General features: G+C 41.6%; 7 protein-coding genes and 3 long non-coding RNA genes across 18 annotated transcripts in view; 4 read left to right on the top strand and 6 right to left on the bottom strand.

Moving 5' to 3' along the window:
- Dydc2 (DPY30 domain containing 2) overlaps positions 1–5851 on the bottom strand; it is a 10489-nt gene extending 4638 nt beyond the window's left edge. Inside the window, exons 1-2 of one of the 2 annotated variants that reach the window (XM_048801665.1) lie at positions 5830–5851; positions 247–402 (exon numbers count right to left, since the gene is read on the bottom strand). In XM_048801665.1, coding sequence (XP_048657622.1) covers positions 247–393 — 147 coding nt within the window. In that variant the 5' untranslated portion in view covers positions 394–402; positions 5830–5851. Of the gene's footprint in view, positions 1–246; positions 403–5131; positions 5253–5829 lie in introns of those variants that run through there. The other variant, XM_015500053.2, reaches the window with a different exon arrangement.
- Positions 5251–24192, top strand: Dydc1 (DPY30 domain containing 1). Its single transcript, XM_048801664.1, has 7 exons — positions 5251–5336; positions 8293–8462; positions 9195–9296; positions 15836–15928; positions 19172–19228; positions 19667–19771; positions 22543–24192. The coding sequence occupies exons 2-7, from the start codon at positions 8316–8318 to the stop codon at positions 22579–22581; spliced, it is 543 nt and encodes a 180-aa protein (XP_048657621.1). The 5' UTR covers positions 5251–5336; positions 8293–8315; the 3' UTR covers positions 22582–24192.
- A 3502-nt stretch (positions 24193–27694) lies between these two features.
- LOC125616418 lies at positions 27695–32741 on the bottom strand. Its single transcript, XR_007347046.1, has 2 exons — positions 32563–32741; positions 27695–31342 (listed from the first exon to the last, which is right to left on the bottom strand). It is a non-coding gene; the product is annotated as an uncharacterized LOC125616418 (long non-coding RNA).
- Positions 32742–47355: 14614 nt separating this feature from the next.
- On the top strand, positions 47356–64282 carry Mat1a (methionine adenosyltransferase 1A). 2 transcript variants are annotated; one of them, XM_015500051.2, is made up of 10 exons: positions 47365–47541; positions 47625–47956; positions 51443–51520; positions 51781–51903; positions 54966–55078; positions 55695–55838; positions 60052–60270; positions 61404–61586; positions 61931–62064; positions 62636–64282. In XM_015500051.2, exons 2-10 carry the CDS (start codon positions 47863–47865, stop codon positions 62736–62738), a joined length of 1191 nt encoding a protein of 396 aa, XP_015355537.1. In that variant the 5' UTR covers positions 47365–47541; positions 47625–47862; the 3' UTR covers positions 62739–64282. The 2 variants fall into 2 exon arrangements, with proteins under 2 accessions (XP_015355536.1, XP_015355537.1); XM_015500050.2 differs by lacking the exon at positions 61931–62064 and having other exon boundaries at positions 47356–47541.
- Positions 64283–74936: 10654 nt separating this feature from the next.
- On the bottom strand, positions 74937–90473 carry LOC125616417. Its single transcript, XR_007347045.1, has 3 exons — positions 90337–90473; positions 86629–86632; positions 74937–74948 (listed from the first exon to the last, which is right to left on the bottom strand). It is a non-coding gene; the product is annotated as an uncharacterized LOC125616417 (long non-coding RNA).
- Positions 89105–92977, top strand: LOC107154415 (pulmonary surfactant-associated protein A-like). Of its 4 annotated transcripts, none has more exons than XM_048801662.1 (5): positions 89105–89255; positions 89923–90119; positions 90358–90477; positions 91248–91307; positions 91765–92977. In XM_048801662.1, the coding sequence occupies exons 2-5, from the start codon at positions 89948–89950 to the stop codon at positions 92139–92141; spliced, it is 729 nt and encodes a 242-aa protein (XP_048657619.1). In that variant the 5' UTR covers positions 89105–89255; positions 89923–89947; the 3' UTR covers positions 92142–92977. The 4 variants fall into 4 exon arrangements, with proteins under 4 accessions (XP_048657619.1, XP_048657618.1, XP_048657620.1 ...); XM_048801661.1 differs by having other exon boundaries at positions 91230–91307; XM_015500033.2 differs by having other exon boundaries at positions 89107–89255; positions 89926–90119; positions 91230–91307.
- Positions 92978–93249: 272 nt separating this feature from the next.
- On the bottom strand, positions 93250–94809 carry LOC125616416. The gene is made up of 2 exons (XR_007347044.1): positions 94608–94809; positions 93250–93618 (listed from the first exon to the last, which is right to left on the bottom strand). It is a non-coding gene; the product is annotated as an uncharacterized LOC125616416 (long non-coding RNA).
- A 4601-nt stretch (positions 94810–99410) lies between these two features.
- On the top strand, positions 99411–104495 carry LOC107154433 (mannose-binding protein A-like). 3 transcript variants are annotated; one of them, XM_015500047.2, is made up of 5 exons: positions 99411–99562; positions 100066–100255; positions 100622–100738; positions 101445–101519; positions 102165–104495. In XM_015500047.2, exons 2-5 carry the CDS (start codon positions 100075–100077, stop codon positions 102536–102538), a joined length of 747 nt encoding a protein of 248 aa, XP_015355533.1. In that variant the 5' UTR covers positions 99411–99562; positions 100066–100074; the 3' UTR covers positions 102539–104495. The 3 variants fall into 3 exon arrangements, with proteins under 3 accessions (XP_015355533.1, XP_015355534.1, XP_015355535.1); XM_015500048.2 differs by having other exon boundaries at positions 99439–99562; positions 100071–100255; XM_015500049.2 differs by having other exon boundaries at positions 99494–99629.
- Positions 104496–118934: 14439 nt separating this feature from the next.
- Sftpd (surfactant protein D) lies at positions 118935–131190 on the bottom strand. Of its 2 annotated transcripts, none has more exons than XM_048801660.1 (8): positions 130923–131190; positions 128379–128580; positions 123646–123762; positions 123290–123406; positions 122886–122966; positions 122305–122421; positions 121704–121787; positions 118935–119428 (listed from the first exon to the last, which is right to left on the bottom strand). In XM_048801660.1, exons 2-8 carry the CDS (start codon positions 128575–128577, stop codon positions 119052–119054), a joined length of 1092 nt encoding a protein of 363 aa, XP_048657617.1. In that variant the 5' UTR covers positions 128578–128580; positions 130923–131190; the 3' UTR covers positions 118935–119051. The 2 variants fall into 2 exon arrangements, with proteins under 2 accessions (XP_048657617.1, XP_015355530.1); XM_015500044.2 differs by having other exon boundaries at positions 122850–122966; positions 130923–131183.
- Positions 131191–133405: 2215 nt separating this feature from the next.
- Positions 133406–133633, bottom strand: LOC107154431 (phosphatidylinositol N-acetylglucosaminyltransferase subunit Y-like). The gene has a single exon (XM_015500043.2). It carries the CDS (start codon positions 133631–133633, stop codon positions 133406–133408), a length of 228 nt encoding a protein of 75 aa, XP_015355529.1.
- Positions 133634–142217: the final 8584 nt, after the last annotated feature.

Below are 142217 nucleotides of genomic sequence, written 5' to 3'. Positions count from 1 at the left end.
GGGGATAGTCCTGGACCCAGGCCCTTTAAGCATATGGAGTTTCTTCCTGTAACTAACTTTAGCCTGCTGGCAGCTCCAAACCCACCAACTCCACACCCCTGAGTTGGATTCCAGCTGCAGACTAAGTCATCCTGGGAAGGTGAATGAACCAAAACCCTCCTGGCCAACTCCAGGACTCTGCCTTGGATCCCAGTCCCTCCAGGGAAGCTGAGCCCTCCCTAGACACACTTGCACACACACACACACCTTTTCATTTGCTAGAGCTATTTTCCTGTAATGGTAAAGCCAGTGAGCCAGGTACTCTATTGGGTCACTGGGCCGAAACTTTGCCACTTCTGCCAGTGCCTGGGACAAGGAATTTCCAAAGCACTTCTTCAGATATTCCGTTTCCATCCTGGGGACCTGGGAAGCATCCAAACAGACACATTCTTGTACACAGGTAATCATATCTTAAAAACAGATTCATTCTAACCAATTCAGATTTATTTTAGGATAAATATGAGATGTTACTTGGTCTCACCCATGTTCATCAGCTACCCATGGCTGTGACAAAATACCTGAGGTAATCAACACATAAAGATGAATTTATATTTGCCAGTAGTTTCAGTCTATGGGTGCTCAGCAGAACACCATGGCAGGGAGCATCAGGTGGAGCAGAGAAGCTCTTCTTATAGTGGCCAAAAACAAACAGAAAAAGAGGAAGCAGTCAGGGTCTCACAGTCCCCTTTCAAGGGTTTCCACTGGGCCTCACCCCTGTAGAGTTGCACCATCTCCCTATAGCACCTCAGGCTAGAGACTGAAATGGCAGCATCTGGCTTTTTGGGACATTTAAAATCCAAACCACAGAACCACTCTTCTCAAAAGAACCAACAAATGTATACTTGCCAGTAGGCCTTATGTTCAAGCAGACTTTTGTTCTAAAGCTCTCCAGCACCTGGCTCCCTGACAAACTCCATGTTCCTGAAAGTTACATATTTAAACTCCAGAAGAATCCAGGGAATAACAGAGGGTCAGATCTAGCCTTCGCATTTTCTGGAGGCGTTTTTTAGTTTATTCCTCCCTGGAACTCTTTCTCTCCATTTTTCAGTTTAAGGAAGGAAGGAGAGAGAAAGAGAGAGAGAGATGTGAAGCTAAAAAGGAAAAACCAGTGTTTCCCAGCTCTGGGGGCTGCAGGGCCTAGAAGCCAAGTGCTTGAGCAGCAAGGAGAGCCCTGAGCACTGGGAAAGTGTTTTCAAACATCCCTCATCATGAAAAGGGCATTGGAGCTCCTCAAGAAACAGCTGGCTCCAAGCCAGGTACAGGAAAAGCCTAAAGTGCCTGATCACTCACTGTGCCAGAAAGTAAAGGAGTTCTAAAGAACTGAAAGGTTGAGGACCCTGGAGCCATGTTCAAGTGGCTCCTACAGCCAAATATGGGACAAGTTGATCACTAAAATAAATAAATGAGTGTAATAGATTTGTTAACCTAAATAACAAACAGATTCTCCAAAAATTAAGTTTATACAGGAGTAGCACTGCAACAGGAAAACATACACTACCTGAAAACTGTGCATTCACAGAGGCTGAGGCCAGGGAAGGGGTGGTTGCTGGTGGTGGGACTAGGGATTGAACCCAGGGGTGCTCTACCACCGAGCTGCATCCCATTTTACTTTCACTTTGAGACAGGGTCTCTGACCCACCTGGCCTAGAACTTGCTATTCTTCTGTATCGGTCTCCCAAACTGCTGGGCACAACAGTGCCCAGGTCCAGGGGAGGTTTACAAACGCAAAAAGAGGAGGATTTTATCAATATTTTGAACAATAATCCTTGATCATGAAGAATCCATAGCAAGGGTGACATCAGTGCAAGATTAGACTGTTGCTGGGCAAATGTCCTTGCAGAGATATTCTGTTTCAGGTTGCACTGGTGTTTGTGCAAGGCTGTGGCTCTGGCAGTCTTTTGCCATAGTTCCTATTATCAGGCACATGTGTGTGAGATCCTGTCCTTCACGGCCTGAGAGCCTGACTTATTATTTGTTTCTTTGGACTTAGCACAAGTGGCTGTATTTTTATTCTGATAAGTTTCACAAATAACTCAGAATAAAAAAGTATCCATAAGTCCATCCCAAAACAAATGTAGATGAACAGGGAAAAAACTAAGTTCCTTCCCAGAGTAGAATGCTGATTAATAAAGGTGGAAAGAATAATGGAAGTTTCAAAATTGCTATTTTATAACCATTGTAGTATAACTGAATCAAGCTGGAGTGCTAAAACACATCATTAATGGGTGAATGACTATTGGTTTATTTTATTTAAAATTGTTTTTTTGTATTGGGGGATTGAACCCAGAGCTACATTCCCATCCCTTTTTATTTTGAGACAGGATCTCCCTATATTGCTAAGGGGCTCGCTAAGTTGCTGAGGATTGCCTCAAACTTGTAACCTTCCTGCCTCAGCCTCCTGAGTCACTGAGAAAATGGCCATGCCCCATCCTGCCTGAGCAGGTAAATAATATTTGATAAGGAACAGGATATTTACATGGCCTCAAAGTTTCTCTCCAAAAATATGCATTAATTTTTCAAAAGGGAAACATAGAAATTTTATAGTGGTGCAATCTGGCCAACACAACCTTAACCAAGTGATCAAACTGAGTATCACCAGTGAAGCAACAAAGACATCCCATACCTCCTGCTGGGATGCCCTTCCTATGGCACATTATACATTTCTGTGAAGTCCTGTCCAAATGTAAAATTAAATCCAACTGAGAAAAACATCAAGCAAAGTAAATTGAGAAACAGTCTACAACTGGACTATACTCTTCAAAATATTATGGGCCAGGCTGTATGGGCAATAACTAGACTCATGTAAGAAATGCTTCTCCCATGGGAAAGCCCCACCTCTGTACCCATTACTAATTGCCTAGCATAGTATACTTAGCAACACAAAATAGCAATTCTTATACAATGTAAAATTGTTCTCATTGGTCTCCGTTTTTCTTGGGCAATGTGCCTTATCGGGGAATAATTGATTAGATGTTAGTTGATATTCTTTAACTTGTACTCAACTAGGGTCACTTTGACCCATTTCTCTTTTGATTATGATTATGGAAAATCCCATGAGAAATACTGAATGAGAATGAAAATATGATTAAGGACATTGCATTCTTTCACTAATGGCTTTATTCAGTTTCTGTATATCCTGCTTGCTTGCTTGCTGGTTGCTATGTCAACCTGGATGTGGTTTTTGTCTTTAAATATCCTAAAATGTTGAGGCTGTAGGCTGTTTCCTGCAGAGACAACTTGGTCCTGCAGGGAGCAGTCCTGGTTGGTCAGAATAAAGACTCTTCAATTTGGGTAAAACTGGGACTTGATGTGTTTTCTAAGCGACCTGCCCCACAATGTCAAGGTCATAAAAAGAGATAGGGAAGAAATAAAGAGAAAAGCGGACTAAACACATGATACTAGTTTTTTTTTTTTTTTACAGAAAAAAGAATTCTGTAAAAGATATTGTTGGGAAAATTGTATAAATAAAATGCAAACTGTAGATTATACAGTAGAATTTATTAACTTTATTGTGAATAATTGAAATTTGAGTGAAATTTAATGTATCCCAAAGGTCTCTGTGTCCTAATACTTGAAATCTATAAATATGTTAGCTTATATGGCAAAAGGGACTTTGTAAATGTGATTAAATTAAGCATCTTGAGATGGGAAGTAGATTATCCAAGTGAGTATAATGTAATCACAAGGTTCATTCTAAGACAGATGAGCAAGGTCAGACAGGGAGGGCAACATGGTGAGAGAGCAGAGGGAGAAGAGGTGATGTTGTCAGGAATGGATTCTCCTCCAGATCCCCCAAAAGGCTGCTGACACTTTGCTTTTAGCCCTGAAGACTCATTTTGGACTTCTGACCTCAATAACTAAAAGAATAAATTTGTGTTTAAAGTCACTGAGTTTGGTGTAGGTGTGGAGGGTGGGAAGGAGGGTGGATGGTGTCTCTTTCTGCCAATCTGTGGCCCAACTAAACTAATGAATGAGGATTAACAATCTTCTGCACCCTTTTCACTCAGTGTGGTCTGATGACAAAAGAGCACTGGAATTCTATCACCTGAGGGCTTATGGAAATGCAGACTCTCAGGTCCCACCCAGAGCTAAGATTCAGAATCTTTACTTTAACATAATCTCCAAGTGATTTGTACCTAGAAATCCACCTTGTCATTGCAGAACTGTCCATACCAGGAGGAAGAGCCATCAACTCTGCATTCCCAGGGTGACTCTCCATTCCCTGTTCATTGGGTAGCTGTCACACTGCTTAGGTGTGACAAACCCTACTGGGAGAACTTATCCCTTTTGCTTGGCACACAGTGGGTGCTCGGTAAATACATCTTATGATGTGTGTGGGCCCAGATTAGAGCTTCTGTTTCCTTGATTCATCAGTGCCCACTCTGGCAATTACTACTCAACCAGCTTTTATTGATGCCTCTCCTACCAGGTAATGCTACACCCATAAATTAAAACAGAACCCGGGAAGTTGGCCTGGTCATGCATGTCTGTAAACTCAGACACTACGGAGGAGGCTGAGGCAGGAGGATCACAAGGTGCAGGTAAGTTTGGGCAAATTAGTCAGGTTCCGTCTCAAAATAAAAAATAAAAAGGGTTGGAGATGTAGCTCAGTGGTAAAGCGCTCCTGGGTTCAATCCCTAATACCGCAAAAACTGACATAACAAAGAAACAAACAAACAAACAAAAAACAACATAGGAAATGTTAGCAGAGTATTTTGCACACACGCCTGGGCCCGGTTACAGTGCAATCGTGAGAGTCCGGAGGTCACCAGGAAGTACCAAAGTGCGGAGGCGTGACACTGCCAGACCACGCAGCATGCAGCGAGTCTCCCAGGGGCTGTGGTCTCCTGCTTTCTAGGTCTGGCAGTCCCTCAAGGCTCCTTCCAGAAAGTCCGCTGCCCCTTCACCTCTCCCACACAGAGCCGGTCCACCCGCCAGGTCTGAGGGTTCTTTTCAGCAAGCGCCTGCTCCCAGCTTCTGGGTGGCAAGCCTCCTCATATCTCCCCTCCGCGCGCCCCCCGTCCTTCGCGCGAGTCCCCTCCCGTAGGGCGCGCGTTTCCGCTCCATCCCCCACGACGCACCCTCAGCTCACCGTTCCGCGCGCGCCCCTGCCGAGAGGACGCCTGCTCTGGCCCTGGATGGGAGCGCTCGTTGCCTAGCACCGGGACGCGATTAGCAGATTGGGATGGGCGCATGCGCCGGGTGCGCGCACCAAGAAGGGAGGAGCCCTTTTCTCAGAACGGTTCCTCTCGCCTAGCAGAGGCGGTTCTCACGGTTGGACCTTGAGGACGGCACAGGTCTCCACCCCAAAGGCCGAGGGAGAGTTGGTTCACTCCTGGGAGCTCCGTGGGTCGCCACTCTGTGGATCCGCTCCTCCTCCTCCCAATCCCTGCCTTCATTTCCGTCTTCTTCCCCACCCTTTTCTGTCTCCTCCCTCTAGGCCCCCTTTCCTGCACCTTCTCCTTTTGCCTCTGGTTCTTTTTCTCCTCCTCCTCCTCTTCCCTCTCTCCCTATCCTCCTCCCGGCTTCCTAGCAGGATCCCTGGATCCCGGGAAGAGACTCTTCTGCAGACCCAAATAGGAAAAGTGACCTACAAGCCCCAGGTTGATGGTTGCCAGATAAAATACTGATAAAATACTGCAAGGCTATGTAAATTTGAATTTCAGATAGACGGATTGCTTTCTAGTAGGAAAATGGTATAGAAGTTATTTATTGTTTCTCTGAAGTTCAAATTTAATTGAATCAGCTCTTTTTAAATTTAACTTTGGTACCTCTGCCTGAGTACCTTACCTTCTTATTCAGCTGCCAGTTCTCCCCCAGGCTGGTTCTCCCACCTTTTAATGGCTGCAGAAGCTTCTTCAGGCCAGAATTAACCCTTTCTGTAGAAAGGGCTTTAGTGGCCTAGGTCCCTAGTGGTGCAAATAAAAACAACATTACTTAATGCAGGAGAGATGGGCACTATTGTAGGTTCATGGACAGGGACCAGATGTTAAATGAGAGGCCCAACAAGCAACCCTTAGGTCCCAATGATAAGGCTGTGACGGATACACACTGAACTTGGCTTACCCTAAGGCCAGAGGTTCTCCCCTTCCCACGTGTTATCCTTCTGGAGCAGCAGCAGAACTCCCTTCCCTTTTTCATGTTACTCACTTCAAATGACCTGAGATGTCTGTGTAGCACTGTTTTTTGAGTGGATCCCACTGAAGAAGCACAGTGAAGACTGTTCCAAGTCAGTAGCAATAATGCTTTTCTCTGTGTGATTAGGACACTAATACCAACTTAATAGGAAATTAGGTCCATTTTTGAGTCACTTTTCTGTTTTCAATTTTGAGTTTTTTGGACTATGTTTATGCATACAACACATACTTGTTCCTTTCCCCACTGCTGTTGCGAATGCAAAAGATAACATGTCATTTCTGGACCTTGCTTTTTTTCACTTCATTTTGGGTCCTAGAGAACATTTCTTGTTTTAGAGAGCATTGTCCTTCTCTTTTATGCCTGCACAAGAATCCAGGGTGCTGTATCTCATTGATCCCTAGTATATGAACATCTGAATGGTATTCCAGTTTGACTATGGTAAATGAAAGTGCAAGTAACTATGTACATATGCCATTTATACTTTTGCTAGTATATCATTGAGATAGTATTCAAGAAGTGAGATTGGTGGATCAAACACATGATTTTCTAGATTTTTGTCAGTTCCCCTCTGTAGGATTGTATTTTGCTCTTGGACCAACATCTCATGACAGAAGAAAAGCCTTGAGGCTTATGGATGGACCTCAAAATATCAGTGTTTCTGAAATTTTATGCAAAATGCTAGGTGCAGTTGTCCAGGGATGGATCTAGACACATTGGCATTTTGTCTACTGTCATTACCAAGGCTCTTCCTTCTCTTTGTTGCCTTGTGAATTTTATTGTCCCTTTAGGAAAGGTTCTCCTAGGGTGACATCTCAGCTAACTTCAAATTTAGCTGAGATGTTACCCCTAAGAGAACTTCTTCTGTGACTATGTGAGCTGCTTGGAGAAGGAGCAACTTCCTTGAGTTGCATGGGAAAGCTCAGGGAATGAGAAATGATCTCTGTCCTGCAGGTGAGGAGATATTTTTTTCCTGTTGAGAGGAAGGGATCATCTTCATGTACAAAAATCACAATGATGGAAAGGCATAAAGTGTTATCAGCAGAGTGGCAGGATGTTCAGTGGAGCAAGAGCCCAGGGTGTGTTGTGGGCAGGGGAGTTGCCTGGAAGCAAACCTGAAAAGAAATTTGGGGCCAGGTTGTGAGAAGCCTTTTTTTTGGTCAGCTTTGTGTTGCTGTGACTGAAGGACCTGACAAGAACAAAGTAGAGGACGGAAAGTTTTTATTTGGGCTTAGGGTTTCAAGGTTTAATCTGTGGTCAGCCTACTCTTTAGCTCTGAGGTGAGGCAGAACATCATGGCAGAAAGGTGTGGTAAAAAGGAAAAGGAAAGCAGTTCAAGACATGGCAACCAGGAAGCAGAGAGAGAGCTCCACTCACCAAGGACAAAATATATACCACAAAAGCACACCCCCAGTGCCCTACCTGCCTACAGTTACCACCCAGTTAATCAGCATCCATGGATTACTCCACTGATTAGGTTAAATCTCTCATAATCTAGTAATTTTGCCACTGATTATTCTTGCATTTTCTCACAAACACCAACTTTTGGGGACATCTCATATCTAAACCATAATAGAGCCTTGTATTCTATTCTTTTATACTCTTAACCTTGGAAATACACGGAATTTTAATGTTGAGACTTTTTGTAAAGATGGCATACGTGGTGTAGGAGGAACATCTTAGTAGAGTGTAGGGTGAAGCCCTAGAATCGAGAAGTGAGTACCAACTCTTCAATCTGAACTGTCCACTTATGCTCTTTTTGCCTGGACTTCCTCAATCTGCTCAGTGGGGAATTGTGATACCCAAAGTTTTAGGTATGTTGTGAGGATTAAATGAATCAGGTATTGCTTGGCATAAAGTCAACTTGAAGTCAATAATCCCTTTCTGTCTCATGCACTGGACTTAAAAGCCCTTCAGGATTTTTAACTATTTTAGCTGTAATGATTTTAGAACAGCCCTTTTGGAAGCTGTTAGAAGTTTCCTCGGGGCAGTTTGCTTATGCCACCCATACTGGGAAGTACCCATGATAGAGTAGAGTGCTTTGTTGGTCTCATTGACTTTACTCCTATTGTATTGTAACTGAAAGCCTGCACTAATGCAAAATGTTTATTTTTTTAGAGGTTTTTATTTACGAGTTAGAAATGGAGTCGTCATATCTTCAAAAGCACCTTGGAATGTGTCTAACTCTAGGTCTTGCAGAAGTAGCAAGAGTTCGCCCAGCGGATCCAATAGAATATTTAGCATTGTGGATTTACAAGTATAAGGAAAATTTAACCATGGAACAACTAGTAAGTATGAATTTCCTTTTATGAAATAAGAAATGTAAAATAATTGGTTCTTTTTTTTTAAAGATTCCATGTGTTAGCAATAAGAAATCAAATATATGCTCAAAATGGGTGGGAAAGGCAAACCTTTATTTCTGCCAAAAGGGCTTGCTATAGGAACCTGGCTAGCAAGAGCACCTGGGCTGGCTCTGCAGGTTTATACACCTAATGCAGCACTGCCCTTCACCCTGATTGGAGGACTCCAGGGTACAACCTAGGCTATTGGCTAATTTTAAAATTCAGGTGGGCAAAAGGGAAGGACTATAATTTGATCCAATTAAGACTGAATACTTTATTCTGAAAATGGACCACCAGACTATTTCTCATACATGTTATTTCTATTGTAAAAAATAGTATGTATTATGAAAAATAACATGTGAAAACACAGGAGAAAAAATACCCAAATAAGATTTCTGTTTACATTTTTTAGTTATTTTCTTCTACAGGTAGTCTTTTTTTTACATGTTTGCCTGTAGATTTTCTTTTTACATACCTGTGGTCATTCTCAATGTATAATTTTAATTTTGTGCTCTTTGTTCAGATAAAACACACATCTCCCCCAATTACTATATCGCTTCTAAATGGATGGACTATAATTTGCTTGCCCGTTTTCCTATTGTTGGTGAAGTTTTCAAGATCATTTTTGAATTGTTTGGTCTCTAATGAGTCACGTACTATTGCTTTTAACCATGCTAGAGGCAACAAGAAATGGTGGACTTGGAGCATGAAAGAGAATTGGCTCGGAGGGAGCAGGAAATTATGGAGCGGCTCAAGGCAGAGGAGCTCTTGTTGCAGCAGGTAAGCAAGAAAGGGAGCTCGGTGGTTACAGGAATTAGTGATGTCAACTTCAGTTCCTCTGCCACAACCCAAACACTGGCAAACTCCTCAGCTCTGGCCACATGGATGTGGCTTCCTGATAGATCCAACTTGCTGCCCTTGTGCATCCTCTTTGTTGCAGAAACAGCAGCAGTGCAGCTGGGAAAACCCAGAGAGCTTGCTGTCATGGAAGACCAGGAGAGAGAGCAGGACCTAAATGGTCTACCATGTCTCTGCTGAACTGAAGAGTGTTCATTCAGGGTGGAGTAAAGTAGGAGATGGCGAGTGAACATAATATTTTCAAGGAGATTTTCAGGAGAGATGAGTTTTTTGTTTTGATTTAGGAACACAGTACGGGGAGTGGGTGACATTAGGAAACTGGATGATTCAGAGTCAGCTTCCCTTGGAGACGAGGAGATGAGGTCTGGAAGATGGTGAGGCAAGTGGAAGGCACTTCTTTGATTATAATGGAAGGACAGAAGAGAGGAGAGGCACATGTGGTTTTCCATGGCACAGGCTGGAAACAGTTTCTGTGTGACTGTTTCCATCTCTGTGAAGTAGGGACCATGACCATCTGCCAAGAATGAATTGGCAAGTGGGAATGTGAAGGGTTGCAGGGGCTTTGGGGAATGAAGAGAGAGTTGACCAAAGAAACTTAGCATTACAGATGGAGTATTCCTAAATTCCTAACCAAAAAAAAAAAAAAATCCTAAATCTGAAATTCTCCAAACCTGAAAGATTTTTCAGTGGCAACATGATACCACATCATGAAATTTTGTTTCTTGTCCAAAATTATATGGAATTACTTGGGTGTATATGAAACATACATGAATTTTGTGTTAAGATTTAGGATCTATCCCCCAAATATATTATTATACATCTGCAAATATGTCAAAATTGAAAAAAAAAACCTCTGAAATTTGATATAATCCTGGTCCCAAGCATTTCTGATAAGGGATACTCAGCTGGTACTTGGTAGCAGTTGATGGATGATCACACATTCATAGTGGTGCCCTTTGGTTTGGTTGTGTCATTATGTGATTTTCCTACTTAGTGCAAGTGTAGAGGAGGCAGACTCCTTGACTAAAGTTGGCCTAGCAGGACTGGGGTAGCAGGACTGGGGGCTGAACATGCTGGTAAGGGAATGAGTGGAGGGAGAGGTCAAGGAGTCTCAGATGGACAGCTCTAGGGTGGCCTCTGAACTAACAATTTTTAGAGAACTCCTGAACTAACTGTAAGCCACCTCTGTAGTTCCACCACAGAAGACTTCACTTTAGAGTCTCAGATCTACACATCTAAAAAAGGGAAAGAAGCCCACTACTTGGATGTGTGGATAAAAAGAAAAATACAAACTAACAAACAGCTTCTCTGCTGAATCTCCCTTGATGCTGAGATAGAAGTGTCTGGGTGCCAAGGTGTCTAGATGAATAGGGCTGTTGAGAACATTGCTGCTCTGAGTCTTCACCCTCAGTTACTTGGCTTATTCTTGAGGGGAAGTGGCAGCATGTTGAGCTGGATGTCAAACCATTCATACAAACAGGCCAGCCATCTCTCCAGCAGCCGCAACTTTGGGGGATTTGTCCTCCTCTGACTGTTCCTATGCCTAGCATCTGCCCCCCTGTCAGAATGACAGGGATTCTGTCTCTGTCTTTTGTTCTTTACTAATGATTTCAGGCTTATCCCTCTGAGCAGGCAAAAGTTCCCTGGTGAAGTGTTGGCCACCCTGGGATATTATATGAATTTCTTTATCCAGCCATCTATAGGTAGACATTTGCTTCCACATTTTGCCTATTCTAAATAATGCTGCAATGATCATGGGAGTTCAGGTCATCTCTTTGAGATGCTGATTTCATTTCCTTTGGATATTTACCCAGAAGAGGGATTGTTAGATTCATATTTTAATTTTTTTGAAGAATGTCCATACTCTTTTTTTCCATATTGACTCTACTAATTTATACTCTCACAAGCAGTGTACAAAATGGTTCCTTTTTCCATTTCCCTGATGCTAGTGATGTTGAACAGCTTTCATATTCCTCTTCAACATTTTTATGGCTTCCTTGGAGAAACGTCTGTTTTTACACTATGGCCTACTGTTTCAGGACCTTGGCACATTTTTAAATTCAGCTACTTTTTTTTTTTTTTTTTTTTTGCTATTGAGTTAAGCTTCCTATATATTTTGGTTATGAACTATTTATCAACTATATAATTCACAAATATTTTCTCCCAATCCTCAGGCTGCCTTTTCTCTTGTTGACTGTTTCCCTCACTATGAAGAAAGAAAAATTTTAATTTGATCTAGTTCCACTTGTTTATTTTTGCTTTTGTTACCTGTGCTTTCAGTGCTGTATCCAAAATGTCATAACCAGACGCATTTTAAAGAGATTTTCTCGTACTATGTTTTCTGAGTTTTATGGTTTCGGTCTTAAGTTCAGATCTTTAATCCATTTTTAGTTGAGTTTCGTGTATTGTGCAAGAAAAGGAAGGGTCCAGCTTCATTCTTCTGCATGTTGGACTCTAGTGACTATCCCTCCCCTGTGTGTATCTTGCAGGACTTGTTGACCATATATACTTGGGCTTATCTGGGGGCCATCTATTCCATTCCATTGGTCATGTACGTGTCTGTTTTTACACTGTTAATTACCATAACTTTGTAACATAATTTGGAATCAAGGAGTATAATGTCTTCAACTTTGTTTTCTTTCTCAGGATTACTTAGACTATTTGGGATCTTTTATGATTCCATAGGAATTTTAGTACATTTTGTTTCTAGTTCTGTAAATAGTTTTTTTTGGAATTTTGATAGGTTCCAAATATGTATTAAGTTTAAACTATAGATTACTTTAGGCAGTATGGACATTTTAATATTATTAATTGTTCCAATCCATGAACACAAGGTTATCTTTCCATTTATTTGTGCCATCCTCATTTTTTTATAGGAGTTGTACAATTTTCAGTGTATGATCTTTTACTTCCTTTGTTAAATTTATTCCTAAGTACTTTGTTCTTTTTGATGCTATCATAAATGACATTTCTTTTATAGATAAGTTATTGGCATACAAGTTGTAAATTTTTGGAATAAGAAGAATCACACTCAACCATTACTCCAAATGTTAAATGATTTTGAATTTCTTGATTATGTTTCTTAATTCAACCTAAGAATTATAAAACAAACAACACTCATATATGAATCTTACACTGCAGTAATATCATTTCAACAACTCGTGTTGCATGAATCACAAGAAATGTCAACCAGCATTATGTACTTCCCAGTGCCTCCAGAAACTGGAATGAGAAATCACATCCTCATCCCCAGATGATTGGCTTAGATGTATTTTCCAGCCTCAAATTATAGTTCCAGAGTGTTCATTAGACCACATTGTAGGTACAAAGAAAATTCTCATATTTCAAAATTCACTTAACTGTGCCATTAAGAAGCTTCTACCAGACTTCAGCTGGCAAATATCAGGAGAAAAATCTAATAGGATTCTGTAAATGCCTTCTAAGAGATAAATATGCTCAATTTAAACTACAGGCACACAGGATTATATCACTATTTGACAGTAATTATCTGTGTGAAAAGACAGTTTGAAAGATGAAAGATTAGCATTAACATTTTCAACTTTGATAATAAGGAACACTAAGTTTTAAATCCAACTAAGTGGAATGTTATCTTTAATTTTTTTTAATTCTTAATAGTAAGCTGGTATTATAAAAAAATCTATTCAAGAATTATTATTACTTAAATTTCATCAATAAAATATTGTGGAATTTTTTTTATCTCTTTCTATAACTGTGTAAGATACTATAATATCCTCAATTTTGCCTCTAGGCCTGTGAAGCATAAACTACCATCTGACCCTTTACAAAATAAGTTTACCCATTCCTAAGCCAGAAAGTAACTTCTCACCACCAACCCAGCACTGTCTAGTAAAAAGTTAAGCTCCTCACATTCAGAACATTTTACAGATACATTTTAATAACATATTTAGCAAAACAACATGTTTACAAAGGTAACAAATAGTAATATTTTATTTACAAAAGACTTTTAAAGGCAATTCCTTGATATTCCGATATTATACCCACTAAAAGAACAGCCCTGGGGTAGGTGGCTTATTTATGGAATCTTTTTTTTTTTTTAAATGAAAAAGTGGTTACCAGAGGTGGGATACATGAGGTGGGAGGGGAAAATGGGGGGATGTAGGTCAAAGAGTCCAAAACTGAAGTCAGGTAAGATGAACTAATTTAGAGATCTAAGGTCCTGGATGAGGACTGTAGTTAATGATATTATATTGTATATAGAAAATTTTCTAAGATGGTAGATTTCAAGTACTCTTATCTCCCCCCCCCACACCCAAACAGCAACCAGATGGATATATTAAGTTCTCTACCATTAGTAATCACTTCTGTATACATATGTATATGAAAACATAATATTGTATACCTTAAATTTATATAGTAAAACATTTAAATCTTGGCTCCAAGCTAAAAATTCACAATAAGATGTTAACACTGTTAAGCTGCAGAACTGCTGTGTCGTGGGACAAATCAAGGTATATTTAGCTTTATTTCTGACAAAAATTATAGAACCCATGATGGTTAAGTATATAAGATTGGGCCCATCACTGTGGCATATGCCTATAATCCAGAGTACTCAGGAGCTGAAGCAGGAGGATCACAAGTTTGAGGCCAGCTTCAGCAACTTAGCAAGACCCTGTTAAAAAATCAAAAGTCAGAAAAAAACAAAAAAAGGCTAGGGATGTAACTAAGTGATAAACAGTCCTTGGGTCAATCTCTAGTAGTAAAGAAAAAAAAGTTTATAGGATTGGATGAAAGTCACCATTATCAATGCTGGCTCAATTACACATGAGAGATACAAGTATTTTCTGTAGTAGCTTTACACACCTATGTGTCTAACCAGCATTTTCAACTAAGCCTTTTTCTATACAACACATATTTTAATTATTATCAGTTGTAACACATCAGACTTCACTTCACTTCACTTCATAAACACTTGTATATGTGTTTATGTTTCTCAACTTTTTTGGAAATATTCTTACCTATAATTGTTCCATGAATACTGTTCATGGAGACTAATTTGTTCCAAACCCAGAATTGACTCTTAGAATAATAACTGGGCAGCCTTAGGAACATGTGACTATCATCAAGCGCCATGGAAAAACAAAGTCATTTGCCTGTTTTTTAATTGACTGTGGATGTTTTTCCCAACATCAACTCTTTGCACAACTGTCCTCACCAAAAGACTAATAATCCAACAAGTTTTTTTTTTTTCCTGGACACATCTTTTGGCCACTGAAATGAAATGAGTTTTAATAACTCACTGCTGGCTAATGTCATTCCTTGCTTTTATAAGATATGAACTAGTTGGGAACTTACATTTGTTGTAGTCTTGCTTTCATTTATAATTTTGGTGAAAAAATTCTGCTGTGATAATTCTGTTTTAAATTTTCTATTTTATCTGAACTTTGCTTTCATGTGAGTCAAGAATATCATGGTGAAGGCTTAGAGTGGTAATGTTGATGCTTAAGTGTATTTTTTTTAGCATAATGTCATTGTATAATACAAACCATATTTTGCCATTCAATTTGATAACAAAATAATCCACAGTCCATTGTACCTTAAAAGCACAACATCTGAAGTTCATTTCTTCTCTTGTTTTGACATTATAGATGAAATAATTTTTTTTAAATGTTATGTTACGGTGATACCGTGACACTCCAAACCCTGTTAAGTTATAATGTTGTCACTGTAATTCATAGCACTCTGAGCAGCAGTGTAAAGTTGTGAGAGGCCCATTCATGGTCTCTGTTGCAGCTACTCTGCTTTGCTGTTGCAGGGCAAAATCAGTCACAGACAGTACATAAGTGAATGAGCACAGCTGTGTTTCAATAAAACTTTATTTATGGATGCTGAGATTTGAATTGAATATAACTTTCAGGTGTGATGAAATTTCATTCTTTTGATTTCTTTACCAATTATTTAAAGATGTAAAAAGCATTCTTACCTCCCAAGCTATAAAAAAAATGAGTGGCATCAGATTAGCCCACCATCCTTATAGCCGACCCAGATTCTAGTATATACGTGTTGGGTTGGGAACAAATATATTGATGATTATTCATGGTTTCAGATAATCTTAAGATTTTTCTCACCCATTATTTTGCATCCAAGTTTTGATTACTTGAAGATCCATTTATGCTTAAAGAGGTTTTATCTGAAAAAATTATCACAATTGCATTTGTAGCTCCAAGATAAACAGAAAATGACTTGATTTTTGTACAAACTGTTCTTCCTACAACTAGCAATTAGAAATCTTCCCCCTTTTTTGTGCTTCAGGAAATATTTGTAGAAACTAAATATTATGTGGCTGTGATCATTTATTTCTATAAGTTTCTAAAATTCAGGTAGGTATAAATTAAATTAGTCTGGGGCATTTAAGAGTGATAGAGTATTTTCCTGGTGATTAATCAGACTGTAATATGACTTACATATTTCTGAATATTCAGCAACAACTGGCATTACAAATGGAGTTGGAAATGCAAAAAAAAGAGAAAGAGAGACTAGAAGAACTTCAGAGAACTCAAGAACAATTAGAGAAGGTAATTTTAAGTTTTATAAATATGTTTATTTAAAATCTTCTAGAATCCTTAAACTGATATCATAGTAAAAAGATCAAGGGATTGTCTAAAGACCTGTCAGACTTTAGCTGGGTGACTTAAGTATATCATCACCTTTTCCATCTCAGTTTACCTGTTTCAAAATATATGGATAGAAACATAATATTATGGGTAATATCTCACTGGATTATTGTGAGGATCAAGTACAGTCATGTATGTGAAACCGCTTTGTGAGCACCAAGTTTCTCTGTCAACATTTTTGTCAAGAGATAGCTATTCCCAATGGAGTCTTACTGAGGCATAAAGAAGAAAGAAATATAGCATTTGCTGGTAAGTGAATGGAAATGGAGAAAATCATGCTATGTGAAATATGTCAGACTCAAAAAATTAAGGGTCAGATGTTTTCTGTCATGCGGAGGCTAAAGCAAAATAAGGGAAAGTAGGTGTTGTGGGAGGGTATCGAATATCATGAAGATAAAGGGAAGATCAATGGAGTAGAAGCAGAGAATAAGAGGAAGGAAGGAGGGAGGGAAAGGGGAAGAAATATGGAAGGAATCTAACAGAATCATATTATATACATATAAAAACACACCAAAGGGAATTTCACCTTTATATGTATGTAGAAAGTACCAATCAAAAACAAATAAATAAAGGAGTGAAAGGAAGATCAGTAGAGAAGGGAAAAGAGGAGGAGGGAGGAAGGGAGGAAAAGAGGGGGTGGGGATTGAAATCAAATTCCTTGTATATAATTTGTCAAAAGGAACCCAAATACTGTGTATAATTACAATGCTCTAAAAAAAGAAAAAAAAGAAGAGAGATGAGAGGAATGATGGAATGAAATTGTCAAAACTTTCCTCTGTATACATATGAATATGTGACAGTGATTTTCACCCTTATGTATATTAAGCACTAATTTTAAACAAACTATCAATAAATTGTAGGAAGACAGAGTAGTGGAAAAGAAACAGGTAGGGAAGAGCAGAGGGCAAAGGGAAATACTGGGGACTGAATTGAAGCAAATTGTATCCTATGAAAAAAATTATATTCCATGCTTCCATAATTATGTCAAAATTAAACCCAATATTATCAACTGTAATGCAGTAATAAACATGTGGATTATGATCCTAAAAAAAAAGAACCCCAATACTGTGTATAATTACAATGCTCTAAAAACAAACAAACAAACCTAAATGTAGGAAAAGGGGAAAAAAAAAAGCTTACCATTTCTGATGGTGGTAGCTACTGTTGGAAGTTAAGTTTGTTGAAGAAAACAGCATGTCTGTTTTCTTCAGGTTAAATGGATTAACAGTAATTTGCATTTTGAAATACATTTATATAGATTTTCATGTCTTTTACTAACGTAAATTGTACACAATTGATTTTTTAAAAGCCTGTCTTCATTGATTGTGTCTATAGAATGTCAAATGTCCAGTTTACTAAGATTTCCTGGTATTAGAAAAGTATGTATCATATGGACCAAACTTATGAATGACTGAATTTGTGGCTACTATCTCACACTCACATGTTACTCCCATGTTGATTCCATAATTAAAAATAAGGTCAGAAGGAGGTTTTATAGAATATGTCCAATATGTTTATTAATGGCTCAGATGAGAGCATCTCTATTTAAAGGGTGTTTTTAAAAGTGTCAAGAATGAATTGAATCAAAAAGATGAGATTTTGATGTATAAATTTAAACCCCTCTACATAGTTTTATAAAATATAGATGCGGGTGTTAAGTTAGTCTATGTAGGAGGAGCGCCTGGATATGCACATATGTACACATACATGCAAGCACACCCTTTCTCTTTAGTTGAGTTAGTGACCCAGAATGACAGGAGAAAAACAGGATCATATCAAGAAGATAACAATCAAAATCAGGGATTTAAAGTATCTTTTATTGAGGTGAAATGATGGTTCTGTTTGAGTGCCTAAAAATAGGAGGTATCATTTTATGGCTCCAAAGCCTCACACCCATGTTATTTCAGTCTGTTCCGGTATCAACAGTCTGTGTGACCAGAGTGATGGTAATTTTAATAATTCGTCTCTCCTCTGGATTATCATCCTTTATCTCTCCCCTGCAAAGTACCTCTGCCTCTCCCATTGCTCAGAGATCAGTCCGTTCATGTTCTTTATTCTGGCCTTATTGTGGCTGCAGACAGATGATTTAAACTATCATTCTCAAAATAAGTTTATAGGAAGGATTGCCAGTTGGAGAAAGTATTGAACACTTCAACTGTGAAGAACTCTGGTACATTTGGGCCTTCCAGACTGTTGAGAGCAAGAGAATCAAATGCTGCCAGGGCTCTCACCTCTGCTGTTCTCTGGTTGCTATTTCCAGTCTCTCTCATGATCGTCTGGTTTGTAGCACTTGAGTGAGAAATGTGGTCTTTAATGGTTCCTGGGTTTATGTGTGTGTAGCTGACACCATTGGTGAGGAATGGATTTCTCTTTTGGTTCAGTTAAGAAAAGAATTTGGGGGAAAGATTCTGACTGGTTTTGTTTGTTTCAAATATCTATTTCTGTGGTTGGGGGCTATAAGAACACAGGAAAATGGAGTTGTCTTTGGAAAATAGTATCACATATGTTCCTATAATTAGGATGACCATATGTATGAGTACAAGGTTATTGCCTTCCAATAGCAAATGATCTGTCAGGTCACCCTGCTGCTTTAGAATGAAAAGGTGGATAGTAAGCAAGGTTTGGCTTGGTTGGGAGAACACTTTGTCATTCATGAAAAGGCCTCCCCTGTTAGGCAATACATTTCTACTGTAGAATTATGGAGAGTGTTGCCTACACACTATGAAGAAGACTCATTCATCGAATAGGAATTTGGGGAAAACACAAACACTTATTTCTTTCATACTATGTATAAAACTCTACTTATACCTGCAAATTCTCTTTAAAATTTCTTAAGATTTTATTAGAACTTTTATTTTGTCACTCTTTACATTTGCTAATAACTTGGCTTCAGATTTAATGTTTTTAGCTCATTTAGTTTTAAAAAAGTTTTACTTAATTATAAATAAAGCATAGCTGTCTTCTGCTAGTATTTCAATTAAACTGTGATCTGCAGTTGTGTGTGAAGTGTGTATAGACCACACCTTAAAGAGTGATGGGTTTTTACTCTTAGTTTGATTATGTAAAAATAAAAATGCTTGAAAATTAAACATGAAATCAAATGGGCTGTATTTAAAGTATTTTATTAACTTTTATATATTCTAGGAGATGAGAACGAGTGTGGAAAGTATGCCGAAGAGTGAGGATACTTTTTATTCAGAGGTTAGAAGAAAAAGTTATCTATGTTATGTGAAATGAATGACTATGCTAGGACGTAAATCTTAATTTTGATGCATCAGTAAGTAGCTAAAGGGGTATTATCAAAACTAATAGTACAAATATATGTTCTTGTGATAGATCACAAGCGTGATGCGCTTTGAAGCTAAATCTCAAAGCAAACAAAAATTGTGCATTCAGAGTGTGTTTATATACTTAAAAACTAGAATATCTTGAAATATTGGCCATAGAATTATTTACAAATTATGTATTTTAAGTTTCTGAATGTAGTTTTTCTAATTTTTTCTTGTCCTTAGCAGATATTAGTTATTCCACTAATTAACAATGTTGACTTTTTATGATGTTATTGAGAAATTTCATATTAAATCTGAAAGATATTAGTTTCAAGTCACTTAAAAGTGAAAGTGAGTTTTGTGATTGTAGGAAGGATTTCTAGACACAAGCAAAACACTTGCTGAAATTAGTGATAGATATGGAGCACCTAACTTGAGCAGAGTAGAAGAACTTGATGAATCAATGTTTTCTGATGTAAGTATCAAAAATTTTTAATTATATTTATACACATATATTTTAGTTGTTGATGGACCTTTATTCTATTATTTATTTATTTATTTATATGTGGTGCTGAGAATCAAATACAGTGCCTCACACATGGTAGGCAAGTGCTGTACCACTGAGCCACAACCCCAACCCCCAAATATTTTTTTTAAAAAGCAAATTATTTCATCTTTTTCTTTACTTTGATAAAGCCTAATACATATAAGGCCAGAACTGGTTGGCAAATAGGCTATTTTTCTTCATAGAAAGTCAGTTCCCTGGTTGCTGACCATTTGCATAACTGGCACTATGTTTTTTTAGAGGGGGAGAGAGAGAGAGAGAGAGAGAGAGAGAGAGAGAGAGAGAGAATGAGAATTTTAATATTTTATTTTTTTTTAATTATCAGCGGACACAACATCTTGGTTTGTATGTGGTGCTGAGGACCGAACCTGGGCCGCACGCATGCCAGGCGAGCGTGCTACCGCTTGAGCCACATCCCCAGCCCCGGCACTATGTTATTTAATGAAGTGTGTCATTGGAAAATCCATACTTATATCTGTATCTGTCTATGCCTATTATCTGCCTATGTCTATCTATGTATGTCACCTTATCTGTCTATTTTGGGGTTAGACTTTGAAAATAACAAAATCTCTTCAAAAGTTGTGTGTGTGTATGTGTGTGTGTGTGTGTGTGTGTGTGTATGTGTGTGTGCATGCATATGGGTATTATATAATCTTTAGATTTGGGAAGGCACACCATTTTGCTTCTCTTTAATAAGCCCTGGAACCACATACACATCCTAATGAGAGTGCATACTTTTTCAGTATATAAATACATTTGTTTGTTTAGCAAACATATCATGTCTTCTGTGTGCCAGGCTCTGTGCCAGATGCACTTGTGAATAAGAGTTTTGACCTTGTCCACAAGGTTACTCTCTAGAGGGAAAATAGGCCAGAATTTAGTAGAATGACCAGGTAATTTATTGTCCAAACTAGTATGCTTTTGAGAATGAAAGGAGGAGCTTTCAATAACTGAGCTAGATTAGCAGGTGTGGACCTGGATGGTACTGGTAGAAGGGCACATTGGAGCACTTTAGTTTGATGAGATGGAACTGCCAGCACAGATTGGGAACCTTGGTCAGGGAAGGAAGTCACCTACTTGTTACTCAGTGGTAAGGTGGAGGACGAGGAGTTCCAGGTAACACAAAAAGTGTGAAGATCCAGGCAGGAGAGAGTATGGAGTGGAGTGATTTAGCGGGGGCAGGTAAGGGATGAGGCAAGGGACAAAGCAGGGGCCAGGCCCTGAAAGGACTATAATAGCTGCCCAGAGAATCATATTTCCTTACAGGCAGTGGAGTTTGATGTAGTGGAGGCTGACATATCCAGAGCTGCATTTCAGAAAGGCCAGGCTGGCTATCTTGTGGGAAGAGAATGTGCGATACCTGTTAGGAGCTTTGCGAGTAGTCTAGAGACAGGCAGCCATGGCTGGACATGAATGTTGTTTTCAAGAGCTGTTCAAAAAGTTAGACTAGAAGGACTCAGTGCTTGTCAGTTTATGGCTATATTTTTATTGGATATCTGCTATTATTTGACACTGTGGTGGGAGCTAGAAAACACCATTGAACAATGTACCTGCCCTTTGTGGGCCTTGGGCCAGTGAGTAAGGTGCTCTGAGGGACTAGGCAGAGATTTTTAAATTTTTTTATTTTTATTTTTTGGTACTAGGGATTGAACCCAGGACGTTTTGCCACTGAGAGACATCCCCAGCCAGAGAGAGAGAGAGAGAGAGAGAGAGAGAGAGAGAGAGCGCCCACGCACAAGATGTTGAGAATGGACTGAAACAGTCCAGCACTGTGGCTGAGTTGCATGAAGCTAGGAGGATGGGAAGATTGAAAGCTGGAGAGGTGGTAAAGGTCAGATGATACTGGGTTCCGAGTGTTCATGTAAGGGATTTTGATCTTAAATGCAGTGGGAGTTATTCAAAGGATTTAGGGATTAGATCTGTCTTTTTATAAGCTGCAGAGAGGTTTCAATGGGCAGCAGTGGATAAGGGTGACCATTTAGGAGGCTATTATGGTTATCCAGATGCAAAGTAACCAGGATTAGGTAGAGATGAGTCCTAAGAGAATTCGAGATTGGCTGAGTGGACAAGGGAAGAGGGATCCCAGAAGAAAGCCAAACTCTTATCCTCAGGCAACTGAGCTGAGTGTTACCATCTGATGAGTTGATGAATATAAGAAAAGGAAGGTTTTTGAACAAGAGGGCTTCAGTGTGGAGAGGTTGACTTTCTGGCAGCTCTGAGATATGCAGGTAAAAATGGCCACTTGATGCGATGTAGCGTATGGGTCTGAAGAACAGGGAAGAGTCCAGGCAGGAGATTCAAATTCAGCAGCCATGGGCAGAGGTGCCAAGTGAGCAAGGAGAGTGAGCAAGGCACCTGGGAGAGCATGCTGTGAGTGTTTATAAGCCTGCGGGCTCAGGGGAAAAGCTCGGGAAATTCCAGAATTTTAGGGGTGGGCCACAGAAAGAGGACCTCACAAAGAGAGTGAGAAAGGAAGCAAGAAAAGTTGAAGAAAGGAAGGGAGATGACCACCTGGAGAATACATTCATTATCATGTTCTATTTGGATACTCTTCTAAATCATCTGAAATTCTCAAAAAATAACTTCATTTACATAGCAATTATGTAAGCTCTATTTCCTTTCTTGTACCTTTTCACAGTTCTCATTGTATTAAAGTCTGTTTGCTTTTATTTTGCTTCTAGGTCGCATTAAACATTGATCAAGATTTGCAGGATCAATAAATCTAAGAACAATAAAAATTGTCTGCTTATTTTAAGTTTCAAATTATGAGCTCTTGATTTGTAAGAATTTTTTTTTTTTTACCTCCAATCTTGAACTCTACAATTTTTTCCCTCTAAGGACGACTTTATAAATGGGCTTCAAAGGAGTACCTTAAAATATTGTTTGGATATTCCAATGCATCTGGTTATTTGTGTGATTACTTTGGGAGAACAGGACGGATGGAGTTTGCTGAAGCAAGCAAAAACAGGCAAAAACATGAGCTGTCTGCAGGAAATGAAGGAGGAAGCCACCGAGGAGAGCTCAGCACAGTTCAGCATGCCTTAGATATGGCTTTCTTCCTGGGAGGGGACTGCAGGGCTTTCTCCAGTTTGCTGGGAGCTGGAAATTCTGAATCCCCACTTCCATGTTGTGACTGGTCTGGGGAAGGAACATTCTCCACTATCCTGCTGGGGAATTTTCTCAAGCTTAGCTTGCTCAGCCCCCTCAAGTACAGGCATAGGAACTTCTCCTTCTTCACTTCTCTGCCCAGTGGGATGTCCAGGATCCTGCCTTCCTCTTTGGGGTTTATGAAGTCTAGGGACCTTGTATAGAATGTCCGTATGGAAAGAATTGAGTGGGGTCCAGGCAAAGTCTTAGGGTGCTAAAAGGTATCATTTCTTCTGGACCCATCAGTAGGCTCAGGTATGGGGGCAACTGCTGAAGGGCGGGTCTCACTGGGTTCAGGCTATGCACTGCGCTCTTGGCTCCTTCAACTTCAGGCCTAGTTTGAGACTCCGGAGAGAACTTTACTTCCTTTACAAAATTCTTCCAAATCCAAGTCTATGGGATGAGTGTTTTCTCAAGGACACTGGTTTGAAAACACCCATTTCAGAGATTTTTTTTTTCAATTGTGTTTTTTCCTTATAATTTGCTTTCCCTGAGTCAATTACAACTGAACAGCCTACTGCTTAAATGGAAAGACTAAAAGAGAAAAATAGGAGAAATGTTCATTTTTGTTAAAAATACATGTTATCCTGTATCAGTTCCATGTACATTTTTCAGAATAAAGTCCCATGGACCTTGGAGAAATGACTTCATGACAGTCTGGCTGCAAGGCACCGTGACCCATGGATGACCTACATTCATATCTGCCCAGGCATGAGAGTCTGAGAGCATCTTTTCCTTCCAGACCTCAGCCTCAGCCTACAAGGGGCCCATTATGAAAGGCTGGGAGGGGGACGCAGTCTTGGGAAGGTCATCCTTGGGGTATGGGTTAGGGTCTGGGATGTGGCAGCAAGAGAATCTGAGCTTAGTTTGGATATTATAGTCTTATTTAAAGCCCTCCTGGCCATAGCCAGACACAAGAGGCAGAATGTGGAAGAGACTCCTGTCTCTGAAGAAGATGAGTTACAGTTAGATTGGCTACCCTGAGCTGTCTTTCAGTATCCTAGGATTTATTGCTGATATCAGGAAGATTCATTATGGACCCACCCAAGGGTACAGAGGGATATGGCTTTTATTCTGATAGACTTTCTGTTAGATGGTATCTCTTTGTGGTTTGATTCACATTTCCCTAATGACTAATGGCTAAACATATTTTCATGTGCTTTTTGGCCATTTCTGTATCTTCTTTGGAGAGTCAGTTTATTTATTTTTTAATTTGTTTCTCTTTTTGTTTTTGAATTATAAGAGTTATTTAGTTATACATTCTGATAATAGACCATCATCAGTTACATGATTTACAAATATTTTCTACTGTTCTATGATCTGTCATTTCACACTCTGGATAGTGATCTTTCGTGGCTCAATGGTTTTGATTTTGATCAGTTTCAACTTATCAACTTTTTGTTGCTTAGGTTTTTGACATTATCTCTAAGAAAGCATTGCCAAATCCAAAGTCATAAAGATTTACATTATGGTTTCTTTTAAGTGTTTTATACATCTTAGCTTTTATTTAGCTCTTTGATTACTTTTAGTTAATTTCTATCTATAGCAGAAAGTAATTGTACATATTATGTGAGGTAATCAAATGACTATCTAGTTTTCCCAGCATCATTTGTTAGAAGAGATTATCCTTCCTCCATTGAATAATCTTGTCATTCTTACTGAAAATCATTTGACCATAGACAAATGAATTTATTTTAGGATTTTCAGTTCCATTCATTGACCTATATGTTTATTCCTATGCAAGCACCACATAATTTAAGTACTGTAGCTTGTAGTTAATTTTGAAATTGAGAACTGTGAGTCCCCCAATTTTGTTCTTCCAACAATAGAAAGTTGTTTTAGCTATTGGGACTCATTGCCATTACACATGAATCTTAGAATTGCTTTTTTTTTCATTTCTGTAAAAAAAATGATTGGAATTTTGATGGGGCTTACATTGAATCTCTAGACTGCTTTGAGTAGTTGGTAGTTGCACAATATTAAGTTTTTCCAATCCATGAACATAGGATGTTTTTCCATTTATTTAGGTTTTTTTTTCCCATTTCTGTCAGCAATATTTGTAGTTTTAGTGTACAAATTTGGGCTCCTCCTTGATTATTTTTTTCCTAAATTATTGGTATTTTTTGATGCTTTTATAAATGAAACTTTTTAAAATTTCCTTTTCAGATAATTCATTGTTAGTGTGTAGAAATAAAACTAGTTTTGTATTCTGCAACTTTGTTGAATTCATTTATTAGATATAATTGTGTGTATCTCTCTCTCTCTCTCTCTATGTATGTATATATATATATTCTTTAGGATTCTCTATATTCAAGATCATGTACTCTATAAATATTAAATATATGTAATATATGTGATTCTTTATTTTTATATTTTATTCTTTATTTTTATACATTCCTGATTCTTTTCACTTTGTAAGCCCTGCCTCCCTCCTCCCCATACAGTTTTTCTTAATTGATCTGGATGGAACTTCCAGCATGATGCTAATAAAAGTGTTGAAAGTGCACATCCTTGTTTTGTTTCTGATTTGAGGGACTTAATAGAAAAAGCTTTAAGTCTTTGACCATTTAGTGTGATTTTACTATTTTTTTATAGATGCTTTTAAGCAAATTGAGGTAGTTGGTTTGTATACATAATTCATTTTTGTTTGTGTGTGTGCACGTTCACTGGGGATGGAACCCAGGGCCCCACACTTGCTAGGCATGTGCTCTACCAGTGAGCTGCATTCCCAGTCCAGATGTTGGATTTTGACAAAATCCATTTTCTGTATCTACTGAGATGATCATTTTTCTTAGTGTGTGTGATGCTACGGATCACACCCAAGGCCTCACACCTGCCAGGAAAGCACTAAGTCACATCCCCAGCCCTAAGAGGATTATTTATTTTTGTCCTTTATTCTGTCAATACGATGTATTACATTGATTGATTTCTATTTTTTGAACAAATCTTGATGTCTTGGGGGTAAGTTCTGCTTGTTCTTTTTTAAACTTTGTTTCAAACTTTATTCCCAGGCTTCTTCAGCTTAATTAGCTTCAAAGAGTCAATTGTATATAAGCACAAACTGAAAAGAGCTGCAGTGTCCAGGGAGCTTGGGCTTAAAAATATTAGAGATCTCAATTTTATGAGTTCCAGAAACAAAACAATTTTAAATATCAGTCATAATATAAAATAGCAGCTCCCAGTAACTTCTTCAAGTTTATCTTCTTCAGAAGTTGATCAGTTCAGTTTACTGCATCTAAGAAGGCTCATCCAAATTCTCCACAAAATCTGGAACTTGATCATCATCATCCTCTTCAATAGCAATTAATGCTTTTCCATCTACAGATTGTTTGAGCAGAGCTTCAGCCAGTCTCCTTAAACTAGTCAGATGGTCTGCACCAAGCTGGTTTAAGATGCTGGGTAGAATTTCTGTCAGTTGCTTTGTCTCAGCATGGCCTGTAATGGTGAAAGTGTTTGCTGTCAGAGACGCCTGAACTTTAGGGTTGTTAAGGTGAATCACTGTACATACATCACATGTAAACATATTCACCTCTTCAATACTTTGGTGGGGGGTGGACTAGGGTTGGCACTCAAGGGGTCTCAGGCAGACCAGCTGAGATTAGGCATACACATGTGAGGATGCAAGATGGCAGCTAGAGAGTTCTGCTTGTTCTTGATGTCTGATCCTTTTATATATTGCTTGAGTCATTTTAATTGTGATTTGTTGAGGATTTTTGCACCTATATTCAAAACATGTTGGAAATTTTTTCTTGTCTGGCTTTGGTATCACAGTAATACTAGTTTTATATAACAAGTGGGAGGTATTCCTTCTTTTACTTTTGAAGCAGGTAGTGAAGGATCAATGCTAGTTGTTCTTTAAAAATTTGATAGAGTTCACCTCTGATGCCATATGGGCTTGAGTTTTCTTCTTTGGAAGCTTTTTGATTACTAATTAATTTTCTTTACTTTCAGGGTTTCTTTTATTATTGAGTCAGTTTTGGTAGTTTGTATCTTCCTAGCAGTTAGTCTATTTCATCTAGGATACCTCACTTATTAGCATGCAATGATCATAATATTCCTTTGTAATCTTTTGTATTTCTGTAAGTTCAGTAGTAATGTCCATTTCTTTCATTAATAATTTGAGTCTTCTCTCTTCTTTACTTACTCAAATTCAGTCTTTGTTTTTTTCTTCGGGAAGATCGAATATGATTTGTCTCCTTGTGCAGCTGTACCTTGTTTTTCATCAAATTGAGGATGTTTTGGGTATTCTCAAATGTTCTTTTTACTCTTTTCTCTCTCCTGTAACTATTATGCATATGTTTGTTACACTTTATAGTGTCCCACTGGGCTCTGAGATGATGTTGTTTTTTTGAAAAATCTTTACTCTTTCATTTGTTCTCAGAAGGATAATCTCATTTGACCTGTCTCTGAAGTCACTGATTGATTCTTCTGCCAGCTCAGACCAGCTGTTGAGTCCCACTTGTAAATTTTTCAGTTCTAGGATTTCTTTTAGTTGCATTGGCTAGACCCCCGGAACATCCCTTTTGTGATTTTCAGGCTTATAAGGAGTGCCCTTGCAATTTTCCCATTATACCCTGCTACACACCAGCTGGGACAGGTGTCCCTCCCAACCCAGACCTGCAACTCTGCCTCACCTCCTGACAGATAACAGCTGATGTCCTTTGGGGACTTTTCACTATTTTCGGAGGGGGGGGGAGTGAAATTCACATCATGTGGTTTAAAGTCATGAATTCTGAAAGAAGGGAATGAATGGTAAAGCCTAAGTTATGTGGAGAAGTTTGGTGATGAAGAGTGAGTGGCTTGAGGCTGTAGCAAGGTTGGAAGATATTCTCCTTGTGTGGACAAAGTTGTTTTTTAGTGTTCTGGTAATAAGAAAGTAGTCAAGTCAAGAGGTAGGGACTGGAGATGTGGCTCAGGGGAGGCAGAGCAAAAAGATGTATTAAGAAGCTCAAATGGTGTATTTAGAAATTAGGAAGCTGTTGTTTGTCAAGGTCCAGGACGGATGTAGTGAAGGTCTGAACCTAGGTCGTGGTGGTAGAAATTAATGTTAAGAGTTATATGACTACTAAGGGTGGGAACTGGTCTTGTTACCTAGTATGTTTGACATATAACTACTAAATGTATTTGAATATACCAAGAGCATTAAAAAGTAGAGATTCAGGGTTGAGGTAGTGAAGGCCTGAACCCAGGTCATGGTGGTGAAAATGCACTGTATTAGGTTCTTGTGGGGAGCATGTGTGCAAGACATGTTCCCTGCTCTCAAGTAATTCAAAATTTGTAGAAGATATAAAGAAAACCAGTGGTGGGTAAGATACATTTCAAAGATGGGCTTGGAAGCTGACTGGATGGAAGTGAAGGACAAAGAAAAGCCTGGTTTCTGGAACAGTGGTGGGCTTTGAGAACTCAGGAGGTGAGGCAGAGTTGCAGGTCTGGGTTGGGAGGGACACCTGTCCCAGCTGGTGTGTAGCAGGGTATGATGGGAAAAACTTCTTCCTGTTGCTATCTATGACCTAGAGAGTGGGACAGCAGGGGTTCATCTGTATATAACTCATACATTTTCTAAGAAGCCAGTGGCTAACCACATTAGTTATACAAGAAAATTAGCTTATTTTTAAAGTCTCACATTCATAAAAACCTTCAGGTGTGTACCACCCGAAATAGCAAATAAAAAACAAAAGCACAAGCTTTTAAAATTCATATTAAATTTTCATGAAAACCCAATTAAACCAAAAATTCAGATATTAATATTATATTAAGCCAAGTTTATTTCTAATTGTTTTAAATTGTAATAATTTATACTACCACTAGATGTCACAAAAGTTCAATTTTTAAAAAGCTCTTGCGGTCCTTTTGGAAAATTTCTTTTGCAGAAATAAGGTTTTCTAGTGTTCGTAAGTATGACAAACTACAAGTGTTCCTTGATTTCTGATGGGGTTGCAACCTGATATGCCAATCTATGTTGAAAAAATTGTAAGTTAAACATGCATTTAAATACAAGTAGCCTGTCACTCATCATCGCTTAGCCTCAGACATGCTCAGAATACTTACATTAGCCAAAATTGTTGAACACAAGCCTTATATTATAATAAAGTGTTAAATAACTCATATAATTTATTAACATACATTAACTGAAAGCACAACTGGGCCTGAAGGAATTTAAGTCATTAAATTAAAATCCATTGCTGGTTGATGGGGCTGCTTCAGTGACAGGGTATCCATTTCTCTCTTGATGAGACTCAAGAATAGGAAGTAGAGCTGGGCACTGTGGTGCATGCCTGTAATCCCAGTGGCTCAGGAGGCTGAGGCAGGAGGATTGCAAGTTCAAAGCCAGTCTGAGCAAAAGTGAGGTGCTAAGCAATTCAGTGATACCCTGTCTCTCAATAAAATACAAAATAGGACTGGGGATGTGGCTCAGTGGTAGAGTTCCCCTGAGTTCAATCCCCAGTAGTACCTTCCTGCCAAAAAAAAAAAAGAATAGGAGTTAGAAGGCACTGGGACATCAACACTTGCTGATTTAGCAGGCATAGTGTTCTTCATAAAGATCAATTTTTAACTGTAGAGTGTGTTGCTTCTTTTCATCACATATTTCTTTCTAGCAAGCAAGAACATCTTGTATTTACCTGTCAGTTCATGTAACTCTCTCATGGTTGATGTCCATTTCTTCCAATATCCGTATACCATTGCTGATAGCAGCAAACACCTCCACCAGTTTCTTTGCTGTGAACACTCTTGGTTCCTTGGGTACTTTTCTTCTGCTTCAACTTTTTTACTTCTTCTTCTTCTTCTTCCAGTTTGATCAATTCCTCATTGGAAAGCTCTTTGGCCTCCATTGTAATAAGCTCATGAGTCTCCTCTTCATCAACATGCAATCTTAATTATCTCCCAAGCCCTAATACCTTGTTACTATTTCATTAACAGCAGAATCTCTGTCAAAACTTTTGAATGCATTCATGTTTAAAATTTTTTTTCCCAAATGCCCTTCTTGCATCACTGTGTGACTTCTCCCTAGGCTTCGGCAATATTTTGGTTAGCCTTTAGAATGTTAAAAACTTTCCAAAACTCTGTGAGCTTTCAGCCAGAATCAGTCACTTTGACAACTAACTCAAGCAAACATTAGGCATAAATAGTATGCTTTGAACTCTGCTATCACAACTTGACCCATTGGCTGAATGAGTGCCATTGTGTCCACGGACAAATACAGAGCCTTTGCATTAGGATGCACATTGCCCTGTGCTTCAGATGCCCTGCTGATTGAATAGCTGTTTGTTTTGCCTATGGTTTCACCTGTAGAATGAAATAGTCCAAAAACCAATTCAAGAACGATGCTGATGTCATTCAGGCTTTATTGTGTGGTCATAAAAAATACAAAATGACACATATTCTTGAATGCTTTAGAGTTCTCAGTGGTTGATGAGGAATGACTTTAATGTGAACTCTGCAACATTTCTCCCCCAAAGCAGCATCACACAGTCTTTGAATGTTTAGACACCTGGCATCGCCTGGGACTCTTGATGAATATATGTATGCTTCATCATATGTCTCAGAGCAGGCTAATTTCATCCACATTAAATATTTTGTCTTGCAAATATTTCTCATACACAATTGTCTCATGCAGCTCTCCCTTAACACCTTCAGGACTAGCACCTTGCTGCTTGCTGCTGACCTTCATGTTAAGAAAATTAAACTGATGCCTTCTGAAGTGTTGGTCTCATTTGTCACTTTCTATCTACAAATATTGGCAAACTTGTAGGGTCTCCAGCATGCTCATGGGAAAGGTATCTTACCCAAGACTGTGTCATCAGGAGACTATATCGCATGCACTTCTGCATCTGGTCTTCCATCCACATTGCAAGTAATGTTTACCCATCAGCAGTTGGCCTGGCTGTTTCCTTTACAAGATGGTGAATTAACTAATGCTGATAATTTCACTGAATTACCAACTAACTCACTTCTTATCCTCTAAGCTGTTCAAGATATCTACTGTGAAAGTCTGAACTCACATGCAATGGCCATTTTGGGCATGTGGCCTTCATGCTGGGCAGGTGTCTTAAGTTGCCTCTCAAAAGGAATTGCCTTCCTCCTCATCAGAGACCGGAGACACAGATGGGAGTCCCGTGGACATGATGGCATGTGGAAAACATAGAACACAATATCCCAACATTGCTGCCAACACAGTACTCTGTCCAGTGTTAGTTGCTTTCTTCATGATGGCGTGGCTGGCTGGGAGCTGTGACTCACTGCCCAGCCAACTGCAGGAGTGTCATGATACTATACATCGCTAGCCAAGGAAAAGATCAAAATTCAAAATTTGAAGTATGGATTTTACTGAAAGCTCTGCAAAATCAAAGAAATCATAAGTTAAACTTTCATATCAGACCATCTCTACTCCTTTTTACTTTAAAAGTCATTATGAAATAGTTTAAGCATGTGGGAGAGTACAAAGAATACCTTAGCAGTATCTTTTCTCCTGACCCAAATTTATCAAATATTTTCTCTTTACCATAAGCTTGAAGCTTTTTAAAAAACTAACCAGTTGATAATTCTCCTCCATCCCAGTTCTCTCCTTTCTGGCTCACAGGTAACCATTATCTTGAGATCAGCAGATACACTTTACAGTTACACATCCTCAATGTTTTCAAATACATGTGTATTTGTTTATCCAAATAAAAGACAGTTTCTTTTGAGTGTGATTTTTAAACTAATGTACAATGGTATCATTCTATAGTTGTTATGCTGCAACTTGCTTTTTTCCATTATTTTCAAGATCTTCGCCATCAATACACATATAACTACTTCATTTATTGCCTTCCTCCTCGCCAGAAACAGATGGAGACACAGATGGAAATTCAGTGGACTTCATAGCACATTGTACCCATTCTTCTATTGATGGGTGTTTAGATGGTTTTTAATACTCTATTTTTGTATATACTTAAATGCACACACACACACATATATATATATTTCTTTATGCAAATATAGGCATTTGAGGAAATCAAATTGCACACTGTCCCTTTGACTCTTAAGTGACACTATATTTATTAGTAAGCCAAGTTCTTTCCGACTCATCCTGTCTACAGAATGTGTCAAGGACCATGTCTCTAGTATCCTTCTGATGCAATCTTCTGTTGAAACAAGCAAGAAATTTCTCTATTAATTCTGAAACCTCAGCATGTATCATAATCTGCAGGAGGGCTCCTTAAAACCCACTCCTGGGCAGAATGTTTTCGATGATATGTGGAAGCTGAACTACAATAAAGGTGGGGAGGTGAAGAAGAGAAGTTCAGTAGATTAGACAAAGGGAATGAAAGGAAGGGAGGGGGGATAGGAATAGGAAAGACAACAGAATGAATCTAACATAATTTTCCTATGTATACATTTGAAAATACTTAAGTTAACCTTACCATTGTGCCCACCCACAAGAATGGGGTCCTGATTAGAATAAGATATATTCCATGTTTGTATAATTTTATCAAAATGGATTCTACTGTCACGTATTACTAAGAAGAACCAATTTTTTAAATAAAAAGAACCCACTCCTGGTTAAGTTAGTATACCTCGGCTGACGCTGGAGAATATGCATTTCTAAATAATTCCAGATTCTGCTTCTGTGGTTGGTCGGCAATCACCCGTGGGAAAAACCTTACTAGGGTATACAAGGCACACTTGCGAGAGTCCTGGGCACAGGTCATGTCCATTCTCAAGCTACTAGATAATGCTCAATTGCTTTCCAGAGTGGTCATGTGAGTGTACACCCCGACAGGCAGGATATGGGAGGCCCTGTCACATTATGTCATTTCAACAGTTTTTGCCCACCTTAGTGTAACATGGTAGCTTCTTTGTTGTTGTTCAATTTGCATTTCTTTGATTAATAGTGAGGTTACACCTCTTCTCATGGTTCATGGACAACAGATTTGTTCTTCTGGGAAGTACATGTTCAGATTATTTGCTTACATTCACTATCGATTTGTTTTTCTCTTTCTTATTGACTTTCTTTGTTGGTTGTATGTGTTGGGAAATCTCCCAGGTGGCAGGTTGTCCTTTAACGTGGTTTACCATATTTCTTTTGTGGCAAGAATGTCAAGTTTGATTTTATGTAAATGTGTTATTTTTCATGTATGTCTTGTCCCTTTTTTGTCTTGTTTCATGAGTTGAACCAGTATTAATTCTGAAAACTTCTGGGATATGTAGTTTGATATAAGGATTATCTTTTCAAGTGAATTCCCTTCAAGTATAGCCAATGATAAAACTGACAATTTAAATATGAGTGAAAGCAAACTGTTTTTTTCCCAAACAAAAGTTATTTTAATACAGATACTACACATTTCATACTTTTAAACTATATCCATTTAAAAATAGAAATTTTCTGTGATAAATGTATCTGGAGGGTACCTTCCCAAAGGTAAATTTCTTAATATTCTTAAGTAATTCTCAACTTTGTTTGCAATTCAACAGATTGAAAATATGTTTGCAATGATCCAAGTAGGTTCTTATTTTTATTTTTACCTTTTTAGGATAGTGCATTTGTGAAAGCACACTTTCACAGTTATACTGAAGAATAAAAATTCTAGTTCATTATTTGTACATTGGTGATATTGCTGAAAAAAAGTTATTTTATAATTTTATTTGTTTATTATTATTTTTTATGTGGTGCTGAGGATTGAACCCAGTGCCTCACAAGTGCCAGGCAAGTGCTCTACCACTAAGCCACAACTCCAGCCCTGAAAAGGTATTTTTAAAGCAGCAAATGAGCTCATCTATTGCAGTTTAGACATTTCAACCTGCTTACAGCCTTGCTGTTGCATTGGCTCTTTAATTTGCTGATGAAACAGAAAACTTTAAGAAGAAAGGGAAATAGTTTTTAAATCAGAACACTCCAAAATACATTAGCACAAGGAGACCTCATGGGTGACTTCTAGTGTAGCTAGGCTGATGGTGGGATTTTATGAATTACAAGAAATGTTTACATTCTCCAGAGTGTCTCTCGTGATCACCCTGGCTGAAGGGACATCAGCTAGATGTTTACTTGCATCAATAGTATCTTGACATCCAGTTATCTCTGACATTACTGTACATTCATTTAAAAGGAAGAAAGCACCTACTGTGAGCCAAGCATGGTACACAACACACTTTGCATGATCTTGGTTCCTTTTGTAGCACAGATACATTTCACAGAGGCAGAGGGCAAGTTCAGAGTGTGGACTAGAAAGGAAAGGAAAGAGTTTGATAGAAGCTTTTCCAGAAGTTTGGGGGCACAGCAGCATTCCTGGTTTGGGAATGAAAGCTTGGGTGGGGGGGACCCAGGTTGGCTCAAATTACCTAAATATTAGTTTTTTTTATTTCACTTAAAATATCTAGACTCCAATGATATAGTATTTATATCAAAAATGTTCCAGAGAAAATAAAAGAAAAATAGAATGTTGAGAGAAAACTAATACCACAACTATAATTATCTTTTTCTACCAACTTTACCTTCAAATGTTGTAACTCAGCTTCATTTATGGGGATGGGGATTTGTTTAGTGAAGAAACTAGGGAGAAGATGACAGAATCTGTCTCTGTTATAGTCTTTGGTGGTGCTGTGTAACCTTAGGCCAATGACACAATCCCAGCAAGTGAAGTATGGACTGAGGCCACATTGTCCCCTGTCAATCTCTGTACATCCCAGTGTGTTGTTGAGTTTATGGTGAGTTGACTTAGAGGGAAAGACATAATATTTTAAATTTTTTATAGATTTAATAATGTCAGTTGAGATCATCTTCAGTTTTAAAAATACAACTAATTTACACTATCTATGATCATCATGATTCTATTTCAAAATGGAGATTTTTGTGTGCACATAGAAGTCTTCAGGCATGCCTGGTAGAAATCTAGATACCTCTTAGCAGTGTTCTAAGTGAAGAGGTTTAGAGTTGAGACATCATGGCTAATTTCCTAAAACCATATGTAGCACTTGTCAGTTCATAGAGTTGGCTTAGTGTTTTTCTATGAAAATGTTAAAAGCCATCTTACAGCAGAAGCTACTAGTAGCTGGAAAGAGAAGCCCAGAGAGGCACATGTAATTCATGATACTCTGTCCAACAGTTGAATTTCCACAGTCCTCCTCCTTCTTCCCTTCTACTGATGTTACCCTTGGTTGGGAAATTAACTGGCCAATCACATCCCGCTTTTCTATCCCACCCAGCCCTGTACTTTCCCCTCTGAAATTACTGACTAATTCTGAACACACTCATGCTATTTTCATTTTTGTCTCAGTTGTATATTTATCTTGGTGGATGCATTTGCTTGTGTAAGATGAATAGGATTTACTTAGTGATCCTAACAACCTGTGAAATATTGCTTATTTAATATACACTCATATATTATTAAAATTCCTTGTACAAGTTGCTCTTCATGGTTTGTGATTACTTTTATATTTTATATCTATAAAAAGAATGTTTATTTCAGTTTTTTTGGGGGGTACTGGGGTTTGAATTCAGGGGCACTCAGCCACTGAGCTACATCCCCAGCCCTATTTTGTATTTTATTTAGAGACAGGATCTCACTGAGTTGCTTAGTGCCTCACTGTTGCTGAGGCTGGCTTTGAACTCACAATCCTCCTGTCTCAGCCTCCCGAGGTGTTGGGATTACAGGTGTGTGCCACCGCACCTGGATATTTAAGATTTTTGAATGCTCATTAAACGCATTTTTATCTGTCAAGTGAGATGTTGGCTTGCGTGTAAGAAGGAACACCAGTATTTGAATGGTAGGAATCTAGACTGGGTCCCTCACTTTCCCCTAGGGACCAGCATTTACCCCCTTGCTTTGCCTGATACATCCTGGCAACACACAGTATTTGTGTTTATTGTCATTATTACTCTAATCTGGAATCCTGCGTATTTACCCAGGCCAGAAACTTGGAAGTCATCCCTGAATCCTCCTGCTCCTTTCCTTACTACATCCAGGGAGGTATCAAATTCTACCCCTGCTTTCTGACTTTGCCATGTGATTTCCTGCCTTCAGGGCAGCCCTGTCTAGCCCGGGTACCACAAACAGCAGCTAGCGACACAGTTTTCCTAAACATCCATACCTGATTGTCTGCCCCAGGCGTAAACAGATTTTGCTCAAACCCCTTTATTTGTTTTTCTTTGTCTTCAGGATAAAGTCTCAACTCTGTGCAGGAGCCACAGAGCTGTTCATATCTGGCCTCTGCCACCATCTACACTATCCTCTGTCGCCATTTGCCAGCCCACCCTCCATTTCTCAACCCACAACCCATGGAACCCCTTGAAATGTCCTGAGGGTTTTACTCATGGCTCACTTCCTGGGTCTCACCTGTTCTTCCAGTTGCCTGGAACACTGATTCCCACTGTCACCTGGTATACATGTTGATGCCCGTTAGGTCTAATGGTAGTGTTCAGGCGGTGTTTAATTCATGGTCAGAGAATGGAGGAGTGGGATGGAGAACAGAGGACAGGTGGCTGCCTGCGCAGCTGGAGTGGAGCCTGGTCTATCTATTGGCTGCCTACCCATCTTTCCTGCCAGCACAGCTACTGCTAAGACAGCACCCAAGGGCATGATGTCTCCTAACCATATCGCATTGTCAAGCACTCATCTGGCTTTTAGAGAACCAACAGCTAGCCTGGTCCTGTGGCATAGCCCTAGACTCAGAATAATTTTTCCTGCTAGGGTCAGGAAGCTGAGTTTCCTCCTAGGGATTTGCATTGTTTGGTTCAGGAGCTGACTTCTGTTCCTCTTTGAAAATCACGCTTCTCAGTTGTCAGATTGCCTAGACCTTTCTCAAAAGTTTTCTTGTCTATAATGAAGACTCAAGAAGATGAGTGTTGAGTTGGAAGGTAGTTGCTTATTTCTTATGGGGTTTAATGGTAACTTAGTGTTCTTTCATTTTCCACTGGAAGATAAGCTCTTTGAAAGCAAGACATGTTGGATTTTATTTGTGGTTTGTATCTCCAGAGTCTAGAGCAGTGTCTAGGATATAGTTGGTGCTCAGAAAATGATTAAATTAAATGATTAAATGAATACAGGAATGAATAAGCCAAGATCATTATTTAAGTTTTAAAAATTCGGGAAAAAATAAGAACTACTTTAGCTTTACAGAATTATTATGAAGATACCACAGAAAGTTTCCATGTAGCCTATACCTAGTTTCTCCTGTCATTAGCATTTTATATTAATATGGTTTATTTGTGACAATTAAGTAATAAGTTCATCTAGTATTGTCTAGTATCCATACATTATTCACATTTCTTTAGTTTTTCCCTAATGTCTTTTCTTTTTCTAGCTCTAGGATCCCATTAGGTTTCCTATATTTATGAGGTAGGTCTTCTTAGGCTACTCTTGAGAGTGACATATCTCAGATTTTCCTCACTTAGTTGACTTTCACAGTTTTAAGAAGTCTAGTCGGGTATCTTGTAGAGTATCCTTCAGTGTGCATTTGTTTGATCCTTTTATCATTATTAGACTGAAGTTGTGTGTTCTTAGGAGGAAGAGTAAGACAGCAACATCATTGTTATCACATATCAAGAGCACAAACTGTCATCAGTATGCTGGATCACTGTTGATATCTGTCACCTTGGTCACTGCTGAGCTAGTATTTGTCACGTGAGTGCACTGTAAAGTCACTTTCCCTCCCCTCCCTTTCCATGGTGTACTTTTTGGAAAAAAAGTTACATGTGCAGCTTAGACTTTAGGAGCATGAGTTACACTCTACCTCTACAGCATCAAAACAAATTATTTAGAATTCTCATAAATGGGAGATTCATCTGGTATTCCATATTTGTTTATTCAATAATTTATTTATGTTGGTATGGACACATGAATTTTTATTTTATACTTTGGGTTATAAATTCGACCTCATTTATTTTCTTACTCAAATTATTTTAGCTTTGACCATTAAGAGGTCTTTCAGTTGTCTCCTAGATCCCTTTGACATAACCTCATCATTATTTTTTAGCATTTCCTCATTTTCTGGCACTATAAAGATGTTCCAGGTTCATCTTATGTATTTTTTCTACCCCAGTCCTAGAATCAAGGAGCTCTCTTTCCTTTAATTAGAGAATGATATTAGAAGCCAGGATCTAGGTAGTTGGTTGTTACAGAAATGCTATTGCTCAGCCAATACAATAAAGAGATATATTTATGTATACTAATCCAAACACAGTTATACATATGTATATACAAATATTTCTATGTGGAAATATTTGTATATATTTAAGCTAAACATGAGTTCACACTAATGTTTCTAATTCTGAAGATTTAATTTAAAAAGTTAGATTGAAAATGGCAATATTAACGTAACCATTTCAATAATTGCATTAAATTTTAATGGTCAAACACTTCCATGGAATTTGTCAGATTGGATGAAAAATCAAGATCCAGACATATGTTGTCTACAAGAGATATGGAAAGGTAATGTATATAGTAAACTTCAAGGTTAAAAACATGTCATAGAGTAACATAATAATAAAAGGGTCAAAATCATCAAGAAAATATAACAATTTTAAATATACATGTACCTAATAACAGTGCCCCAAAATGCATAAAGCAAAAATGAATGGAGGAACAGACAAATCAACAAAAATAGTTGGCGACTTCAATACCTGACTTGTGGTTATTTATGGAACAACCAGCCAGAAAGCCCACAACAATATAGAAAACTTGAATAGCAACTTATCAATTAAATTGCTCTAACTGCTATTTATCCAACATTCCCCAAATCATAGCAGCATAGATGGAACATTTTTCAGAAAAGACCACATATGCAAGACTATAAATCAAGTCTTAAGAAGTTTAAAAGATTTGAAATAAAACAAATTGTGTTTTCCAATCATAGTGGACTTAAATTAATTAGCTCAAATAAATTGGGACCAGGGCAATCATATGTCATTTAGTTCATTTATCAATGTATTTTGCATACTGCTAAGGATCAGTTCCATGCATGTTCAACTTTACAATGATACTTTCCTGAGCAGCTTTCACTTTGTGTTCTTAGTTTGCCCTCATTCTCTAGGATTCCCATGATTGGCTTTTTATGCAGAAACCCAGTTTTAGTTAACCCAGTCTGTTGCATACTTTCCATGACAATGCTTGCACCTGAAGTCAAATCATGGAGGACACAGACAAAGAAAGCAACAGGTATTGACTCCACCTATTTTGGACCACGCCTTCTCTATGTTTTGATAACTATTTCAATCTTTTTACTTCTTATATTTCTATTTAGATTTTCTATTACTTTTAAAGCCAGTTTTGGTAGTTTTTATACTTCTAAGAATTTGATAATTTCATTTTGGTTATCTTATTGGCATATAGTTGTTCATGGTATTCTTTTATAATTATTTTTATTTCTGTAAAGTCTATAGTCATATTCCCCATTTCATTTCTCATTTAAGTTATTTGAGGCTTCTTTCTTCTTCTCTTTTGGTCTGTTGATCTAAATGTTTTCAATTTTGTTGCTCTCAATCATTTTGGCTTCATTACTTTTCTATTTCATTTACCTTCATTATACTATGTACTGTTTAATTCTTTTTTTTTGTCATTTTAAAATTTTTTATTTGTTCTTTTTATATGTACATGACAGTAGAATGTGTTTTGACATCTTATACATAAATGAAGTATAACTTCCCATTCTTGTGGTTGTACGTGATGTGGAGTTATACTGGTTGTGTATTAATATGTGAACATAGGAAAGTTATGTCTGATTAATTCTACTGTCTTTCCTATTCCCATCCCCGCCCCTTCCTTTCATCCCCCTTTGTGTAATCCAATGAACTTCTATTCTTCCCTCCCCACTCCCTTGTTTAGTGTTAGCATTCATATATCAGAGAGAACATTCAGCCTTTGTTTTTTGGGGGATTGGCTTACTTCACTTAGCATGATAGTCTCCAGTTGCATCCATTTACAGATAAATGCCATAACTCCATTCTTCTTTAAGATTGAATAATATTCCATTGTGTATATACCACATTTTCATCATTCAGTTGAAGAACACCTAGGTTTATTCCAGAACTTAGCCATTATGAATTGAACAGCTATAGACATTGCTGTGGCTGCATCATTATAGTATGCTGATTTTAAGTCTCTTGGGTATATGTGGAGGCGTGCGATACCTGGATCAAATGGTGGTTCCATTCCAAGATTTCTGAAGAATCTCCACACTGATTTTCAGAGCGGTTGCACCAATTTGCAGTCCCACCAGCAATTTATGAATGTATCTTTTCCCCCACATCCTCACCAACATTCATTGTTGTTTGTACTCTTGATAATTGCCATTTGTACTGTTTAATTCTTTATGCCAAGCTTGGGTTTATCTTGCTCTTGTTAATTTCTTGAGATGTACAGTTAGGTTATTGGTTTGAGACCCCTCTTCTTTTTTAGTCTAAGGATTTATGGATATAAATATGAATTTGAATACCCTTTTCTCTATATCTCATAAGTTTTGGTATGTCTCTTTTCATTTTAATTTATCTCTAAATATTTTTAAATTTTACTTGTGATTTTTTTCTTTGACCCATTTGTTGTCTTGGTAGGGATATATTAAAATTTATCCTGCTTGGAGTTTGTTGATATTCTTAAATATGGAGATTCATGTATTTTACCAAATTTGGGGGAGTTTTTGGTCATTATCCCTTCAAGTATTTTTTATCTTCTTTCTTTGGTTTCTCCTATCCCTGTGAAACTCTCATTATACATGTGTTGTTATAGTTGATATTGTCCCACAGGTTTATTAGGCTTGATTCATTTTTATTTATTTTTCATTTCTCCTCCTCAGCTGGAATGTACCAATTGGCCTATGGTATAGGTTTGAATATGGTTTGAGTGTAGCCCCACATGTTTTTATGTTGGGAGCTTGACCCCAGTATAGTGATGTAGGGAGTGAAACTTTTAAGAGGTGGAGTCTAATGGGAGGTTCTTGGGTCATTGGGGAAGATGCCCTTGGAAGGGATTAAAGTAGTTTTCATGGGTAGTTTTTCATGAGCACTCATAGAGTAAGTTGTTTTAAAAGTAAATCTGAGGACTAGGGTTGTGGCTCAGCGGTAGAGCGTTCACCTAGCACGTGCAAGGCCCTGGGTTTGATCCTCAACACCACATAAAAATAAATAAATAAAATAAAGGTATTGTGCCCAACTACAACTAAAAAATAAACATTAAAAAAAAGTAAATCTGAGCCCTGAATTACACTCTGCCATCCTTTCCCACACAAACAAGCCCCTGCTGTCATGACACAATTCATCATTAGACCCTCACCAGAGGCCAAATCAATGGGGTTACCCAATCTTGGATTTTGAACCTCCAGAGATGTGAATTAAATAAACCCCTTTGCTGTACTCAGTTAACCTGTGTCAGGTATTTTGGTATAGTATCAGAAAAGCAGACTAATACAGCTTCTCTTCATATTTGTTGATTCTTTCTTCTGCCTGCCCAAATCAACTGATGAACTCCTCTAGTGAAATCTGTATTTCTGTTATACTTTTTGGCTCCAGAATCCAAATTTGTTTTTTTTATAATTTTTATCACTATGTTGATATTCTTATTTGTTTCCATTAGGATTTGTCCATTTACTGTGATATATTCATATATATACTAGAAAAGGTAGGTTAGATTCATTCCTCTGTTCTTTCCTTATCCTGTTCCTTCTTCCTTCCCATCAGTCCCCTTCAACTAGTCTACCAGTTTTTCTTCTATTTTAATGGAATTTGGTTAGTGTCTTGTGGATATACATAACCCCTCCCCCCAATTTCTTTAATAAAATAGCAGAAAGATCAGTAGAGGAGAGGGAAGGAGACAGGGAAAGGGAGAAGGAGAGGCAAGGGAAAATAATAAAATTGAATTTGAGCAAAAAAAAAAAAAAAAAAAAAAAAAAATACCTCAATACTTTTTCATTCTTTTCAGATTGCTTCTGAGTCAGGGTATTCTTCAATGCTTAGCCAGGACATTGACACCTCTGCCTAAGCCTTCACTTATTTTTTGCAGAAATCTTGAACTTTAGCCTGAAGTCATAGCTTAGAACCTTCTCAGGCCTTTTCTGAACACAACGTGCAGCTCTGGGCATGAGCCTTATCTCGATTCTCCAGAATATGTGGTATTTTTAAAAGTCTTTATTGCCCAACCCCATGTATCTCCTTTCCAACATTTTTTCTTCCAGTTTTTTTGGTCTGCCCAAGTCTCCTGCAGATACCATTTTTCCTTCAAATGTATTCTGCAAGCACTCACAGCCTGGGAAACTGGTCCAGTCCTGGGACTGCTCAAAGTGAGGAGCAAAGGCCAGCCCTTGTACCCATCCCTCGGGGAGTTATCAGATATACAATCATGGTTCTTTGAAAATGAGGTTCCATGTGCACCCTCTGGCATTTGCAGCCTAGACAAAGAGCTTGGGCTGGCTCCTTCACAGTTGCCCTGACCTGGAGAGTGGTGGTAGGCAAACTGTTTTACTGTTGTAGCCCTGTCTTTCAGCTGTGGGACAGCTTCTTTCCTCACAGAGCTTTTCTCAAGTTCTTGACTAGCTTCTACCATTCTACAAAAGTGTGTTCAACAGTTTTTGCTCATTAGATGACGTTGTGGAGCCCTGGAATTCTTGAGCTCACCAGTTTTAGTGAGCTTGCTCCCTTCTTTACCTTTATATATCCTTTATTTCATCTTGATATATTTAAATATTTAAAAATAAATATTTAAAAATAAAAATGTGTTTATTTTTGTGAAAGGAGAATTATATTATATATTTTATTTGGCTTTTTTGGGGGGGGGGGTACTGAATTCTATACTGCTGTGATTCTTCCCTGTCTTTGTGTATGACACTCTGATTCATGTTTTGACTGCTGACAGAGATTGCAGAGTGGGACTGTTTCTGGGAGAGTGATTTGGCTTTCACTATGTAAACATTGTTTGTATGCCTTAACTAGGGATAGTTGGCATAAGAGATTGCTCCTTTTTCTATGTAAGAGTCAAAGAGTAGCTTTAAAATTCCTACCATAGGCAACATGGTATCCACCTCTGGAAGGTGTGTTGGTGTAACATGGCAGGCCCAGCTGGGGCCTGAATCAAATCTAAAATAACATGGAGGGGTGCACAGATACCTATACCTGGACCTGGAAATGGAAGGGAGTATTCCAATGCATTGTTGAAGAAGAATTGACAGGTTTTGTGAAAAATTGAATATTGATGATAGCTAATCAGGAATTGAATCAACTTCTCAGAATTTCAAGTGTTTAAAGTGGAAATATGCATATTTGGGGGAAGGAATGATTCTACCAAGAAAAGCCACATGGTTTTGAAAAATGACAAGGCATAGCTGGTTTTGCCTTCAATTACATGGACATTGCAGAGTCTGTTTTTTTCTTATTAGATTGCTCCTAAATCAAAAGCAAGAATCTTAACTCTTCTTTCTGAATTTGGATTCTTCCTCCTACAACCTTGCTTGCACTTTCCTGTCAAGCTGTAACTCCCATCTTCACCACCACCCCTGTTTTTTATTGATACATTATAGGTGAATATACTGATGGGATTTGTGGTTACATACCTATACATGCACACAACACACAATACAACAACATAATTTGTTGTAACTTCCATCTCATTGCCTCTTCAGGGCTACTCACTGCTTGAAGCATCCAGCTTCCCAGACCTCTGTGTCCCTGCCCAGCTCTCTTACCCTGCCATCCTCAGGTGGCATTGGACAATGATCTTTTGCTGTGGCTCTTGACTGAAATTGCCCCTTTCCAGGGTCTCTTGGCCTCTCAGCTGCCTTCCTAAAGTCCATCATTCCAGTTCATGTCCTGCTTTTTGCATGAACTCTTTCAATATTTATTTTTTTCTTTTCAAAATAGTTTATTGTTCATGAAGTGTATCTCATTTTGAACTTTTTACCCAATGAAGGCCATATATCATGAAAATTATCTAAAAATTTTAGAAATGTACATTCTAAATTGATTTCATTTTTCTTTCACAAATAAGTTATCCAGGTTCTAGGATGACATACATGGGGGAAAGTCTGCATTTAAATCAATTAATAAGACAAAAGAAATAGATCTTTCTTTCTGAAAATATTCTATGCAATTACTATGCCATTTAAGCCAGAGGAGCTTCTAACTGAAGTTTAGAAATGTTTGTATTTAAATAGCTCCTTTATGCCAACTCACAATAAGCCAGGGTAGTGGGGTGGAGGAGATAGAATTTCAATGGATTAGAAAAAGAAGAATGAAGGGAAGGGAGGTGGATGGGAATAGGAAAGACAGAATAAATCAGACATAAGTTTCCTATGTTCATATATGACTACATAAGCAGTGTAACTCCACATCATGTACAATCACAAAAATGGGAAGTTGTACTCCATATATGTATGATATGTCAAAATACACTCTATTGTCATATATAAATAAAAAGAACAAATAAAAAATTAAAAAATAAATAAGCAAATAGTTCCTGCACATGGTGTCTCTGCATCTAGAGTTCCAGGTTGTCAGATTTGCCCTTTCTTCTTTTTGTCACATGTCCATCAGCCATGGTAGTATGGCTGCCAATGAAGGGCACCATCTGGTCAGCACCCTTCCACTAGCCTCATGGTGGTGCTGAGGATCAGATGCCCTCAAAGCTCCTTCCATAAACTTGTCAGAGTGTCCTGAATACACTGCCCATTGAAAATGGTTCTCCCTTTCACACTCAGAGACTCATTAGGAGCGAATCTGGCTTGCAGTGAGATCTATTTTCAAAGCCAAGTGTTTTCTGAGACTCATCAGTGAAGTGTCAGAGTTGAAGGTTGCTGCCTGGAAAGTGAGTTCAACTGTGGGCCTTTGACATTGAACTTGAGTAATCAGTGGGGCTGGGGGCATTAGGACAATTCATGCAGAAGGGAGAACAGGACAGTCTGTGCAAAAGGTAAGATTCAATTTGCATTTATGATGGCAAATTAGGGCTAGGAAGTCCTTGTGGTTTCAGCTATCAAAGCAATTATGTTTTTGCCAAGATCTGCTGATTCTTTCTGAAATAGATTGAAGCTATGATTTTAACTCTTGAGTGGATTGCTATTGATTTTTATCTAACTGGAAAAATGTATTCCAGAAGTGAAAATTTTTGGCTCATTCAGCTTTGCCAGGGCCTTTCATTTTATCTTTTACAAAAATATGCCTATGATAGGTATCTTCACTACAGCATTATTGAGATACTAAATAGCTGAAGTTGAAAATATTCAACAATTGGGGAGTGACTGGTTAAATAATTTATGGTACATCTTTAGTGTGAAATACTAATCAGGTGCTCAAAATGAGGTCTATCTAGATGAGATGTGAAAAGAAGACCTTGTGGGAAAAAGCAAGATGCAAAAACAAACAAACAAATAAATAAATATGTGTATGTATGTACATATATACACGCATGTATACACATATATACACACTTATGCATTCACCCAAACATATACACACAATGATATTTTTTTGTTCAGAAGAAAATCATGTGTATGTATATAGATTTAATCATAATATTTTGCAGTATTTATTAAATTTTTATTGTTTGATAGCAGTATGTTCAGCATTCATCATATCTAAATGGTCTAATTTAGTTCTCACAACAATGCTATTAAAAGGAAATTATTTTACCTGTTTTATAACTCAAGAAAGAACAGACTAGAAAGGCTAGAAGGCTGACTCTAGGCAGCCTAGTAGGTTAGAGGCAACACTGGGTCACCAGACTCAAAGCCTGCACTTCTAATCACCATGTCCTGTATGTTGTTTCTTAACACTTATTTTCTGAAAGAATATTAAGCTTCCCAGTATTTACTAGGGATGTTATAAGAAACTCATACATGATATGGGTACTGAACTAAGATCCTTCCCAGATCCTTTGCTCACTCTGAATTGGTGGCCAGGCTGCATGAGTATCTGGCATACATTTTTGAAACTATCACTTCTGTGCACAAGACATCTCCTAGCCTTAGTACTTCCCTACCCAGTGATGTTATTCATTTTGGAATTCAAAGGGCAGTCATTGCCTTGTTTTTTGTCTTCTTGCTAGATCTAAGAACTCTGATGAGTGCTTGACACTTGAACTTCATCTTACTCTTCAGGCTAATTTAGAACAGAATGGTGTTACACAGTTCTAACTACTAGGGTAACCTAGGTCTATAGTTCAAATTAAAAATTAGCTCATATTATCTCTAGCTTTGAAACTAATGTACCCCAAATAAATTTACAGAGGGATGATGATGTTGAAATAATTTAAGTACACATGGGAGAGGTCCTGTGTGCTGTCAAGGTTTGTTGTTTAAAGTCCCAATTGGATTCCTCATTTGTCTGTCCCTTCCCAGTGCCCTTTTCCTCTCTGAACTTCCAGCAGTCTTGTGCCTAAGCAATTTAGTTCACTCTTTTTTAAAGGCCTTTGGTCAATATGTGTATGTAGAATCCCTCAGATTATTCCATAAAAGGTCACTTCAACATTGTTTGATTCCCTGGAGGGATCATGCTGGCCAGTTGGCAAAAACCCAAGATTTGGAACACTAGAATTTATGCCAGGAAAACATTCTGGAACATTTATGCCAGGTTTGGGTCAGCAGAATTACTAGTTGGAGCTATTGCCTCCTGCCTTTTGCTTCCCACAGTTCCACCTTTGATGCACAAGGTTGTGGCTGATTGCTTTTTTATTGCATTCTATTGGAAACTGGTTACTCCATCCATACTCAGTCTCTGTGATCTCAATTCTCTATTATTCCATAAGTTGAGGATCTGAAATAGGAGATCTGAAAGTAGGAGACAACGAGACAAGAGATGCTGTCATTTGGCACACAAACTAGTTATAATCCTGTTACCTATTTTTCTGTGTCAAGGCAAAAATAATGTAGGAGTTATATGAACAAGATGTTTGTCAAGTGTGTAGAAGTAAATGCACAGATGTTTACTTTATCCCTGGGAAGTTTTGGGAAACTGGACTCCGATAATTTTCCTGTAATGAATGTGCCTCTCAAAAAACCCTTTCCAAAAGAATCTATTGTTCTCCATTACCTGTTCAGATAATTAAAAAACAAAACAAAAACAAAACAAAACAAAACAAACCTTGCCTGATATATGCCTGCCAGCTGCTTTGAGAAGTTAATAGTCTAGAGGATTTCTGTTAGCAGAAAAATGTGGACTCAAAAGCTTTTCCTTTAAAATAAGTCTGTTATATAATATCACTTCTGGTTCAGAGTACAGGTGTACACTCCTGCTGTGCCCTGAGGAGGTGGTGGGGAGCCTGATCCAGATAAGATGTGGGGGAGGAGGGGGTAGCACCCAACAGCAAAGCCACACCGTGTTGCAATCTAAGCCTAAACCATACCTCTGGGAAAGAGTTTCTTGCTGCTTGTTTGTGTCTGAGTAACCACTGACCCCTTCCCCCTGACCGTCGACCCTCCAAAGTGGGCTATTAACCCTGAAACAACACGGAGATTAGCTGGAGAGCTGAAGGAAAGTCCCAAAGAAGCTTCACTTCTGCAGAATCTAGACAGCTTTCTTCACCTTACATAGACCAGATGCCTAGGGTTTGGGCAACCAGAGCAGAGGACTGAAATTCCTCAAGGTAAGAAGACTCCCCTCCTAGGAAATGGACTCCTCCAATGTTCTCACATGATTATTCATGCACTTTCACTTTTCCATATATAGGAGTCACTCAGGAGCAAGCTCAGACCAGCCGAGGGGAGTGACATATCCTATTCCATCCACTCCCTCCCTCTCGCCCATTCTCACCTTACTTTCACGTGCTCGCTCACTGGGCAGTTAGGCAGAAGTGATCCCTGTGACTCTGCCAAAGACAAGCCTGTGGGTCTGTAGGAAAAACCCCAGGTGAAGTCACAGCACTGAAATTGTTACTTTGAAGGAGTAGAGTAGAAAAGTGTGAAAAATGAATGGACCTGTGGATGGCTTGTGTGACTATTCTCTAAGTGAAGAAGGAGCCTTCATGTTCACATCAGAATCTGTAGGAGAGGGACATCCAGGTAAGTAGGTTGTCCTGGACTGATTGGTAAGTCCTTCATTCCCAGCCTGTACGAAGGTAGCCACTTTTACTAGATGTCTTAAAATAATGTATGGGATTTACTTATTATAAGGTATCTCTGGAGAAACAATATATAATAGTTTTGTAAAACAGTTACTCATTATGAAGTCAAAGGTCCATGCAGTTGCCCGCCACCAGCATCTCAGCATAGTGGGGTCAAGACAGAACAAGCAGTTGGTTATCTATATGTATATGATACATACAAAAATGCACCTTCAGATCTTAACTTTTTATAGTCTTTTTCCCCCTAAAGCTTTAACCTGTTATCAATGTGCATTTTAAGGCAACAGAAGACCATCGATCACTAAGTTTTGCATGTAAAGCATGTGAGGTTAGAAATGAACAGCCCTGCACTCCGCGCAGTGCTGACATAGATTTTCAGTTGCTGAGGGGTCTATTTCATCTTCCAAGAGGAAGACTGATGACTTCCAAGAGGAAGTAAATACAAGCATTGTTTTGGTCCCTGAAAGGTGGGTGGACTTAGACATGGGAAAGTGGGAGAGGCTTCCTTGGTGACAATGAGGACAATGCTCAGATATGCAAAGATTCAAATTATAGGACAAAAGTTGCCTAGCCTTGGGGCATATCAGCATTATTCAAGGGCTTGTTGAAACTCAGGATCTTGGACCCCATCTTCAGAGTTTTAGACTCAGTATGTCTTGGTAGAGGCTCTAGAATTTGCATTTTCAACAAATTCCCAGGAGATGCTGATGGCTGATGTGGGAACCACACTTTGAGAAAGGCGATTCTAGGAGAACTTTGGGGGCTAGACAGATTGATGCATGTAATAAACACTCCTTCATATCCATTTGAGAAGTTGAAGTGTATGGTAACTGATCACCGGTTCTGCCTTTCCCATCTTCCCTATTCTTGTTCTTTCTCAAAGAAACTTAACTTTCATACCTTGTAACTTGGCTTTGGACATCTTCTTGCAGTAATCCTTCTGTGTGTGTTACCCAGTGGCTTGCAATCAGAAAAAATATTGCTCCCTTTCCCTCAAGATCATTTTTTAATGTCTGGAGACAATTTGGGTTGTCAGAACTATGGGGGTGGCAGGAAGATACTACCAGTTTCTATTAGATAGAGGCCAGACATGCTTCTGAACATCCTGCAATGAATAAGACAATCCCACCGCAACTATTTGGCCCAAAATGTCAATAGTGCAGCTGTTGAAAACCTTGAATTAGATTAATTTGTAGGAGACTTAATTCAATGTAAATAGTTTCTTTCATTGTGCACAACTTTATAGTTTCTAGGTTTACTATACTTATCTTAGGTAAGCTGCTGATATCCAATGTACTCTGCTCAGCTCCATGCCCTATAAAGATCATCTGCAGGTTAGGAGAAACATTTGTTCCACCTAAAGGAAGTGGGTTCTTTGGCATGCAGTGGCCAGTGGTCCCAAGCATGGTCCATTTTACATAACAGTCATGTGCTTCAGTGGACAGAAAATGAAAATCCCCACCAAGCCATCGGTTCTCTTGTCTGCTTAATGACAGACCACCAATCTGTCTGATTCCCCTCTTACTTGCCAAGGTAAATGAACTGTCCAACTAAGTCAGTTTCTTCTAATGTTTGGTGACTTTCTGCTTGTTATTTCAGGGATGAATTCTTCTCCACTAGAAAGATAAAATTCATGTTTCTTGTTCAACTTCCAAGAAAAGCAACTAGTAGCTATTGTAAGCCTTTTGAGTGATACTTGGAGAAATTTTGTAAGCCTAAAAAGACTGTTTTCTGTCAGGCATTATGCTTTCTGTACTGTTATCTCAACAAGCTTGCTGAACTCTGGTTTCGTACCTATAGCAATTGTTTTTCCCCACCCAGAGTGGGACATCTAAGCTGAGTCCTTTAAATAAGCAGAGACATTAATAACCAACCTGTGATAACTTTTTGCAATTTGATGGCCTGAAATCTTAGGATATTTTAGCCAAAAGAGGGCTTTGTTGGTAGGGATGTACAGAGGCTACAGATTTGGACATGCCTGGATTTATAACCAGTATTTGCCACTGGCAAGAAAGAGAAGAAAGCCCAAATATGTTTAGGAGTAGTTTCTAAAAGAGACATTAGAAAATTCACTTTTAATGGCAGATTAACTAATATCTTTAATTTCAGAACTTAACATTTGCTTTTGAGAGCTGAACAACTTGATTCTGGATCTGGATTCTTAACTTAAAAACATATTAACCTATTTAGAGGAGCAGACTCCATGGGTATTTTGAACACTAAATGAGATGTAACATGTGTAAAAAGAGGTCACTTTTATTTCTTTGTGGGTGTTCACAGTTTGCATAACCCCAAAGCAAGAGTAGAGTTTTCCACAGTGCCATTTAGTGATCCACCTATTAGACCAGGTAATGTCTTTAAGGCCAATTGTGGAAGAATATGATCAAAACTCAGCCCATGTTGAACCCCTGGTAGTCCTACCTTGACTCAGGTATGAGGACATCTGACTTTCAGGAGGCCAAGAAACCAGAGGAGGAACTGAGAGAAGTTGATGGAAAAGTTCTGTGGAAAAGCAATGCTGTATCATGTGTGCTTGTAGAATTTTTGCAGGTGGAACCATGTACTTGGGGGTGGTGTCTTTTTTTTCCATATTTTTATTGGTGCACTATTGTGCACTCATAATGTATAGCACAGTGTACAAAAGCCCACAATGGTGGGATTTGTTGTTACATATTCATACATGCACACAATATAACAATACAGTTTGGCCAAAACCATTCCCTGGTATTTCCACTTTCCCTTCCCTCCTCCTTCCTCCTTCCTCCCTCCTCCCTCCCATGGTCCTTTTCCTCTACTGATCTCCATTCAACTTTCCATGTGATCCACCCCACTTTCTTTTCCTTTTTCCTCTCTAGCTTCTACATATGAGGAAAACCACATCTCTTGACCTTCTGAGTTTGGCTCACTTCATTTAACAAAATGTTCTCAAGTTTCGTCCCTTTTTGGTGGTATCTTATACATGGTGCATGGCATCTTCTGGAACCCATACAGCCATGCAGCTGTTCTGTCCCATCTGATTTTTTCATCATAGCACCTAATCTTACTGACCGGCATCAATAATAATTTTAACTTCTATTTCTAGGGCTTTTCCATATATTAGAATTAAAGGGAATGTGCCCAAGAATGAGAGATATTTTAGTTAAATGAATGTATGTGTGTGAATTGCCTTAGAGTCTCAAAGAGCTGAAGTTTGAAATGTACTTCATTTTTTAGTAAATGCTATGATATAGTATGTGCCCTCCAAAAAGTAGGCAGAAATGAGAAGAAATAAAAATTTCAAAATATATCTGATTTCTTGTATTTGAAAGTGTTCTCTTTGGCAGGTGAGTTTGATATGTAAATCGACAACCTCAAATTATTTTAGCATGTCAGTTTGTTAGACCTATTATTTGTGTCATTCTCACTCATGTTTATTCTTATTCAGATAAGATCTGCGACCAGATCAGTGATGCAGTGCTGGATGCCCACCTCAAGCAAGATCCCAATGCCAAGGTGGCCTGTGGTAAGAGACCACATCCCTTTCTGCCAGAGACCTGAGTGGGCTGCATTGAGGGTCTTAGTGGGCATAAAATCATAGAGTCATTCTCTTGAGTTCCAAAGAGGTGTCCTCTGGTCTGCAACAGATTTCTTTATCCCATGATATTCTGTGTATTGAATTTTTCTGGAATACATTCATTATTCCCCTCTCCATACTGTGAGAGGTCTAGGTACTTGAGCTTCCTCCAGGGCCCATGGCTGATAACCTCTCCCCTTCCCATTCAGAGACAGTATGCAAGACAGGCATGGTGCTACTGTGTGGGGAGATCACCTCAATGGCCATGGTGGACTACCAGCGGGTGGTGAGGGACACCATCAAGCACATTGGCTATGACGACTCTGCCAAAGGTGAGGGCAGGCCCCTGGGTCTGGGATCCATGTTGGTCTCTGCAGAAAACACCCCCCTGAAGCTGTCAAATCTGAGCTTTCAGTTTTATGTAAGTACAAACCCTGCTAGAAGAAAAAAAATCCTTTCCTAGACCTATCTGCTGGGTTTCAGGTGTCAAAGGCTCTGGTAAAATTATGAAAGTCTGACTGTGTATGACATACCTGGTGGAACCAGCATGTGGCTGTCCATTGTTGACTGGTGTCATTTGAAGTCTTAATTCTTGCTGCTGGCAGATGCTTTGGAAGAAAAAGAAGCACAGAACGGAGGGAGATGCTCTCTGCTGAGAATGTTCTCTGCTAGGCAGTGGTGCTACTCTTTGCATCATTTGTCTTCATCCTTTCTGAAATTCTTATGCAGATGGAGACTTAGGGACTTACCTAAGGTAACAAAGAGAAAGGCCACCAGGTTTGAAATCCCTGTTATTTCCACCAAACCATGCTTTCCCTCATTATAGGCATGGAGAAAGATGTCTTGGTCCAGAACTAGGCAGGTGAAGAAGACAGGAGGGCCCGTGTTAGCCCTGGTGCCAGATGGTGCAGAAGCCAAAACCCAGGATAGAGGCACAGGTCCTAGGATGGAATTGAGGAGAAGCACCAATATAACCAGGTGAGGGGGAAAGCTTGGAAGAAATGAGAGCCTGGAAGCAGACCCCAGTGTCTGAGCTTGGGCAGCCAGAGATCAACACGGCCTGAAGGTACTTCAAAGGCCCCAAGTATGAATGCTGGGTACTGAGGACTTGTGTACAGCACCATTCCATGGGCATTGCAAAGGCTGTTTATTTAAGCTGGCCTCCTGTGAAGAGCACTGGGCTCCAATTCTTAGAGATTCTGTGATAGTCCCTGGTAGTACATATTTAGACAAGTTCAGTTTTTTTAAAAGAAAAATTCCTTTTGAGTCTTTATTGGCTTGGTTCTCATTCTCTGGAGTCACCATGAAAAATGTAGTGATCTTAGGCAATGGCAAGAAGGTCCATTTTCAGAACAACCTGCTGATACTCAGACCTATAATCAAGACTCACAAACAGGACCATGACTGTTGAAAGATGCTTATTTCTGCATCTGTCACATATTGATTGTTTGTGCCTCTGTCACATCTTTGTGGGTCATGGAGGAGAGAGATGCCCATGTCCAGAGTTTATAAGTGAGAGAGCCAATCACAGTATGAGACACTCAGTTCAACCATAGTCTGACTTGGCCCAAAGCATTCATGAGCAATGAAGTCACTAGAATGCATAAGTGTTTTCCAGGAATGTGTCAAGAATCACTGGAAAGAAAAACAAGGCTTCAAATGAGTTTCCCCCATCAGGACATGAGGGTATTCATAGAGGGGAGGCATTGTTCTAGAGCAGCAGCTTCCTGAGACGTTACCATGCAGAACCTTCCTCTTTGTACCAGAAAAAGCCAATTTGTGTATATATATTTAGACCTTGTTCAAGAGCAAACCTTGTTCTCTGTAGCAGAGAAATTTTCCAGGAGGTAATGTCCCCAAGTAAGAGATAAGTGAAAGAGCACCCAGCTCTGGCTAAGTTGGGCTCAGCTGGTTGAGTTTCCCTTACCCAAGCAGGCCCATGGACTTGTGCCAGATGGCCCATTGTGGATGGTGACAGCCACCTTGGCAGGGCCAGCTGCTCCTTACACAAAGGGGAAGAGCCCTTTTCAAACTCTTCCCCTCTCCCTTTGGTTTTAAAATTCTGCTTCCCCAAATCTTTTGAAGCCCTTGCTTGGTTTTTGGCACTGGGGAGAGTTATTATTTAGACAGAAAGTAATTAGGTAAAATACGAAATGTCTAATTTGAAATGAGGGAGTCCTTTCACAGCTCTCTAAAAACTGGCCATTGATTTGTATGCTCAATGACAGTCACTGGGGAAAGAGGGGTGCAAAGGGCAAAGATGACCTGATTTCCCGTGGTGAAGGGACTGCCTGACCTCAGATGACATCACTGAGAATGCAGAGTCTGTGGCATAGTAAACAAGGAGTGAGCCAAACTTGAAGGGTAAACACCCAGGGACATTTGCTGAGAGCCAGTAGGGTTTGGGCATGTGTGTGGAGGGGAGCATTGCAGGCAGAGAGACCCAATAGAGGTGGAAAAGCATGTCGTGCTGAAGACTAACCCTAAAGGATTTCCCACAGCAAGAGTTCTGTTGAACAGAGGCGTTTTCCATTTTATTCTCTGGTGGGAGATCCCCACCTGAGGCTTGAACATAAACAACATAAGTTGGCATTGTGAGTAGGAGAACAGACTGGAAAGGGGATGGCTGTTGGGGTTCTGGGAAAGAGAACTCATGGTGAGCATCTGTGTTTAGCTCCTCATTCTGTGAGGGCCAACTGGGAGAGGAACATGCTTTTCACACCTAGCAGCTTCCTCCAGGGCTATCTGCAGTGGGCGACAATTTGCAAGACTTCCTTGCACCAGCACCCAGCACACTGGTCTCACCCAGCCTCCAACTTTGTGCCTCAGCTTTGCAGACAGGGGCCTTGACCCCAAGGGTATGGTTTTTCCATTTGCTGCTGGCCCCGTGAACATTTCAGAATGAGAGAACCAGGGCTCTGGGAGTCTCTCTACACTGGTTCATCCACACTGTATTTTTTCAGTAATTTCATACTTGGGTTAGGCTCCTGAGCTTCTGAATGACAGTTAAGGCCCTTGATTTTTCATTCAATGCAGTGATTTTCATACTGGGTACTGATGACGCCTCTGGAAAAACCTAAGGCCTAGTGTCACTAACCTGTTTATCAGCCACTGTCACCTGGTTTTTATGCTGCAGTTCCATGTAAGGTATACTTTTTAAACCAAGGTATAATTGAATACAGTAAAATGTACCGCGGAGAATTTTCTCTGACAAAAGATTGCGTGGAGAAGACACATGGCCTCTCCACACTATCCTGGGTGGCAGCTGTGAACCTAGGTAGACCCCTGCTGGTTAGAGATCATAGACCCCTTCACAAAGGGCCATGTCAAGGATGAGTAGTCTACCAGGAAGCTGGCAACCCCTGTCTCTCTGACATGTGTCCCTTCTGCCTAGGCTTTGACTTCAAAACCTGCAATGTGCTGGTGGCTCTGGAGCAACAGTCCCCAGATATTGCCCAATGTGTCCATCTAGACAGAAATGAAGAGGATGTTGGTGCAGGAGATCAGGTAGGTCAACATTGTGGGAGCTGTGTGGGACATCACTCCAGTGATCTCACTCTTGGATCAGACTATGACATGTGTGGCTTCAAGAGAAAATTCACAGGCAATGGATTAGTTGTACTATCAGGCAGACCCAGCATGCTGCATGAGAGTTATAGGGGAACATGCCCGGAGTGACTTGGACATCCCTGCTTCATGGCAGTGACTTCAGGGTATGGCCAAGTTGTGTTGTGAAAGGCTATGATTGTTCATATCCCTTAGGTTTTTCCAGAGCCCCCCCAGTACCCAGTTTGAAAAATCACTGCATTGAATAAAAATCAAGGGCCTTAAATATCATTTAGAAGCTAAGGTATCTAACCCAAGTATGCAATTACTGAAAAAATACAGTGGATGAACCAGTGTAGAGAGACTCCCAGAGCCTGGGTTCTCTCATCCCACCCCCTCCTACAGTGCTGAGGACCAGGGATGATGTCTTTCCCTTCAAAAATGCCCAGTGCAAAGTGTTCCATGAGTGAGGCATCTAATAATGTTGAAGCACTAGTGAAATTTTAGATTTGGAGAAAACCATGGTCCTGTTGGTCTAAGTGGGTGTTGCTTATCATTCCCTGATGTTCGGCTGCAGGGTTTGATGTTTGGCTATGCCACTGATGAGACAGAAGAATGCATGCCCCTTACCATTATCCTCGCTCACAAGCTCAATGCCCGGATGGCAGATCTGAGGCGCTCTGGTGTCCTTCCCTGGCTGAGACCAGACTCCAAGACTCAGGTGAGCTGCCTCTTCAGCCCTCCACAATCTGGGCACTCAAAGAATTGTCCATTTTGAAAAGAATTACTTATTTGAAAACTCTTCCACTGTAGATGTACCTCCCTGTCTGTCTCTCCCCCTATACAAAAACATTGTTCAAATTGTTCTAGATTTTCTTTCTTTTTTTTTTTTTTGCCTTGCTGTTATATGTGGATTCCCCACTTCCTGTCACAAACTTATTTCTTAACCATTCTCAGACATATGGGTCCCTGCCTTTGCACATGCACAGGTCGCCACATCTTGGGAAGGCTGTCAGTTCCGCTTGGGTCTCACTGTGGTCCTTTTACTTATCTTTGTTCAATAAAAGGCCTTTACCTGCACTGCCTCCAGAGCCAACCCTGTGGGCCCTGGCCTCTCTCTCCCTGCTGTGTTGAAATCTGTCCTGCAGTCCCTATTTGAAGGTCAGCGGTGATGCAAGCATTAGCACATGTGGTGAAGGCCTCCTGTTGCCCTTGAGTCCCCATGGCTCCTCCCTGTTTAACCCTGATGACCCCAATGACTGTTTTCCCAGTGGCCTCCTGCACTGGCTCCCTTCCACATTCCAACATGTCATCCCCCAAAGTCTTGGCACCTCTTCCTCCATGTGCTCCCTCCCTCTGTTCATGCTTGTGGGTCCCACTTGCCCCTTCACATGCTCAATGCTCACATCTGCCCACCTGCATGTCCCTCCAGATCAAGAGCCCCATTTCTCACCCTGAAAGCCCACTGTGTGTGGCCCATTGTCACCTGTTTCCAGTTCTGTTCAGTGCCTTCTCTGTCTCTACCCTACCTGTGTCCCGAGACTTTCCCTGCGGAACATCCCCTGGTCCAGCCCACCTGATGACAGAGGCTGCCCCCTGCCTGCATCAGCGCCCTCCCTCCCAGAGGCTCTCCCTGCTTAGAAACTCCTACAGGCTTCACTTCAATTTCCTGACATCCCTTCAGTGTTTTCAATAAGTTTCTGCTTTCTTCCTATGGGGGAAGGAGAAATCCAGCTGTCACTTTGGCATTCAAATCCTCGCATGGTCTTAGAACTTCAGCTTCCTTTGCCCATGCCTACCCCATCTTTGCTCAAGTAGCACCATTTCCCTCAGGTTCTTCTTGTGGCTTAGTGCTTCACATCTGTGCTCCTACCTTTTGCCTTCCTCTGGGTCCGTCACTTGCCTACAAGTGGCCAACAAAGTTGCCATCTCCTCCTGCATGCCCTGGCTGGTCACCACAGACAGCACCTTCCTGTGCTTGGAATTGGCACATGTGGTTTCATAGTTCAGCATGGTGTGTGTGGCTCTGTCCTGTTACTCCAGTGGCCCAGAGACACCTCCTTCTCTCTCCCATATGTGAGGCCACACACAGGGCAGAAGTATCTAGGGTCAAGAAGTGTGCTCACGGCCAGAAGAAAGCCCTTCTTGTGCTATCCACATGGCCCTCAAGGTGGGAGGTGGGATCACCACTCTCTCTCTCATTGTTGTTCAAGGCCATGGAGCAGGAGAGCTAACACAGATTTCGATAGTACTGAAAGAAAGGGACACAGAAAAGTTGTCATGCCCTCAAATGGTGCTATGATTTAGAAGCAGGATGGAGATTCACAGAAAGGAAATTCCAGAACACGGATGGAAGGAAGTCAGTGGAACTGACTGGACTTTCCCTTTTTGGGAGTGAGAGTGAGCAGTGGAGGATCCACCTCTCTGGCTAGCTGAAATAAGAATAGCCTCCCTTGTTTTGTTAGATAAAAAAAATAGAAAGTGTCCAAGTCTAGGGTCATTGAGGAAAATGGGGAGGATGACTCTTTTAGGGCTTCCCTTCATGTGAGCATGCACTGAATTCTCTTAAGATGCTGTTATAAATTCCAGGGTCTGCCTCACTCCCACAGATGGGTTGTGAGCCAGCTCCAGTTGGAGGGTGTAGGTTGGCCAGTTGGTGCCCTGTCTAGCCCCTTGGAGGGCATCGAGTGCCTGGCTCCCTCCTGGTGCTCTCTTGGTGCAAATGGCACTGTGCCAGTAACCGGTTACAGGCCTCCTTCTATATGCCCTGTTTGTAAAGGATTTTCATCATGTAACCAGTGTTGACTGTGAACAGGATGAGTCTTTCCACCTGAACAAATTCTTGCTGCTGATACTGAGAACTGGGTGGCAAGGTGATGGCTATTTTTGTACCTGGTCAGAGCTATGTTTTCCACGGTGTATTTTTCCCCATATCTTGCTGACATGAGGAGATAAGAGCAGTGCTTAGATCCCTCTGCTCTGCCACCTAGTTCTGCCACTCTGCAAGGACACTGCATGTGGTTTGCCAGGGTGAGGGGTGGAGTCCTCCAGGGGAGCAGTGGGAACAGGCCTGGGCAGCTCAGAACCGATTCTTGTTCTAAGGCTCCATGCAGCATATCTGGTGCGAGAGCCTGCCCCAGAGTTTTCTGTCTTGGGAAACCCCACCCTTCAACACCCTCTTATGGGGCCCCATGTGTGGACAGCTGAGGTTTTAAGGTTAGTGCTCGATGTCTGTGCACATCTTCCCATCTCGCTAGTGTCAGGCATCAGGTGGGCCAAGGCTTTTGCTCTTTTTTCTTCTGGATCCCACTCTTTAGCTCTTTAGACCAGGCAGGAAACAGAGCAGGAGTCAGCATTTGATGGATATCTGAGGTGCCACAGGAAGGTAGAGACATTGCTATGGGAACATAGCATGCTTGCTGCCCTATGGTCCTGAATAGGCCCTCAGGTAGGAAGCAGTCCTATGCTATGGGCCAGTGTCCATCCCAGGGTTATCCAACATAGGTGTATCCCTGCAGGCATCTCATGACTTCAAGTCCTATGGGCATCACTCTTATGGGTACACACTGCCTTAAGCAGGGTTGGTCTAGCTCATGCTTCAGATGTCTTAAGTAGCAAACTTCATCTGAAAAGAACCCTGGACATCAGGCCATTCAACTCCAAATTAGACCTTTAGCTCTTGTGTGTGACCTTGACCAAGTCTCTTACATTCTGGAGCTTTGGCTTTCTAGTCTGTAAAATGGGGTAGTAACAGCTTCTCTTTGGCATGGCTTCTAGCATGCCATACATACTCAACCAATGCTCATTTCCATTCCCAGTCTCATCTGCCATCCTCACCACCTCCTTTTCACTCACTCTGAAAACCCAGGGTGCCCAGGATGCTCTTCTTTGTCACCAACAGACATGCATCTGGGACATCAGGCTCCTGTACTCAGTGATGAGTCAGTAAAGGACAGGGGTCTCTGTAGAAGCATTTTATCTGTACTGCAGTGGGAATAACATGAGATTTTGGCTCATCCTGAGCAGAGTTTGGCTCTTTGGCCCTTCACAAACAGACATCACACATATGGTTTCCCTTCTATTGCTTTGTTTTTCTCATTTGTGATGTCTTAAACACGAATTGATAATGCACAGGATGAACACAGAACCAGCCAATCATGGTGGAAAGGAATATTAGATTTGTGCCTGTGGCCTGCCCTGCCCGGGCACCATGTGAAGACTCCTTCCCTTCAGGCCCCTCAGCCCCTCCCTTCTTTTGGCAAAAATACAAGGTGCAGGCAGTCCAGAGCTTGCTCCCCAGTCCATTTCAACCCCCTGTCCAGGATCCTGCTCATGTCATCACTATAGCAGGCAAGTCTGATGGCCCCAGACACTCCCAGGGCTCCTCCATTGAGGGTGCTGGGGCCACTCATCAGACTCCTCCCTCTGTCTCAGAGGCTCTTGATGCCAAAAGATGTCTCTCTGGCCAAAGTCTTCTCTTAAACATTCATAGCCAGGGGCCAAGATATCCCTGTTCCTGCCACTGACATATGGCCTGTGGATTCCTGTAGTCACTGGTAGTAGCAGAGATAATTTGCCCCAAGGACATGGAGGGTCAGAAGAGAGCTTTGGCCAGAGAGACATTTGTTGGTGTCCAGAAACCTCTAAGATAAAAGAGAAGAAGTTGCTTAGTGGGTCCCAGCTGCAACTCAAGTTTTTAAGTCATGCTAATTGTGGTCACACATGGGAATAGCTATGCTGTATGCTCCATTGTACATAGTACCAGGGAACTTCAAACATAAAGACATGTTAACTTTCTGGAGGCCCTTTGCAGGCAAGAGGTCCCACTTGATCCCTGGGATACCTGCCTGCCTGCTGGATATCTGCCTGGAAACCAGGTGCCTTCAGCTCAGGCCTCAACCTCACCATGCCTCCCCTGCACTTCTTGTGAACAGGTGACAGTTCAGTACATGCAGGACAATGGCGCAGTCATCCCTGTGCGCATCCACACCATCGTCATCTCCGTGCAGCACAATGAAGACATTACGCTGGAGGACATGCGCATAGCCCTGAAAGAGCAGGTGATCAAGGCTGTGGTGCCAGCCAAGTACTTGGATGAAGACACCGTTTACCACCTGCAGCCCAGTGGGCGGTTTGTTATCGGAGGTCCCCAGGTGAGCTGGGTCTTGGTTACTGAAGTTGCTTATGTCTACAAGCACAGAGATGGTTAGAGATAGCTTTGAGTGGCTCAGCTAGATATGGCTGCAGAAAAGAGGTAAAGTCAGTATATTTTATATTTAGGGGCACTCTGTGGGGGCCTACTGTGTATCTGTCAGTACACCAGAAATGTGCAACTTGTCTTTAGGAGTTTCCCGCTTAGCGCTGCCTGACCCTTCCACTCTGGCCATCTCAAATGCCATTCTATCTTCCACAGCTGCCACTGCCTCTCCCTGCTGGGGCATGCATCCTCGCTGTGGTGCCTGCTCATGGCTGACCCCTCCACTGTGGCACTTGCTGGTATCTACCATGGCTGCCTCCAGCTCTCGTAGGCAACGTGGTGGGGTGGGGTTTTGAGTGGGGACACCTGCTGCCTGCTTTCCCCTGAGCCACAGGAGTGAGGCGGTGGAGATTGGCAGAGTACTTCTGAGAGGCAGCTGACTGCTGCAGCTTCCAGAGGACCACAGATGCCTTGCCACAGGGGTGAGCCCCATATCAGGCTCAGGGAGCAAATGTAGTGGGGAAACACAGGGTAAGAGAAGGGTCAGGCTTACTGTTCATTCTTGCAGGACTTCTCAAAAGCCTGGACACACCGATGTGAACTGTGGATGTCCCAAAGGAGGGTTAGAGAAAGCAGACTCTCCCCAAATGATTTTACATAGATCCTCTACCCTTAAAAGGCATTTTTTATTGACTGATGCTGCACAGGACACACTTAGGACGTGGGCAACATGGCATTTCCTTAGCCAGGGTCATAGCCCAAAGTTACATTTATGGTGGTAATATTCCTATCTGCTTTTGGATTTCTCCTTATGATGGACCCAGAAACAAAAGCAGGGGGCATGGGGTGGCTGTGTCCCCAGGCAACTTCTGGCTCATCTTTGGTACATTATAATGAGATTTTGACCGGTTACCCGATTCCCAAAGCTGGTCAGTGACAAAGCAGACAAAAGCCTGAGGTTTCTGGTTAATTACCAGCCAAGGAGTCTTTGAGAAATCCCTGCAGATGACTTCCTTCTTGAGGACTTCCGCCCCTCTCCAGTCATTCAGGGCTCTGGTTCTCACCTCTTGCATTTCTTTCCCTCTGCAGGGGGATGCAGGTGTCACTGGCCGCAAGATTATTGTGGATACCTATGGCGGCTGGGGTGCTCATGGTGGCGGGGCCTTCTCTGGAAAGGACTACACCAAGGTGGACCGCTCAGCAGCTTATGCTGCCCGTTGGGTGGCCAAGTCCCTGGTGAAAGCGGGGCTCTGCCGGAGAGTGCTTGTCCAGGTAGGCCACCCCCTCCCACTCTGACTCCACCTGTCTGTCCCTGTTGATGGCCCTGGTCCAGCTCCACCCTGAATAAGATGTTCAGAAAGCTACACATTTGCGAATAGTTGTGACTCTGTGTCGTGGGTTGGGCGGAGCGGTCAGTGCTCTGGAAAGCTGAGGGAGGCAGAACAGAAGTGTTCAGGGAGATGAGCGTTACAGAAGGGGACTTCATGAAGACAGTGGGGGCTGCTGGTAAGATAAAGTGGCAAAACCCATGGGGCAGGAGAAGTGTGGTCCCTTGGCCTTGGCCTGAGGACATCCCTGTAAGAAGCTTCAGTCACTGAGCCTGGCCTTTTTGGAAGGTGTCCTATGCCATTGGTGTGGCGGAGCCACTGTCTATTTCCATCTTCACCTATGGAACCTCACAGAAGACAGAGAGGGAGCTGCTAGATGTGGTGAAGAAGAACTTCGACCTCCGACCAGGCGTCATTGTCCGGTAAAAGGGCTGGGACCCTGCCCCTCCCTTGCTCAGATGTTCAGCCCAAGGAGGAGGTCTTGGCCCAGCACCGTGCACACCCCCATCACGGAGTGTCTGGTTTTCAGATGCAAGGAGGCTGCATGAGATCCCTGCTGGCCCAGCAGATGCTAACTGGAGTGGGGCCGTCTTTGAGCAGCTGGGGGAGCGCAGAAAAGTTATTGTAAGGCAAAACAGCTGGGAATTGAGTAGGCAAGTCCTTTCCCACATGCTCTCATCTCTCATGCTATTCCTGTTTTCTGGAGCTTGGTCCAGTTGACATTGGCTTGGGCCAGTCTAGTGGAGTTGAGTAAAGAGGAGAATTGCAGACTTCAAATCCTGGTTCCTGGTGCATCTGTGTGCTCAGCTGTCTCTGAACATCTGAGCTTCCATTTCCTAAGCTGTGGAGCAAGATAGTGCTGAGGCTTACGTACCGCATGCACATGGGTGGCGAAGCCACACAAAAGGCCTGCTCATGAATTGCTCTTATGCTTGTATTCAAAGAAATTCCTTTTCCATTTATAAATGACCTTTTCTTCTGCCAAACATGCAGGGATTTGGATTTGAAGAAGGCAATCTACCAGAAGACGGCATGCTATGGTCATTTTGGAAGGAGCGAGTTCCCCTGGGAGGTTCCGAAGAAGCTTGTGTTTTAGAGCTGGTGGAAGCTGGGCCTGGCCTCACCCTGGATGCTCCTCTTCTGCAGAATCTGAACTCTCACATCTCCCAGACCCTCCTGGGGTGTGCCTTCCCCACCCACCACCCCTTAGGGCAGAGTCAGCTCCAATTTTTGGTCCATCCTGTTATCACCATGAATGGCAGGGGGCAGGTGGCTTCCTGGTGCTGCAGGTCCAGTTTCCTTGTGAGGGTAGTCACGATGTTCCCCTGTCTGTCCCTCAGATAAGGTCAATGTTGATTTAGTGGGAAGATTCTTCCTTTCAGGAGTAAAGTTCCTCACTCACCTCTTCCCAGAATCTAGACCCTGGCCAGCTCCTCCACCCTGGGTGTATGCTCAGGTCAGTTCAGTATACACACCTTGGGATCCTTGTGGTTCTGGGCATATTGGGCCTCCCCTCCACATCTGCACCTGCCCTGCTGAGCCACAACCTTTGCAAACCCCCTACATGGCTCGGTGTCTGCTGTGGATAACAGGCTGATATCTCCTGAGCATCTGAATGTGTGAGGATCCAGCTCAGTACTGACCTCACATATTCAATCCAGCAACATGATGAGGTAGCCCCCTTTTATTATCCCCATTTACAAAGAGGGAATCTGAGGAGCAAATTCTTTCACAAGGTCTCACAGCCACACATGTCAGGGCTTAGATGTGATCCGAGGATCTTTGACTCAGTAGTCCCTCCCCCATCTCTGGCCCTTGTGCCTTCTGCACTCTGAGTGCTGCTGGAGTAGGTGTGCAGGCCCCTCAGGGTCCCCTTCCAGGGCTAAGGCCAAGACACCCGATGTTAAATAGTGATCCAGTGCAGGGCTTGTCTCCTGGTGGTGGACTGGTGGCCTGAGATGTCATGAGGAGATTCTGCCTTTGCTAAGGTAGCTTTTGGGGGACACACTGGCCCCTTAAAGGGCCTGGGAGGTCCTTGGACCCCTGAGTCTTTAAAGCTACTTGTCCCTCTGCCTTTCCATCCGTGGCTGGCACTACTCACCTCATCCATCCTCAACCTGGATTGTACACAGCAAACCTCCACCTTCTCCCCAGCTCCCAAGGATTCAGACTCAGGAAAGGGCTTCCTGGGGACACAGCACTGGATCTGGCTGGGAGAGACAGCCCAGGAAGCCTCATTTAGGGAGCAGATGCCCTGCTCCCTTATACCTTGGGGAGCATAGAGACCCCAGCACTCTCAATTGAGGGAGGTAAAACTCTGCAGAGGAGATAAAATACAAGTCCCAGTGGTCATTAAGCCTTTGAGCTAGTGAGTGACACAGAAGCTGGAGTCTGTCCATAGGGATCCTGGCTGCCTCACCACCCTCGAGTCTCTTGCAGCAGAAGGAGGGTCAGGATTGCAGGTAATCAAGTTCCTCTAACTTGGGCTCTATTTGGATTAAAAATTCAAAATTTTAAACTTTCCCTATCCCCTAGAGAAACAAGATCTTTTTTGGCCAACATTGTTTATATAAAAGTAAGCCATTTATTTGTTCATAGTTCCTATTACGGTGGTGAATAAAAACTCATTAGGAGCAATTACCCTATGCTTAGTTTTTGTCTGCAAACCCCAGAGCTGCTCTCTCCATGAAGTAATACCTGACTTACCCATCCCCAGGGAAGTTGGGTTCTGCCCTTGGGTTACCCTAACCCAGGTCTGTGTAGGACCCCGACTCCACCATGGACTAAGGTTTACTCATGGGCCAGCTCCTGTGTTGAGTCATTGTGTTGACTCCCTGCATCTCTCTGAAGTAGACATCCTTATGAACCCCATTTTACACATAATAACCCAAGGACCAAAAAGTGTTGGGAGTATGAGAAGGGCCCTAGGCTGGCCAGTGGCTCCTCAGTCTCAGAGCATCTCAGTCCTTTGACCATACTCATGGTTGCCTCTAGTCTGCGTCTGTGTCTCCTTCTTCCACCTTACTTACTTTGCATTACCCACAGTAAGGTTGGCAGAAGTTAGGCCACATTAGTCAAAAGGTTGAGTAAGGCCCAGCATGGTAGCGCAAGCCTGTAATCCCAAAGGCTGGGGAGGTTGAGGCAAGAGGATTATGAGTTCAAAGCCAGCTTCAGCAATGGCGAGGAGCTAAGCAACTCAGTGAGACCCTGTCTCTAAATAAAATAAAATGCACACACAAAAAAGGGATGGGAATATGGCCCAGTGGTCAAGTGTGTGGGTGAAGGGGTGTGGTCTGCAGAGAGAGGAGCCAGACCTTCTAGTGGGTGCACATTTCCTTTTCCCATATTCTCAACTATGAAGAGCATAACCAGTTGCTGCAGGAACCCCAGCCATGCAGCACTGGAACTGGGAGTTTCCCACAAGCAGCTGGTCTAGGAAGGAGTCAGCTCTGGGACACAGGTGGAAGGCAGATCTGTGTGGCTCTTCCCCTCACTGAGGAGGAAACTAGGTACCAGGGAGGGAGAGATACAGCAGAGGCCCGGGACCATGGTGGAGAAGAGAGCAGAAAGGCAAAGGCAAAAGACAGGAGGCCCTCGGTCTTGTGTGAGGGAGATTCTGGGCCTGGAAAAGCCACTGCACAGGCCATGAAATGAGATCTTGCACATGACGAAAAATCATACCCATTTTGCAAGAACACATGGGAACAGAAAAACCCTTTGAAATGCATTGTAATGATTGTGGAAGACGGGCTTTTTTGGGCCGAAAAGGCAAAATAATTATTGGAAACAACAGAGTCAGCTTCTGAGCCACGGAACTCTCAAGTGTCAAAATGCCAGGGAAATGAAGAAGTAGCAAAGGAGGGTAGGAAGGAGTGACCAGCATGGGAGGTCAATTCTAAGTGTGCGACGAGGCTGTCATTCCTTTGCATACCTTCCCAGGCCCACTTCTCTGCCCACAGTCTGAGTTCTGTGCCACCGCATCTCACTCCAGACTCCTTGGCTTCTTTGACTTCTCCAAACAGGCCAAGTTCATTTCTGCCTCAGGATCTTTGCTCATCATTCTGTTATGGATGCTTCCATCTTATCCTATAGGTTTTGGATGAAATTTATGTTTCTGAAAAACTACTCCATTCATTTCCAGGGTCTTTTTCAGTGTTCAACACTATATGCCAAAATATATTTTTTCCTTGTTTAACTCCCTTGGGGTCCAACCCCCTCACAGGACCCTTCCATACCTGCCCAGCCTCCCTTCTTTTCTTCACATGCTAGTTCTTCTGATTGTTTTCAGTCTCAGCTTATAAATCAACTTGCAGAAAGATACTCCCAGATACCCTCCATAACTTATGATGTTCAACCCCATCTGTATTAGTCAGCTTTTCATCACTGTGACCAAAATACCAGACAGGAACAATTTAGAGGAAGAAAATTTTCTTTTGACTCATGGTTTCAGTCAATGGTCAGCTGGACCCATTACTCTGGGCCTGAAGTGAGGCAGAACGTCATGGGGAGGGGGATGTGGCAGAGAAAAGCTGCACAACCCAGGGCAGCCAGGAAGCTGCAGGACAGGGGATGGGGCTGGAGAGAAGATCAGCTCTTCCAGGACCCGCTTCCTCCAACTGAGTCTCACCTCCCAGTGGGTCCAATCAGCCATCAATGGGTCAATCCACTGATGATGTCTAAACCCTCATGATCCATCACTTCCCAAAGCCCTACCTATGGGCATGGCTATACTGGGGGCACATGAGACTTTGGGGCATATTCCAAATCCAAAGTACAACACCATCTTTATCTGACACTAAGATATCAAAGATTATAATTATTTTTAAGTAACCATTTTATTATTAATAATGATATTATGGCAGTAATAATAGCTCATACACAGATAATTTATGAAAACAAGAAAACTTTTTTCCTAGTTTTATTGAGGTATAATTGATAAATAAATATTGTATATGTTCAATGTGTACAATGTAATAATTCAATACAAGGTGTGATGATTGCCATAACTAAGCTTATCAATGCACCATCACCACATTTAGTTTTACTCCAAGTTAATTCTTTACCAGTGTTAGTGCTGGCTTGTTTATGACTGTTTCCCCCATAGGTCTTGGTCTTCCCTATATCTATTGTGCCCTCTCTTCTCTCTCTCTCTCTCTCTCTCTCTCTCTCTCTCTCTCTCTCTCTCTGTGTGTGTGTGTCTCTCTCTGTCTCTCTCTCCGTCTCTCCTCTCTTCATTTCATTCCTGGCTCTAGTACAGGGCCTGGCATAGAGAATGTATTCGATGTAACTATGGCCACCTTAGAGAGTGAATTTGAGATGCCCATTTCTCCCGTCTCCTAAGCACTTTTTAGAAAAGAGGTTCCAAAGGACTAGAGAATCCTGCTGACCCTTTGATTGGTCCTTCCAGTCGCAGGTGTGCAGAGAGAGTAGCACTGTTTCTGTGAGAATTTATACAATGATCACTCAGCATTTCTCTCAACACTAGAAGTAACCATGAGTTACTTGAAATGACACACCCCCTTTCCCACAGATGGGCCAGAGGAGTATGACATCAATGGAGGTAGGCACTCAGGAGGTATGAACTGTACATGGGGAGACAGGAGCCGGTACTGAAAGGCATATCGAGGTATTTAGAAGTGATAGAGGATGGAGAAGTAGGGGGATGTGGGGAGACTGTGCGTAAAAGATTTAGTACCTCAGCAGTGCTTTCTTGAGATGAAAGGAGTGGTGGTAAACTTTAGCAATTCTCCAGAGTAGGAGACCCAGGCACAGTGTAAGAGGCACTGTGACAGATACCTGATTTCTGAGCTGTGAGGTTTTCTGCTATAACACTGACTGCTTCTTTGGGAGTGAACCTTGGCAGAATTTCTTCCCCTCCCTTTGCCCAGCATTCTAAATTCTAAAGAAAAGCACCTCAGTGATTAAGAAGTTAATTATTAAATAATCTGCTAAAGAATCACCAGAACATCAGAATATCTGTATCTTCAGATAGCACCAGAATGTGTCTCACTTTCTCCAATCCTCAGTTCTTTGCTTCAACTAATGTAAAGCTTATAACTTTTTGTAAGGTTTAGCTTTCAGAAAAATAATGTTTTCCCAAAGAAATTACAAAAACTCACCACAGGAGGTCAAGATCCACTTCAATGCTCTAGTCAAAGAAAAATAAAGGCACACTCTGCATGCATGATGAAGACCCAGCATTCCTGACTGTTGTACAACTGCATCTCCTTTCCCTCCACATACCTGAGTGCTACAAAATAGTTTTTTTTTTTTTAAGAGGGGGAGGTGATAGTCTGCACCATCATCTCAGGACTAGCCCTGAAATAGACTTGCTTTTCTTCTTACCAAATCTTGTCTCCAGGTATTGACTTTCAAGTGGTAAGCAGAGGACCGGGTCCAGTAACAAATTTGGCAAACCAGCCAGGAGTAATGCTTTCTAGGACATGCAGCTCTTTGGGTTTATGCTACTGAAAGGAACAACAATTGCTCATGAGTGTCAGCTGCTAGTGACAAGCTGACCCCATGACTGGGATTTCAGGGAACTCCTAGAAGTTGTCAGAAGTTGTTTAGGAAGTTCTGCCTTTTCTCCTCCTTGCAGCATCAGTTGCCTACAACCCCTTTGTGGGTGGAAAAAAAGTCTTTGGGAGACTAGGAAGAAGGGAAGTTGACTCCAGACTGGGTAAAGTTGGACTGGTATGAACACTGGGAATCCTCTACTTCTGCTGTTTTGGGCTAAATAGACACTTAGATATTGCTTGGGTCATTTGCATTATCAATTGGCGTGAGATAGAATGTTATGGACTAGTACTACCGGCTACTTTCAGGGGAAAATTTGTTTGCTTGGAGAGTACTCTGTGCATTTGGTTTGGCTTTTGTTCTAGAGATGATTTTCTATTGGAATAGTGTTTAGTCACGATATGTATTACAATCTGGAGAAAATGGGTCCTGGAGACAGAAATGGACAGGATTTGATTCAAATATACCAAAGCAACTTCCCCCAGAATTCCTAGGGACAACTTTGGCAGAGATGCTGGTAGCTCTACTTTATTGGTAGGGATTTCTCCTGTGCCTTTTTTAAAAAATTTGTTTTAATTAGTTACATACACATGACAGTACAATGATCTTGACATATCATACATTTGAATCAGATGGGGTATAATTTCTCATTTTTCTGAGTGTACAGTTTGCAGAATCACATTGGTAATGCAGTCACGTATACACATACAGCAATAATAAAGTCTATTTTATTCTGCTGCCCTTCCTATCCCTTCTCCCCCTCCCCTCCCCTCCCATCACTTCTCTCTATCCAATCTAATGTGACACACTTCTTTTTTTTTTCTTTTTCCTCACATCGTCATATATGTATTCTGTATAAGGATGAAGGTCTCCTTCCATCTTCCGTGCAATTCCTCTTCTCCCTCCCTTTCCCTCCCACTTCTCTTCCCTATATAGTGATAATCTTCTCATGCTCTTCCTCCCTACCCCATTTTGAGTCACCCCCCTTATATCAGAGAAGACATTCAGCATTTGTTTTTTAGGGATTGGCTAACTTAGCATAATCTGTTCTAATGCCATCCATTTCCCTGCAAATGCCGTGATCTTGTTATTTTTTAGTGCTGAGTAATATTCCATTGTGTATATATGCCACATTTTTTTTTTTTATCCATTCATCCATTGAAGGGCATCTAGGTTGGTTCCACAGTCTAGCTATTGTGAATTGTGCTGCTATAAACATTGGTGTGGCTGTGTCTCTGTAGTATGCTGTTTTTAGGTCTTTTGGGTATAGTTCGAGAAGAGGAATAGCTGGGTCAAATGGTGGTTCCATTCCCAGCTTTCCAAGGAATCTCCATACTGCTTTCCAAATTGGCTGCACCAATTTGCAATCCCACCAGCAATGTATGAGTGTACCTTTTTCCCCACATCCTCGCCAGCACTTGTTGTTGTTTGACTTCATAATGGCTGCCATTCTTACTGGAGTGAGATGTTACCTTAGAGTAGTTTTAATTTGCATTTCTCTGATTGCTAGAGACGATGAACATTTTTTTGTGTATTTGTTGATTGATTGTATATCCTCTTCTGAGAAGTGTCTGTTCAGGTCCTTGGCCCATTTGTTGATTGGGTTATTTATTTATTTTTTTGTTATTTAACTTTTTGAGTTCTTTGTATACACTAGAGATTAGAGCTGTATCTGATGTGTGAGGGGTAAAAATTTACTCCCAGGATGTAGGCTCCCTATTCACCTCACATATTATTTCTCTTACTGAGAAAAAACTTTTTAGTTTGAATTTGTCTCATTTGTTGATTCTTGGTTTTTACTCTTGTGCTATAGGTGTCTTATTAAGGAATTTGGGGCCTGCCCCCAAGTGGTGGAGATTAAGGCCAACTTTTTCTTCTATTAGACACAGAATCTCTGGTTTGATTCCTAGCTCCTTGATCCATTTTGAGTTAACTTTTATGCATGATGAGAGAAAGGGATTAAATTTCATTTTGTTGCATATGGATTTCCAATTTTCCCAGCACCATTTGTTGAAGACGCTTTCTCCACTGCATGCTTTTAGCACCTTTGTCTAATATAAGGTAGTTATAATTTTGTGGGTTGGTATCTCATGTGCCTTTTTAATACTATTGAGCTTATGATAACAACAAATGGCCTGTTTCTGGTAAATCCACTTTTGATTCTTCATGACTAGTTTAATTTTTTAAATTTGAGCAGCATGCCCAATTTATAACATTTCTTGCAAACACCTTTAAGATAATTATTAAACTGCAGATAGGGTTAACATGTTAAGACCTTTGGATTTATGTATATTTTTTCTTCTGCTGTCCTTCTATTTATAGTAAGATAATTTTGTTATCCAAGGTCACTCAGAAGTTTGTTATTTCAGACAGTCCTAACTAAAATACAAAACTCTCAAGAGTCATCCCAAATGAGATAAACTTATTTGATACTGAGGGGAACAGTGGAAAAGGGGAAAAGAGACTTTTTACAAAAAATTTCAAGTTGCTACATGAACTTGAAAAAACTTGCCTGAAAAATTTGGTCTACAGTCTTCATAAGATTATAAAAAATATATCAAAGGAGATTTTTTTTTTTAAGTAACAACTCAGAAAGAAGGCAATTTTGAATTATTTATTTTGAACAGGTGACCTTAACTGTTCCATTTTGTCAGAAACATAATTTGAATTATGTCTTTTAAAGCTGTAAGGCTTTTGTGTATATATGTGTTTATGTATGTTACCCTCCTGCAATTATGGCTGTGTGATAAAATTACCCAAGAAATTCTGTTCAAGTTGACTTTCAGATAAATGAGCATTCAACATAAACTGAGACTGTTAAATTAACACAGGTGCCTGTTTGTTGAAGTCCAAAAGTAATGTGATAGAGATAAAACATCTAAATTATTTCTAAGTAAGTTGAAATACTGAAACATCCATCAATATATATAAATTCAAGTACTCTTGGCTTCTTGAATTATATAAAAGACTACATATCTAATTGGTTCTTTTCGTGTATTTCCATACAGTTTTTGTTTGTAGAAAAATAATTCAAGATCTCCTTCTTTCTGAGTTGTTGTTTAAAAAAGGAAGGTCATTAAGATTTAAAAATTCTAATTAACAAGTGTAATTCTCTATGCAAAGAGTTTATCTGAATTCAGAAAAAGAGTGTTTAAAATACAAATTTAAAAAAGGATATGAGGCAGAAATGAACCAGTTAAGTAAAAAAGGAGAAGAGAGCTGAAATAGTGGGGCTTTCCCTGTTTCATACTGAACAGGCAACTCACATTGGCCAGGAGCCTTCTCCAGGGAAGGGCAATTTTAATAAAGAGATAAATATTCTCATGAGGACTAAAGGGGCCCAGGGGCTCCAGTGGACTTGAGACACTCAACCTACATTTCCCCCCAGAAGTCCTGGGTGTAACTGATGGTGGAGAACAAACTAATCGAAATTACATCTCTGGAGAAATTCAGGCTTGTTTATTTCCATAGCCATTGGAGTGTCGGGACCCACCTCCTAAACACAGTGTCATGTACATGCCAAGACGTCCTGTTTTGTTCTGGGCCGAGATCTTTGCCCAGTGACTTTTGCTCTGGGGTGGTTCAATGTTCAAGTTCCTCTGGAATAATCCCAAAGTTTAGAGATGGTCCTGCTGGGACTGCCAGAGAAAAAACCAGAACCACCATCATCTGAAATCAATAAGAAAGTGAAGACCAACGTTTGGGCAGACAGGATTCTAGGAAGAGCAAGATATGCCCAACCTGTATAAGTTTGCAAATCATCATATGCTAAGACGGGAAACACAGAAGGACATGCAGCCTATTTTCAAAAGATAATTAAGATCTGCCCACCATAATGAGGCAGCTCAGGACTTACACTCTGTGTACTATCAAGCCCTTAAACTGTGTGCCAGGAGAAGATGTCTGGTCCTTAGTATTGGATTTAAAAGAATGCATTTTTCTGCATACTATAGACTGAGGAATAAAAAATGTGTGATAGAGATTATGGGTTAGATGTGAGGTATCCCCTAAAAGCTCATGTGTGGCACAATGCAAGAACGTTTAGAGATGAAATGATTGGATTATGAGAGTCTTAATCCCTGATGGGGATTAATTGGGTAGTATCTATAGGCAGGTAGGCTATGGATAGAGGAGGTGGGTTATTGGGGATGTCCTTTGGGGGTATATATTTTGCACCTGGCAAGTGGAGTCTCTTCTCTGCTTTCTGGTCCCATGTTCTGAGGTGTTTTCCTCCTCTACACCTTTCTGCCATAATGTCTGCCTTACCTTTACCCCAAAGCAACAGAGTTGGCCATCTAAGGACAGAGACCTCTGAAACCACGAGACCTAAATAAACATTTCCTTCTAAAATTGTTCTTGTCAGGTCTTTTTGTTTAGCAATGAAAAAACTGATTAAAACAGTGGTTTTAACCTTGCAAGAGACTCTAGAGATGAGGCCTTTCCCACCCACGATGTCCTACCTTGCCAGACCCCAAACAACAGATCCAAGTGACTATGGACTGAATCTTCTGGAATGATGAGTCAAAATAAATATTTCCTCATTTTAAGTTGATGTTCTCAGGTATTTTGTCACAGAAGTGGGAATCTGATAACACAGCAAGGACACAAACATTTAATCACTTGCCAAATTTAATTTCATAAAAATGAAATTCACATGCATTAAGAAAAACGCACAAATAAAGGTAAATAAAGGGCAAAGATAAGTGACACATTAAAAAACATCTGCAATGCCAAATTGAATGAACTACACATCAATAAAAAGGTAACAAAAGTTCAATAGGAAATGGACAAAATATAAGAATAGGAATGAACAAATATAATGAAAGAAATGAATAAAACTACAGGAAACAGAAGTTGCTCTACTGCACTTACATTTTAAAAAATAAAAACGTTTTAAAAATCCATTTTTTTCTTGGCAAACAAAAGGCAAAAACAAAAAGAAAAAAGAAAAAGTTCTTCAAATCCAGGACTCACAAAAAAGAAAAGAAAAGAAAGAAAGGAAGAAAGGAAGGAAGGAAGGAAGGAAGGAAGGAAGGAAGGAAAGAAGGAAGGAAGGAAATAGATATCCCTAAACATAGTTAGTGGGGTGTAACTTGGTACAAACTTTCTGGAGGGAAATTTGATTCTTTCTTCTTGAAGTGTCAATATCCTGTTCACCTGGCGAATCCTTGGGTCAGAAGTGCCATCAAATAAGGAGGAGGAATTAGCAACCCGGGCAGTGGGTCAGGAGGCTGAGCTCTGGCCTGGAGGTGGTAGGAGGGCAAGACCAGTGTGTTCTGGATGGAGGGAGGGGGCCTTCCTGACTACTGAAGATCAGGGATCACCTCTGTCTCTGAGTCTGAAGGGGGATAACTTCAGGGTATTCACTTAGCCCCACAAAGACCCCGGGACACAGGCTCAGACCCGAGAAGCCCTCACATCCAAGGCTGCAGTGACTGAGCCAATCATGTAGCCTGAGAGGTCAAGAATTCCCCACTGCAGGTGCTATTCAGGATCCCAAATGACAGAGGACACTGAGGCTCACACAGGTAAGGACACTTGTAAGTAGAGAGCAGGAGCAGGCCAGGATGGGCCAATATTTCCCTCCACTTCTCTGAGATGGTTCTCCCCTGACAGTATCCTGGTCCCTGGTTTCTGGAGGGATTATTCCTGGGGCCAAAGTGTTCTAGGATCTGGTCTCTCTTTTAGTTCTGAGCCCATTGTGTTCTTGGCAGCCCTGGCCTCCCAGTTCTGCTCTGGCTTCTTAGAGGCTCCTCTGGGAAGAGTGTGGAGCACCATGGACATCAGCCCCTGTCCCTTCCAGGACCCCCAGGATCTTTGTACCTCCCTGTTCCCTGAGCCCAGTGCCTTCCTTTGATGGGATAGTGGGGGTAGTGGGCAGGGTGAGGCCTCTTCACCTGGTAGGTGATCTTGAGATGTTCTATCTTCTTATTGGGCCTGAGAGAACCTGGTATCCCACCCTGGTCCCCTCCTTCTGGTATACCTTGTCCCTTCCAGGAGGCCCTTCCTGATGTCTCCACCTCCATGAAATTGCATTTTTCTGCCTCTTATTGAAAAAAAAAATAAAAATAAAATAAGTCATTTTGTACTTAGCTTTTGGATTTTGTGCATCAAATTCTTTAGATTCCTGATTCGAAGATATTTTAATTTGTGCTTTCCTTATGTTTTTCTCTTCCACTTCTAACTTTCTGAGTTGCAGGTTGGTTTGGATGACTTCTTAATCCAAAATTTACTTCTCAAGAAGTTCTAAAATTTCCATTTTTTTTTGTTTTTGTCTTCAACTTTTCACTTGTTTCTAGTTTCACTGACAGCTAACTGCAGACAAAAATTTCCATTACTTGCACTTTTCAAAAAACCTCAAAAATTTTCTTTGTAATCCCAATGGTGAATTTTAATAAATGTTGTGTGATTGCCTGCTGTTATCAAGGTATAGATTTGTATTTATTTCAATAAATTAAATATTTAAATTTACATTGTACATATTTGTATTTTAATTATATCATTCAGATATTCCTGGGATTTAAGCTTTCCTTAGAGAAGCAACTGATAAGAGAGGAGAGTGATAATGTGTGGATTCTAAGGAATGGCAAATGATGACTCCATGCCTCCTTCATTCAGGCACGTACTCATTTCTTCCTCCTTTCTGCAAGGAAGTCAAAGGTGTGTGACTTTGTTGTTGCCATCCTTTGCCCCCTTTCCCTGGTTGCCAGGCATAGGCTCAATTCTGGGCAGAGCCCTGGTCAATGATCTCAGTGTTGTGACCCAGCCGGCTGTGGTGGCCCAGGGAGGCCTGCAGCCGCCTGGGGAACTAGCAAGGAGCTTCAGCCTTCCACACAGCTCTTCTGCCTGCGATCCAGGAGTCACTGTGCAGTTTCTTGGCAGAAGAACCTTAGGCATGTGAGACCAAGTATTGCTCTTCCTGGATCTCAGTGGGAGATGGGGAGGGTGTCATGGCAGGCAGTGTTGGATGGTTCTCTTGTTCAACCAGTGACAGAAAGATGTTCTATACAGAGGGACCAGGGACCCACCAGGCATGGTTCAGTTCAGTGCTAGTTCTAGTGAATTGGAAAGGGGTCATGATGTTTCACACTGGGATAGAAGAAGGCAGAAACTCAGAAATGTCTAATGTCCATCTTCTGAGCTAGAGCTACAGATTCAAGGGTCTCAAAGAAAATCTGGAAAATCTGGTCTGAATTTTAAATGTCTCCCAAAAGCCCATGTGTTGAAGACTTTATCGGCAGCTGGTGGTGCTATTGGAAGGGGGTGGAACATTTCTAAAGAGGTGGGGCCTAGTGGAAGGAAGTTAGGTCATAGAGGGTGTGCACTTGAAGGGGAGATTGGAAGCCTGGCTTCTTCCCCTCTCTCTCTTTTGCTTTCTGGTACCATGAGCTGAGCAGCTTTGTTCTATCATGTGCCAGGATGCTTTGCCTTACCACAAGCCTAAAACAATGGAGGCAGCCAACCATGGACTGAAATCATGAGCCAAATAAACATTTCTTACTTATAAATTGCTTATCTCATGTGTTTTGTTTCAGTGATGGAAAGCTGACTACAAGAACCATTTCCTCTTCTGCCAGGTCCATTCCTTGAACAGAAAGATCATGATCATCATCTCTAGACAGGAGATGCACACTTGAGACAAAATGGAAACACTGATTAAATGTGAGCCTCTATACACGAAGCCTCATGCAGTTTATGATCCAGATGGAGCATTTGTTAAGGAGTATTTGACCTCATCCTGGACACAGGATTTGGCTTCCTCTAAAACAGAAAGCCCTCACCCTGCTCCCTTTATGTCCCATGCTGGCTGCTAGGCTTTCTCCTGTCACCTCCTCCTCCATTCCCAAAGCCTACTTCCAGTGCACTCATGTGAGTTGTTCATGACAATAGGACATCCTCTTCCCCTTCTCCTCCTGGGGAACCCTTGAGCTGGCTTTCAAGATGGGGTCACTATCCTCTTTATCTTTCCTCAGGACCTGGGAACAACCATTCAAAAAATGGAAATGTGTCATCTTCTGGCTTCACTGAGCCTCCATATGACCCTGGTGGCCCAACTCCCTAGTCACCACAAGGCCCTGTTTTCTCTCTTTTCTTTAAATGTATTTTTAAATTATCAATAAATGTTTTAGCTTAAAAACTTTTTATGTGTTTTACTTTTTCTCAAATTGCATCTCAGCAGAGTTACAAATTTATGAATAGCACTTGATGAATTGATGCTATTTATTATATTATGATTTCTAGAACATACCAGGAGTCTATTTGAATTTGATGATGCAGACCTCTGTTTCTTAAACAACATGTTATTATCTATTAGCAGTTCAACCACCAGAGACTTTTGAAATGTTGGAATACTTTGTGCTGATGCTTCTGTGCTGCTCAGTGACAAAAGTAGAGGCTATTTGTTGCTTTCCACAAATGTAAGTTGATTTGATGATGGCTATGATGTGCTGACTTTGTGCAGGGCAGGTGTGTGAACTGAGGGCTTCCAGTGGCCTGGGCCCAGCAGACCAGCAGCCTTCTGACTGCCAGGACCCTGGCCAGGGTTGGACTGAGCTCAGCTGCTTATGGCAGGAAAAGGCTGGTATATTCTGGGATTCCTCGGCTCTGCTCCACTTCACCAGGGCATCTGGACCACAAAAGCCTGCCTGCCCCAAGCCCTGGGTGTCTGCTGCCTAAGGATCAAGTATTAGGAAATAAGTGTTGCTGAGATCAGCTGCCTGCTTGTACGGGACTGGGTGTGACTTATGGGCAAAGAACAAAGTCAGAGCCTCTGGGTAACATAGTGAGCAGTGTTGGGAGCTGAGGTCCAGATCAGGTCAGCCCGTAGAGTGGAAATCCTGACCAGAGCTGATACATGGCTTTGGCCATTGTGGGCAAAACATGCACTGAGGTCTTCAGAGAAACATGAACAAGGACTCTGTGGTCAGGCAGGGCAAGGTTTGAACCAGGGTCCAGACCCTTCAGGTTGAGCTACCTCTAGTGCACTATAGAGCCTCCCCCAGCCTCAGTTTCCCTATCTGTTACAGAGAGTAAAGATAGTTCCAGGCTTGAGGTAAGCCTTGTGAGGATGCGGTAGACATAAAGGTCTAGCTAACATCCAGTACCTCGCAGATTTTCTGGAATGGATAGTCATTCTTGTTCTGGGATGGAACAAGCAGCCAGAAGGGAGACTCTGTTCCTATCAGACCAGGTCATAGAGGAAGCAGGGGAAAAAGGAGAGAACTCACTGGGAGGCTTATATAATTAAACTGTCTCCTGTCCTATCAGGGCAGCTGATGCAAAGTAGCCCTCTGTGAATGTGGAGGGAACCACCCAGGAGAGAGGGATATAGAAAGTTTGCACAGTACCTCAACTGCCTGCAGTTTTTCATGCAGCCAGCAGAGGGAAGCATTGATCCACACATTCCCTGCGGATGGCAGGGGCTCCCTCTTAGGAATTGTGTGTGTCTCTTGAGGGACCCCGAGTTGCTGGAACAGATATATTACTTTATCAGTCCAACCAGATTTCTCAGAGCCTAGGTATACCTATGTTTCTTCCTGTCCCAGATAGTGCTCCTTCTATTTTGGGAAGTTCTTTTCTTTGCAGGTAAGGCTAATGCACACAAGTGCAATTCCATACAGTATTTGTAACTTGTGTGTCAACTGGGAGCAGCTGTCTTCATGCCCATTTTTACAGGTGTAAGACCTGATGCCCACTGCAGGGATCACCATTATCAATGTTAAGCAGAGTCCCATTGAGCATGGAGAGGACTTTGGCATGCATCTGTTTTCCCTTTTCTCTGCCCTGCCTCGGATGCTAGGCTGGTGCTCTGATGGGAGACAGAAAGGATAGCTGGCCACGCTGCTGGTGTAAGGAGAAGTGGTAGATAGCATCAGGCTCTGTTGGTATGGAAACAGTTATTTTGGGGGCTGAAATTCTCTTTTGGAGGAGGGCTTCAGGCTTGGGAACCAATTCTTAGTTGGGTCCTTCCAGACCCTTCAGCCTGGGGATACCAGCCCACATCCCTGCCACTGTATAGCCCATTGCTTCCTGGTTCATATTTATCCATAACACTGCCCTCAGGTAACTCTGTGTTACCTGTTACGGGTCCCTCTAGAGGACAATCTCTGCCCCTTTGCTCTGTGCTGACCTGTTTTTGTCTGGGCTGAGGGTCTTTCTCCCAGTGGCATGTGGGCAGCAGGTCTCGCCAGCTTGTAGGAGTGGCACATTTTCAGTATAGATCAAGTTTTTTCCACACCAGTCTTCTTCCACATGCTCAACCTGAATTGCTGTATATATCATCTTTTCAGCCCAATGAGGTAGATCATTTTGGTGTCTCCACTTTATAGATGGGTATCTGAGACTCCCAGAGGCCCAGGGATGTGCTGAGGGGTTGCCCATGCAGGTGGCCCCTCTGTCTTCTCCAGAGCCTTGCCCCACACACTGTTTCCATATCCCCTTGTCTGTGTTAGGTTCTGCTCTCCCTTCCTTCCTTGGGCTTTCTACCCTTACACTGGCACCAGGTAGTACTTGGGAAATACAGTGAAGTTGAAAACAAGCAAATGAAGGAAGGGATAAAGTCTGGGTGTCTCTGAGGTGGTCAGGTGGCACAACCTTGGGTCATACTTTAGAATGATGAGAACTTGTCAAGACTTTTTAAAATCTGATGCCTGTCCCCACATGACTATTTCCCACTGAATTCTGAGGATAGCAAAAAAAGGAGATGCCCATTCTTTAGGAATGTCTTTCTTTAAATTGGACCCTTGAGATATGATCCTGAAGGTTTGGCCCAAGCAGCCAGGGAGATGCTAACTACCTTGTTCACTGTTGGTCCATTGGCTTAGCTCCAAGGAGGCTCCCAGCCCAGGATTCAAAGCCCCTCACTGGGAATAGCCTGGGAAGCTTGCAGTCAATTCAAAGCTCTCTCTTTTCACAAAGTAAGTGGCCAACCATTTGTCTACATCCCCCAGGCTGGGGTCCTAGTGCAGCCCAACCTGTGGCTTTCATGGGGAGACAGGTAGAGGCAGAATCTCAGCCTGGGAGCTGCTTGAGGCAGCTGCCCGTGCTCTTTTTCTATCCTTTCCCCCCTCCCCTCACTTTCCCTTCTTCTTCCCCCACTCCTCCAACCTGTGGGCATCCTATCATTCTCTATTCAAGTGTTGAAAAACTGACCCATTGAATGACTTTGGTCCTTTTGTCATAAGTCAGTTGGGCGTATTTGGTTTCTCCATTCCATCTATCTGGTCTAGGCATCCATCATCCAGTCACTAGGATGTAATCCTTATATATTTTTCTTCTTCCCCATCTCTCTAATAAAAGATTGCTGGAAGTGTTTCTACATGAGAAGTAGAACTTGGTTTTAACAGAACTGGTATCCTATTTAAAGTATGGGGAACTATGTCACGGCTTGCATCACTCTTCCTTGACTTAGTCTAGATGTCCCAATCCCTATACAGGTAATTTGGGGTGGATGTGAATGCAAATTTCTTTTTTCACTAAACATAGAAAGTTTTTGGTCTCTCTGAGTGTCTTTTTCAGAGGAGAAATTTTTTGTTTAATGAACACAAACTCATCCATTTTTTTTCATGAATTATACTTTGAGATTGCATCTAAAAAGTATGGCTAAATCCAAATCAAGACTTTCTCCTGTGCGATGATCTAGGAATTTTATAGTTTCACATTTTACATTTACTCTACGATGTGTCTTAGGTTACTTTCTGTGAAGGGTGTAAGGTAGGTGTCTAGGTCCCCACCCCCCCATCACACGTGGAATTCCTGATGTTCCACTGTCACTGTTAGAAAGAAGACCTGTTCTCCACGGTGTCACTTTTGCTCACTTAACAAAGACAAGTGGACTATGTTTATGTGGGCCCATTTCTGAGCTCTCTAGATTCTGTTACAGTGATCTATTTTACTATATTTTCACCAATATTACACTCTCTTGATCACATTTTCTTTGTAAAAAGTTTAAAATTTAACATAAAAACATAAAAATCATACCTATTAATCGGGAACCATGTGATGTTTGCATACATGTATGCATTTTGAACTCAGGTAAAATATATCTATCTCCTCAAATATTTATCACTACTCCATAGCAAAACATTCAAAATCCTTTCTTCTATCTTTTTTTTTTTTTTGACATATATAGTACTCGGTCACTCTCTGTGGCCACCCTACTGTGCAACAGCACACCAGAACTTCTTACTCCCAATTGCAACATAATCACCATTGGACAAACTCCACCCACCCCCTCCTTCTTGCTCTCCACAGACTCTGACAACCACCATTAACTCTTAATTTCTATGAGATCAACATTTTTTATTTTTTACATGAGATAGATCATGTGGTACTTGTCTCTCTGTGTCTGGCTTTTATCATTTAATATAATGATGTCTATGCCCAGTTCTATTCATGTTCTCTCAAGTGACAGGGTTTCTCTTTTTATGGGGTGAATACCATTCCATTAACTATGGGCATGGTATTTTCTTTATCCATCCATCAGTTGACATTTAGATTGCTTCCCTTTCTTGGCTATTGTGAATAGCACCACAGTGAACACAGGAATGCAGATGTCTCTTCGATATACTACTTTCATTTCCTTTGGTACATACCAAGTAGCAGGATGGCTGGATCAAATAGTTCTATTTTTAATTTTCTGAGGAACCTCCATTCTGTTTTCCATAATGATTATACTTTCTTGCATTCTTGCCCAGAGTGTACAAAAGTTCTCTTTTCTCCACATTCTCACCAGCACTTTTGTCTTTTGGACCATAGCCATTCTTACTGAAGTGAAGTACTTCATAGTGGTTTTAGTTTTCATTTCTCTGATCAATTCTGCTATGGATGTCTTGTATTGTGTTTTAAATTTTGCTTAATATATTTTTTTCAGCTCAAGGATTTTTCTTGGATGCTTTAAAAAATTGCTTCCTTCTCTCTGTTAAATTTTTCTGTTGGAATATTGAATTGTCTCTGTGTTTTCTTGAAGCCCATTGAATTTCCTTAAAATGACTATTTTAAACTCTCCATCTGTGAGTTTTATCATATTGGTTACTATTAGATCAGTATCTGGCACTTTATTTTGACAACCTGGGGAGGTCATGTTTTTCTGAACATTTCCGATGCTTGGTGTGCACCATGATCTGTACATTAAAGGTTTAAGTATTCATTCCAGTCGTTGTGACCTGTCTGTTTTCCTGTCTTTCCAGAAATCTTAAACAGGCTGTTTATTTTCTCTAAGCCTATAGTCCCTTCTAATTCAGCACTACAGGTGTCCTCAGCTCAGGTTTGTTGCCAAGGCTACCATTGGTGCAATGTCACTGTTTGAACACTAGAGGGTGATCCAAGCCCATATTTGCCCCAAATATGCAATCGGTGTATTGTTCAGCGTGAACTGGTAGAGAGTCCATTCCCCCAAGCCTTTCCCAGATGCTACATTCACAGTCTCCAGCCTGTGGTTGAGTACCCTGGGATTCTATCCAGCTCTAGGCACTTATGCCACACCTATGGCTACCTACTGCTATACCCTGAACCCATTGCCTGCCAAGACCATAGCACTGGCATGGGGCCAAGGCCCATAGTGCCATGGGCTGAGTGGATTCATGGTGGAAGCCTGCTGCAAGCAACCACAGGTGATGCTGGCAAGAACAAAAACCCAATAGACTGATATAATGTGTTTCTGCCTGTCACTGGGGCTGCTTCACAGATTCTGTTCATAGGTGCTGGCGTGAGGTTAGAGGCTATTAGGATCTTTCCAGTATTAGTTTCTCCAGCCTGGCACTGAGCCCCAAGGCAAAGTCCTGTGCTGACTGCTTGTCCTATTATCAGTGAATTGAGTGTTGCTCCAGGTTAGGCAGCCTAAGGTTGGGGCAGTGGTGGAGGCAGTCCCTTGGTTACCAAAGCTGACTCTAAGCTGGGTGATGCCTGAGTCTCACAGTCATAAGAACGTGTTCATTCTCAGTGTTGCACCCAGGCCCATGCCATAGCTGGCAATGACATAGGACAAAACACAAATCCATCCCACTGGGAATCAAGTCTGTATCTGGTGCCCAGGGCAGGTCTAGAAACATCCATCTGAGAACATTGATCTGGGAATAGCTGTGTTACCTGAGATTGGGAAATGGGAGGTAGAACCAGTCCCTTGGCCATCAAGGCTGATGCTAAGCTGGTTCACACCTGAGTCTCCAAGCTGCAAGAACTCATGCAGCTGGGGGCATTTGCCCTAGGTCCACTCAAAGCTGACAATGATGCGGGACAAAACTCAAGTGTGCCTCACCAATACACAGTTCCCTACTTGGTGCAGGGAGAGGTCTGGGAGCTCTGTGATCTATGGCCTAGGAACAGTAGCCCAGGGTTTCTTCCTAGTGCCAGATTTCATCATGGCAGTCCTGGCTCTGAGATTCACCACAAAGAACCGTGCTAGCCTTCACTCCCTGCCGCCCATCAGGTGAGGTCCTCCTCCCCCATTTGCTACCTGAAGTTGGGGGATGGGTGGCGGAGACAGGCTAGCACAGTTCTAGTAACTCAGTCTGTGGGTATTGGCCTCGGGGTAGGGCTCCTAGGGCTCTGCTTGACACGGAGTCTCACTGTGGTGGGTCTGGTACTATGTTTTGAGTCTAATGTCTGCACTTAATTCTTTCTTCCTCCCCAAGCAGATGGTGTCCCTCTCCACACTCGAGTTGGGGGAGGGGTGATGCTGGCAACTCTTTCCCTGCTGCCTTCCTGAAAGCATCTTTTCTTTGTTCATACTGAAACCAGGCACTGTGGTCTCTCACCTGGCTCCTTAGCTCTTGTGAAGGTAGTTTGTATGTGAATAGCTGTTCAAACTGGTGTGCCTGTGAGGAGATGATCACTAGAGGGTCTTACCCAGCTCTCCTTCCTGTCTCATCCTTAGGTCCTCCTGAATCCCCTAGGCAGCAATGAAGTCTTCTCTTATTTCTTCTGCGGAAACATATAACTCACTTTGAACACCAAAGAAAATTTCCATGTTACAGATAGGTGCACCTTGGGCCACTAGTGCTAAATTCATGACAACTAACAGAAAGTCAGTCTGTCTTGTGCTGCCCATTGGAGCCTTCCATGCAGTCTTTCCAACCTCTGTGTGATCCTGGGCACCTTACTTCTTCTTGATTCCACCCCACTTCTCTTGCACCCCATGCCCACTTGATGAATGATCGTCTCATTTTGCTTGATGATTCAAGTAATCAAAAGATAATATCTTTACCATTTCATCACCAAACTGGCTACTTCCCTGTTTCAGCTCTCTCCACACTCTGGCTTCCTAGAGCCAAAGTGTACACTTCTGTGTTAAATCCCATATTCCCCCTCCATTCAGTGGCATCTCTCCAGCCATTTCCACCTCTGTTTCCTCAGTTTTTCTACTTAATTGCATCATTCTCCTCGATTGAAAGCATAGTCTCTCTGAAGAAAAGAGAGACTTTGGTTCACATGCTTTCAAACAGTGTCTCATCTCTTTGCTCCCTTTGAAAAGGAGACTCTCAGAAATATTAGTCTTCTTACTGTCTCTACTTTATCCTCTCCTATTCTCTATCTAATTTAGTAATAATACAAATACCATAGTTTGCTACAGTTTGGATATGGCTTAAGTGTGCCCCCAGAGGTTGATGTTCCAGAAGTTTTGTCCCCAATGTGGCAATGTTGAGAAGTGGTAAAACCTCCAAGGAGTGGGGCTCAGTACAAGGTGGTTAGGTCACTGGGATCACCAGCCTTAGGAAGGATTAATGAAATTCTCTAAGATCCTAGTTAGTTCTTATGAGAATGAATGAGTTGTTATAAAGAGAGCAAGTCTGGACCCTGAATCTCTCTAGCTTCCTGTCTCACCACACTATTCTTTCTCTCATATCAGTCACCATGATCCACCTGCCATGTTATGATTCAGCCTTCACTAGAGCTTAGCAGATGCTGGTGTCATGCTCTTGAATCTCGAAGCTTTGAGCTAAATAAATTTCTTTTCTTCATGTACCACTCAGCATCAGATATTTTGTTATAGATACAGAAAATAGATTAATACACATACCATACATTCATCATTTAAAAGTGAATAACTCATTGGCTCTTAATATATTTACAGGTGTGTAATCATCATCATTATCTAATTCTAGAATATTTTCATCACCCAAGAAAGAAACCCTATACCCTTTAGTAGTCACTCCCAATTCCTCTCTCCCCTTACCGCCCCCCGCCCCAAGGAATAATTTACTTTCTTTCTGTATGGATCTGCTTCTTCTAGACATTTAATATAAATGAATTCATATAATAATATGTTGCCATTTGTGTCTTTCTTCTTTCAGTTAGCATGATCTTTTCAGATTCTATTTGTAACATACTTCATTATTTTTATATTTAAGTAATGTTCCACCATATGGATTTGTTACATTTTGTTTACCCACTAATCAGTGGATGAACATTTTGGTTGTTTATGTATTTTGCTCTGAACAGCTGTGTACAAGTTTATGTTTGAACACCTAGTTATAGTATAATTGCTAATCATAGAGTAAATCTATGTTTAATATTTTAAAGAGCTTCCAAGGTTTTCCAAAGCTGTACCATTTTCCATTCCATTAGCAATGTATGAGGTTTCCAATGTCTCTGTATTCTCCCAAGGTTTATAGTATAGTGTTCATCTGTTTTTTTTTAAAATAGTCATCCTAGTGGAGGTAAAGTGATATCTCAATGTGTTGTTTTGTATTTCACTGATGGATAATTACATTGAACCTCTTTTAATGTGCTTTTTGACTATCTGTATATCTTTGAAGAAATTTAGATTCTTTTCTAATGTTTTAAAGTTGAGTTATTTGTCTTTTTACTATTGAATTGTAAAAGTTCTTTATATAAATATTTTCTCTATTTTGTGAATTGTCTTTTTGCTTCCTTTGCTAATTTATTTATCCTTTGATGCACAAAAGCTTTTAATCTTTATGAAATCCAATTTCTTTTCTTCCTGTTTTTTTTGTTTATTTATTTGTTATATCTAGGAATCCATTGTCAAATGCAAGCCATGAAGATTTACACTTATGTATTTTTAAAAGAGATTTTATAGTTTCAGCTATTATATTTAGATCTTTGATTGATTTTGAGATGATTTTGTATATGGTAAATGTGGGTCCAAATTCATTCTTTTGCCTGTGGATAGCCAGTCATTTCAGCATCATTTGTTAAAAAAATATTATTCTTTCTCCATTGAATAGTCTTGGTTCCCTTATTGAAAATCAGCTAAGCAGAGATGTATGGGTTTATTTCTGGACTTCAAATTTTATTGCTCTATATGTCTATTCTATGATAGTCTCATACTATTTTAATTACTGTAGCTTTGGAGTAAATTAGAAAGTTTGAGTCCTCCAACTTTACTTTTTCTTTTCAAGACTGGATATTCTCGATCCCTGCAAACTCATATGAAAGTCATTTATCTTGTCAATTTCTGCAGAAATAGCATTTTGATAGAAATTGGCTGTCTGCGGTTCAATTTGGTAATTAAATAATATTAAGTGTCTCAATTCATAAATATGGTATTTTCCATTTATTTAAGTCTTCTTTAATTTTACTTAATAATATTCTCTAGGGGCTGGGAATGTGGTTCCATGGTAGAAATGCTTGCCAAGTGTGTGTATATGTGTGTGTGTGTGTGTGTGTGTGTGTGTATAGTTTTCAGAGTGTATATTTTTTCTTTATTAAATTTATTCTGTAACTATTTTATACTTTTTGATGCTATTGCAAATGATAAGAGGAATAGACTTTTTACATTATCCTTTTTAAAAACAAAATGACAAGTTCAGTACAGTGGTCCATACCTATAATCCTAGTGACTCAGAAAGCCAAGGCAGGAGGATCACAAGTTCGAAGCTAGCCTGGTTAACTTAAGGAGACCCTATCTCAAAATAAAAAATAAAAAGGGCTGGGGAGGTAGCTCAGTAGTAGAGCATCCCTGAGTTCAATTCCCAGTATCACAAAATTAATCAAGTAATTAATCAACTTATTAACTAAAGTACAAATGAAATGACATTTATTTGAGAGGCACCAATGTGATATGTATGTAAGCATGTATGCATATAAAAATATGTAATATATGTGTGCATGTGTGCATATGTGTGTATATAAAATTTATTTATTTAATATGCTGGCTGCATCAGGGAAGAAAAACCTGTACTCTCTTTCCCTTCAGGTTGTTGATCTGGGCCCAAACTCCTGAGATTAGAAGATACTTTGAAATAAATATAATCAGTAAATTAATTTATGCTGCCCTTTTTCCCCCTAGATCAAATAGAACAAGCACATCCTCTCTGACTCAGGGAGGATATTTCTGAAGTTAAATTTATGCTGTATTAGAGAAGATCTGGGTGATCTGGGAAATCCAGGAAGTTCTGAGCCTCAGTTGACTGAAGTATCAAATGAGGATTTATTTCCTAGATTTACTTTAGAGTTGTGATGATTCCAAAATACAGAAAACTCAAGAGAGCTACATATGGACACCTCACCTGGCTGGAGCATAGGGCAGTTGGAGAAGGGGAAGTCCAAGAGTTCCCTGAACAGCTGTGAGAGGTCTCAAAGCTGTACAGATGCCATGCCCCAACCTCAGGAAGAAGGCATGACTTCCACTTTACACCTCTTCCATCTTAACTTCACTCAAACTTACCTAAGTGTCTTCTTTCTGATATCAAACACATTGAGTGAGGAGCGCTTCTGCACGGGAGGGAGTAGAACTCTGTCTGAGGTGGCTTGGTGTGGACTGCCTGAGCCTGGCCATGTGAAAGGGACATCCCCACAAAGGAGGATCCTGATGTGGATGTTGGACCACCGAAGTGGGCAGGTGGCACAGTCATAGGGTGTAAGGCCCTAAGGAGAGTAAGGAAGTTACAGGAGAAGGCCAAATACCTGGAGAGCATGTCAGAGCCTAGGCCAGGTGAGGAGAGTGTGTACACAGCAGTGACTTGGCATGGGCTATCAGGACTCAGCAGTACTAGAGCAGAGAAATATGTTATTAATGACATTCCTTAGATTTGCTGGAGCAATGTGCTAACAACTTGTAGATTGTTTAAGATTTTCTATAGATAATGCACCCCCTTAATCCCTGCATCTTAAGTAAACAACTTCCCACTGCTGGCCTTTGGTATTCCTCAAGCCAAAGTTTATATGGATAAAAATAAATAAGTGGGGGGAAAAAGAAAATTAAGTGAGAAATGGGACCTTTACAGAACTTCAAAATACCTCCCCACAAATAGTTCTCATGTTAAAAAAAAAAAAGAACTTGGTACAGAATCCTGGCACATAGCAAATGATCAAAGTAGACATCACCAGGATCTGAACAAATTGAAGTCACATGCCACCCGATGAGAAGGAGAATGCACCATCATTTTCATGGAATCTGAATCCAATCATGAATTCTTAAGGGGAAAAAAAAAAACCCAAAGTGAGAGTCATTCTACACAGTAACTAACCAGTAATCTCCAAAAAGTGTTAAGACCCTGAAAGTTAAAAAAAAAAAAAAGATTGAGGCACTATTTTTTATTTAAGGAGACTAAAGAGAAATGACAACTAAATGGGGCACATGATTATGAATCCTTTTCCTGTAGAAGACTTTACTGGGGCATTTGGTGAATTTTGCATAGGATCGAAGGTTATTTGGAGATAGTATACACTGTATCTGCAACTTTGGTATTGATTCAAAATAAAGAAAAGAAAAAGAAGGTTCCAAAATTTATATAACCCTATCGGGGCCACATGGGTGGTAAGTGGCAGCTCCAGGCAAACTCAGGTGTGTCTGCCTCCTAAAGCTTCACCCTCCTTGCAAACCACTGGCCCTGGACATCTCAGGTAGTCTCTCTTCTTATTCAGCTGCACCTGGATTTGCTCCCCACCTACCTCAGCTCTACACTAGACATGGCTACCCCATCCACACCTATCCATAACCCACCTGAAGGGCATGTAGCAGCAGCACCAGGGCAGCTGAGAGTACTCAGTGATTCAAGGGGGTGCCACCTGACTTCCTGTCCTAGGAGTGAGGTAGTGTCAGCTGAGCTTCTACTGCCTAGAAGTTCTCCACACTTCCCAAGAATTTCAAGATTTTTCAAACTACATAGTAGGAAGCCTGGGGATTTTCCTTGTCTTGGTTCCCTGTGGTTACCATCTTTGCAGTTAGGAATTCCTTCTTTCTTAAGCAAGTCTAATAGAATATCTCATTAATTAGGATTTTAGATATCATTTGATCACTTAAAATCATCACCTTAAGATGGGAGGGGAGGGGAGGGGGGATAGTAGGGGATAGGAAAGGTAGCAGAATACAACAGTCACTAATATGGCATTATGTAAAAATGTGAATGTGTAACCGATGTGATTCTGCAATTTGTATTTGGGGTAAAAATGGGAGTTCATAACCCACTTGAATCAAATGTATGAAAGATGATATATCATGAGCTTTGTAATGTTTTGAACAACCAATAAAAAAAATCATCACCTTTGCAGTTACCTGATATCACCTATGGCCCCAAACAGAAACTGATGCTCTCCTGTGAACTTCCAGGCACTGTCCTGTCTCCCCACGGCTGAACCAGCTGGGACAGAGGAAAACGGAACATGCCACCTGTTTATCTGTCACTCTGCTCATATACCTACCAATTCAGCCACAAGGCCACAGAGGCAGGGGCTGGTAATCCTGGGGACTCAACAGTGAACAAACCAAAGGACAGACAGTATTCTCCAGTTCAAACTGACCACCCTAAACTAGAGCCACCAGTCTCTGTACTGTTTGAAACCAAACCAGGAACCAAATGCACCTCCATCACTACCTAGGTAAAAGATTTCATCCTTTACTGTAGAAAAGTTGTTAGGAATAGAGTGAGTGACCTCAGGCGGAGGGAAATTCCCGTTCTTACAGATCTGGAGTTTTTCTTTAGGGATTCTGGGCTCTCTTCAAGTGTTCCTCCAGCCTGAGGGCTCTGTGGGGGAAATGTGATATGTACATGAGAGGCCCTCCAGGAAGGAGAGGCTCTTAAGATAGGGGCCTCTCAGGGACTGGGAGGAAGCCTGTCAGCCCACATCCCTATAAATGGTGCTCTCCACTCTGACTTGGAGGCAGAGATCCACCAAGACGGAAGCCTGTGTGTGGGTAAGCTGAGCCCCCATTCCCTGGTATATGGGTATATGGGCCCTCTCTAGCATAAGGATTCCAGGACCAGCCTAAGAGCCACAGTACTAACTAAGGTCCTGAGAAGGAAGGGGTTCCCCATCATTGACTGCTATATAGGGGATAGGCCATGGACCCTGGTCATATCTATCCATTCTGAGGTCCATGATTCCTTAGAACCCAAAAAGAGGGTAACTGGGAATTTTGAGGGACATATGGATTGCATTCCCATATCAGGGAGTGAAGGACAACTGGAAGGGATGGGTCTGGATTGTAAACACTGAAGTTCATCTGTAGGTCAGAGAGGTGCAATGAATGCCTCAGGGCCACACTGGAACATGCTAACAGAGAAGACACTCTGTGAGAACCAGGCTGCTGACTTTCCAAAGTTCTACCCCTCACCTGCCCAAGGACCACACTACCTCAGATCAGAGGCATGAGATATAAGACCAGGCTAGATACTGGATGATGCTGGGAATTCCTGTGCATGGATACTTTGGGTCTTCAGTTCTTCCCAGTACTCTTATTTGGACTGGATTGGCCCTCAGACTCTGCCATATTCCTGAGTTCTAACAAACACAGCAAATGTAAAGGGTTAAGGGGAGACATTTGCAAATTCTGCAGATGGGTCAGTGGCCCTTCTCTCCAGCAGGAGAAGCAGCTGGGACAGAGCCATGTTGCTGTGCACTTTGGCCCTCACCCTCACCTTGATGGCAGTTTCTGGCATCATGAGCAATGGGACAGAAGTCTGTGTTGGAAGCCCGGGTATCCCTGGCACTCCTGGATCCCATGGCTTGCCAGGCAGAGATGGGAGAGATGGTGTCAAGGGAGACCCTGGACCTCCAGGTATTGTGTTGGAGACCCCATCCTCCACTGAGGGGCAGGGACACATTTTTTAGGCCCCTTTGACCAGGGCTGTATGTTGGGTTTCAAGACTCATTTGGCTGGGACAAAGTGGGGGTTTCCTAGGGCACTTAAGCTGGAGTATCTGGAGAGTATATCCTCAAAGTGCCCATACAATGTTAAGTGAATTCACTCAGATTGAAGTTGAGGTCCACACAACCATGTCCTCTTCTCTCTACAGGTCCCATGGGCCCTCCAGGAGGAATGCCAGGTCTCCCTGGGCGTGACGGGTTGACTGGAGCCCCCGGTGTCCCTGGAGAGCGTGGAGACAAGGGGGAGCCTGGTGAAAGGGGCCTTCCAGGTGAGTGGGAGCCAGGGGAGAGGATGGGCAGGGGGACATGCACATAATGTCTATGCAGTCAGCAACATGGGGTAACAGAGGTGCCTGTGGCATACTGCTCAACCTAATTAATTAATGATATGTGAGGTTGAAGACAGAAGTCAGAGGTGTTCAAGTTACGTGGTCACAATTCAGTGACCGATGGGTATAGGAAGTGTTCCATGCATTGTGACTGCTTATGGAGAGATAAAAGGTGTCAGGTGAAGGAAGAGGGACAACACTGGGAGTCATAGCCCTCCATGGGACTGAGGCTCTTGGGCATTCTGAAAGGTATACAGGGTTATGTGCATGAGGGATCCAGGAAAAGGTTATGATCAGGAGTCCCAAGTGTGCAAGGGAACTCCATAGCTCTGAATACTATCAAGATCTATCAGGAGAATGCAAAAGCAATCATATTCATTCTGGGTGGAAGGTGAAGGAGAGGACCCTTTCTAGAGGTCAGAAAAGCACTCAAAGGTGGGCAAGCAGAACCATTCAGGAGATATGACATGAAAGAAGAGTAGAAAGAGGTTCATCAGGGGCACAACTGCATTAAAGGAAGATAGGTGTTTACAGAGTATGGAAACATTCCACATTGTGGACCCTCATGCCTGCACAGGGGATGCGGACAATTAGAGGGCAGGGTTCCAGGGTTACAGTGGGCAAAACATCTGTGGGCAGCAAGTTGGGATCTTGTCTGCTTGCCCCTCATCCTGGTGGGGGTCTCTCCATAGGATTTCCATCTTATCCAGATGAGGATCTCCAAACCATGCTTCAGGAATTCAGGCATCAAATCTCGCAGTCAATGGGAGGTAAGGGGACTCCTTGGGGGCACAAAGGGCAGAGTTACCCCCAGCTTCTGGAGACTATAGACCTGAAAAACAAGTGTGAATCTGCAGGTTTGAGATAAGGAATGATGCTTTCCTTTTCTGAAGTCTCTGAATGGTCCAGAAAAGAGAGAAGTAGACACAGATTTGCTCCCAATTTCCTAGGAGAGCATGTTCTCTGCCTATCCTGCTTTCTCTTGCATCCCAGAAAAATTCACAGTTCCTGGCAATAAGTAAATGTTAAGGAGATGAATGAATGAATGAAAAGATGGATGGATGAAAGCAGAGAGAGGAATTTATAAAACTGATTGGAAGAGGAAGGGAAGGAAGAGAGAGGCAGAGACAAAGAGATTGGAGAGAGCCTAATGGTAGAGACCCTGAGGAGGCAAGATGGATATGGAGACAGAGGTTGGTGGCCTAACCCAGATTCCTCTGCTCTTAGTCCTCAGCTTGCAGGGGTCCATGCTGGCAGTTGGAAAGAAGATCTTCTCCACCAATGGGCAATCGGTCAACTTTGATGACATTAGTGAGTCTTGTGCCAAAGCAGGTGGCAACATTGCTGCCCCAAGGAATCCAGAGGAGAATGAGGCCATTGCAAGCATTGTGAGGAAGTACAACACTTATGCCTACCTGGGCCTGGTTGAGAGCAACACTCCTGGAGACTTCCGTTACCTGGATGAGACCCCTGTGAACTATACCAACTGGTATCCCGGGGAGCCCAGGGGTCGGGGCAGAGATAAGTGTGTGGAGATGTACACAGATGGGACATGGAATGATAAGAACTGCCTGCAGTACCGTTTGGCCATCTGTGAGTTTTGAGCAGACATTTAGGCCACAGGGTAGACAGGATCCTGCATGGCAGCCTCCATCAAAATTTATTTTTAAATTTAAATTTCAACAAAATGTATTTGTGATTATTAGATCCAAAGGCACTCTTAATCACTTCATTCCCCAGATGGTTCCTAACTCTTCTCCTATAATCACTAATCCTTGACACTGCCCTGGGAGCCCCTTCTCAGCACTGCAACTTAGATATCCTCCACTCCCGACCTTGAACTTCACTATGAGACAGAGATGGAGAACAATTTGTTCTTCATCTTCTCCAGTTTTTTTCATATATAAATGGCAACCATGAGGCCTCGAGTTAGAAAAATCCTCTAAAATCACAGAGTGCCTGCTTCCTGCTCCTCTAATCTTCCCCTGAAACTCTCCCCTTTCCCAGTCCCATGAAAATTTATAAATCTTGGTTAAACACAGTGATAAAGATAGACTTCCAGAAAATTACAAATGTGAGGAGCTAAGGTCACCTTCAGGATTACTCAGCACCCTGGTTCTCTGGGGCATACCTGCTCTCTTCCATGAGGCTAGAGAGCCAGAGGGTGGCCCAACATGGAGCTGATAGAACTTAGTCTTCCAGATTGGTAATCACTCCCTTGAGTTTTCGGGTTCCTGCTCAACCACTGATCAACAGAAACCAGCCTAGGCCTCTAATGAAGAACCTTCCCACCCCAGGCCTGACCAAAGTAGCTTCCTGCTGATCCCCACCTCACCTCAGATCTCCATGAGGCATTTACACTATCAACCCCAGCACTGGCTCTGCTTTCTTCTTTAATTTCATTCAATCAGGATTTCATTAAAATCAACTGTGCATAAAATCTTGGGCTCTGTCTTGGTGTGGGTAAAGGTATCCTGTACCTCTTTGGGATATTTAATTTTACTGAGCCAATTTCTTCATTTTGAATGAAGATAAAATATTTGTTGCCATTGCTCCAACTACTCAAATCACTATCATAACTACTACTACTACAAAGTGACACAGTTTCTCAAGCACAAACTATGCACCAATCACCTTGACAGACACTTGTAATGCTTCTTATGAAATGTTATTTAATCTTTAACAATTTCATGGGAACAGTATTATTTTTCCCATTTTTAAAATGAGAACATGGATGCTTAGCAAAGTTAAATGTTTTGACTATTACAATGAAGAGCAAATGGCAGAGATTGGATTCAAATCCATCTACTCCACCTGAACCTCATATTCATAATCACCCCACCATTGAGCTGAGTAGAGATGACTTAAGTGCAATAAACTATGAATGTGTTAACATGAATTTCCATTGCTTTAGTTTCATTTCTTTTTATTTATGTAAATGAAGTGAGTTCTGCCTCTGAGCCCCCCACTTGCCTGAAGAATGAAAAATCCAATCTTAGGATATTCTTTCTTTGTTTGGTGGATGGAACAAACTGATCTTCTCCTTCAGGCTGTACACAGGAATAGGGGCTACAGAAACATCTGAAAGAACATATAGACATCAGTGTTGGCTGCCAGTGTGTAGATAATTCCTGGTCTGAGTCCACAAGGCCCATTTGCAGTTGGTGACATCATGCCTTCCATACTCCACTTAGTCACCTGGGTGTTTTCTGCAGCACAATGTTGGAAGTGGCACTCAGGGCATGGTCCCAGGTCTTGTGTCAAATCTGCAGAAATGGGACTATGCCTCATGCCCCAGGGACACATGGGAATGGGACCATGTCCCATGAGGGGCAACCACATAAGTATCTTGTCTCTAGAAAGGCTCCCCTTCCTCCCACCCTCACACTTTGAACACTCTTTCTCACTGCATTAATTCTTTCCCTGAGCAAAATTTCTACATCAAAACCCCAAAGACAGGTGGGAATAGAATGTTATTTCTTATTCTGTGATGAATATTGGTTTTTAAGCTAATTATCCTCCCATATGTACTCAGAATCCAGCATACAAATTATAGAGTCTTACTATCATAATATCAAATTTAAAAATTTTTTAAATCAAGGAAGTTTTTTAATATATAAACTATCTAAGCCTCTGAAAATTGATATATCTTTATTTTTTATTAAATTTATTTATTTTATGATTTTATTTGATATTGTTACTATGGTATTTTTAAATCACATTTTAAATTAATAATTGCTTGTTTGTGAGAAAACTTGCCTTATTTTTTATTCATATTACAACCAACCATCTTTTTGGATTCTCATTCCTTCCCCCCAATACTTCTGAAATAATTGACTCTCTTATGTTTTATAAATATATGATTATATTTACAAATGATGGAAATTTTGCTCTTTTCTTTATGGCATTCATAATTCCTATATTTGAATTTTTATCTTTTGATAGGGTCCAGGAGCCCCTATACATTGTTGAAGAGATCCAATGACAACATGAGTTTCTTATTGTGACATGGGAACATTTTCAATATTTCACAATTGAAAATACTGCTTGTTCTAGTTTCTGATAGATACCTTGTAATTTTTATCATGACTGTGTATTGAAATTTATCAGATGATTTATGGCATTTCCTTTAGTCTGTTCACAGTGTGTAAGGGGTGAGGTGAGCCATTTCTTGTTTCTGCTGATGAACATCTGGAGTGTACAGCTGAGATTGACAGGTTCCAAGTGCCTCATATTTTAAACCTGGAGAAATACCCCAAGCATCCACTTCTTGACATGAAAGAAAGGGACTATGCAGTAGAATTGGTTTAATAATTCTATTTCTTTGGTCAGCATAAGGATTGAAAAGGGAAAGGAAGGTGACCCACTTTGGGTAGCACCTGTGCTCTCACAGTGGAAATTATCCTTTCCCTTCCAGGACACCTAAGGCAGGTACAGGAGATCATTCCTTGTTCTAAAAGTATTGAAGTGCTAAACCAACAGAGAGCCTTATTTTGCTGAGTCATGGGGAAAAAAAGAAAAGAGGAAGGATACAATTGTGAACAGGAGTGTTCTGGGGAAACTTGAGTGGTTTCTCCAGGGCTGTGTGAATGCCTTTGTCACAGAAAGCTATCTGTGGTTTAAACTCTGTTCATGAGCAGGTTGCTCCCTAAAGCACAGGGGCACCAGCAACAAGACCTCTGGACTGAAGTGTCCACTGACAGGGTAGTGGTCATAGAGCAGGAGACTTTCAGAGTCCGTTTCCTGAGAGGAGCTGTCATTGTAAGCAGCCATTCCAGAAACTTGAGAACCAGTCAGTGTAGGCTGAGAGCAGCTGTGACCCCACTGATACGTGGCTGCTCATGGGAGCAGGGAACGTGCACCTTTGACATCAATGTTCTCTCTACTCTCCACCTTTCTAAAGATTCAAGAGAGGAAGCTGCTACCCACCCTTGACATCAAGAAGCAACAGCATCAAACCTAGCTATCGATAACTCCATGGCCCTGGTGGTGAAGAATCAGACGTTGACGAGAGAGAGAGAGAGAGAGAGAGAGAGAGAGAGAGAGATCTTAATGACAAAACCAGGAGACAAAAATAATTTGTGTTTTAAATCAACCCTAGAATCATTTCAAGGATCTGTGAAGAACATTTCCAAAGAATTTGAGACCATGTACTAGTTTGGAGAACAGGATGCACTCCAAGCTTTAAGCTAGTGTATATCTAAATTGACGTTTTAAATAAAATTTGTTACATATTAAGTCAATGAATTATTTTGATTTTTGTTTTGGTGTTGAACTATCCTTGCATTCCTGGGATATCTCCTACTTGCTCTGATGGCTGATACTCTTATCACAGTTACTATGTGCAGAGGCTATACTTGTGTTCATCTATGTAATCTTCATTATCTCTGATCTATAGATGCTATTATTTTCCCCAATGAAAAATAAGAAAATTTGAGGCACATTGAGGTTAAATTGATTTTTTCAAGATCATACAGTCAATCCATGGGCTTATAAAGACAGAAAGTCAGATTCCAAAGACTATGCTATTAATTATCAGTACACTTCTGGACTTAAATAACTATTTTTTAAAATTGTGTTTGTTTGCATTTGTGCTAATATATTATTATTGTCTAAGAGTATACTTTTTTTTTGTCAGATCTTTATTCATTATGATTTAAATGTTTAGCTAAGCCATTTATATGAGAGAGGATTATCTTTCTCTGAAGATTTGGTAACACCTTAAAACCTTTTTTTTTTTTTTAAATAGGAATAGTGGATAACTTTTTACTTCTCTTTCTTTGTGATTTATGTGTCATTCTAACACTTCTCGGGCCAATTCTAAATTGCTTACTAACATCTATTTTTCTAGTTTGCAATCATGTTGCTATGAAAATACATTGCTATAAAAAATTTGTACATAGTATATATTTTTAATGTCAATACTGTCCATATTGTCATATTCTTTTCTTTTCCTTCCTGATTTATTTCTTATACTTTTCCATCAATCATTGCAACAATAAATCGGTATCACATACATTTTTGGTTGTTGCTCTGAATCTTCCATTTTGCTGGGCTTTGGCTGATCTCAGCTGAGCTTGCCAGGACTCAGCACAATGGGCTGGACCCAGGGCTTTCAGGTGAGTTCATGTCTATTCTGCATCATGTAATTATCCTGATATTAATGGCTTCCAGGGACATATTCTTCCCATGGTTGGGAAAGAAACACAAGAGGCCACATTAACTTACAAGCACACTTGAGGCTACTGTTCCCTTCCTATCTACTCAGAGTCACAGGGCCAAACCAAATATCAAAGGGGCTAGGTTGTTTACTCCACATACTCCAGTGAGAGCCTCTACAAAGTACTTTAGCAAAGAGCTTGGATTTATAATTCTATTCTAAGAAGGAAGTTAAAATTGGAAACAATCATCCAAACTACCACAGTCATCTTTGCCAAGTTTATGGGTATTTTTTTTTGCATTTTATTTCATTATTTCATTTTATTTCATTACTAGCTCTATTGTTTTTTCTTTTCTTTATTTCTTTATTTTAATTTATGTATGACAGCAGAATGCATTACAATTCTTATTACACATATAGAGCATAACTTTTCATATTTCTGGTTGTATACAAAGTATATTCACACCAATTGTGTCTTCATACATGTACTTTGGATAATAATGATCATCACGTTCCACCAGCCTTTCTGACCCCATGCCCCCTCCCTTCCCCTCCAACCCCTAGTTTTTTTTCTTCTTATTGTTCATTAATTTAATTTAAATTTATCTTTAATTATATATTTTTAAACATACAGTTGCCCCTTAGTATCTATAGGAGATTGATTCCTGGTCCCTACAGGTATCAAAATCTGCAGATACTTCTATGTATATATATATAGTATTTGCATACAATTTATGCATATCCTACTGTGTACTTTAAATCCTCTCTATATTACTTATAATACTTAAGCCTATGTAAATAGTTGATTTACTGTATTGTTTAGGGAACAATGATAAAAAAATTTTTGTATATGTTTAGACAGACATTATATATATATCTGTGATTGGTTGAATCTGCAGATGCAGATGGATAGTGAGAGTGGCTGTTTATTATCTATTGTATGAAGTCCATAGTCCTTGGAGGACTATTTCTGGGGCTTGCTGTTTCTGTCGACTCTCATTCTGCTTATTTCCAACTTATTTGAGATTTTTTACAAGGTGAATTTAAATTCACCTCATCTCCATTTAAGAAAGCCCTGTGGTATCTGGGTTGATGGTAAGGTTCTCCATTGCCTGTATGTCTCCACTGCACTAGGTGTGACAAGCTGGGACACGTAAAGCACAGTTTTTCATCTAGGAATAAATACAAAATCCAGTAATAATAATAAAGAATTTTAATAGTAATAAGTTCACTAATTCCTGGTGCCTGGCAGGCTCTCTGTAACAAGGAGAGCTACTGAATGGGGTACGGTGACTTGAGTATACATGAGCTGTCGGCCCTTAAGAAGCCAAAATGCCAATCATAATACAGAATTTAAGGTAAATGACCTGACCTTGCTCCCCACCAGGAAAAAAGCAAACTTCTCGAGTTATTTGGTCAAAGTATTTCAAAGTATTAGTGTGAGTTTGGGTGAAGGCAGGCATCAAAGGTCACATTAGGTACTTGGTCATTTGATCAGAGTCCAGCAATAAGCAGTGGATGCTTCCAGACAGCGTGGCCTGTAACAGCCACAGCCTAATCTGGCACACGCTCCTGCTCCAGGTCTCTGCTTCTTTCCTTGCTCTCTTGCTGGGTGCTTCCTATGTGCCCAGCCCTGGGCTGTACCATGGGGACAAGGAATTGAACTGGACACAGTTCCTGCCCAAGAACAGTAACAACACAGGTGAAGTGGACACAGAAGTTAGCTCTAGTCAGAGAAAAGCCAAGAGTGCTGCTCTGAAGACACAGTGCTACAATTTGCAATTGTTCCATCAATTTTTCTTGAGCACTGGCAGTTTGTAAACACTGTCCTAGGTGGACATGCATCAGCTGTGAGCAAGATGTCAGCTCATGAAACTCTCATTCTAAAGGGGTGAGGTGGTCAATAAGCAGGTAATCAAATAAACAACAAAAATTCACACAGAGAAGCAGAAAATTAGAGCAGAGAATCATTATTTATCAACATGCGTACTTAAAATTTAATGGTTAGGAAAGACCTTTCTCCCAAGACAATATTTAAGATGAAATCTGAATGACAGCAAATGACAATGCAAAGACAGAGGCAAGTGTCTGGGCAGAGAGGCCAGTTGGTGCAAATCCTCACATTCAGCTTTGAATTTAAGTTGTCTGCAAATATGTCTTCCCCTTGTCCTAGCTCTGTGTCATGTCCCAAGAAGATATTTGACAAATTTCCTGGATGATGAGGGAAAAGTGAGTTTACCCAGGGTTATAGGTCTTTCATGTCTCCACCCTGGCCCTGCAATAAATGAAACCCAAATGAAGGGATGAGAACAATGGATACAGAGATGCATGCTAGTGTGTGCATGTGTGCGTGTGCATGAACACATGTGTTTGTCTGGTATAACATCTGTGCATGTTTGTTTTGGAAATAAGTATCTAGATGGAACTGTGCTGAGAGCTTGTGACTCTATAGGATCAGAGTGACTGAGCTGTACAAATGGATGTGTGGGTGGGACAGGTGAAGGAGGAGTTGGTTTACTATAGAGACACTGCCTAGAACTGTTCTGGAGACCCCACCAGCAGCCCAGGAGAACTACCTAGTTATAGCAGCTCCAAGAATGGTTGTTTATTAGAATTTAATTTTATTTTCATTTATTCATTAATTTTTTGCAGGGCTATGGGTGGCATCCAGGGCCTCATATATGCAAGGCAAGTGTTGTAGTGCTAAACTACATCTCCAGCCCAGGATAGTTGTTTATTAATCTGGGGTTGAAGGCCAGGCCAGTGTGGTTCTTGGTTACCAGCCTAATTGGGCCTGACATTGTTGCGGCAGCTGCCAGAAGCCTGAGCTGGAGGGCTCCCTTCCCTGCATTGCCTCTGTGCCGGGTAAGTCATTTCTGGAGGAAAGAGGTGGAGACCTGGGCCTACAGTCTGGCTTCATGGCTTGAACCTGGTGAGGACTGAGTAGAAGTTTTAGAAGGGTAAATAGGCCCACCTGGGCTTCTGACTCTATGATCCAAGGCATCTGTGTCTTTCTTGGATCCACTTGACCATCTGCAAGCTAAAGGTGGTCTTTTCCAAAGGAAGTGATGAGTGGGGTGTGAGTGCACCAGTACCATATAGAAACCTTGACTGTGGACTCCAGGACCAACAGGAAAGGAAGGAAGGAAGGAAGGAAGGGAAGAAGGGAGGGAGGGAGGGAGGGAGGGGAAAGATGTCAAAGGATTGATCACGGGAGTTCCCTTCCAACCAGACCTCTCTCCAACTGGTCCTGGAGAAAGGGAAGGTGAAGGGCCCTGACAGGCCAGGGGAGGCAAGCACAGGTAGCAGCATATGCTGACTCAACAAAATGAGATGATTTTTTTTCCCTTGACTTTCTCCACTCTGAGGTAAGGACCATGTTCCTGTTTCCATTACTCCCTGTCTTTCTCCTGAGTGTGGTGACAGTGGCCTCAGAAACAAAAACATGTGAGGATGCCCAGAAGACCTGCTCTGTGATTACCTGTGGGATCCCTGTCACCAACGGCACTCCAGGCAGAGATGGGCGAGATGGACTCAAGGGAGAAAAGGGAGAGCCAGGTACATGACGGGCTGCTCTGTCTTCCTGAATGTCGCCAGCAGGGGACTGTTCCACATGAGGGATATAGCAGAGACCTGGGGAGGCTCAGCTTTTATTATGGTGGATATTAGTGCACCTGAGTAGTCCTTATAACACATCACTGCCTTCCGAACAAAGGTGCTCTCTGGCTCTCCAAGATCCCACACTTCCATAGAAATTGGGAGTGTGATATTGCCTTCAGGACAGCCTTCTTGCACTGGGATGCAGAAGCACTTTCTTCTCTGAGTCACTACTAGTTCCCTGGGGTCAGTGTGAATCAAGTGTTGAGCTCTTAGAGAGGGAAAATGAGTAATGATCATGGGTCATTGTTCCTTGCTTCGTAACAGGTCAAGGGCTCAGAGGTTTGCAGGGCCCTCCAGGGAAACTGGGGCCTCCAGGAAATACAGGGGCGCCTGGGGCTCCAGGACCAAGAGGCCAAAAAGGAGATCGTGGAGATAGTTCGGGTAAGGAGCACACCCCAGTAAGATCTGGGAATTAATAAATAAAAAAAAAAGAAATTTGTGTATTTAAAACAAAAATAAATAAATAAATAAATAAAAACAAAAGTTATATTTCAACCCCCCCAAAATTATTATAACATCACCATAAGCAAAAGGTGAAGAAAAGAATCCAGGATTATAGTCACAAGTTGCTAAGGGTGACTAAGTCTATTAGTCAACTTTTCTCACTGTGAGAAAATCAACCTAAAGTAGAAAAGACTAATTTGGCCCATGGTTTTAGAGGAGTCCATCTGTGCTCTCAGGCTCCACTGTTTCTGGGTCTGTGAGGAAGTAGAATATCACGGCAGAAGGATGTAGTGAAACAAAGCTGCTCACCTCATGGCAGCCAGAAGCAAAAGGAGAGGTAGGGAGGAGTGGGGACAAGATATGTCCTCAAGGACAAAGCCCCCAGTGACCTACTTCCTCCTAAAGTGTCCACTATCCCCCAATAATGCCACCAGCTGGGGACACTCCAGATCCAAACGATAACATCAAGATATAACTGGGAAGACAGAAATACAGTTAATTTTTTTTTGCTTCATTTTGATTTCTTGTTTTTTTGCAACAAGCTTACATTTAAGTAAGCCAAAAAAAAAATCCTTTTCCAAAATATTCTGTTCTCCAATTTCAGGTCTTCTTACTAAGTACCCTTGTCTCTATTGCTTTGCAGCTGCTGAGACTAAACTGGCTAACTTAGAGAGAGAGATAAGGAACCTGAAATCAGAATTGGACCGCATCAAAAAGTGTAAGTCTTTTCTCTGCCCCCAACATGTACTTGACCCTCACTTTTTTCTTCAGCATGAACTAGATTTGGAGGGAGAGTGGAAGAGAAAGAACTAACACTTAGGAATACTCAATACATACCAGGGTCTGTGCTGGGTTGTCATTTTCCTGTAATAGGGTTTCATTCAATCCCCTCACCAATGTTAGTTGTGGTTGTTATATGTGTTTTGTCTGCAGATGAGGAAAAAGAATTTCAGGAAGCATAGGGAACTTATTCCACATCACACTGCCAGCAAGGGGCAGAGGAAGAAGTGAAGAGGGATCTGTTGTCTCCAAAGTCTTTGCTCCTTTCTTGACATCCACTGTTCCTACATGGTTGTTGGTACCTGATCCTGTCAGTGAGGCCCAAGCATGTCTTCTCTGTCCACCAAGTGCCAGGGTAGTTTTTAACCAATGTAGGTCTCAAGGATGGGATCTGGCTGTCTGCCAGAGGTTATGTCCCTTCCATGACTCTACAGCTGGGAAATGGCCTCCTCATAGTCTCTGTCAGAGGGCATTCGCTTGGGCATGGTACTATTTTTTAGAGTCCAGTTCCCAGAGAAGGGCTTTTTCACCTACTGTCCTGAGCTGGGCTCCAGTCAGCCTCATCTACTCTTTGTGATTTCAGTGCAAGCCTTCTCTTTGGGCAAAAAGTCTGGAAAGAAGTTCTACGTGACCAATGGTGAAAATATGCCTTTTTCCAAAGCGAAGGCTTGGTGCACAGAGCTCCAGGCCACTGTGGCTGCCCCCAAGAATGCTGAGGAGAACAAGAACATCCAACAGGTGGCCAGAGACAATGCCTTCCTGGGTATCACAGATGAGGTTACAGAAGGCCAGTTTATGTATGTGACAGGAGGGAGGCTAACCTACAGCAACTGGAAGGCGAGTGAGCCTAATAACTATGGCTCAGGGGAGGACTGTGTGATTCTCTTGAAGGATGGACTCTGGAATGATGTTTCCTGCTCGTCCTCCCACCTGGTTGTCTGTGAGTTCCCAGCCTAAAGCACCTCATTTCTCTGGCCCTTCCTTGTCTCCCTGCTGAGCTCTATGCTGCTTCAAAAGAGAATTCAGTGCTGGTTTCCCATGGCTAGAATTAAGTCATTCCTGTTTGGAGAAGGAGCTAGAGTGAAGGAGGCATATTTAATCGTGGGATGGGGAAATGGCAGAAGCTAACTATGGGGCACAAGGATCTGGTCCAGCCCAGGGACATTGTCTTATCAGAACAGTACTGAAGTAGATTCAGCCATTGAAAGGGCCAAATAAACTCTCTTCTTTTACAGTGAGGACACTCAACCTGCCAGAGGGACCCGTGGAGTGCCATACCTGTGTTAGAATAGATAGTAGATCTCAGGGACAAAGACATCCAATTCCTTCTTTCCAATAATTGCACTCCTTGGTGCCAATTCTCCTTTCCTAAACCCTTCCCCAGGGCCAGCCTAGCACTCTCCATGCTATGGATATTGTCTCTTGGTTTCATGAGTCACCCCCGGGCACCTTCCACTTTCTGACTGTAATATCTGGCAATATCCATATGAGTGACAAGTATTAGTCCTGAGAATCCCCTTACCCCACTCAACTTCCTGTGGCTTTTCTTTAGCCACTAGAGTGAACTTGAGGGCAAAGAACATCTTTTCCTTCCTGCATAATTTTAAGGGGATGATTCAGCATCATGGTACATACCAGCAGCATGGGAGGAGACAATTGCAGGGTGTGCCCTTCTCACAGACATTGTTAGTCTCTGTTCCCACTGTACCTTCCTTTCATGGTAACATTCTATCTCCATTGTGGGTCAGTGTCCCATTATTTGTATACACAAGAGGACAAACTCTCCCCAAGTGAGTTCTACACCCTAAGGGTCCAATTCTGCAGGACCAGCCAATCAGCAAATGCAATCTCCTCTGAGCAGCATTCTGCTGTGGTTTTGGCTCATGATTCTGCTTAACCATGGAGGTTTTTCAACTACCTCAGGGTGAGGAGATCTGAGATTTCAAAGCATCTATGCAGCAAACCAGGAGAAGAGGATGAATTGCAACTCCAGCTGCATGCCCATCACAAAATGAGATTGGAAAATAATTCATAAATGGAACAAGGGCCACTTTCACTTAGTGAAAAGTTTTTGGTAACCTTTGTTTTCTGCTTTATTTCTCTTTGTATCTGAACTACCAAGAGAAGCACTCGGTGGCTAATAACTCTAGACTAATATTTGTTAAATGAATATATCAAAGAATTACAAATGAACAAATGGATCGGCTACCGAGAAGTGACTGTCAGGCCATACTTCTTCCTGCCAGGAGGTGGGGGTGGGGGACCTTCTGTAGAACTGTTCAGGCAGGCGTGGGAGTTGGATTGGGACATGCTGAAGGTACTGGGGCCAGCAGGGTAAAAGTGATAGGACTTTTGTCCTTGGCCTCTAGCACACCTAGATTGTCACATTACCAAATTTTCTTTAGCTACTGTGATTGGCAGTAATGAAAACATTTTTGTGAAATACAGCAGAACAATTCACTACTTTTAATTGGAATCCAGGCTACTTACCAATGGCATTGGAAACTGCTTAAAACTTAGAGGCACCTATGAAACCATGTATTAAGGAAAATAGAAAAAGGAAAGACTAGAGACTTTTTAGAAAATGAAAAATATATATGTATGATGACCCAGAATGACTGTAACCAGAACATAAGTTTCACCTAAATTTTCTCACAGCTACAACAGCTAAATTTTCTCACAGCTACAATAGGTAACTCTTACATAATTCTTTCTTATTTATGGTAAGGGTGAGGGGTTGTTATGGTATACCCAAGACGAATGTCCCTTTTGTTATACCGTGCATAAAGGACAGTCGCTACGCTATAAAAATGCAGAAGATGCAGTTTTGTCAGCTGCAGGGATGGTTTCCCAACAGGTGAGGGTCACTGGCTCAGTTCTTGAAATGCAATAAAAACTTTTAGGACAAGCTCAAGCTCTTCTGTTGTCCTCTCAGTCAGTTTCTGTTTATTTTGTCTCCCAGCCCCCTTCCTCCTGCATCCCTCCATTACTAGAGCTTCACATTCCTGCCCCAAGAGTTCTCTCTGCCACAGGGACCCATCCTCCTTCTCTCCTGCCCTATCCCTGGTCACTTAGAGAGTCCCTGCTGGTTCTCTCAGCCCACCCTGCAGGGCATGCAGTTTTCCCAAATGGATAGAGCTTGTTCTTCCCCTGATCCAGCACTTGATGGTCCTTTCAGAGCTCCTCTCTCTATATGTCTATCCCCTTCCCACCACCATTTTGACCTCAACCTAGAACTATCTCTCTTTCTCTGTATTCACTTTCCAATGGACCCCTATCAGGTAGCTTTGGAGAAGGTAAGTTCATCTTAAAATATGGAATTCTTGTAAGAGTCCAAAGATAGAAATTACAGTTCACCCAGGCCTCCCAGCATACCTAGAACAAGAAAGAAATGATGGGTTCAAGGTGTCCCTCCAGTCTCTTTTTCCCTCTCCTCCAAAGGCTGAAGGCAGATGGTTCTTTACTAAAGGATGTACAATGATTGACATCTCTTACATACCATTTTAGTCAGCTTTTGCATTGCTGTGGATAAAATTGCCACTTGAGGAGGAAGTTTATTTTGGCTCATGGTTTTAGAGGCCTGTGGCTGGTCAACTCCATGGCTCTGGGCTGGAGGTAAGGCACATCATTATGGCAGAAGGCATGGTGGAGGAAAGCAGCTGAGGACATGGTGACCAGGACACACACACACACACACATGCACACACACACACACATACACACACACACAGAATACTCTGCTCACCAGGGGAAAAAACAAACAAACCCCAAAGATACACCCGAAGTGACCTACTTCTCTAAACTACTTGCCTACAGTTATCATTGTAATCCATATTAATGAATAAATCCACTGATTAGATCATACCTCTCATAATCTGATCATTGCACCTCTGAAAATTCTTAAGTTGTCTCACACATGAGCTTTTGGGGAACACTTCATTCTACACCATAACACATACCAACGAAGCTGGACACTCCAAGAACAGATATTAAGAGACCACAGGCAGCATGTTCTCCTTGAGAATGTAGGAATGGAGATGACTGAGAGGAATCTTTTGAGCCTCATTGTTCTAAAGGAATAGGCGTCTCTGCTACCCATTTTCCATGCTGGAAATGTTTTTGGAACAGGGAGCTGGCAGACACCTCTGAGCTTCGGTCTTTCTTTGCTGCTCTTTGCACAGAGTGAAAACCTGGTGGTCACGCTGCAGAGCATTCTTGGAAAGGAAGTCAGTGTTCAGAAGTCTATGAAGCCTAGACTCTGGCTCTGGAGCCATTCCCAGGGGGAGAAAAAGGCACAGGTCACTGTGTACCATATTAGGGTTGAAGAAGAGATGGTTTCGTAGGTGGAAAGTTCTAAGTTTGGAAGCAAGAGACTGTCGATTGAAGTTAACTCCCTATCGATGCGATGCACTGAATGGTATGTTGACTTTCTGGGCCACAGTTTCCCAGGCTTTACCTCAGTCTCTAAAGGGTTCTGTCTTCAAAAGCTATAGGAACCAGTGGTCACATATAGATGCAGACTGCAGGATCATTTCAGGAATAGAGTTGCAGGATCTGAAATCTGCTTTCAGTTTTTATTGCCTAAGCTAATTGTGGGGTAAATACCAGCTATTTCTGAAGTCTATAGAAAACCAATCTGGGTGAGTGATATTGGCCAAATTATATTGTTATATTTTGTAACATGTGCATGCACAGATATGTAACAAATAATCCCATCAGAATGTATAACTAGAATGCACCAATAAAAAATGTGGGGGAAAAAAAGAAAAGAAAAGAAAACCACTCTGGGTAAGTTGGAAGGGCAAATACAAATCGTCCATAAGTTGGAGACTTTGGGCTTAAATTGTGTCTGTGAGTCCATGTTCTTCTGTGGAAGCTGAAACATGACCAGTATGACCATAATTACCAAAGCTTGTAACATTCAAGGCCCAGATTCCATCCCAGGTTCCAGATCCTGGAATTTCAGGGACTTGATCCTACAGGACAATCTTCCTTTGAAGTTCTACAACTCTTGCTTCTGACACCTTTGGCCTTGCTCCACCCAGAGATGGGGACTCAGGGTAGCAGCTGACGCCTGCCATTCATGTCTGTCAGATCTCCTTCCCTTCAGGGGTGAGCAAATCTTCTTTCTCTGTGGCTGCCTGAAATTGATCAGTGCCAAGAGTCAGGCCGTGAACTATAACCCGCCTCCCTCCCCTCATATGACATGCTGAGCCTCTGACTTGGGAGGTTGTTTGCTTGTTATTATGTAAATGATCTGTGCTTTGGTAACTGCCAGGAATCAGAGGTTTCTTTTTCTTTTTCTTTTCTTTCTCATTAACCAGGAATAGATCTGATGTTATCAAGTGGCTGGAGATGTCAGGAAGTGGATTTTGTAAAGTGATGTTGTCCTAGTAACCCTGAGTGGCTGATAGATTCCCAGGAAAGCAGAAGGAGCTCAGGACAGGAGGCCATCTGGGAAGGGTGCTTCTGACCCTGGTGACCACCGTGTGGGGAGGGCGCAGAGCCTCTAAGAAGGAAGTGGTGGTTTGTCCAGGCAAACACAATTTTCATGTTTTAAAGAAATAGGGTGCAAGTAGCCCTTTACTAACTAAACAAATGCTTCAGGCTAGCTACTGCCATGCCACAGTCTCACCTGCCTTTTCCTGGCAGGTGAATGATTTATGCCACCTCATGTGGCCCTTCAGCATAGAGACCAGAATTGATTGGAATGCTTGATAAAATTGTAAGATCTAGTTCCATTCTGGACCCAGTGAATTAAAATATCAGAAATATTCATCTTAGTGAAATCCTCAGGTGATCTGGAAGTTTGGCCAGTTTTGGAAATCACTGCCCCAAGAAATACAGTCACCATAGGGACTTTCTGCCTGCCTTTCACTCTCACAGGGTGACTGTTATGGGGAGTCACCCCAGAAAGCACTCTAAGTCTGAATTCAGATCAAAAGAGAGCTTTATTTACCTGGCCAGAAACTGTCACCCACCGCAGAGACTCAAGCTCTCTGGGAGGACAGCAGCTTCCCGGTCCATCCAAAGAGAAAATAAGCGCAAAAACCACAACTTAGTGACTTGCTTATCATCGTGTAAGCTAGCCAATTATAGAAATTAAAACATTAATAAGTGGGACCTGTGGGCTCTAGGCAGGACTGGAATTTTCCAGTCAGCAAGCAAGTGGTAAACAAAAGCAAAAAAAACATTAGCTTTGCAGTTCAGTTGACCACAGTCCTGGGTTCAAGCAGGTGCTAGACAGTCGTATCCTGAATTTGGGCAGGGGTCAGTGGGGTGAGGATCTACTTCTAAGTCATGTAGATCCAAAAGGGCATTCACACCCAGGATGTACTCACCATGACCACTGCTGCATCCTGAGTAGGGTACAATTTGTGGGGTACAAAGTTCAGAAAGACAATTTTTTTTAAAAAAAATAAGAAAACAGCTTTCATTTCAGTTTCTCAGAAACAGTTCTTGTAGTAGTTTTTTATAGGAGACAGCAAAATGGAGTCTTAGGACTGTCTATGACAGTTCTTACTTTATAGTAGTCTTATCTTACTTATCAAAATCTTATATCTGTAATATATATTTTTTACTAATATATAACCTATAACTTACACTCTTATTGATTGTATTTATCAGTTTCACACCACAACAGTGACCAAGTAGCAGATGTCAGGGTTTCTCGATTCCTTGTAGGCCCATCACGAGGCAAATGGTTCTGTTTCATTTAGAGTGTTACACCTTGTTATGGTTGGGATATGATGTATCCCTCCAAAGCTCCTGTGTTAATGCAAGAATATTCAGAGGTGAAGTAATCAGATTATGAGAGTTGTAATCTAATCAGTCCATGCTAATTTGAATAGACTAAGTGGGTGGTAACTCTAAGCAGCTGGGGCATGACTGGAGAAGGTGGGTCACTGGGAGCATGCCCTGCAAGGGTTCATCTTCCCTGTGACCCCTTACTCTTTCTCTTTCTCTCTCTGTTTCCTGGACACCATGAACAACAGAGTAGCACTCTTCTATCATGCCTTTCTGCCATGATGTTCTGCCTCACCTTGGCCCAGAGCAATGGAGTAGGCCAACATGGACTAAACCTCTGAAACCATGATCCAAAACAAACCTTTCCTCCTCTAAGTGTTTCTTGTCAGATATTTTGGCCACAGCAACAAAAACCTAAATAACACAGATCCTGAACAATCTCTCTCAACTAATCAGTGTCCCGCTAGTAAAAAACAACTGTGGACTCCAATTTTTTCCTACACATTTCTAGGTGCCTACTGCCCCCTGTGACTTCAGGGAGTGAGTCTGGGGCTGAAACAGCTCTAGGAGTCTCAAAGTATGGGAGACCCGCCCCTGGGACTCAGACTGGAGACCTGTGTGTTCAAAAGGTTGGGCTGTTTGTACATATTTTTTTTTTTTTGCATGTGTTAATGTGTGTTGAGTGTCTCTATGGAGATCAACAGACCTAATGCTTGAAATTCCCTGCATCCTATTGCTAGGGGTCTCAGCCCTCACCTTCTCCCCAAATCTGGATAGTTCCAGAGACTCTTAGTGCAGAGTACTTGTGTTTGGTCACTTATTCAAGGTCTATAAGTGACCCTAAACTGTGTTGTAGGATGCTGGGGGCTTGACAGAAATTGTTTGTACAGTAGTATAACCTTCTGTGCAGATCTTGGATCACTGCTGCCCTCATCTGAGTCCTTATCTGATCACTGAATCTAAGATGACTCCAACATCAGTTAACAATATAACATTTGTTTTATTTTCTTCTCAGGAGTTATAGATATTGACTATTTTGGCTGATTATTTGTTTGAATAATATCAGATCATTAAGAGTGAGGACTCTTGGGCTGGGGTTGTGGTTCAGTGGCAGAGCGCTTACCTCACACATGTAAGGCACTGAGTTCGATCCTCAGCACCACATAAAAATGAATAAACAAAATAAATATATTGTGTCCATGTATAACTAAAAATATTTTAAAAAGAGTGAGGACTCTTGCAGGGCACACTGCAACTGCAGCAACTTGGGAGACTGAGGCAGAAGGATTATAAGTTCAAGACAAGCCTCAGCAACTTAATGAGAACTAGACTCAAAATAAAAAATAAAAAAAGGACTAGGGAGGTAGCTCAGTGGTAAGCACATCTGGCTTCAATCCCCAGTACTTAAAAAAAAATAGTGAGGACACTGAAACTAGACTGACTGCCTAAATTCAGATCCTGATTCAGATCTTGGCTTCATCACTTTTCAGCTGTGTGACCTTGGGCAAGTTGCATATATTCTCTATGCTTTAGTTTCCTTCTTGACAAAACTGGATAATAATAGTGTCCACCTCAGAGGACTGTTAGGAGTAGATGAGCTGATGTAATCAAAGAAATTAGGCATCACTGACTCCAGATAATGTCATGCAAGCATCAGCCCCTGATGTTGTGATTATTACAAGACTATGTTTTTCATTTTTGCAATCCCAGTTCCTAGAAAAGGGTGGGGAACCACACACTCAATTAATAACTGTTGAACCAATAAATGAATGAAGGAATCTGAGTTCTCCCCCAAAACGTGCAACTCAAGTCTTTTCTCCAGAGCTTAACTCAGCTCCAAGCTGCATCCAAGGAATAAGCAGCAAAACTCATTTAGAAGGAGAGCTATGGGCACAACCTCCTTTCCCAGGTTATAGGGGATCCTCAGAGAAGCCTGTGCAGCAGGTGCTGTGGTTTCATGCTGCCCTCTGCTGGGAGGGCAGAGTTGGCAAACCCAGAGAGACTTACATGTGGGACCAAGTGCTGTGATCCCATGAGCACCTGTCTGCAATTTGGAATGCTTTCCTTCTCTCCACTTCTGTCCTGGTTGCTACAGTCACTCGAATTGTGCACCTACTTTGCAGAGCCAGATCCAGATGCAGGTTCCTACTGGGTGACCACAAGTCTCCAGCATGCTGGACCCTAACAGTCCTCACTGTTCAAGAAGTCCAAGTTACTAGTGGAATTCATTGCTCCTCACCCACATGTCTGCCTCCTTTCTGAACCTAGAATGTGAATTCCTGTATGCCACCTTCACATTCCTCCCTCTGCACCCTCTCCAGTCAGGGATGACTTCTGAATCCCCTCAAGATAGAACTTTGCTTCTGCTCTTGCCTGGGACCATGGGGACTGGGTTGGTGGCCTTGCTCCTGGGCTTCCTCTGTGGACTTTCTGGGTATCTCTCTGAAGTGAAGTCCCCTCTTTTTTTTTCTTTTCTCAGCATCAGCAAGGAAAGAATCTGGACTTTTCTCTGAATCAGATTCTCTCTGAGAACACTATATTCTCTCAAAATTTCAGAGGGGCTCATCCTGGGGACCTGTCACTAAGGACACTTTAGGGACTGTGCCTGGACCCATCAGGCTGCCAGCAGAGGGTGCTGTGCACAGATGGTGGACATCTCCTGCATGTCCCCAAAGGAGATGGCATTGTTATTGGCATTGTTATTCCACCAGCTGTAATTCTGTTTCTGGTTATGGAGCTTCCTAGAAGATGAACTAGTGGAAGCAAGATTCATAAAGAGAATATTTTGCTCACTGATAAAATTCAGGGGCATATTCCTTCTTGGGGTCCATCCAGTCCTGCAAGGCAATGCTGTCTTTTGCCAAGTATGGCAAACATTAGCACACATAATGCACACAGCTAACTAGTTACTCCCTACCCTGCCTGGTTTAAGACCTTGAAAGCCATTTAACCCTACAGTCATGGCCAAGGGATTTCAGATGGTGGGTAGAAAAGAACTCATGGTCAAACCCTGCCCAGTGCCCCGGAAATGTCCAGCTTCCTGTCCCTGTAATAACCTATGACTGTGGCAATCACAAAATTACAAACTGATGTGGTATGCCGAGGTGCACATGAGACCCTGTTCCTTAGTGGGAACATCTTCTCAAGGGTTCTCCTTAACCATCTGGGCTGACCCTTTCCCACCCCTCTGTCTGGGAGCAGTTCTTGGTGATTATCTCTCTTGTGCAGATGGATTCTGGTTCCCAAGTATGCCAAGGGCAGGAATCAGAAAAGGCAGGTACATTTCAGATTCACTAAGTGAAAGGGGTTTGGGGAGTCCAGAGATGAAAGTAGCCCAAAGTGACTGGGACGGAGAGAGAGCTCAAGGGAGATGGTTTATACCATACTTACCATTGAATGGTTTGTTTGTGATTAATGTACCAGGGTCATGGGCTAAATTCCAGATCCGAGAAAAAGTGCCATTTTCTTCCTCTTAGCCAGGGAGTTATAAACCGCCCAGAGTTTCAGAGCAAGAGGTGTAGAATCTGACCCCAGGTCACAGACCAGAAAAGAAAGAGGGGTGGGAATGAATGCTAAATTCCTTTCACCCTTGCCTCTTTCAAACTTAATCAGTACTTAGAAGGTGAATAATCTTTTTCGTATCTCTGGTTATACTTCCTTTTTTATTGCTACTACTAAGTCAGGGGGTCCCTGACTTATAATAGTTTGAAAATTTTCCAACTTTATGGCGATGTGACGCCATACTTCCAATACTGAAGTTGGATCTTTCCTGGGCTAGAAAGTTGGGTGCCATCCTCCTTCGAAATGCTGGGCAGTAGCAGCACACCGCAGCTCCCAGCTAGCCACTCCTTAAGGAGAAACAGTGGATAACTGCCAGTGTTTTTCAGATATAGTATTGTTTTGTATCCTATCAGGTCTACAAAATGCCCATCTCTGTATATTGACATATTCAATGCTTTATTATGAAATAGGTTTTTCATTAGATGATTTTGTCCAACTGTAGGCTGACATAAGTGCTCTGAGCACATTCAAGGTAGACTGGGCTGAATATACTGTGCTGGGCATAGGTTAAGTGTATTAAATGCATTTTCAATTTATATTTCTAACTTACAATGGGTTTATTGGGACATAATCCTGTTGTAAGTTGAGGAGCATCTTTACATGCTGGTGGATATTTTTTGTATAGCTTTATCAGGATATATTTTTTGAATTTGACTTTTAAAAAGTTTGATTTTTCAAAGTTATCCTCAGCAACTTAATGAGGCCCTAAGGAACTGTCTCAAAAAAAAAAAAAAAGGCTAGGAATGTGGCTTAGTAGTTAAGCACCCCTGGGTTCAATCCCTGGTACCCCAAATCAATAAATAAATAAAATTAAAAAAATAAGAAGTCTGATTTTTGATTTTACCATTTCTACTTTTTATTGGTTTGATATTTCATTAATTTCACTTCAATATTTACTTATTTGGTTCTTTATTTTTTCTTGTCTCTAAAATTTGTTTTAAAAAGATGAGCACCTAGTTCAACTATAATTAGTCCATGCTTTTAAAAAATTTTTTTTAATAATGAAAATTGAAGTTATATATTTTCCTCTGAGTATAGCTTTAATGTTACTCCCTGGATTTGGGGATACTTACTATTATTCAATTTGATTTTTTAGTTACTACCAAGATTGTGTACTTTTTCATGTTTCAATCTACAGTTGTTAATATTTCTTTTTTTAATGAATTTTCTCTTTTCCTTCTTATCCTATTTTTCCTATGTAAAAATCAGTTCCTTATTGATTTATCTGTTACGCACATTGAAAGTCTTCTTCTTGTGTTTTTATGTTGTGTTTTACTTTTCAGCCAAGAAGATTTATGTATTTTTTTACGTATCAATATCATCACTTTGGGTCTCCCTCTCTGGTAGCATTTTCAGATAGCTCTTTCCTCTCAAAGAGTACATAAATCATTGCTCATATTTTATTCTGATTTTTATATGTATATATAACTAAGATTATCTGATTTTACTTTTCCTCTAAATGCTTAGCCATTTAATCTAGGATTAAATTAAATGCTTAGCCATTTAATCTAGGATTATTAACTGACAAGTCATTATTTTGCTATAATTTTGATGTTCTGTTTTTATCACGTACCTATATGACATATGCACTTGGATCCATTTTTAAACTTCCTGTTCTTTTGCATCATTCTATTTATTCCTATGTAAGTAATACATGATTTATTTTAATCAAGTTGGTTTTAAAAAAAGGCAAAACCCTTTAACATAAGATGGGCCAAATCTATGTATTTTAACCAATTTTCCAGATTCTTGTAGAATTTATTCTTTTCCTAAAAGCTTTAAAATCATTTCATGAAGTCCTCATAGCCTCGTTTAATGAAATATCCTAGACATTAGTAACTCTGTTTTGATTCTGGGACTCCATCTTAACCTGAAACCAAAACTTATAAACTGCCAAGAAAAAGAAACCTAAGATATCCTGCTCCCATACCCTCCTCCCACCCTTTCCAAGGTCTCTAACTACAAAAATCTGTCATTTCCCAACCACCTGTGCTCAAGGTCAATTCTAGCTTGCTCCACCCAAGGCCATTTCCAGCTCACTCTTGTTCTTTGTTAAAAAGATATAAAAACCCCTATTCAAATAACTCTAGGGGCTGCACCATTTGACTGGGCAATCTGGCAGGCCTTCCTTGTCAATAAAATTTGCTTATGGAGCCTGAGACTTCAGTGTTCTGTCCTAATGTTCTTTTTCACATAACCCCACATGCACACATGCACATACTTTTTTTTTTTTTTTTTAGAAGAACACTCAGAGGGATACTAGGTTGCTAGATTCACAGAGAAATTCACTCCCCTCTCATCCTCATCCCCTTTCTGTTCTCTTGGGCTCTCACTAGCTGGAGACCAAGTATCCCAGCCTTGCTCAGGACCCACCTCTTGGTCTCCTTTTCTTTCTGCCCTGACCAGTCCATCTGGTCACAGAGTGTATTTACTTGTCCTAAAGTTGCCAGCTGACCTGTGGGCCCTGGACTAAGTGCCAGCCACTTGTGCCTGAAATGAAGGATTAGGGGAATGAAAAAATAAATACTCAAAAGGGCTGTCAGTGAGGTCAGTGTGCTCTTACCACAGATCAAAGGGCCTAATGACATCTTAAAAACACTTTATTCAGCCCTGCAAATAAGACTTTCAAGTAGGAATTAAGGGTCTCTTTCTCTGGACTTTCTCAGCACTACATCCATTCTAGTTGATAAATATGGAATGCACCATTTTGCACAGTCAGAGCCTCTGTAAGTTCCTCTTTGTGGCCCAGAAATGGTTCAACCAGGTAGTCCGGGGGAGCCTACAGTCTCTCAAGCAAATAGTGGTCAAACATGTTACCGTTTGAAATGTATCCATTAAGAACCCCCAAATTTCAAAGTCCAAGTGGAATAATGAATTGAAATTCATTCTACTATCATGTATAACTAATTAAAACAATAGCAACAAAAAAAGTCCAAGTGGACCCAGCTGATGCCCAGGGGTGGTTGGGTTCCAGAATGTTTGGTTGCAGTATCACTTTACATCAATCAATCCTCCACACTCAGCATAGCCATAGAAGAGAGGGCATTATGACATGTGCACTGGTCTTATCTGACTTTGCAGGAGAAACATGCATCACAAGTTCATGCCTGTCTACCCAAGGCCTTTCAGTCAAATATTAGAGTGAAACCTACCATAAGATTCCTGCTGTTAGTCACAGAGAGGCTTAATAGTTACAGATAATTAGAGCAGATAGTAATAGAATATTTTGGTCTCTGAGTAGCTTAGTGATTACACAAGAAGATGACTTTCCTCTGTGTCCTTTGTTAAGGTCTCTTAATATCCATCCATTTGTTCTAAATCTGTTTGCTGAGCACCTTATCATTCACTGCTGGAACACAGTTTCACCAATTAATTCTCTGTGATGTTAGGGAAGTTCAGGGCTATAGGATCCATGAGAGTCTGAATAGCCATTTCCATTTTTATATCCAGTGCCTGGAAAAATATTTGACAACCCAATTAACATTTTATTTTCTCTAATAGACACCTAGTTTTTTTCTCTAGTATATAAAACATAGATAACTTGAGATGGTCAAGCAATCATTAAACTTGTGAGAATGCTCTGATCGTAAGCAACTCAGGTGTTAGTGTTGTGTGTCAAGGGTATACAGAACAAAAACAGGGTCCTAGAAAAGCAGACATCAGAGAGCTTGCCACTGGCTGGTCATTATGGAATGTGGGCTGGTTTGGTAACAGGAGGGTTAAGAACAAGAAGGAGACTTGCAAGTATACCACTAAACTGGGTTTCCCAATATACTACAGGAAAGGGGTTTCCTAATGTACTACAGGGAAGACCACCCTTCCAGACAGGGGTGGCTTCAAGTCACTCCCACAATGGCCCCTGGCATTGTGAGAGACAAAAATTTCCTGAGAGCCTAAGAGCACATAATCCTGGTTTCACTTGCCACCTAGGCCACTATGGTTGAGGATGTAGGCACAGTTTAAGATTTGAGCTGAAAGTTGCTCATGTATATTAGCACAAGAGACCCTCTGTGCTCAAGGGCTTAAGGTAAGACTTGAACTTCTGAACTATTTGCTTCAGTCCTCTTTAATCAGATTGTTCATATAGAGCCCAAATGACCCTCCTTACAAGTCTTCTGTGCTCGAAGACAAACCAGGCACTCATGCTCGTGGGTCCTGGGGATTTGAAGGTTTCTCTCAGGGTTAGTTTTCTGTCCACACAATTCTGCTCCTCTTTCCTCCCCCTTGTCAAGAAATAGGTCTGGCATGAGTATTGGGGTGGGCAGTGAGGTACCAAGACCACCATGACCTTGAATAGGTTTCAGTGGCCATAGTGTGCTAGGTTATCCCACCTCCCAAAGCTTAGTCAACTGAGCCAGAGGAGAGTACCTGAGACAACCAGACTGATTTCTACAGCAGTTTAAACTGAAAGCGGATGAGAGTGTCTCATGCCTGTACAGCAGTCTCTGAGCACAATCCCTGTCCTCATGCAGTAGGGAAACCAAGCAGAGGGGCCCAGTATGCAAGGAACAAGAGGCAAAAACACAGAGAGATAAGGCAAAGGACAGGGAGGTGGCAAGATTTTGCCTGTGCCCCCCTCCTCCCACCCCCAGTCCTTTTTAACCCATTCAGAGCCATCTATTCGATTTTTTAAAAAAAATTCTTCTTGTCTTAAATTCAGTTGTTTCCTCTTACAATAAAAAGGGCCTTTCTAAGCTCCGGCTATCAGTGTGCCCAGGTGTGGCCTCTGTAGGGGGGAATTGTTTGCTAATTATTGTGTAACTGACTTGTACTTTAGAAGGTGCAGGCAATTGGGGATTTTTTTTTTTTAAATAACAGAAGAAAGATCTTATCTCAGAGCCCCAGCTGCGAACTGTCTGAAAATGTGGGTTTTGCTTTTGAACATGCTACCCTATCTATATATGAGGTGTAGCTGCAGGAGTTCTGGGAAGAGGTTTGGGGTTTGGGGGCCCCATCCAGAAAAGGCAACCCCCCTAGTGCCTGTGAACAAAGGAGAGCATTTCATCTGATTTCATGTCTGGGGGAGGAGGGGTTTATTCATGGGCCTTTTATTATGGGCCTGTGATTCACCCAGGTGCCATTCCCATTTCTTTTATTTTCCTTAAGCGTTTTTATTTAGTTTTAGAATTCTGTAATTTTTTTTTCTTCATTTATTGCCTTCAATGTGTTGCTGAGTCTGTGCCAGGGGCAGATTTTTTTTTTTTTTTTTTTTATGTTGTGCTGGGGATTAGAACCCAAGGCCTCATGCACTCAAGGCAAGCACTCTACCAACTAAGCTCTATCCCCAGCCCCCATTCCCATTTCTTGAACACAAGTATCATTTAAATAATTTTTTGTGGTTTGTGCATGATGTGGAGTTTCACTGGGGTGTCTTCATCGTTGAACATAGTAAAGTTACATCTGATTCATTCTACTAACCACAGAATGGGATCCTAATTAGAATAAATTATACTCCACATATGTATAATATGTCAAAATATACTCTACTGTCATGTATATCTAAAAAAGAATAAGTAAAAATGAATAAATAAATAATTTTGTGAGAGTGTATCAATAAAATCAGCCAAATATATGGGAGTCTTTGGTTTATATATTTAGAGGCCAAAAGTATAAGCTTTGGGATCAGAAAGACCTTGTTCATGACTGAGCTCTAATCCTTCTACCCCCATGACTCTGAGCAAGTCCCTTCACCTCTCTGTGCCTTTGTTTTCATATTTGGAAAATGGGGAAGATTTAATTAGATTGTCTTTGCGACAGAGTAGGGAAAGAAAATTCCCGAAACTACCAGAAACTTCCAGGCAAAAGAAGTGTTGGGGTGAATTTGAGCATGACCGATGACCCTCTGCTCCAAAGTTCCCTGAGATTTCAGATGGCTTTAGGGTTGTGCACTTGGCATTCCTCCCCTGAGTCAGGGTGCAGCTCTATTGACAGATGCTGGGTGGCATGGGAGGAGGAGTACTGGGTGTGGGACCACGAAATGACTGGGGTGGGGTGGAGGGTAGGCAGACTTCTGGACCAGGTCACCCTGCCCAGCTATGTAGCTTCCTGGGTTTAGGCTTAAAGCCAGAGTCAGCTATAGAAACTTCCAACTCAGGGGCTCTAGCCTGCAGTGGCTAGAGGAGTTTGGGGTCTGGAAGTGGTCCTGAAGAGGACACAAACCTGGAATCCATAGCCTGTAAGATGGAATTTAAGACACAGGCACAGAATGCTTTTATTATGGGCATTATAACCCATGGAGTGAGTGTAAGGAGAGAAGAGAACTGAGAGTTGAGGCTCAAGTATGCTTCCATCATGTGTCAAGGAGAAAAGCAACAGGGATGAGCAAGAGGCTGATCAGGAGCAAAGGACAAGAGTAAACATAGGCAAGGGCTAGAATACAGCTAGTGATAGAGCTCCCGGGTTTGATTCCCCAGCACCACTAACATTAAACAAATGAAAAGGCTTTGGGAGGAAGCTCAGTGATAAAGTACCCCTGGGTTCAATTTTCAGTACCCAAAATATTTTTGAAAAAAAGAAATTTAAGAGTAAACACAGAGCCAGTCACAGTGGCACACACCTATAGTCTCAGTGGCTTGGGAGGCTGAGGCAGGAGGATCAAAAGTTCAAAGCCAGCCTCAGCAACAGTGAGGTGCTAAGCAACTCAGTGAGACCCTGTCTCTAAATAAAATACAAAATAGGGCTGGGGATGTGGCTCAATCGAGTGTTCCTGGGGCTGGGGATGTGGTTGAGTGTCCTTGAGTTCAATCTCTGGCATCCCCCCAACCTTCAAAAAGAGTCAACACAGGCAAGGTGTTGATCTGTAAGCTGAGAGAAGGAAGAATTTGGAAGAAGAAGATGGAGAGATAATCATTCAATGAGGAAGAGTGCTGAGAAGGAGATTTTGGACTTTGTAACAGTGACATCATTGTCATTGCAGGCTGACTTTTATCCCTTGCAACTGGGAGAGCAGGCTGTCCCTTTCTTCTGGATAGGTCTTCAGTGTGTGAAGTGATCTGCAATAACGCTACCTCTGGCTGTGTCCTGGAGAGAAGCCTTGGCTGTCACAGGTGGTTTACCTTTTTATTAGGGTATTGGCAACACATAAGTTTGGGCTGTAACTCACTTGCCAGGCTTCTGGGCCAAGCACTGCTACTCTTCCCTCCCCAACCCCTGCCACAGGGGCTCAGAACTCGCAGATCACAAGTTCCTGCTCTCCACAATGTTTGTCATTCCACTTGCCATTGGCGAAGATCTCTACACAGTTCTCTGCCCCGCCATTGTTGTTGGGCTCCCCTGGGGCCCAGTTGGAGTAGACCAGGGCCTCCCCAGTGGGGTAGATGAACTTGCCCTCCGTCTTGGTGTCTGTCATGCTCAAGAAAGCAGACTTGTTCTGAGCTGTGACCAGCTGTTGCAAAGCCTCATTCTCAGCTGCAGAGCGAGGGGAGGCCAGCTGTCCGCCGGCCTGGGTGCACACCTCCTGCGCACCCTCAAAAGTTTTTTCAAAGCCAGCTGTTTTGAAGATCTTGTCCCCAACACTTCGGCCATCCGGGAAGAGCTCAGCTGGGAGAAGAGGGGAATCAGGTTGAGATGGGATACTCCTGGCCAAAGTGCAGGGGCTCTGAGATCTCTGTGCTGCAGCCCAAGCCTTCCAGACCTTCCCAGGCAGGGCCTCAGGGCACCAGAGGGAATGTGAGACACTTGGTTCCGGAGAAGCCCCATCCCCATAATGCACACTGCAAACTGGTACTGTGGTCCCTAGTTCACAGATGACAGAGCTGGAGTTCAGAGCAATTAAGAGCCATGCAACCATCCTACTTAGGGATAAAACCTCACGAAGTCCGACACCAAAGCTCAGGCCTGCCCTTTCTGTTTCAGCTCTGCCCTTTCGGTAGTGTGCTGGCATTGATTTTTAATTACTATGGAGAGCTGGACAACTTGACCTGGGAAATGATTACTGTGTAACCTGAGTCCATTTCTGAGAGTACAGAAAACAATGCTGTGAGCCCACTGTCACCACTGTTGTTATGTTGGATTGTTTGAGTTGTGTGAGGGATAAGGGGACAGGAGAGGATAGGGTGGGATATCTGAAAGCTAAATGTGCTGATCTCTGCCCTAGGTCAGTCCCATGTTGGCTTCTCAGTGGAAGATGCCCCAGCCTGTCAGGTGCTGGGGAAGGGGACAAGGGCATCTGAGAGGAGGACTTTTGTAAAATTAGTGCTGGAGAGAGGCTTGGAAAGAAATCATATCTGACCTTAAGACCCAACCTGGCAATGACTGTCTTGGGGACAAGACAAAGTCACTTTCCCTTTCAGAATTTGCATTTCTTCTCCTCTAAAGTGAGGGGTCACTTCACAAAAGTACCATCAGTGTAACATGTCAAGTATCTTTTTTTATATTCTCATCCCTGTGGCTTCTGGATCCATGTGTGGAAATCTGGCAAAGGACACTGGGCTCTAGAATGGGCTGCATCCTTGGAATTGTTTGGCTGGTCAGAATCCAGGCTGCATTCTGGATCACTGTTTTCCTCTGGGCATTTTTAACAAGGTCTTGGCAGGGAAGATTGTCCACAGACCCAAGATGACACCCAGAGCAGCCCTGAACAAGCTCAGTGTAAGATCATGTGCCATTACTGGGTGTAAGTTCCATGGTCCCAGGGCAGTATGCATGTGCTACACGAATATGTTCATGAGTTCATCCAAAAGTATGTGGACATGTGTTAGGTCCAGCCAGTTGGTTGTGCATATGAGCTTGTGTATGTAGATGGATGTGGAATGAATGATGATATTTAAGTATACACATAGGTGGCAGGTGCATGTACACATGTTCTTCATGTTTGCATCAGCGTGCTTATGAGCAAATGAGTACATGTATAAGTATGTTTACGGAGAGAAGGAAACGTACAAATGCTTAAAACTCTCACCTCAGCCTGGGTGCTTAGGAGCCAACCCCATGTCTTACCCAAACAAAACCCTTTATGTTCTACTTATTCAGAAAACTTCTTTTTCTGACTCAGTGAGATTTATCTAAAGAGTATGAACTCAAAATTGATGTCACAGAGGACAGAGGAGGAGGGGGCAGCTGGGAACTAAGGTAGAGATTTTAAAAAGCACAGAGCACTCAGGTGTGAGCTCTTGGGGGGCCATGACACCACACGATTGCACATTTAAGGTGGAATCTGCTCTAAATACATCAGGGATTGCAGGTAGAGCCCAGCATTGGCTGGAACCCCAAGGCAGCCTGACCCTTGCTTGACCCAGGAGCATGAGTAAGGAAAGATTCTCAATGACCAGTCATCAAAGTCAGTCCCTCACCTGCCTTGTACCTCCAGAGTGTAATCCAGCCCTAACCCTCAGGATAGCAACTGCATTCTGTCCTGCCTTGGACTGTGCAGCAACATCTCTGAGCACTCCCATGCCTGGCTTCACAGGGGTAAGTAATGCAATGTGTTTGTCACAGGGACTAACTCAGTCAGACAGGAAGGAAGGTCAATTGAATTGCCCTGCACTTGAGACATCTGCCTTGGGGCATGGATGGCACTGAGACTGAAGGGTGCTCTGGAGCCTGGTGGTTTCAAATATACATCTGCCAGCCCAGTGAACTGGTGATATAGACTACTAAATCCTCCTCCTTGTTCCTTGGATCTACTTCTAGGTTGTGGAACACATGGCTTTCCTCCCCAGCCTCAGCTTTATACCCAGTCCCAAGCCCAGCCTTAGACATAGTCCCTCACTGGGTAAGGCTCAGTGTCAGCCCCACCTCAACCCTAAACCCATGCCCAGAACCAGTATGGGGCCCAACATTGGTATGAGGCTGAGGTTCAAATCCAGAAGCTCACCTTTCTTATACTGAGAAAAGACAGTCTGAAGGTGCTGTAGCTGTCCCTGTAAGTCCTTCACCTGCTGCCTCATGGCAGTGATGTCTGCAGGGGAGAAAAAGGGCCATGTGAAGACTTGTCCAGCACATCCTAGGAAGAACTCAGAGCCCAGGCCTCATGGAAGGGTACGGAGTTGTAGCTACATATTGGGGATGGAGGTGACGGATGCCCAGCAGCCCACACCTGCTGACCCAATTGAACCCTGCTGTATGAGGCTTTCTTATGGGAATTTAATCACATATCCATTTTTTGAGGGTGGGGTGAGTGGGAATACATTCCTTATATAATTCCCATCCATTGGATTATTTAATGCTCAAAGCTATCTGGTGAATGGGAAAGACAGCTGTCATTTTCCCAGTGGTCTGGTGGAGAAACTGCTCAGGTCAACCTTCCCACACAGCTAAGACCTAATTCTGCCTGCCAGCCTTTCCCTAGTTGCACCCACCACCTGTAAACAATGGGGATGTCATCCCAGGGAAGAGGCCAACCTGAGCAGAAGAAGGCTACACTTTTCTCTCCCATGCCCTGGTGGGGGTTCCGGAGTCAGGAGCTGCTGCCTTACCTGATACCCTACTTTCACCCTTTTCTCCTCTGTCTCCAGGAGCACCTCTGTCCCCCTTCAGTCCAGGAGGGCCCCTGGCTCCTGGGGTTCCCTGTGGACCCACAGCTCCAGCAGGCCCTGGAATCCGAGAAGGGCTGGGTGAGCTATGGACTCTATTTACAGCATTTTCACCTTTTCAGTACATGACTTGCCCTCATTTCCCAGCTACACACTCTCCCAGCATACACGCTCTTCCCAGAACCCAGTCGTGTGCCCTCTCTGTGCACAACTATTTCCATCACACAACATTCAATCTTCTCTGTGTACAACTGCCCCTGTCACTAACAACTAACCTTCTGTGGATACAGAACCATCTCAAGGCTTAGCACTGCACTCTCCCTATATATGGTCAGTTCCCGGAGATGAAAAGTGCACCCTCCTTGGATACAGACTCTCAACAACACCCGCCCAGACTTCATGGGTGGTGGTGGTACAGGGGCTAGGCAGTGGCAGCTCCAAATGGACACCACATAATTGGATCCAGCCCAGATCTTTCCATCACTCACCTGCTGCCCCAGCATTTCCAGGAGCTCCATGCTCACCAGGGGCACCTTTCTCTCCTTTAGGGCCTGTGGGGCCTCTGGTTCCTGCAGAGCCCTGTGGGCCTGGGGCACCTACTTCTCCTGAGGAAGGAACAAACAGGGACAAATGCTTCTGAGAGTGTGTTCAGCATGCATCATCTCCTCAGTAGAAGAGCTTTTTACCCACAACTCCAGGGTCTGAGAGAGAACTGCGGAGACTGCACCTGTTACCTGGGCTCCTCTGTGGAGGGTAAGAGGAAATTACTGTTAATGTGGGAAAGGTGAGTAAAGATGTGTATGGTGAGGCCTTCATAGTATTCATGGTCTGGGCTCTTCCTGGCAAGTTATGCCTCAGGTCACATCATGGTCCGCCATCATCATTTCTCCCTTCTCCCTCCCAGACAGGCCATATCACATTCACCTACCTTTGGGCCCCACCTCTCCTTTTGGACCTGGTTTGCCTTGTGGTCCTATGTTCCCCTGCTTCCCTGAAGGACCTTCTTTTCCAGCTGGACCAGGCACACCTTGAAGTCCTGGGGGTCCTGGAGAAAAGGACCAATCCTGTCAGTGACACTAAATCCTCTTGACAGTAGGAGTGCATAAAGTGACAGTAATAGTAGAGGACAAAGAGGAACCCCACAGTAGGCCCAGTCTGAAATAAGCCAATGCCACCTTCAGAACAACCTTCTTCCTGGTCTGGGATCTGTGCATGAATACTGGAATAGCCTATTGGCAAAATCACCTTTTTTAAGATGCCTGAATTCCATGTCTACTTGCTTACCATTTGGTCCAGAGTCTCCTTTGGGTCCAGGTTCTCCAGCAGAGCCATTGTCCCCTTTTGGTCCAATTGGGCCAGCTGGCCCAGGGAGCCCCCTTTGCCCTATAGCTCCTGGCAAACCTATAGCAGCAAAAGAAATGGGTATACAGTTAGCCCTAGGCCCAGGAGGGTTAAATACCTGGCATTCCTTCAGGGTTTTGCAAAGCAGTGACATTTCATGGTCACACACAGTGGTCCTGTGGTGATCCAGGAAATGGACCTTAGCATTCCCATTATGAAGAAACAGACTTGTCAGAGGTAAGTTCAAGCTAAGTGCTTCTTCTCCTGCCCTAAGGTCTCAGTATCAACAGAAGGCAATCTGTCAGCATTTGCCTATGATCACACTCACACACACACACACACACACATATATATGTGATATATATATGTGTGTGATACATATGTATATGTATGTGTGTGTGTGTGTGTGTGTGTGTGTTGGGGGAATCAACATTTATATCAGAAACGATACTAAATAGAGGATAATTTGTTCAGTTATTTGTGCACTTACTCATTTATTTGTTCATATGTAACCCCCAAAACATAGAAAATAAAAGCAAACATTTGACCTGTGTGCTTACATAAACTAAAAATGGTCTGCACATCAAAGGCAACAATGAATGGAGTGATGAGGCAAGCAGCAGAATGGGAGAGAATTTTTGCTAGCTATTTAAGTAATCAAAAAACATTTAAGTAACTCAAAATATTTAGAAACTCAAACATATTTAAGTAACTCAAAAAACTTAACAACCCCAAATAAGTAATCCAATTAAAACTGGGCAAATGATCTAAATAGACACTGCTCAAAAGAAAAGATGGTCACCCAATATAGGGAACAAAATGCTTAATATCTTTAGCCATTGGGAAATGCAAGTCGAAAACTACAATGAGATACCATCTCACCCAAGTTAGATTCAGTATTATCAAAAAAGCAAAACCCAACAAAAACAAAAGTAATAAATACTGGCATAAATGTAGAGAAAAAAAGAACTCATCCACCATTTGTGGTGATGTAACTTAGTATGTCCCTTCTGGAGAAGAAGGTTCCTCAGAAAACTAAAAATAAATCTACCCTATGATCCAGCTCTCCCACTCCTGGGAGAAATGAAATGAAGCCAGCACACCAAAGGGATGATGCCTGCATCCTGGCCTATTGTGACACTCTTCACAATAGCTGAGATATTCAATCAACCTAGGTGTGCAACAGATAAATGGTTAAAGAGAATGTGTACACAGACACAATGCAATGTTATTCAGCTGTAATGAAGAATGGAATCCTGTCATTCACAACAAAATGGATGGAACTGGAGGACATGATGTTAAGTGAAATAAGCCAAACAGAAAACACAAGTCCTTCATATTCTCTTTCATATGCGGAAGTTAAAAACCATAAACCTGAACCTAGACTAGTGATTAATAGAGATTGAGAAATGTGGGGGTGGGATAGGGAGAGAGTAAATAAAGGGAAGCTGAATTTGATCTGCACGTGCTGCATGCATGTGTGGAAATACCACACGGAACCCCAACAATATATACAATTAATGCATTTTAATAAAAATGAAAAAGAACTCAACCATGCACATCTACTTTATAATTCCCACTGGATCAAAAGCAAATATTAGTCTCAGGCCCTGATATAAAATTTATAATGAACTGTGAGACAGGACAACAGATGAGGAAGACAGTGCATGAGATGCCTCTCGTCTCATCCCGGTGTCCCTGCCCCAGCACCTACACACATCCTTGGAGCTATCTTTCTAGAGGAGAAAATGAGACTTGAAGAGTGGGAAGGGTTTAGAGAGCCTATCTTCTTAAATCAGTTTAGAGAGAAGAGATGTGACATTTCAGTCTTGGAAGATATGCTCCTGTGGCAGGAAAATCCAGGCCCTCTGGGGTCAGGAGTGTGGTTGAGATAAGGGTGACTGAATTTGCTGGATGAATGGAAGATTCTGTGCTGGGTTCTGTTTCAGCTTTTGATTACTATCCTTTCTAGGAATGAAATGGAAGCATAGAAGGTTACAAGACAGATCCATATCCCACTTCCACAGAGCACTGGGCTGAGGACACAGATGTCCCAAGCTCAGGCTCAGCTTCTCTTAAACTCCACCATACCCAGGCTGGCAACAGGCATATTGGGCTAAAGAAAGCAAGTCATCTCTAGAATGGAGTGTTAGAAGCCACCTGTTCTTGGTGTACAGAGGCCACAGAGCATTGAGGTGGAGGAGGGGCACCCTCCTCAACAATAGCACCCATGCCTCTAAAGCACTAACTTTGCATTAGGGTCCCCAAAGACCTAGCTCTGTGCCCTGGTGCCACATAAAGTGGAGCTTTGTGATCTAACAATTTGGTCAATCTTGGCAATACTAAAATTCCTCCTACCCTTCCATTTTATACTCATTTACTAATTCCAATAATATTTATTGAAGTTCACTGTCCTAAATGTTGGGAATATGATAGTGAACAAAACAGATCCCACCTCCTCCTCCTCAAAAAATTTCTTTGAATCTACTGCATAGAAACAAACAATCAAAAATTAAAATGTACAACCTATGGCTTATGAGATTGTAATAAGTGCCACAGAAACAAAATAAAGGTGGTTGTTCAGGTATCTGTTTTAAGCAGAGTATTTATGACCTCCTTGCTGGGAATATGGATTTGGGTGTAAGGCCTTGAAGGAGCCATAGGGACATCCATGAGAAGAGTGAGAAGAGCAAACTACAGGAAACTGAGGAGAGAGGGGCCCAAGTGTGGTTAGAGATCAGCAAGAAGCCCATGTGCTTGGAGCCAGGTGGGTGTGAGAGTAGAAGCCATTGAGACCAGAGAAGCAAGCAGGGATGAGAAGGTCATGTAGGGCCTGCAGGGTGCTGCAAGTGGGGGGTTACTCTGAGGAAGTTGAGTGTCCCTGGAGAGACTCTCCCTGAATCTTTTCAGGCAGGAGTGCAGGAGGTGCTGAGACACAGGAAATCATCCTCCACAGGCAAGGTCTGGTCGTTCTTGCTCTCTATAATGCATCTGAGGCCCCTGGGCTAATCACTCCAGGACGACAACTCTACCTTCTACTCTGCTCAAGCGTCTCGCAGGCACCAGTTGTCCTTTTCAGGAAGTTCTAGGGACCACATGCTTCAAAATCTGCTGAGCAGAATATCACAGTACAGACTTTGGCCCCACACAGACCTATGGAACAGCATCTGAGGGTGCTTTGGACTCCCCAGGACATTCACAGACCCATGTGGTCAAATAACTTGAGTGAGTAGAATGGAGGATTCAGAGTGAGCCTCCGTCTCCATCTACTGTGTGCAGTTCTCTAAGAACTGACCAAAGTCACATTTGGTTGTGCAGGGGGCAAGGCACCTGCAGAGGAAAGGGAGGTCTTGGTCATAGTCCATGTGGCAAGATCAAGGACTACTAGGAAATGTCCCACAGGAGCCAGAGAGAATTGAGACTCCCTGAGAGAGAGCTGTACAGTGAGTTGGTTCCTCCTCCAAATTCACCCCTGGACAGCCCTCTCCATGCCCCAGCCCACTCACACTGGGGAGCCACTTTCTGTCTCTAAAAGATAAGCTGGTACTCATTTGCCCCTCACCCTACAAAGCCTAGGGATGTTAGTCTTTCTGACTTAAGTGTCATTCTTTTCCTTTCTCCCTAACCAAAATGCAAACTCCAGAAATATACTCAAAGCTGTGGCCTAGGACCACATGATCCCTTGGTTGATGTTGCTATTTGTTGAATGTTTCCTTCTTGCCAGTAAGATACAGAGCCTTCCCCAGGGCAGGGACAGTATTTCAGGGACCATTTCCTATTTCTTAGTACCTTTGGTAACCTCAAGATAATTTACCCAATTAGTATAGCAGGAAAATGCATCTTCATCCTAAAGACTCAAAAAATAATGATAGTAAAAAGTTTGGCTCAATTATTTGTCACTGGGCAGCAAACAATATTCCCTTTTTCATATAAGCAAACTAAGACTCTGTGACACTAAGTGGCTTGTCCCAGGGAGTCCCAGACCTGGAGCTACTAGTCTAGTTCAGATGTGTCTGATGAGAAGCCCATGTCCTCTTAACCCTCTAGAATGGTTTTATTTACCCTCTCTGAGTCAGTTGTCTTACCTGTCAGTAGAAACCAGCATGTTCCTTGTAAGGCTATGGAAAGGTTAAGTGAATACCCAAGCACAGGACTCCACAAAGAAATATGAGCTTCTGCTCTCCGCTTGTAATGTTTTAAGACAAATCCATTTGATTAGATCTGTATATGGGGCCATGAAACCTCATCTTTTGTCACCTTTCATACAGTAGAGTTTAAATAAACATTAAAAGTATTTAATACCCTGGGTAGGTATCATTTAACCAAAGTGAACTATTGCTACCTCCTGGAACAGGGTCCTAGAGCTCCCCTAAATATCAATAATTTACCCACTCTGTATTCATTTTATGGGTAAGGGAAATCCAGGAGTCCTAGGGGAAGAGTCAGGTCATTTGGGAGATGTGGGAAGCACTTGGGGGCGTGGGACAGAGGACATTTGCCAACTGGTAAAACATTGTTTTAGATAGAACAAACATTGGTGGAAACCCACCCCCATGGTGGAGGGTGGGAGAAGCCCATCTCCAAGTCTTCCATTGCAAATATCCAGACTTGAAGGTTTGTTATCATTCCAAGGCTCAGCCTTACCCACCCAGATAAGCCACCGGTCCCAGCTCTACCTGGATCCCCCTTCTCGCCCCGGGGGCCCTCTCTCCCATCCCTTCCATCGCGACCAGGCAGGCCATTCTCCATGGGGCTGCACATGACCAAGGTACAGGTGCTGGCCATTGATCTCTGCAGGTAGTTCTTCATTTCTACTCCCAGGTAACCCAGGGGCTGAGCAAGCAGGACCAGCATGGAAAGAAGGAGGAGCATCATGGCCTGGGGAAAGGAACAGAAAGAGAAAGGATATGCTGTCAGTTCCAGGACATGGGATAAGGCTGGGCCCAGGTCCTGGAGGTCAAGAGAAGTCCCTGTCCCCAGCTCCCTGCTGTGGGCTTAGAGAAGCAAGACTCCAAAAGCAGTTCAGGGAAGTAGACTTTTAGTCTGACTTTGGAAGGCCTGAGTTACCCCAATGGAACTGTGTCATAGGTTGACAGTAGTTTCCATCTATTCTCAGGTGCCCCATGAGAACAGTGGCTGTGGTTTGGTGTTCCTCACTAAGGCCACATGTACATCTGGAAGGATTCTTTTGAGTACCTCTGAGTAGGACCCTTCCCCTCCCGGGATCAGGCAGTCGGATCAACTCAAATAAGACAAATCTGCTTCCTCTCACTTGCTGTCTTGGTGGATCAGCACTGGCTGCCTACCACACTAGTCTGAAAATAAGTCTAAATCCTGAAGGCTTTGTCATGTCTGTCCTGAGCTTGGGCAGGGAGTGGGCTGTATGTTAATTGAGTGATTTTTCATTCCTGGACCAGGCACTGACTCCATGAAGAAAGTACCAGAGGAAACTCAGGTAAAAGATTTCAAAGATATTAAATTAGCAGCTGGAGTGACCCAAAGACATCTAGAAGTCTGCCCTGGAAGTGTGCTTGGAGGAAGAGGACATCCCAAATGGGCTCAGTCAGGTGAAAGGCTAGTTTTAGGGAATAGCAAGAGAAACTATCCAATAGAGAATCCATCTGAGAGGGGCTTTGGAACTGAAATCGGGGGCAGGATGGGTGTGCAGGACCTTGGTTACTCCCTACATTGGGCATCTGTGCTAATTTTCCATCACTATGACAAGCATCTCAGATAAACCACTTAAAAGAAAGAATGGTTTATTTTTCTTCATGGTTAAGAGATTTCATTCCATGGTCATCTGGCCCTACTGCCCTGGGTCTGGGGTGACACAATAATACATAATGATGGGATCAAATGGCAGAGAAGGCCTGTCCATTTCATTCGAGCCAGGAAGATGAGAGTGGAGGGGCCAGGGTCACAAAATCCCCTTCAAGGGCACGATCCCAAAGACCTAATTTCCTTCCACTAGGCGCCACCTCCCAAAGGAGCTGCCACCTCCTGATAGCACAGCAGGCTGGGGACCACGCTTCAACTCAAGGGCCTTTGGGGGACATTTAAGATCCAAACTAAATCAGCATCTTTCCTCTCAAAGAAAGAAACTGCTATGAGAATGGAAAGAACCAGTGGGAGTCACAGAAGCTGGGAACAAAGCCAGAGTACACTGTGCAAAGATGATGGGCTCTCTAGGAGGACTGGAGTGGAGGCAGGACAGGGGCTTCCTGGCCAGAGAGGTGCCTCTTTCAACAACTGCTAGTGATTCTGGGCTGTGACTCTTATTTTCCATTGACCCCTTTCACTTTTGAAATCATAACTTCCTCAAGTACCCTGGAATTCTCTAGAAACACCTGGGTGAGCCCGCAGGCCAGTACTTCTTTGTCCCTGTTCTGCCAAAGTTCAGTCCTGAGCACAGGGTATTGTCCCCTGGCCCTCAATCCAGGGCCCTATGGCTGATTCTGGGAGATTATAAAAGACAACAGGCAGTCTGCCCACAAAGCTCAAGTTACTCCAGAAGGCACCACCAGCATTAAGGAGTCTTGCAGAGGGCAGACACACAGATTTTCAGACAAGAGATTCAGGAGGCAATGTAGACTGGCAGCAGATGGAACGGGCAGAACCACAGTCCCTAGAACCCCTGCAGTGCTCAGTTTATGCCATGCTTTCAGCGTAAGAGTTTATTGAAAAAGTGACTCTTCAGAACATTGGTTGGAAAATCAGAGACTGAATCCAGTTAGTGTATTCTTTAAAGACTTGAGGTTGTGAGAGAAGCAGGTTTGGCCAAAATCCATAGGGAAATGGTACCAAGTTGGGTTTAAAACCCAGGCCTGAGAATGCCTAGTCTGTTTCTCCTCCACTGTTTTTCTTTTTGAACAAATCAGGGACAGAGAAGGAACCCAGACCAAAGCTAGAATTGGATTTCCCTCCTGAAGCTTCTGTACCTGGCACCTGAGGTCTCAGGGGGTATCATTTTTCACTCATCTTCTCTACCACAGCTCAGAAAGCAAATCTCCCACTGAGCCCAGCAAGCTGAATGAGGGGCAAAGAGAACCTTCTTACCCCATTGTGCCCTCATCTCCCATGCTCACAACTCCTAGACCAGAACCAAGAATTGGAAACCAGAATCACCCTTCCTCAACACCAGTAAACTGCTCAGATAGGCAGGGGGGATATTCACAGGATATGGGGGAAATAAAATGAGAGGCAGGGGCAGAGACACTCACAGATTTCTTCCTCTAAGGTCCCAGGAGCTCCAGGCAAATGAGCTTGGTTTGGCAGGCACTCACTCTTTATGCCTTCTCTGTCACCTGAGCAGCACAGCCCTGGTCTTCTGAGAACACCCTTTGAGAATTGGAAGAGTTTTCTTCCTTGTTGACTCACTCACTCTCACCCCTGCCTGCATTCTGGAGGCCTGCTGTGGATAGTCATAGCACTGTGCACATCTATCTCCTTAAAGCTTACAAAGCATTCTCAGTCTGTGATCCCATCCATACCTTCCCTGCAGCTCTGGGAGTTAAGCAGCATCACCGGTGTCTATATTTTATAGATGTCCGGGAATTTGAGGTCCAGAAATGTATGTGTTGCACAATGACCTACAACGATTGCAAAAGCAACTTGCATCTGCCTATCTCAAGAGCCAGGACCTACTTCTCTTTTCTCTTCATCTCAACAGCACTGCCCAGACATTGGGAAAGAGCTGCTTAGCATATCCAGGCAGGGTTAGGGCAGGTTCAGGGGTTGCAGAGGTAGAACCCTGTGGAGGAGTGACAGAGGTACCTCTGGAAGTGGTCATTATTTTCCATCCTACTAGAACTCAGCCCTTCACTTACTTTTTGTAGTATGGGCTGCCTTCAGCAGGCCTCTGCTCTGCCCCTGTTCAAACACATTCTGCTTTCTTAACTGCTGTTTACCTTGTGCATGGCTCTAGGGATTGTTTAGACCCTTGAGCTCTTAACATGCTGTTGCAACCACTCTCAGGGCAGCTCTTAACTTCCAATGCCTGTTGGGCAGTTGTCCGTCCTACTGCCATTGGTATCATCCTTCCTTCCTTCTAGATTCCTGGGACTTGATTTCTTGCATCAACTCTGCCTGACTCCATTACCAGCAGACCCATGTCTCCATGGCCACCCTAATGGTAGCACTGATTGTTCTTGCTTTTGATTTTCAGGGCATCTTCTTGCATATTGTGAAATCTAAAATGCCAACTAACCCTATTTGGTAGAGAAAGGTCTGTTTCTCCCACTGTAATTTTTTTGGAGCAATATTCCATAGCAAATCACTCATGCTCTGACAATAAAGCTGTTTTAGTAGTAACACACAGTTTTCTCCATTCTAGAATATTCACATGCCTCCTAGAAATCTGGGTCAGCGTGAAACTATTGCTTTCTTCTACCCACAAAGAATACTTGTCAAGTCCTATCCTGGTGTCTGGCCAAATCTTTCTTATTAGTGGTGGCTTTTATTTCAGGAACCTCGTACTTTGTGTCTCTTTGCAAGCACATTCTATTCTCTCACCTGTCACCTCTTAGCTTGCCCAGTAGTTTTCCCCCAATGCTCTTGGATCCCATTATAGAACAGAAAATGCCGTGTTCTAATTCTAGTTTCACACTCCAGAGGAGTCTAGTTTTATTTCTGATTCAACCCAGAGATAACTTTTGTTTTCCTGAGTTACACCTATATTGATGAGAAAAATCAGATTTTGGATGGTGACCATAGTGTCCATCATCCAGAGGTTCTTTGAACCACTCTCTCTTTGCAAGACAGGGTCCAGGGTGACTACATGGTTTCTTTGATAGCCAGCCACTCACACTATACTATAGCCTTGTCAATATTTGCAGCCCCTGGTGGGTTTGATTAGCTGCACTTTTGTCAGAGCTAAGTGGCAACCTGTGATTGCCCCTAAATACTCTGAGCTCATTAGGACACAATCAGCTATATGCAAGTTTTCTCATCCCTAGACTTACCTTTCACAGGTACCCACTTTCCTGGGAAAATGACTCTATTTCAGATTTTAGGTGACTCTGTAAGTACAGCTTACATTTTTAAATTTAAAACATTTTCAGTTTCCCTCCTTTTCTACCATACTTTTGTTACCAAAATCAAAACAAACAAAAAACCAGACCAAAACCCCTCTTTTTTTAATGGGAATCTGTCGACTTCTTATTTTATTATTAATGCCAAAGATGTTAAGATAATTTTATGAACTCTAAATTTTTTAAGTAATGAAATTTCCATTTTATTATGCAGTTTTATATCATAATAGTTCAAATGTGGTTCTCTACAACTACTGTTCCAAAGCTCCTTTGGGACTGAGTCGTCCCTAATGGAGCTTTCACCACTGACCTTTGAGTTTAACAAACAAAATTCCAAATGACTAAATTTTTATATAAATGAGCTAAGAAACAGTCTTCAGATAATTAGGGGTGTTAATCTCCATCAAGACATGTTGCTGAAATGTTTATTCTGGTACCACAGTTATAAGTCAGAATCTCCAAAAAACAAAAGGCTAACAAAAGTAAATTGTAAATCAAAGAAGCTTTCGCAGCTTAAACCTCCCAGTCAAGCCCAAGAGAAGCAAGGCAAAACAACTTTCCTGCAAACTAAATGGGTCTCCAAATATTTGCATCTAGTTGAGCTTTCAGAGATAGATACCTAAGACCTATCATTAATATATTTACTATCCCCGCTGTGGTTGCATTGATTACACTTAGAGTTTAACACCCATCCAAGTCCAAAGGTGGAAGAACACATATACTGGTATGGTCATCACAAGGGCAGACTGACTGTAAAAGTAAAGGCTAGCCATACTAGCATAACCCTGTGGGAAGTTTTCTCTGACAGAGGTGGAGTAAAACAATCCTGCCCAGGGGATTAGCAGAATCTCAGTCAATTTAGGCAGAGGCAGAAACACTCTTCTTCCCCACTTACTACCCATCACCCTGTTTTAAAAGATACATAGTGTTAAGAAAATTTATTTATTTATTTATTTATAATTATGAGCTACTGACGCTCCATTTCTTCTTGCTTCTTATTTTGATGTGTTGTCCTAGCTGCCTGATGATGGGACAGGCTAGGCTATTCCCAGCTCAATTTGTTGAGGCTTCATATCCAGCTTCTTGGAGAGCCTGCACATCAGGAACTCCAGCAATGCTGGGTCGAACGAGCAGGACGGCTCTTTTGCCCTCTCGGCCGGTCTGCTGGGGACAACCATCCCATCGCTCACAGGCATCTATGAGTGACCATAGACAGACAGCTGGCTTGTCCCTCCCAGCAAGGAGGCGAGCCTGCAGTGTGCTGGGTTCAGCCAGATCTGTCGCTGGTAAAAGCACTTTCCGCGCCTAGCCGCGCTCCCTTCTCCGCGCCTATTTATTTATTTTTTAAAGTCATTGTATAGAGTTTTTCTAAAAAACGGTGTTTTTTTTTTTTTTTAATTCCTGTGGGAGTACTTTCCAACAATATTGCTATTTTTGTGGGTCTCTAGGTCATCTCCTTTGAAGGCAAACAGCTCAAGGGACCCAAAGTCCAATGGGATGTACAAAAAAAAAAAAAAAAAAAAAGGCATCTTTTAAATTTAGGATCCTGTAGTATTTACTATCCCTGGGAAGGTTAGCTAATAAAGTATAGGGATTAGGAACAGCTCATGAATACCATATACAACTTTTCTCCAGGACCCCCAGGAGAAAAGGACCAATCCTGTCAGTGACACTAAATCCTCTTGACAGTAGGAGTACATAAAGTGACAGTAATAGTAGAGGACAAAGAGGAACCCCACAGTAGGCCGAGTCTGAAATAAGCCAATGCCACCTTCAGAACAACTTTGTTTATTGTTGATAAATTCAATAAAAATCTATGTATTTCTATCTTTGTTTAGGTTATTGGTTTTGGTTGATTTTTTAGTTTTTTTCTCCCCCCACCCTTTTTTGCCTGGGTTAGTGTTGTTTATTTATTTGTTTTGGTGCCAGGGCGTTTAACCAATGAGCCACATCTCCAGCCCTTTTGAACTTGCGATGCTCCAGCCTCTCAGCCTCTGGAGCCTCCCTGGCTCTCCCTGGTTTCTTAATTGGTAGGACAGGAGTATTATAGGGAGACCTGCAGGGTCTTAGTAAACTGCTTAAAAAGCTAGTCAAGCACAGGTTTGATCTCAGCTGGGGCCTTAGGGTTATACTCTAGGACATCTGTTAATTTGTTTTAAGGTAGCTTTTACAGGTTTAGCACTAATAAGTCATCCCATTTGTCCTCGTGACCAGAACTTGAGCATAACTTGAGTCAGGATATTCTCAGAGACAGTCTTGGGGGACTGTTGGTGTTTTATGGAGGAGCACCATGAGCTTCTCTCCATGACCAGGAACTTGTGTTTGCCTTTTATCCCACTGAAGAATAATAAAAAGATGCCCCTAGTTTGCTTAACAGACTTCTCCTAAGAGGGGAATAGGGCACACAGGAACTCATAGAAATGAGTGCTTTAAAACCTTTGAACCACTTCACAGGTCAACAACAGTTTTTTAAGAGATAAACAAAATTGAAAATCCTTAGTTAGATTAAGAAAAAAGACAAACTCTCAAATAATTAAAGTTATAAATGAAGGAGGATACATTATAACTGATGCCATGGAGATGAGAAAGAGTAAAGAGATTACTATGAGCAATTATATGCCAACAAAATGGATATCTCTGAAGTTAATATGCTCCAAGAAAAATAGCATGCAAAGACTTGACATGTGAAGAAATGAAACTCTCAATGGGCCCTTAACTTCTAAGGCTGGGGATATAACTCAGTGAGAGAGTATTTGCCTAACTTGCAAAGGTATTGGGTTTGATCCTCAACACACACATACACACAAAAATGAAAATAAAAATGCAATGTTAATTCAATGTGTGGAAAATCAATGCAATCTACTACATTCATGGAAGGAAGGACACAAACCACAGGATTATTTCAGCTGATGCAGGGGAAAAAAGCACTTGATAAAATTCAATGCTAATTCATAATAAAAACTATTAAAAAACCAGGAATAGAAGGAAACAGTATCAGCATAATGAAGACTATATAAGACTATATAAGAAAACCCCACAGCTGACACCAAACTCAACAGTGAAAGACTGGAGGCCTCTCCTCTCAGATCTCGAAGGAAGCAAAGATGCCCAGTCTCGCCACTTCTATTCAACATGTACTAGAAGTTCTATGAGCAAAGAGACAAGAGAAAGAAACAACAGGCATCCAAATAGGGAAAGAAGAAGGAAAATTCTCTGTTCATAGATGACATGGTTTCATAAGTAGAAAAAGCTAAATATGCCACACAAAACTTTCAGAACTAATTAAAAAATTCATCAAAATTATAGGATAATAATCTGTTGTGTTTTCTATGTACAATGAATAGTCCAAAAATGAAGAAATAAATCTCATCACAAAGGCATTAAAAAGAATAAAATACTTAACAAGTTTTAAAAGGAGGCAACAGACCCAATTATTCAAAACTTCAGAAATTTTGAAAATAATTGAATGAGACACAAATAAGCAAAATTATCTTGTGTTCAAGGACTGAAAGACATCGTGTAGATAATATTTCCATATAACCTACAGTGCTATGCACATTCAGTGCCATCCTTACTAAAATCTCTTGACATTTTTGTATAAATTGGAAAACATAACTTAAAATTTATATGGAATCTCAAGATATTCTGAATTGTGAAAGTAATCTTGAAAAAGAAGGACTAATTTAGAGATCTCACAAATTCTAACTCCAACACTTACAATTCTACAGTAACTAAAACTATGGTACTGGCATAAAGAGCAACAGATCAACGAAACAGAACAGTGAGACAGAATGAAACCAATGGAAAAATGGTCTTCAAAAAGGATGTCAAACATCACAATAGGAAAAGGACATTACTTTTAATATATAGTATAGGAAAAATTGATGTTCATATTTAAATAATGAAGTTAGATCTCTACCCCATACTATATGTAAAATTTAACTTGAAATAGAGGAAAGATTTAAATTTTAAGTCCTGACACTATAAAAATCCTATAAGAAATGAGAACTTCATGACACTGGATTTGGTCATGAACTTTTGGATTAACAATAAAAGAACAATCAACACAAGCAAAACAAGACAAACATGACCACATCAAACATGAAAATGTATGACTAGAGATGCAGCCCATCAGTAAGAATGCTAGCATGTGTAAGAGCCTGGGTTCAAACCCCAGGAAATACACACACACACACACACACACACACACACAAATTACTGATTTTGTTCCTTTGGTTGAACCATGATTTATTTTGCTCCCTCTTCTGGACAAAAATATTTGGGTTAGACACAGGAGAGTTATACAATCCTAGGTGGAAGTGTGACTTTGCTATTGTCTTTAACTGAAGAGCTTCTATTTTCTTGTTTGAAGTATGGCTTCAAAAGCTATGTACGGGTGCCAAGTTGACATGGCTGTCACATCTTTGGTTTAAAGCAATGTTTGGATTAAAACTCTACTGAGAAAAAGTTTCAGTTGTCTATACTGCTACAAGGAAAACATAGTGTGTGTTTTTCGTATAACTGATAAGTTTAAGATAATTAGACAATGTATTGGGGAATGACTAACATCATCTGCAGCTAAACACAATTAGCTACATTAACTAGACCAGAGTGTGCTACATGTGTCTGTGTGTGGTCTATGTGTGTTAGTACCAGAAAGGAAAAAAAAATCAGGATTGAACTAAGAGAAACCATATTTTTGAATGAAGAAACAATACTCTCTGGACCCACAGAATCCTACCCAGATGACAAAATGCCAAAACACCCATGGCTTCTAATGCCCCTACAAATGAGACTATGAATGGTAAGGGAAAACCAAGAATCTAGATTGGATGCCTCACTCATGGAGTAGAAATTAACCAAATCAGGGGAAAGCACATCTGAAGGTAAAGGATGCTGAAAATAGCTCCCCAACAATATCTTGGTATTATATTAATGCTGTATCCTACCCTTTTATTTTTATTTTTTTTATTATTTTTAATTTATATATGGTATCAGAATGCATTACAATTCATATTACACATATAGAGAATAATTTTTCATATCTCTGGTTGTATATAAAATTGATGTATTCAAATCAATTCATGTCTTTATACATGTACATTGGATATTAATGCCCATCACATTCCATGCCCATTTCTACTCCCATGCCCTCTCCCTTCCACTCCCACCCCTCTGCCCTATCTAGAGTTTGTTTATTCCTCCCATGCTCCCCCTCCCTACTCGAGTATGAATCAGCCTCCTTATATCAGAGAAAACATTCAGCATTTGTTTTTTTGGGATTGGCTAACTTTACTTAGCATTATCTTCTCTAACTCCATCCATTTACCTGAAAATGCCATGATTTTGTTCTCTTTTATTGCTGAGTAAAATATTCCATTGTGTATATATGCCACATTTTTTTATCCACTCATCTACTGAAGGGTGTCTAGGTTGTTTCCATAGTTTAGCTATTGTGAATTGTGCTGTTATAAACATTGATGTGGCTGTGTCCCTGTAGTACGCTGTTTTTAAGTTCTTTTGTATAGACCGAGGAGAGGAATAGCTGGGTCAAATGGTGGTTCCATTCCCAATTTTCCAAGAAATCTTCATAGTCTTTTGTACTATAAAATATCATTTTTATTTTAATGGCCCAGTTTCTGTTTCTACTATATAATGCTAGAGTGTTTTGCTGATCATTTTGTTCCTGGATATCTAGTAGAAAAAGAGGTTTATGTGAATTTGCAAGAAACTTGAAAGTGTTATAGAAATTTGAGCCCAAACTATTTTGGACAGTCTTTCCTACTCTTCCAGACAAAGCAGCAGAAGATTATTCTTTGTAATTAAGGGACTGCCACAGTTTGGATCTTCAGAGTCCCCCAAAGGCCCAGGTGTTCAAGGATTGGTCCCCAGTGTGGAGCTACTGGGAAATGATGGAACTTTCAGAGGTGGGGTCTAGAGGAGAGTCTTTGGGTCATTGAGGGTGTGCTCTCAAAGGTGAGTGGTTTTGTTCCACACCTGATCTCACCAAGAAGTGCTGCCTCTTCACAGGCCCAAAAGCAACGGGACCCAGTGGTCACAGAGTGAAACCTCCAAAACTGTGAGCCAAAGTCACCCTTTCTCTTTATAATTTGATTATTTCTGGTATTTGTCAGAGTAACAGGAAGCTGACAGACACAGGGATAAAAACTAATAATCCTGATTGAATAAAATGGACCAGGATCTCTTTGATGAGAGCCAAATGTTTCTTGCCTATCTTCATAGGACCAGCCTAGTCAGGCTATGTCTTTCAAGAATAGTAGACTTTACAGCTTAGAATTCAAGCTTTGCCCTATGACTTTAATCAGCCAATGAAAAATGAGTAGATAGTATTATGTATTATAATGAGAAAAAATTTTTCCTGTATTTGGGACTTTTGTTTTCTAGTAACAATTTACTAGTAACAATTGTGTTGAATTTGTGAACTCTAGTGTAATGTTTGGAGTTCGTTTATTACCAGGGCACTATTTAGACAAAAATAATGGATCTACAAATTTCTGCTGTATTTTAAAGCTCTATTATACATTTGAGTCTTTGAAAGTATTTCTCAAATTTTCAGAAATACATTCATTATAATTGTATCTTAAAATCCTTTTCTCAACTGAAGTAAAATTTCTGTGAAACTTACAAGATAAACCATTTACTATCTGAAATGTTCCAAGAGACTTGTCATTCTCTCAGGCTCAAAAATAAAGAGATAGGAGCCAAGATCTTCACCACATCAAGGATCATGGGAAAACGTTTGCTTTCTGCACATGATGTACAGAATCTGATGTAGAAATTATTAAATAAAATGTGGGGGAAGCCATTGATTTGGCCTAGGCTCCTGCATAGATTCAACAGACCAAATCAACATGGAGTTCCATCTCAGTAGCTGACTGCTATGAATCTCAAATGGCCCTAAAGGCCATGTACTGTAGGCCTTTTGCTGGCCTCTGGTACTACTGGGAGGTGGTAGAACCTTTAGAAGGTAGGACCTCACTTGAGCATGTTAGGTCTTTGGGCACATGTCTTTGAAGGGGATGTTTGGATCCTGACCTTTTCCCTCTGGCATCTTTTTCCTTCCTAGCCACCATGATGTGAGATTTGTTCCACCATATGCTCCCCACCATGATGTTCAGCCTTACCACAGGCCCAAAGTGATGAGGCCAAGTGATCATGGACTATAACCTCTGAAACCACTTCGAAGTTGTTTAACTCAGGTATTTTGTCACAGTCATGTAAAGCTAACACTGAGTTTCAATTAATGCAGGAAACTTTTAAACCACTTAAGCTGTAACCAATTAAATTGGCCCTATACTTCACTTCCATTTTCTATAAATGCTAATTATGTTATTTGCCACAGATCTTAGAACCTGTTCTGATTCTAAGGGCTACCCGATTTACAAATCTTTTTTTTTTTTTTTTTTTTGTGTGTGTGTGTGTGTATGTTTCTTAAATAAACTCAGATTGAGTTAAACTTGTCTAAGATTTTTTTTTTAAAAGGACCAAAGCATCAGCTGTTCCTCATAAAAGAGCATGGCCCAAATTAAAGGAAGATGTCTACCCAGCTATTCAGATATTGTTTTAGGAAAAGGGGAATGTCACTATTTTATACCAAATCACTTGTTGCAATTTTTCTTGATGAGGAAGGGGAAGGCAGGAACTCACAATCCACAAGTCAACATAATGAACCAGAGTGCTCCCACACACACACCAAGAGAGGAGTGTCAGCCCCTGCTCAAGGAGGTTTCACTAAACCCAAGTTAGAGCCATTGTGCAGCACCTGGGTCTTTTCTGCACACAGATCTTTGAGAACCTATCTCTTTCAACAAAACTTTGACAGCAGATTGTACAATCAGTCTCAAGGAATGAACCACAATTCCATGGTGCTCAGTCACAATCATGTCCACCATGGCACACTGCGAAGGCCAGGCCATTTTGCTTTCTTATTCCCAGCTTACCCTTTGCAATTTGTACAGGGTCACACATTCTCCACGTCATTTTTCTATTAAGTATCTTCTATTGAGAGCAGATGTGTTCTTTTACAGTTGAGTCCATTTTACATGAAAAAAATATTCCAAGGATGTCAAGTATGGTCCTGAGGGTCAGCCCTGTCCACCATTCAAGTGTTCATTGACAGATGAATGGATGAAGAAGACAGATGATAGATGGATAGATAGATCTATCTCACATGTATCTAAGGAGATGAATAAACCTTTGTAAAAACTCCATTTGTTTGTTTCTCTGTCCTCTCTTTCCATATATCTGTCTAGGCTTTATAAAACTTAGTTTGACTTTTTAACAATTGCATAATGGACATGCAAATGGGCAGATTCTCTCATGTGATACTTTGTTATGGAATAGCTCAGAAATGTAAAGCTGGCTTTTTCTAAGACTCTTGTGATGACTTACCACCATGAAGTGAAGGAAGATCTAAAATCTGTATGAAGCCTGGCATGGTGGCTCACACCTGTAATCCAAGCAGGTTGGAAGGTTGAGGCAGGAGAATGACAAGTCGGAAGCCAGCCTCATCAATTTATCAAGGCTCTCAGCAACATAGCTAGTCCCTGACATAAATGAATGAATGATGGGAATGTTGCTCAGTGGTTAAGCAACCCTGGATTCAAACTCCAGTACCAAAAATAAAATCTACATAGAGCAACTATAAATTGATGGGAATACCTGTGATATTCATATGGGAATTTGTTTTGAACACATCTTATCTGAACCAAATGATGACACACTTTTTTGAAAGACTGAATCCTTTATTCACCTGAAAATTCTGCATACACTCACTTGGGTTCCTCTTGAACATGAGAGGTCTTAAGCTGGTTCCTGCCACTTGGGACACACAGAGAGCTTTAAGTCCCCTTGTATCACATCTGCCTCATCCTGGCACTTTTTGGTCCCTGAGGAACTTGGTCCCCTGCTAGAGCTGGATGGAGCCCCTCAGAGACACCAGGCAGGGTACATCATTTGTTTGTGACTAGACACAAATTCCTCCAGTGTGAAGTTCCAGTTGTCCTCCTGGGGATTAGTTCCACCTCTCCTGCCAGAAACCAAAATCTGCCTTGCTCTTCAGTGCAGGAAATGCTACTTGAGAGCTGGCAAGGGAAGGCCAATTGCACCTCGATGAGCTAAAGCCCCACTTGGGCTCTGAAAACTGTCTGGTGCCAGCTTCTTCCTGCTAAGACTTCATCCTTGATTTCCTAGGTGGTCACCAGAAAGTTCCTGGCATGTAAAGAGACCAGGAAAGGACTTGACAATTAAGAATTGAGGCCTGGTCCTAGGCACTATGTTTGAACCAAATGATGACACACTTTTTGAAAGACTGAATCCTATATTCACCTGAAAATTCTGCATACACCCACCTGAGTTCCTCATTAGAGGTCTTAGGCTGGTTCCTGCCACTTGGGGCACACATAGAGCTTTAAGGAGAGATCATGGGGAGACTCAGATAATCCCTAGTCACTTCATGATGTAGGC

This window comes from Marmota marmota, unplaced genomic scaffold (assembly GCF_001458135.2).
Source record: "Marmota marmota marmota unplaced genomic scaffold, marMar, whole genome shotgun sequence".
NCBI lineage: Eukaryota > Metazoa > Chordata > Mammalia > Rodentia > Sciuridae > Marmota > Marmota marmota.
Note: the sequence above shows the minus strand (reverse complement) of the source record. Positions and strands in the feature narration are given on the sequence as shown.

Coding starts and splice junctions, on each gene's coding strand:
- Dydc1 (XM_048801664.1), top strand. CDS start 8,316: ATGGAGTCGTCATATCTTCAAAAGCACCTTGGAATGTGTCTAACTCTA. Junction 8,463..9,194: donor ATTTAACCATGGAACAACTA/GTAAGTATGAAT, acceptor TAACCATGCTAG/AGGCAACAAGAAATGGTGGA. Junction 9,297..15,835: donor AGGAGCTCTTGTTGCAGCAG/GTAAGCAAGAAA, acceptor CTGAATATTCAG/CAACAACTGGCATTACAAAT.
- Mat1a (XM_015500050.2), top strand. CDS start 47,863: ATGAATGGACCTGTGGATGGCTTGTGTGACTATTCTCTAAGTGAAGAA. Junction 51,521..51,780: donor CAATGCCAAGGTGGCCTGTG/GTAAGAGACCAC, acceptor CTTCCCATTCAG/AGACAGTATGCAAGACAGGC. Junction 55,079..55,694: donor ATGTTGGTGCAGGAGATCAG/GTAGGTCAACAT, acceptor GTTCGGCTGCAG/GGTTTGATGTTTGGCTATGC.
- LOC107154415 (XM_048801661.1), top strand. CDS start 89,948: ATGTTGCTGTGCACTTTGGCCCTCACCCTCACCTTGATGGCAGTTTCT. Junction 90,120..90,357: donor GGGAGACCCTGGACCTCCAG/GTATTGTGTTGG, acceptor TTCTCTCTACAG/GTCCCATGGGCCCTCCAGGA. Junction 90,478..91,229: donor TGGTGAAAGGGGCCTTCCAG/GTGAGTGGGAGC, acceptor GTCTCTCCATAG/GATTTCCATCTTATCCAGAT.
- LOC107154433 (XM_015500047.2), top strand. CDS start 100,075: ATGTTCCTGTTTCCATTACTCCCTGTCTTTCTCCTGAGTGTGGTGACA. Junction 100,256..100,621: donor GGGAGAAAAGGGAGAGCCAG/GTACATGACGGG, acceptor GCTTCGTAACAG/GTCAAGGGCTCAGAGGTTTG. Junction 101,520..102,164: donor ATTGGACCGCATCAAAAAGT/GTAAGTCTTTTC, acceptor TTGTGATTTCAG/TGCAAGCCTTCTCTTTGGGC.
- Sftpd (XM_015500044.2), bottom strand. CDS start 128,577: ATGATGCTCCTCCTTCTTTCCATGCTGGTCCTGCTTGCTCAGCCCCTG. Junction 123,763..128,378: donor GGGCGAGAAGGGGGATCCAG/GTAGAGCTGGGA, acceptor TTGCTGCTATAG/GTTTGCCAGGAGCTATAGGG. Junction 123,407..123,645: donor AGGAGACTCTGGACCAAATG/GTAAGCAAGTAG, acceptor CCTTTTCTCCAG/GACCCCCAGGACTTCAAGGT.
- LOC107154431 (XM_015500043.2), bottom strand. CDS start 133,633: ATGGGTAGTAAGTGGGGAAGAAGAGTGTTTCTGCCTCTGCCTAAATTG.